Raw genomic sequence first — 121,896 nt, forward strand, 5'->3', positions numbered from 1 at the left:
AGTGATGGGAGTCACTCTGGAGGTCTGGAGAGTTGGGTTTGACCATCAAAGGAAAGTCAGAGTGCGCTGGTGGGAGGTGGATGAGGAACTCACTCAGGCGGCCTCTCACTTCCCATGTGCGAAGCAGACCCCTGATGTTCAAAGCTTAGCTGCTTTTGTTTTACCCTTGACTGTAGAGATAGGTAGTTTATAAGATGCATCAGAGGGAAGGAAGGTGAGGTTTCTGCACTGCCTGGAAATTGAAAGCCATCCTTTGTTTTTTGTGGGGTTTTTTTGGGGTTTTTTTTGGCGGTACGCGGACCTCTCACTGTTGCGGCCTCTCCCGTTGCGGAGCACAGGCTCTGGATGCGCAGGCTCAGCGGCCATGGCTCACGGGCCCAGCCGCTCCGCGGCATGTGGGATCTTCCCGGACCGGGGCACGAACCCGTGTCCCCTGCATCGGCAGGCGGACTCTCAACCACTGCGCCACCAGGGAAGCCCCATCCTTTGTTTGATGGTAGTGAGCAGAGGAGAGGGCACTAGAGGCCACAACCAACTCCTCTGTCAGCTGTGGAGAAACAGCGGCTGGCCGGCGAGTCAGCAGACACCCACTTCTCTTCCTCTTTCCTCCGAAAGCGGGATGTGGCACAGGCGGCAAGGGACGTTTCTCAGAGTCTTCCGCCTAACCTGGCACAGGGCCCCACAGCTGCTGGACAGATTTTCCACCTCTCACGTTACATCAGGATCCTGGTTAGAATTCTTTGGGGGTCCTCATCCACTGCAAGACAAGGTCCACACTGCTAAGCGGGCGTACGCTTAGCTTCCATCCCAGTGAGGCCCCACCTGCCTGTCTAGGTCCAAGCCACAGAAGGCTCTGGCCTCATGCCCTGTGCATGCTGTCCCTGGATTGCTTCTCTCAGTCTGCTTGGCTGGGGTCCATTCATCCTTTAAGACCCAACTCAGAGTGTGTTGCTGAGAGGCTTTCCCTGACTCTCCTGACCCTTTGCCCAGGGATACCGTTCTCCTTGGGGCTTCTCCTTGCTCATACACAGCCCTTTATTGTCTCATGCAGTACGTAACTGTCACTTGAATGTCCCCAACCCATTTCCACACTTCCCCAGCCTCACTAGGTTATGGGCACAGATGAGGTCACATTAATATTTAAAGTCAAAGCCCACTGGCTGCCCAGCCTCACCAGGATGGTGGCAGGACGTCAAGTCACCTTCCTGGGTCCCCTTCCACCCAGTCTCTTCAGTGGGTCTTCAGGTGAGGTGTCATGGGACCATCACCCTGGGTCACTGCCTATTCTGCAGTATCTCCTCCTGCAGTTCTGGGGAAGCCACAACTGCCCTGGCCCCAGGGGATGCTGGTGCTGGGTACCATGCTAGCCCACAGGGTGGCCTGTCCTTAGTACTACTTCGCTGAAAGCTCTGGGAGAATGGGAAGGAAAATAGACAGCCCTCCTCCTGGCTTCTAGACATGTTGGCTCTCAGAGCCCACAGGCCCAGATCTGTTCTCATGTTTCCTTATGGGGGCTTCCTTGTCAAATGGCAGAGAGATCTCCCAGCCTTCCCCTCGTGGACTCCCTGCTCAGAGCCAGCTTCCCTCACCACCACTGGCAAGACCAGCTCAGTGCACAACTCTAGCAGGCAGTGTTTTCATGAAACACAACACGAATGGCACCCACTGGAGCTGTTCAGTAGAGTAACTCTGACTGTACCTGTTTCCCAGACTCCTTGGGATACAGGCTCTAGAGAGTAAGCCCAGAAAGGCCAGGGAGTTCCTGCCTTTCCCTGTCCCAGGCCCTCCTTCCAAGCTCTCCTTGGATATGTTAGCTTCTGCCTCTTCCCAGCATGCTTGACAGTGGAGGGAGCCTGACCCTCACCCACAGATTGGGGTGCCTTTTGGGGCCTAGTAATTAACTAATACAAAGTCCATGACCAACTTCTGTTATACAAGTACATTTATGTGTCTGTCTCCCCTACTAGACTGTGTGCTCCCTCCAGGCAGGGACTGGATCTCATTCATCTTTATATCCCTGGAACCAACTACCATCAGTGTTGGTGAGTGAATGGGTGACTGAAAAGCATTAGGTTTAATAGGCATCAGTAGGTGATTTCTGAAAACTGGCCAAGCAAGGCTTAGCCCAGTTCTTCTCACCCTTGACTGCACATTAGATGTTAATTTTTTTTTTTTTTGGCCGCCCTGCACCCCTCGTGGGATATTAATTCCCCAGCCAGGGATGGAACCTTGGTCCTCGGTAGTGAAAGCTCGGAGTCCTAACCACTGACTGCACATTCGAATCATCTGGGGAGCTTGAAAAATATACTGATGCCCAGACCCCACTCCAGACCAGCTAAAGCCAGCTGGAATTGAGAACTGCCCCCTTAGGCCCCCAGAAAGCTTCTCATGGCATTCTCAGAGGAGGCAGTCTCTTCAAAATCATCAGCCGGTGTTCACTGCACTCAGCGTCCACAGTACACTTGGCGAGTCCAGAGGAAAGTAATAAAAAGTAGGAAGGGAACGCAAAGCATGTTTCTGTTCTGGATAAGAGCCACTGGGCACCTCTATCGGGACTGTCTACTGTGAGGTACGTCTGTACCTCTGCCCTGGGACTTTGGTCCTGCAATCCACCGTTGCCCAGCCTCCCGTGCACCTTTCGGTCACCGTGTGCCAGCCTGTGACCAGTTTCCTGAGGCCCTAACAGCCGCTGCACAGCAGAGTCTACTGTTCACTTACCACTCCTGGAAGCCAGGCTGGCTGCCGCCCTCAGCAGGCTCAGGCGACCTCTAGTTTAGTTGGCATTGGTGTCCTCGCAGGAGGTTGAGCTGAGGTTGCCGGCTGATTACCCAAGGCCTCGCGTCCACTTTGGGGGGAGCTGAGTAACTGCATAACCATTAGGGCGGCATGGCCATGGTCCAAGGTCAGGCCCACTGGCTCCTGAGCACGTGAAGCAACTTAATTTGGACTTCGGCTGCCACTGTGGCCGTGAGCCCCTGTAGCAGTTTCTTTTTGAAAATTTACTCATTAACCCTGTCATCATGGTTGTCTCTTGCTCAACCCCCTTCTGCCAGGGGCCCAAGGACTTAATTAAAAACCTTTAACCTTTTTGAAACTCACAGTCATTTTAATGGGAGCACTTGGATGGCGTTCTGTCCGGAGAAGCCAAGTCAAAAAACGGTTACCTGTTGTTTCTCAGAGGATCATAGGATGTCAGAGGTGGAATCTTAGATCTCACCTACTGTGGGGTTCTCAAGCGTGACAACACATTAGAACCCGCTGAGGAGTTTTAAAAAGCGCTGATGGCCGGACCTGACTAATTAAATAGAACCTCCCAAGGTGGGGCTCAGGCACCCGGTGTTTGTAAAGCCCCCTCGTGATGCTAATGTGTAGTCAGGCTTAGAACCATTTGGTGATTAAGATCCCTTTTCATATGAGAAAATTAGGACTGAGGTGTTTAAGGGCAATTCTGAGGCGTTAGCTCTGCTCCGATGTCCAGGGTGTCCGATGAGCCGGAGCGCTGAGCAGCCATCTGTGTGTTCTGCTCTTTTCTGCCAAGTAGATCCCTCTGGACCACGTGCCTGCTCTCTCACTTCTTTCCTAAGTCAGAAATCTCAGAGGCTTTAGCGTCTGTCTTCTTCCTCAGTCCCCAGTCTCCTAAATTACAGATTCCGTAGATGAGCTGCAGCAGAGGGTGCCTTGCCCAGGAACCCCCAGCTAGTAGCTGTGCGAGGGTTCCCTTTGCTGTTCCCACGGCAGCAATCTGCTTAATTTGACCTACTGAAGCCTGCGTGCCACAACTACGCCTAGAGCCTGTGCTCTGCAACAAGAGAAGCCACTGCAGTGAGAAGCCCGCGCACCGCAACGAAGAGTAGCCCCCGCTCACCGCAACTAGAGAAAGCCCACGCACAGAAACCAAGACCCAACACAGCCAAAATAAATAAATTAAATAAATTTAAAAAAAAAAAGAAAACCCAGATGCCTAGGGCACACTCTGGACCCGTAAAATCAGAATCTCCGAGGGTAGGACCCTAGCATTATTTGTTTTTCAAGCTCTCTAGGTGATTCTAACGTGCACCAAAACTGAGAATTAGTGAACTAGATGGTCTTCATAATCCTTTCCACTCTCGAGCTTTTGGGTAGTACAGAAACCATGTTTTTGGACTTTAGAATGCATTTCCATATCAAGCAATAATGAGTGTGTTTGGGAATTCAAAACACTCTGAAATGAAGTCTGGAAGTCTCACATCAAAGGGCTGATGTAGGAGGATTTGGGAAGTTGTTAAATTTCCTCATTCTGACTTCTTCCAACTCTGCTTTACTCTCTTCTTAGTGTGTAGAGCCAGCATGAGTTTTCAAGTGGAGAGAATCACCATGCTTCTGAACCAAATCTTTTCTGGATTAGGAGGGATAATTAAGTGGACTTGGGTAGGGCAGTAGAGAGAAAGGGAGAATTAGTGGGGTTAAGAAAGAACTTTTCCCAAAACAAATGGGACTATTTAGAAAAGTACGTGTACTACTTGTATATGGAAAGTACAGAAAAGTACAAAGAATAACACTTAAATCACTCACATTATCAATTTTAGAGATACAGACTACCAACATTTCGGTTTACTTAGTTCCCCTTTAAAAATTTACATAAAGGTGGAATGATGGTGAGTATAAAAGTTTCGTATCCTGCTTTGCCACTTACTATTAATGTTTTGCACTAGATGTTGAAATCCTGATTTGAGTGGCTACATAATATTTTATCATATGGTTCCATATTTTAGTTACCTGTTTTCTTACAAATATCATGAAATATTGTTCCTTTTTTATAAATTTCCTTTCTAAATGGATATTTTTGGGGCTTCCCTGGTGGCGCAGTGGTTAAGAATCCACCTGCCAATGCAGGGCACACGGGTTCAATCCCTGGTCTGGGAAGATCCCATATGCCACAGAGCAGCTAAGCCCGTTCCCCACAACTACTGAGCCTGCGCTCTAGAGCCCACATGCCACAACTACTGAGCCTGAGTGCCACAACTACTGAAGCCCACGTGCCTAGAGCCCGTTCTCTGCAACAAAAGAAGCCACTGCAATGAGAAGCCTGCGCACCGCAAAGAAGAGTAGCCCCCGCTCGCTGCAAGTAGAGAAAGCCCACGCACAGCAACAAAGACCCAACTCAGTCAAAAATAAATAACTATATTAAAAACTAATAAATAAATGGATATTTTTGTCCAAATGCCTTTAAAATTACCTTTCTCTGTTTTGTGTGTGTGTGTGTGTGTGTGTGTGTGTGGTTGAGCCTCCTTCAGTTAGCCGAGGGCTTGCTACCACACACAGCAAAGATCATGCATATTGTTTGGGAAAGTCTTGCTTGTCTCCTTAGAGAGGACCGGAGGCCCTAACAAATACCTACGGCTTCCTTCTATTCATTTCATACATTTTGGTACAAAGATTTCATAATTCCGTCCCCACCCTGGCTATTCCCTGGGGCTACGAGAGAAAAAGAAAAATATTTTTTTAAAGGTCAGGGATTGTAGTGTCTCCTTGGCATGTTCCCACACAAAGTACTGTGCACACTTAAGGCTCTGTCTAAATAAATAACACAAATATAGATCTTGTCGGGGAGGGCTGTTGTTTGCTCTTTCTCTTGGGGCCCAGTGTAACTGTTTTGTTCACATGTTTATGGATTGAGGCTGGTTTGTGATTTGAATGAGGACCAAGTAGAGATGTATTTACATATTTGAATTAGGACAAAGTAGACAAGTAGATACCGACTTTCACACGTAACTTGTTCTGGGAATTTGAGGAAGAAGATGATGAAAGGTGAAGGGGAGAAGAAGGAAAAGAAGGAGAATAAAGAAAAGGAGGAGATGAGGTTGCAAGGGCTCTAAAAAAACGAGGGCTCAATTTACTGTGCATCCAGTTCCCTAGGAATTCTATCAATATGCAGATTCTGATTCAGTAGGTCTGGGGTGGGACCCGAGAGTCTGCGTGTTCTAACACGCTCCGGGTGAGGCCAATGCTGCAGCCCCATGGACCTCCCTCGAGAAGCAAGGCTCTAGCTTGGGTTGTACCTTTTGGGAACTGGTGGAAAGGCGTGTTCTCTCACTGCTGCTATTCTTATGCTGCTTCTCTCACACCTGTTAATTACATCTTTCATCACTAATGATGCTTTTTTGTCTTCGTGTCAAAAATGAGGAAGCATTTACAAAGCTTCTCTCAACATTGCATGGGCGTCACCTTCACTCTCAAAGTCCCTCCAGTAGCTTCTCCCCCCCCCCCCCCCCCCCCCGCAGCCTGATTCTTATTTCTCGATCTCATTTCCAGTCCTTTCCTGGTTTGAGTCACTCGTACATCAAATCTTCTGTCCTCCTGCCACTACCACACCTGGTTTTATTTCTCTAGAGATTTTAACGCACAGCCCTTGCACCAAGAACAGGCTTCCACCTTTTCTTTCTGGTCCTGCCTCAGAGCAAAATTACAAATGGAATCTCCTAACAGTGGATGGATTTAGATGAGACTCAGTTTATGGCTTTGGTGAGACAACTTTTGTTCAGCTCGCACACCACATCTTCATGAAGTAATGGTCACCACAGTATATGGTTTCCAGAAAGTCTGGAGGAAGACAGATGTTTTCCCTAGAATGCAGTTTCTGTGTTACTGTGGTAAACAGGAATTTTCAGACTTGCTGGTGATGAAAGCCTTTAAAATTCTCTTTCGATGAGCCTAATCACCAAGGCTGCCTAACCTCCCTGTCACTGAGAATCTTACAAGGCTTGTTGCCCAAATGTTTGATTTTGCTGCCTGAAAACAATGATTTGCATGTGAATCACTGACCGTACAGTGTAATGCCTAATACCATCGCTTTAAACCCACTGGGGACTCATACACGGTGATTAAACTGACAGAGCCGGAATGAAGCTTTCCAGCCCTAAGTCTGCATTTAATTTGTGAAACCTTAACACTGTTTTGGTGATAAACTCATTAGATCTTTCCATGGTGTGTCAATTTGAAAACAACACAGTATTATTCAGAAGTTGGCTTACATACCATTCTATCAAATGGAGCTTTCTGTTAACTGGTATTTTCACAGATTTATGGTGTAATGGTAAAGAATGTTTGTAATGAGCATGAAGCACTTGCTGAAATACCTTCTGAATCATCAAAGAAAGGTGCAATTTTTGCTCAATATAATATCTTTGAGGCTCATTCTTGGGAAATTGGTCAATGTATGCCTAACAGTACCTTACACTGGCAGATCAATTTCTGGTTTATTTACTATTTTAAAGAACACTTTATCATTTACATTTAAAGCTGAAGGAATTGAGATGAAGTGACTTTCCTTAATTCCACAGGAGGCAGTCAGTGGAAAAGCCAGGACCCTGGACCCTGGTCTCCTGTTTCTTTTATGCTGGTTCCACCTCTGTCAGCTTAATCACCGTGTGCTCACATCAGAGAGGCTGCATGATTTTGAGTCCCAAATGATACTTACCTGCTTTATTTACCAGACTCGGCCCAAATAGTCAACCACATTACTTTACAGTCAAGATAAAAAAAAGTAGGGAATTCCCTGGCGGTCCAGTGGTTAGGACTTGGTTCAATCCCCGGTTGGGGAACTAAGATCCCACAAGTTGCGCAGTGCGGCAGCCCCCAAAAAGTAGAGACTTCCCATGAAAGAAAACAAAGTGTGAATCCGTGTTCCAGATGCTTAGATATTCTAAGTTTTGGGGTGTGCCCCTCCTTGGAGTTGCAAGATTGGTGAATTTCAGACATAAGTAGATTGAGTTACGATTCCAGGAGGAAGAGAAATGATCCAGACCCACTTGATGCCTAAATGGCTCCCTCCTTGGCCGTGTGTTGAGGCTACAACGGCTTTGTCGAAAGGTGCCCCAGCTCCTGTCCCAAGTAGACAATTTCCTGTCTCTGCACTTACCTCTGTCTTTCTAGTTTGCCTCCCAAGTGTCCAATCCAAGGTCCTGAAGCTACTTATCACCAGCTGCCACTTGGTTTCCAACCAGCCTGGCTTGGCATCGGTGGGGGACGTTAGGTCTCAGGATGAAGCCTCCAGGATCACTCTCCTCTGCTCCAGAAACAACACTTTGAGGGGCATTCCACCCCCTCGCTCAGCCACCCACAGTCCACTCCTGCCTGGCCCAGCAGAGAAACAGCCATCCCATGCCATATCTGCAAACTGTTAGGTGAATAACAAAAGCCATCTTTTGTTTGGCCTAATAGCCTGTTATCTTCTTTGTGCTTATTTGAGGATCACCCACCATCTCAACGGAGTTTATACAATATAAAATCATCAATGATATGCATAGTGCTTACAACGTGCAGTTATTTGACAGGCTTTCAGGGTTCTCCAAACTTTCTCATTTCAATAAGCTAAGTTGTTGAAGTAGAAAGCTTTTTTCTCCCCCTGTTCAGGGGCAACACACTAATTTATAATTTAAAGAATATGCAAATATAATTCTTATTTACCTATGCGCCCTTCACTAATATTTTAATTATCTTTGATTCTTCCTTTGAAGGATGAAAAATTTTAAAGTACATGCTTCATATTTCTTTTGAGCCTTTTATCTTGTGCCTTTCTTGTCTTTGCTGATAGTTTTAGAGAAAGGTATTAAAAACTGTCATTGTACATACTGTAGGCTCCCAAAGGGGAGGAGGGAAAGACTTACAACTGATGCTAAGTTGAGGGTGGAGGGGAACTAGCTGGGGGGTGGGGGGAGATGGCTGCAGACCTATCCCCACCAGGAGCAGAATCTACGGTCCAAGCCACTAAGCTTGGGGAGTGAGGCTGAGTCTGATCCAGGCTGGGCTGGTGGGTAGGGGATTCTATCTGGGTGGAGCAGGCAGAGCACAGGGTGGCATTTCTAAGGAGAGTTCGGGTGCCCTGTGTATATCCAGTGTGTTTATCCAAGGGTCCATTTATCCTGGGGAAGAGACTAGAATGAACAGGGCCACAGCCAGGGGAACCAAGGTTCAGGGATGGGCCCTGGACCCAGTAGGGAGCTGGAGAGGGAACTGGAGTCAGAAATTATGGCAGAGGAGAGTCAGACGCATGGGCCACATGTGGTTATAATGATGATTCTCCTCAGAGACTCTTTGCTCTTTGTGGGATGTGTAAGTAAATCTCCACGCCACACGTGGGAGTGCTAAAAGGTGATGATGAATTCCATTCAAGTCACAAACCAAGTCAGAGATGAGACAGAAACAGGCTGTAAATCTCTTTACTCCTAAACTCTGTCTCTCTCTAAAATGACAGACAACACTGGAGAGTCCGGATCCTTCTTCTATTCAGCTGGGATCAAAGAGCTAGTTATAAATCTCCTGCAGTAAAAAGTGTCAAGAAAATGATCAAGAGAGACACGATGCTACCAGTCATTCTTTTCTCATCTCTTGGTTTCTTTTCTAACATCCAAAGCAAATGTTTTAGAGAAGATTCTAAGGGTGATATGGTCACAGTGTAGGGTTTTACCAAGTACTCAGTGAAGTACTCAGTACTTCACTCTCCCACTGCCTAATTCCAAAGGTACATATGGCTCTTAATCTGTGGACTTTGCTCGGGGCCCAGGTTGGGCCTCATGCCAGGATGTTGGTCATGGGATCACATCTCTGCAGTCACCTGAGCATCAGCTGCAGTGGGTCTTGGAGGCTCATGGCTTTTTGACTGTGTTTGAAAGTGGACCAGACAGGTTTTGAGATAGGAAAGAAATGACACTTTTCTTATCACTCTGTGTCTTAGGTCAGGTACCCTGGAAGCCAAGCCCCAGGCAGGGGTTCAGGTGTGCATGTCTTGGTGGGGCAATGCTCTAGGAGAAAGGGTGTGAGAGAAGCTGAATGAGACAGAGGGAGAAGCTAAGCAAAGATATCTCAGCTGGAGTCAAGCTTCAGTCAAAGAAGCATAGATTTAAAAATTGTGAATCTCCGCCTGCCAATGCAGGAGACACGGGTTCGTGCCCCGGTCCGGGAAGATCCCACATGCCGCGGAGCGGCTGGGCCCGTGAGCCATGGCCGCTGAGCCTGCGCGTCCGGAGCCTGTGCTCCACAACGGGAGAGGCCACAACAGTGAGAGGCCCGCGTACTGCAAAAAACAAACAAACAAACAAACAAAAAAATTGTGAATCACTGTGTTCCATACCTGAAACTTATATGATATTGTACATCAACTACCTCAATTAAAAAAAAAAGAAAGAAAAGAAAAAGAAGAAGAAGAAGCATGGATTGCACCACAGAGCTGGTCCTACCCTGAGACAGGACTGCAGCCTTTTGTTACAGGGAGGGGGCCACTCTCCATCACTCAGACATTGGTTCGCTGCCCTGCTTGAGGGTGGTGGAACAGCCTCCAGGACGAGGGGCTCCTATGCAGTGGAGGGCAGTTCTCTAGAGAAGGGGAAGCTGTGAGCCTTTGCAGCCATCCAGCAGGGCACCAACAGCCCACTGACTACACAGGGATGAATGGTGATCAATAAGGGCCATTTGACAGAGCTGAAGTTGTAGAGATGCTTGTCATAGTCCTGCTTTCTGGTAATAGACTGAGCAGCTATTATTAGGAGACTGATCTAGGTTTTGTGGGTCCTGAAGCTTATTACAATTTGGGGATCCCTTTTAAAGAAAAAGGACACAGGACTTCCCTGGAGGCGCAGTGGTTAAGAATCCGCCTGCCAATGCAGGGGACATGGGTTTGAGCCCTGTTCTGGGAAGATCCCACATGCTGCGGAGCAACTAAGCCCGTGCGCCACAACTACTGAGCCTGTGCTCTAGAGCCCACGAGCCACAGCTACTGAGCCCACGTGCCACAACTACTGAAGCCCGCGCGCCTAGAGCCTGTGTTCCGCAACAAAGAGAAGCCACTGCAATGAGAAGACCACGCAACGCAAGGAAGAGTAACCCCCGCTCGCCGCAACTAGAGAAAAGCCCGCACACAGCAACAAAGACCCAACACAGCCAATAAATAAATAAATAAGTAAATTTATTTATGTATTTAAAAAAAGAAAAAGGACACAAAACTGAATTCAAAATTAGGTTCACAGCCTGTGCAAGTGGCATGTCCTAAATCTAAAGCTTCGTTGGCTTCATCTGTCTCTAGGTGTTTAAGCTCCTTTGTGCAGAAAGGAAAACTTAAAGTTTAGAGCTTAAGTGAAATTGTCTAAGTACATCAATCAAGGAAGCGGTTGGAGCCAGAGCCCGTCCTTCTGACTCATAGTCCAGAGCCTGCTGTGATAGCACCAGCCAGGCCCATTGCAGAGGACTACTCAGAGGGTGAAGAGATACCAAATGAGAACATGCTTCGTAAGCTCTCCCTGCAATGTCATGTGACTACAAGGCATTATGATTAAATGGGCAATTGATCTGTGAAATGAGATGATGCCAACTTGAATAATTTGGTAAAAGGGGATATATATATATATATATGTGTATATATATATATATATATATATATATATATATATATATATTTCTCTCCTGAGGTTTCCACACTGGCTAGCTAGGTTTGTATAATAGTAGAGCTCCCTAGTTTGATTCTAAGTTGTAAGCTTCAAAATTGGCATGAATAATAAATTGATAAATCTCCCAGGCTTGTGGCTACTTACCCAATTGGGGAAGCAGAAAACAGGCTTTATCACAGAAGACAAGAGGATTCCTCCTTATCACTCAACCAGAATGAATAGTTGATGAACACTCAGTGGTTCTTAAGAGGCAAGGCTGAGAAGATTAAGAGAAGTAAGGGGGGAGGGGCTCTTGAATTTTGGTTCAGAGCAATGATAGAGTAGGTTCCTAAAAACATCGTCTCTGTCCCAAAACTGTAGCCAATAGGCTCAGCTAACTCCACGTCCTGGATGCTACATTTTATGCCCAATGAGTTTTCCTTCATCCAGGATTTCATCAGCAGTGGGTCTGAGGGGACCACCAATCCCCTGAAAGTGTGAAAAAGCCCTTCTTTCAGAGAGCTTTTATTCACTCTGTTGGGGGTGAGGTCCAAGACTACAGGACTTGAGAATCTGAGCTGGTAGAGCTAACCTCCTACCCTGTGTGGGCATCCCTTGTGGAGTGTTTCTGTCAGGTGGTCATCCAGCCTCCAGTTGAGCCCTCCCAGTGACAGGGACTCACTTCTTCATGATGCTGCCTCATTGTTGGGAGCTCAGGACAGCTCTTCTTATTCTGCCCCGGAATCTGCCTCCCTTTCACTGCTACCCGCTGATATTTCTACCCATGAAGACTCATTCTGTCTTACTCAGGACTAAGACCCAGACTTCTTGTCATCTCCCTTTACTACCATGCAAATTGTTATACTTGCAATGATTTCTTTAAAATCTGTCTTCCTTGCTACACTGTGTAGGTATATTTGGCTTGTCTCTCACTGTTGCCCATCCCCTAGCTCAGTGCCTGGCATGTGATTGGTGTGTGAGAAATGTTTGTTGGATGAATAGATGACTAAATGAATGAATGAACAAAATTCAATTCTTTTTCTGCATGACAGCTTTTCAAATATTACAACACAGTTGTTAGACTTTCTCTCCTATTCCCCATCTTGCCTTTTTCTAACAGGCTGATTACCCTTCAATAGTCTCTTGCATTTTTCAGACCTGCCTAGACTTGTCAACTTCCCTCGCTGGTATCCCTATTAAATTGTGGCTCTTACAAGTGTTCACAACACCACAGATGAGGCCTCACTAGTGTGGAGTAGAGTAGGATCATCTTGTGGACACCATGAGCCTTTTTCAGAAGGAAGGCTCCACGAGTTCTTTTCAGTATTTACGTGGAGAAAGCGAGGTTGAAGGAATTTCCATGTCCTGGCTGTTCCTACTCAGGCGAAGCAGTATGTCCTATCACTGCATTTGGAATCAGACGTATCTGAGTTTGCATTTGGGTTCTACCACTTGCAACTGTGCTCTTGGATGTTACTTATACTTTCTGCCTTTTAGATTTGATATCTGTAAACTGGAGATAATACTACAAGTCTTCTGTGAAGATGAAATGAAATGATGTATGTAAAGTACCTGAAATATTTACTGACCTATACATAGTAGACACTCAATTCATGGGGGCTAGAATATTTTTCATGATCTTTGGTTAGGGTAATATCAAGGGAATCAGATTCAGGTCAGATTCACACTTAATTAGAATACATGATAGTTAAAGCATGCTAACAAATAGAGACTAACTTTCAGAGCTTTGGATGTGAAAAAAATATTCAATATACATTCTGCATTCAAAAAGCAATGTGTATAGCGATTATAAGATCACCTAGGTCAACGTGATAATACTCTTTGAGATTTCCCAGAAGTTTTTATAACATAATCTTTCTAGATGAAATAAGCCTGGGTACATCTACAAGGGCATATAGTCAGGACAATATACAAGGTGACGCACACTTGGGAGGTTTTGCAGCTCCTATGGGCTACAGATTAGGCCACAGAACTGTCTTGTATAATATCTAGTAGACCAGAAGTACAGGACACAGCACAACGCTCACACCAAACTCAGAGCCACCGGATGAGCAGAAATAGTGTAAAATTGGAGAACTTAGAGGCCTGTTTCCTGGGACTGGTTTTCTCCTTTCCTGTGCACTTGACAACTAGGCTCAGATCCCTGCTCGAGAGCTCTGACAAGTGCTTGCCAAGGGTATCTAGACCTGGCGCCCTGAATTTTGCCTTCCAGCACATTAACTGGAAGGAATTGCTCCAAGCTTCAGGCCCCAGTAAGACAGTGGATGTTTTGGGTTCCTTGCGTCCTCTGCTCTAAGGTACCCGGCCCAAATTCAGCCAGCTGAGAGGTCAGCACTTGGTTGGCCTGTTTGCTAACAGAGGACAGGCCATGATCAGCTCATAAGGTCTATGGAGAATAAAAGCATGAGGGCTTGAAACTTGTCCCTCTCCTATTTATGTCACTGGCCTACTCGTCTTACGTGAGTAGAAATTACTGGTGGCATGCTGTTTCTCCCTCATCTTCTAGCCTTTCTGGTTTGCATGCAGTAAGGCCGTTTCTTTTAAGTGTCCCTCAGCTCCTGGGGGGGTGGGGATAGGGGTGGGGCATGTGGATATTTTTTCTCACTCACCACTCTGTTTGCAGAGCTCCTCTCTGCTTGGCCTTGGAGAAGGTTCTTCAGGGCCACTAAGGTGTGGGAGGGATGGAGAAATGAGTGTGGGTGGGGGTTAGTGGGTATGATGAAGCACAGAAGTTGAGGAGACTGGGTTTTCAAGATCCTGGGATTTTAGTATCTTGTGGATTCAAAATGTGATTTTCCTTGCCCAGATTGTATATTGAAGATCAACCCCTTGAAATAGAAGTGGGCCATTCTGGGACTTTCCTGCTGGTCCAGTGGCTAAGACTTCACACTCCCAAGACAGGGGGCCCGGGTTCGATCCCTGGTTGGGGAACTAGATCCCGCATCCCGCATGCTGCGACTAAGAAGCCTGCATGCCACAGCGAAGATCCCAAGTGCCGCAACTAAGACCCGCTGCAGCCAAATAAATAAAAATAAATATTTAAAGAAGTGGGCTATTCACTGAGGCTGAGATGGGAGCCAGAGAGGGAACCATATCTTTTTGGAATCTTCCTAACTTTCCTTTTTGTGCGTCCCAGGGCTGCAACCAACAGTCCCTTAGATGTTACATTTAATGCGGCATTTTGACTAGGAACTTTATAGAAGTAATAACGAAAGCCAGTTGCAAAGAACTCCAAAATTAGAATGTGCACCGTTCAGACTTTTGTCCATGGCATGTGACACTGCTTGCTCCTGCCTAAAAAGTACAAAGGTAACGCAAATTGATTCTTTTCCTTCCTTTGAAAGAAATAACACACAAACAGGGGATGCAAGTTAGAAGGTCTGGACTTTCTGTCTGTGCTAAAATTCTCTAACATTGGCCAAGATCAGTAAGATGGAAACTGCTCTCATCAGTAAATGGAAATGGAAAGGACAATGGAAGTTACCTTCTTACCTCAAAAGAGGGATTGTGAAATAATTGAAGTGTGAGTGTACTGGAAATAATAGGGCTTTGGGTGACATCACAGGCGTGGTCCCTATAGAATGGCCATCTCACTCCTCCCCACCTTCCCATTTCTACCACTGGTAGGACTGAAATCGGCCATGTGGCCAAAATACCATGCAAAGGGCCCCTTTCCTCTCAGCACTGCTTGGAGAATATTGGAGGTGGGAGGAGCCAGGGTTTATGGAGCACATTCACGGGCTTTATCCATATGTGCTAAGAGCGTAATCAATATTATCTCACTTATTCCTCATGATAAGCCTTTGCGGCGTCATCATTTTTTAGATGCAGAAACTGAGACTCGGAAAGTTTAAGTCACTTGCTCGAGATCACACAGCAAATAGAAATATAATTCCTTCACTTCCTCTAAGTGTCTTTCTTATTCACTCTGGCTCAGATCAGCTTTCTGTTGTTGTTATTTTGCTCCTCTCGTCTTTTTCTGAGGTTTCCACCTTAGCTGCCTGTTAATTTCATCGGTGTATCTATAAATTCAAGTGGATCCAGCTGGATAAATCGACCAAATTGCAAACTCTATGAGAATAAGGAATTTTGCCTGTCATGTTCATGGCCATATCCTTTGACACATAGTAGGTGCTCTATAGATATTTGTCAAGTAACTATTTGTTATTTAATGAATGATATATCCACAAAAACTCAGATCCAGGGATATGTTTGGGCTAAGGTCAGGCTTCTTGAAGCCCTGGGTCTGGGTTGGCTGTCCATGGGAGGTGTCCCCTGCGATTTGAGAGTCTGGGCAGGCAGTTTCCCCCCAGAGCAGCCCTGATAAACCACAGATGCAGGATCCATGCAGGATATATACCTGAGTTCTGAAGACTGTTTGCAAGAAACCCCATAAGGTAGCGTTATGGTTCAAGAGATGTATGTCTATCCTCAGTATTAGGACCAGAATGAAATTTGTCCTGAGGATCCTCAAAAAGAGGGTCTTGCACGATGAATACACCGTGTCTTCCATGACATTCATGCAAGAGACACCATGGAGATATTCTGTGGCGCTTTCCTGTGGCTGCACTCAGTAGAGGTGGATGGCAGTTTTCAGAAGTTCCATCAGAAGCCATCAGGCGCCGCGCTCAGATGTTGCTGGAGAAGCAGCCCTCTCCCTGTTTTAACCATCCCTTCTTCCTGGCTGACTCACAGTATGGGTTTGCCCTCTGGGAACACTGGGCACCCTGGGAAGATTTCATCCTCTGATTGTTCTAAAAGCAGCACTAGAAATTTAAACACATGCTCTCTCTGACCCCATTACTTATTTCAAAATATGCTGGACCTAAAAGACCATTCCACTTGGAGAGAGCCAAAAGGAACGAGAAAGGTCTTAGTGCTTTCTAAATCAGATGATGGAAAAATGCAAAACAACCCAGCAACAGCCACCCAGTTTGAGGCTTGTATCCTTTGTTTTGATGCAAATCTAAGACGGCCACTGCTCAGTAAAGAGGAAAAGGGCAGCGCGGGACCTGGTCCCTCAGAAATGCAAGTTGTCATTCTCTCCGGTGCGCTTCGCTGGTGTGGCAGGATTTTGGAAAAGCCAGTTATTCAAAACTAACTCTTCTAAAATTCTGAAGCCTACGGGGAGTCTTACAATTTTCTCTGGAGTGGCAAAGTAAATTTCAGACCTATCATTTTGTCGTTTAAAGCCCCCAAATCTAGAGCCAGAATGATTAGGGATGCTGGCAGAGTTGCAGGGAAAAAGCTCTTTCCCAAGGCCTCATTCCATTCCAGGGAGCCTGCCAGTTCGGCCTGTCCATCCAGCAAGAGATTGTGTAATTCCCAGCACCCCTGGGAAACTACCAGTCCTGCCAGAGCCTGCCTCCTACTGTAACCTGGTCCGGCAGGTCCCTGAGACAAAGAAGCACTTCATTGTCCATAGAACCAGCTTGGACCATTCTGCTGGATTTAAAGCGCTAAGCCACCCACCTACTGGCACAGGTGGCTCAGAAGTAGCCCTTTTCTCTTTGTGTAAGTCAGAATTTCGGAGCTGACCAGTGTTGTATGTCCCCAAGGAGAATAACACCAGAAGACATGGCCTCGGATTACAGCATGGCAAATATAGCTTCCACTAAAGGAAGAGTCTGGCCAGGGCAGGTGATGGACCCCAGGATGGGATTACTGGTCTCTGAAGGAGGTGGTGCGGGCCATTGGGTAGCTCTGATTGCCCTTCGAGCAGCGGGAGGGAGACTGGACTGCCTCTAAGCTATCATCTAAGGGAGGTCAGGACAGCCCAGTCTCTGAGTATTTATCTGTTAAATGTGTCCACTGTCACGACTCTGTTTCTTGTTGAAAGCTGTTGGGTGTTAAAGAGCGCCCTATTGAAATGCAGTTATCTTGGGGAAGGTTCTGCCTTAAACCTGACTGGTTTTCTAGTACTGTACTGATAATTGAGGAGGTTGCGGGGGGGAAGGCCGGGGGGCAGAGGAAGGGCCACTAGGTGGGGCAAGGCTTGGACCGGAAGAGAGAGAGAAGAGTAGGCTGAAAGAGAAAGAAACATTTTGTTTCCGGACAACACTGCCTTCCAGCGCCACCAAGAAGAGAAAGCAGGGCTTCCCTGGTGGCGCAGTGGTTGAGAGTCCGCCTGCCGATGTAGGGGACACGGGTTCGTGCCCCGGTCCAGGAAGATCCCACATGCCACGGAGCGGCTGGGCCCGTGAGCCATGGCCGCTGAGCCTGCGCGTCTGGAGCCTGTGCTCTGCAACGGGAGAGGCCACAACAGTGAGAGGCCCGTGTACCGCAAAAAAAAAAGAAGAGAAAGCAATGGCTAAGGTGCCTCTGTGCCACCAGCGGGTTGAAGACATAGCCAGGGGAAGGGAAGGAGGAGAAAGAAGAGAGAAGGAGAAGAGAAAGGAAAGGGAGGAAGGAGAAGGCTTCAGGTGGGCAGGTTGGGGGCTAGTGTCGTTTGTTGGGGGCAGGGGGCACACCCAGTTGTCACCTCAGCCATCGATTGCCGACCGCGGGCCCATGGAGGTGTCAGAAGGTGCAGGTAGTGTGGTGGAGGGGAAGTGGCCACAGCCTGGACGTCAGCAGGTCCAGTCCTATAGTAACTGTGGAATGGTAAAGATTTTGAAACCCCATACTTATACCACCACGGGGGAACCATGAGTTGCCCAGAAGATGCCCTAATTAACCCCCGGGAATGGCTAGCTGTGTAGCCTCTGTCACCCCTAGTTCCCAGCGCTGAGCTTCATTGTTGGCAGAAAGTATATAGGAAAAGTGCTTGGAAGCTGCCCCTAGTCTTAATCCCTTTCTCTAACCTTGAGATAGGAACGCCTTTGTTCGAGTCTCAAGCAAGTCTCAAGTTATGTAACTCACTCTTATGAAAACTCTCCCTGACTGTTTTATATTCAGCCTTTTCGCTGCCCTGGTTTGCAGCTTTAATTGAATAGGTGGCCTTGTATTTGTGCTAAGTTTTTTTGTCTTTCTCTTTCAGATCTTGACAGGATAATCACATTGGTTTGTTTAGTAAACACTGAGGCCAGCTCGGCAATCCAGTGGCCTGACGAATGGCCAGTGACTGCTCTGGAAAAGAAAGCTTTGTTCCTTTTGCAGGACGTCAGGAAAAACTTCCAGGAGAACAAGCTCTCACCAAGCCAGACCCCCTTAGAGAAGCAGACAGTTTCCCCAAGGACAAGATTCATTTATCATTTACACCTCAAGAGAGGTCATCCCTTACGCCCTCTCCAAGCTAGCTCCCTTTCCCGATCTGTAGTCCTTTTAAAATGGTCTTCATTGCACTTACCACTGAGATGATCTTATTACTTATTTTTGTTTAGAATGATTGTCGTGCTCCACCTGGCACTGGAGTGTGGGCTCCTCCCAGGAGCAGGGGTGCTGAGTGCCCACAGCCTCGCCTGCGAGAGTAAGTGCACAACCAAGCGGTCCATAACCACTTATGGAGCACCTAGTATGTACTAGATATTGGGCTTGCTGGGATGCATGCGTCTATAAAAAAAATGAAATGAAATGAAATAAATGTGTTACATGCTTAGAGGTCTGTTGGCAAAACTAGAAGTTTCCTCAAACCCTCGTGTTCTCTCCTGCCAAGAATTTGGGAAGTTGCCATCCACTGATTCACCACTTGATGTTGTACCGGGTCCTGGGATGGGCAGGGGAAAGCGGGAGATGAACAGAATATGTTCTCAAGGAATCCACCCTTGCAGTGTAGGGTGGGCATCCGGGGGAGGACAGACGTGGAAATGAGAGCCCCACTATGTGAGATCTGTGCCTTCCTTCATCGAGTGATACACACGGTGTCCTGGGAGCAGCAGTCAGAGGAGGGGGACAAGACGTGACTGAACCCTCGTGCTTTACAGCTTTAAAGCTGAACCATGATGCTTTACAGAGCATGAGCATTCAGCAAGAGCGTGACAGGAGGAGAGAGGAAAGAGCCTTCAAGGCACGAGGAAGAGCACGTGCAAAGAGACGGAGCCAGGAGAGGACCCGCGTGAGACTGGAAGAGGGATAAGTTGGTAGAGCTTCGCACAGGCTCGGGGAAGGCTGTGGAGGTGGAGGAAGGAGGCGGCTGGGAGAAGCCACAGGGAACCGGGCTAGAAAGGCTAAGTGAGGCCAGACTCTGGAAAGGCTGGCTCCAGGGCCTCGTAACGAAAAGAGAGGCGAAATAGCATCTCAGACTTCCGGGACTGGACGGGGGACCCTGAGGCAATCAAGGGAGACAGAGTTCCAACCCTCAGGGTCCTGACTTGTTGCTGCAGCTCTGATTCTAGAAGTTTGCCATGGCATTTGGATGCATTCAGTGGTAGGGGAAGATTTGGGGAGATCTTTTAAAGAAAAAGAGTATAAAATTTGATGGCAAATACGCCAGGGTGCCTCCCAGGGCTTTGGAAGAGCCTGGTACAAGTGAGGCGCCCTGAAGCTTATACTCATCAGCTTCTTAGTGACGCCACCTCTGGAACCTGCGTGGTGTTTGTCCTAAATTGTGCAAGGCAGAAGGAAGGCCTGATTTTATGATTTCACAGCTATTTCCCTGGGAGGAAAGTCTTTTGCTGCCAGTTCTTCCTCTGCTATAAACAGCGCTTGGTCCTGTGCCCTCTTTTCTACCTACACCCTTTCCCTAGGGGACGCGCCCTCACCATGTCTTCTGTGGTGAAGCCCCTGCCCGCCCTCTGACCATCTCGAGCCTCTCTTCCAGCTCCAGCCACACTGGCTCTCACTCTGGTCCTCAGACTGTCAAGCTCCGTCCCATCTCAGCACCTTTGCATCTACTGTTCCCTCTGCCTGGAACACTCCCCAGAACTTCTTTGTCACATTCAGGACGCAGCTTAAATGCCACCATCTCAGAGAAGCCTTCCCTGATCAACAAATAAGAAACCTCCTAGTCACTCTCTATTACACGGCTTTGTTTTATTTTCTTCATAGCATTTTGTTTTTTTTTTTACTAATCAAAGTCATCTTATCTTTTTGTTTGCCGTTTTCCTGTCTGTCCTCTCCCCCCACATGAGCTGCTTGATAGCGGGGACCTTGTTTGTCTTGTTCACTGTGCTATATCCTGCAGTGGTTCACATAGACACTCATTTTAAAAAGAACCCAACAGAGTTTACTGCGAGCATTTTCCCATAATTATAATACTTTGTATAGCACTTTCTCGTTTCCAAAAAAATTTTAAATACGTGATCTCACTTCCACCTCAAAACAACCCAAGGAGGTAAGTAGGAGAGGGATTGATACGGCCCCAAATTAAAGAGGAGTAAATTGAAATTTAGAGAGGTGAGATGACTTGTCTAAAATTTTCTAGCTATTAAGTGATAGCACAAGGTCTCTTTCCATCAAAACCAACTCTTAGGCTTACATTCCTAAGACTTGTTACTTCTCCTGGCCCCTCAGAACCAAAGAATCTATCCATGTATGGAATGAGAGGACACCTCTCCCCACTCCTCTGAGAGGGAAGGAGCAAAGGATTTGGCTTCCACATAAAGGTTCATGGCAGACAGCCCAGTCTTCACCTGTGGGTTCAGCAGAGAATCAGCACAATTATTATGTAGTGATAATGATTAAGTTTGGACAATAACAATACATCCCTTAGATGCAGTAGAATTTTGTTACCTATCATGAAAATGATGAGGGACTTGAATTTTCATTTTGATTTATTGTCAAAAGTACTGACTGCTGGGCAATTTCACATATCTCACCCATAAAGGTAAATCTATTAGATGGTGAATGAAGAATGAAAGCCAACCTTGCTGTTTTTTAAAACAGAGGCATTGGAAGTAATGTTTTCCTAAAACTGTCTGGAGAATCAGTGACAGAACAGGGAGTTCAGAATCCTGAAATTCCTGGTCCTTGTCAGAGACTACTGAAAGTCAATTTCTACAACTCTTTTGGGCTTTACTTCTCCACTGATAGAAATCTTTAGGAAAATGTTGATGCATTTGTGATACTTGATGAGACCCTTGTATGGAGTTTTTAATTGACAAATTACATACAAAAATGTGCAAATCACATAGAGTGCAATGAATTTGTACAAAGTGAACACACTCATGTAATCAGCTCCCAGATCAAGATATAGATCATTACCAGTACCCCAGCATCCTCCTCCTGGCTTTCATCTCAATAACTACTCTCCCGGAATGGAATAAGGGTAACCACTGCCCTGAGTTCCACCACAATAGATTAGTTTTACTTGCTTTTGAACTTTAAACAAATGGAATCATATAGTATGTAGTCATCTTTTTCTGTCTGGCTTCTTTTGTTCCACATCATGTTGGTAAGGCTCATCCATATTATTGCATACGGCTGTAGTTTGTTTTTTCTCACTGCTCTATAATAGTTGCTTGCCTGACTGTGCTGCACATATATTCTACTACTGATGGTCATTTGAGTTGTTTCCAGTTTGGGGCTATTATAAACAGTGCTGCTGTGACCACCCTTATACATGTCTTTTGGTGAAAATATGTATGGATTTCACGTGCACATAAATCCAGAAGTAGAACTGCTGGATCATAAGATATATTCGTAGATATAGGCAAAGAGTTTTCCAAAGTGGTTTTACCAACTTATTCTCCCATCGTTGAAGCATGAGATGTCCAAATGATCCATGTTCTTCTTTTTTTAAAAAATATTTATTTATTTATTTGGTTGTGCCGGGTCTTAGTTGCTGCACGTGGGCTCCTTAATTGTGGCATGTGAACTGTTAGTTGCAGCATGCATATGGGATCTAGTTCCCTGGCCAGGGATCGAACCCGGGCCCCCGGTGTTGGGGGCACGGAGTCTTAGCCACTGCGCCACCAGGGAAGTCCCCATGTTCTTCTTAACAGTTGGCGTTATCTATCTTCTAATTTTAGCTCTGCTAGAATGTGACCTATGATGGATTTTAATATATTTAAATTATAATTAATTAAATTTGTTATAATTTTGTAAATACATTTGTGAAATGGTAGATAAGGAACCTGAGATTAGGTAGACATTGGATCAAAAAAAATTTTTTTAATTGGTGTATAGTTGATTTACTACTTTAGATCAATTTTAATGCTCAGTTATATTCTTGTGTTGTTTCCTAATTCCTATTCCTGTATAGGTTCAGCCCACCCAAAAGATGACAAGTTCTGGAGGTCAAGGGCTTTGTCACAGGCTCCTTTCATAGTTGTTATAGCCTTAGCACAGTGCTGGGTACAGAGTAGGCACCCAGTAAATTCTGATTGAATTGAGCTGAACTAAGTGATGGAGGCAGACCCACCAATGTCTCTCTGTTCATGGTTCCCTGCCTAGTCACTCCACTTTCCTAGGGTGATAAAAGGACCAAGAGAGAGGAATTCTAGAAAATGTCCAATTCCTTCATGTTCCTCTAGAGCCTGCATTCCAAGCGCTAAAACTTTTTAGGTAGAATGAGCCCCTCTATTTTCAACAGGATTTTCTGGAGGCATGTACCTAAGTCCACTAGAAAGCGGAACAGACAGAAGACTGTCTTACCCGGGGCTGTCAGGAGAGAGCATTGTTTGTGCCCTTCCATGCTTGAAGGGGTGCTTTGGACTCAAAATGTCTGATCTTATTACACTAACCTGATTTCCCTATGGCTGCATCCAGTTTGAAAGAAATTTCTCCAAAGGCCACAGTAATCTCTAGGATACTTAGTTCCTTTTTTTGCTGATTTAAAAAAAAATCTGTCCTAATTGTTAAGAACTGTTTCTGTCATCTCATCAGCTGAAGGATCCGTACTCGGTTTTCTGTTTCAACACGCAGCAGTGTGTCACATTACGCACATTTTTGTTCATACCGAATATTAGCTCTTTCTGACTGAGATCCTGAGATGTCACGTTAGTACATTTTAACTGTTCTGATTGAGTTTGGAATTAGGCACTTATTGAAAACAATTGGTGGAAATATCCACCCTCCACCCCCTTTCTTTCAGTTTTGGACTCTCTCATTGGGAAGATGGGTTTTAAAGGGCGTGGTCATGAAGGGGGGATGAAAGAAGGAAGAAAAGATGGATCTTGAGAAACATATATAGCGCGCTGATCAAACTAAGCCAGTTTTCCAGACTCCATCTGGGCCCCCTGCTGTCAGGCATATCAAGGTAGAGAGTGTGTGTGCTTGTGTCTGGGGGATGGTGGCAGAAATGAGAAATCCCTGAAAAGAATATTGTGGTAAGATCCCCAAAGCATATCAGATTGTAATTGTATACAGTCACTAATGGGAACAGGCTTGTTCTGCAATCTGCAATCATGATCAGCAGGTAATCAGATCTAGTGCTCTGGGGCCTCCCACGACACAGTGATTGTTGTAGACTAGACTCAAAAACAATGGGCTGTTTGACTCTCTCTTATCCGGGCTGGGCAGCTTCCCAAGATTTGTGGGGAGAGGGAGGGGGGCTATGAGTTTCAGAATGTTTTTCCTCTGGGGATGGGCCTCATGTCTCAAATCTCCTGATAGGAGATCACATGTCACATACATATATGTTTCTCCCTTCGTGTATGTATTTGCTTTTCAATCTCAGATTGAACTGGCTCTGACTCTTGGGTTTATTAAATTCAGGTCCATTAGGTTACTCCATGGGTATATTTGTTAGGTAGCCAGGTGCCATAAGTTCAAATGCTTGGGGTAGATCAAGCAGGCAGCATGAATATGAAGTGGGGTTTGTAGCGAGCTGGAGAATCTATTTCTCTTCCAAAGGGGGGATACACTAGTCAGCACCAGACAATGGTGACTATGTAGGTAGGCTGGCCCAGGGGGCCAGATCTTCTGATTTTTCAAGAAAAGCCTGAAATCCAGATTTTTTTAAAAAAGTGTGTAATTTGCTGATTTTTCCAATGTTTATAATTAATTCAAAATTTAAAAAAATCATTTTGCAGGCCAACTGTGTAACAAACAAAACAAATCTGCAGGTCTTATCCAGTTCCCAAGCCTCAGCCTCCAGGTTAAACTGATTTTCTGGTGGGAAAAACCCAACTTATTCAAGTCACTTCAAGTTGTAGAGGACTATACAGATGGTCCCTGACTTGTGATGTTTCGACTTAATGATTTTTCGACTTTATGATGGTGTGAAAGTGGTATGCATTCAGTAGAAACCGTACTTTGAATTTTGATCTTTTCCTGGGCTGGTGATGTGCAGTACCGTCCTCTCTCAGTGATGCTGGGTAGTGGCAGTGAGCTGCACCCCCCAAGACGCCACACCATCATGAGGGTAAACAACCGATACACTTACAACTGTTCTGTTCCCAGGCAACCATTCTATTTTTCACCTCCAGTATTTAATAAATTATATGAATATTCAGCACTTTCTTATAAAATAGGCTTTGCGTTAGATGATTCTGCCCGACTGTAGGCTGATATAAGGATTCTGAGCACGTTTAAGGGAGGCTAGGCTAAGCGATGATGTTCTGTAGGTTAGGTGTATTAAATGCCTTTACAATTTAATGATACTTTCAACTTAAGATAGGTTTATGGATTTATCATGGATTTGTTCCATCGTGAGTGGAAGAAGATCTGTATTATAAGGATACGTGTGACAATAAGATAAACAGGATTTTCAACCACACGGCAGGGTCTCGTAGAAAGCCAAGAACTCTATAAACATGCCAGGTCAAGGGCTGAATAGGAACAGCACATAACTGGTACTTACTGAGAATTGGAAGGTTCTTTGTCACCATCAGTGGTGTAACTTACGCTTCTCAATTGGTGGCACGTTTCAGTATAAGCTGCCTATGACTACATTAATTTCTCTGGTAATTGTAGACTTCTTGAGTGAGTCTCAGGGCTTCCAGGCTGCTCCTAGCTTCATTACTTCAGTTATGCCCAAATTTGGGGGGTGTGGGGCTAAGTTTATTTTCCTTGTGGCAAGTGGATTGTTGGAGCAGAGAAGGAGGAGGTGCTGGTCAGGGTGTATTTGGAAGTCATGCCCCATGTTCTGATCTATGACAGACAGAGCTGCTTCTCCATTGACCACGCCTCCTTTCATCCTTGCTAACAATATCCCAACTTTGTTCAGGTATCTGGCAATTTATGGGCTTCAGAGAAATCTGCTCCCAGCCCAAAGCAGGATGGATCTTAATTACATCAAACCAGTCATGGTAAATCCATTTTCCTTGTCAGAGATTAGTTTTAGAAATCAGCACGGGTAGCAATTCTGAGCATTGAAATTGAGAAGCCTAAGGGAAATTTTTGTCCTAGATTTAAATCCCCCTCACTCATTGAACTGCAAATGATCTAAAAATGATCAAAGGATCAATGAGCCTAGGAAGTTGCCTTTTGGCTGCGATCTCCATTTGCAAGCCACCCTGAGGCTGTCTCCCAGATCCTGGCTCACTGTAGATCCTGCACTCGTCTCTCCGTGTTTCCCCAGCAGCACCTCCCAAGTCTCTCTTATTAAGATATTTGCTGCCTGTTGTCCTTTATATTTCCTTCCCACCTTTGGGGTCTGCATCCTTCTCCTTTCCTCTGCCACCCAAGAGAGAATAGCTGCCCAGATTGCTTTGGTGGATGTTGGAGACTTTGGTGGATGTTGGAGAGGATAGACTAGAAACCAAGATCTTATTCTTCGTTTCCTTGCTTGTGGGGCTTGGGAACACCATCATTTAGTGAGCAGGTGCAGATCGACCAGACTCACATGGGACTCCAGTATATCCCACTTATACTCTCTCTTTTCTTTTCTGGTTCCTGAATTTTTGTTGCCTAATTTCTCCTTCTTCGCTCTTGACCCACAATGGGCTTTTTCTCACCTTTATAAGTCTAACTTCCTCTTAGCCTCACTTTCCCATTCTTGACTGCTTACAACTAGCTCTTTTATCCCCTAATATCCCTTTTCCTTTCTCTTCACCAGAGGCCCGTTATTTTCCTTCCACTCTCCCCAAAGCATCTGTGTGTGCGTGTGGAATTTCTCCTGACTTCATTTGGAAAATAGCCGTGTATTAGTCTTCTGCACATACCACTTAACCTCCCCCCAGAATGACTACCAGCTCCTCAGGCCTCAAGTAAGCATCATGAAAGATATTAAAACCACTCTGTAATCATTTTCCTTGTTAAAGTATTACACTGAGAGGCTTTGTGTTCTCTTCTACAACTACAAGTTTTATTGTGGGAAATAACCTGCTTATCTTGTAAAGAACAAGTACCCTACCTCCAGTCATGGTGAGCTTCCCATGGTTTTTTCCATTGACCTGAATTTGATAAATCCTATCAGTCATCATCAGTGAAGGATGAAATAAAAGAAAACATGAATGTATTCGAGGAGAGAGTCCCAGCATGGGATCCAGGGTGCTGTTGGTCATGACCTCCAGATTTAAATACGTCCATGATCTAAAATTTTTAAATGATGTTTCCCAGATGGACATACCCTTTTTTGGTTCTGTCTCAGTAAAACAAGAACAGGAGGAAAGTATCTAATCCACGCTGAAACTCCTAAGTATGTTTATTTTTAACATCTGTTACAGGACAATTTTGCCGTACAGAGCTGGGGCCAAAATACAGTTAGTGAGGACAGTATTTCTCCTTCAAATCCTTTTCAGCTTTGCACCCATTGTCATCACTAATGTGCATCGTTTTGTGCTGGGTTGGTCAAATATCCAGTGCCCTTGATGGGAGGACAGGTCGGATTAGTTGAGAGTAGGGCCTGAGAGGCAGGAGGTAGAGGAGAGGCACAGCATCTGCTCCCTGCCTGTCTTCTTGGAAGCTGCTGGAGACCTTGGTTAGAGGGGTGAGACCAGAAACTGAGGAAATGGCTTCATGGGACTTTGGGGCAGCAAGAGGTGGGAGGAGAAAACTGCAAAGTCTCCCTTCAGGAAAGACTTTGGGAATCTTTAGGCACACGCAGAACTGCTTAGAGCAAAGCATAGCAGGGCTGGTTGGAGGCTGACCTCGCTGTCTCTGTGTGGCATCTTTCAGCCATGGTACCCAGTAGACCAGAGGCTCTAGGAGCATCAGTAGTCTGCAGGCTTGGCACAGATCCTAGCTCTCTCTGCCAGCAAGGATATGGTTTTGTCCTCAAGAGCTCTGAAGAAAGCAGATGCTGATGAGTGTTGGAGGAGGTGGCAAGGCTGGGCAGAGAAGAACCCTGAACACGAATACTTGCTCAAGAAAAAACAAATCAACCAGCCTATAAATGATAGTAGTATGTTGCACCCCCTTCAGTTTGGTGGATATGAAAGTCCATAAAGGTTAAATATGTTTTCAAGGGTTCTTATCACGGAGTCAGAATTGCAATCTAGACCCCTTGCTGCTCCAGTTTCTGGGTTATCCTTAGCAAGTGTGGTTATTTTTAAGGATGAATTTCCATGGATTAAAACATGGTTGTGCTGGAAGTGAGCGTGTCTTTAAAAGGCACCATAGGCTTCTGGAATGGAAGGCGTGGTCAGCCACTGCCAGCATGCCCCAGTGTGGTATCCACAGGGTGGTGACAGCTGATGTGTAGTTCTTCTCCAGCAACAGGGGACCCTCCTCCAAAGCAGTCTGGGCTCTGGATTTGAGAAGCAGACTACCCCTGATACATTGGAGCAGCAATCTTATATTCTGAGCTCTGCCATTGATGTCACGTGGTGACATGTAGTGGGGGATAGTCAGGCCAACCCCAAGGAGCTGGTGGTATCATACACCTGGAATTCCTCAAGTTGCTACAGGAGAACAGAATTTAGTAGTTCCAAGTGTGAACTCCTGAGTTCTACCAGTGGGTTCAAAGCCTAGCTCCACTATTTTATAAGCTGGGTAACCTTGGGCAAATTATTTAATTTCTCTTGGCTTCAGGCTTCTTGGTATAAAATGGAAATAGTAATAGTACCTCTGCTTTGGAGTTATTGTGAAACTTAACTAAAAATAAAAAGTAATATAGTAGAAATATATTTATTATGGTAACATGAATTACCAGACACATACAAGTACCTGATAAATGTTACTTTTTTTTGTGCTGTGTACAAGAAATGCACTTTATTTTTTTTCTTCCAATTTTATTGAGGTATAATTGACATACATCACTGTATAAGTTTAAGATGTACAGCATAATGATTTGACTTACAGACATCATCAAATGATTGTCACAATAAGTTTAGTGAACATCTATCATCTCATACAGATACAAAATTAAAGAAATAGAAAAAAATTTTTTTCCTTGTGCTCTTATAAGTCTTAGGAGAGGATTCCAGGGATCTTCCCCTGTGACTTGAAAATCCAATTCTAGTATGTTAGGTTCCATTGTTTCTACTTGCTCCTAAAGCACTAGCTAAAGGAACACAGAGGGTTGCAGACAGAGTGGAGAGCTTATTCGGTTGACCACTTGGCAAGGGGAGCGTCCCAGATACACATCTGGATCCCAGTGGTCTTGTTTGGGGCCTTGCTGGACTCTGCTGTGAGGTAGCTTGGCTAGTCTGATCCCTAGGCACCTTGCACTCATCTGCGGAGCTGGAGCTGACCTGCCTGTGCTTTGTTCTTTGGTGTGTCCAGGACCCAGTGCTCTTTTTTGCTGGTTCAGGGCACCGTGGAGTGGCATACCTGTATGAATCTCGCCTACAACCTCCATCTGACTCCTGGCTTAGGGTGAACACTCTGTACTCACAACGATGACCTCTGGTTCCCAAATCAGCTACCTTCCTAGTCCTCCATGGTGTATGTGGTGGCCTCTAGGCCCCAGCCAAGGGGATCTCAGAAGGGATAAATAAGGCCTGTTTCCACTTAACCTCCGTGCACCATCGTTTTTAGTTTTTATTTTTTTGGCTGTACCACTCGGCCTGCAGGATCTTCTTCTCTGACCAGGGATCAAACCTGAGCCCCCTGCAATGGAAGCGTGGAGTCTTAACCACTGGACCCCCAGGGAAGTCCCGCACCATCGTTTTTAATCTGCTATGACCATTTCTTGAAGGAGCAAGGACACTTAGTGGAGCAGTTTGCTCCCTGAGTACTAAATGGAGGAGAGGGCACAAACTCTCTCTGCTTTCTGTTTAACATCGACTTCCTGATATAAGCCCTAGCGGGGCAGACCAGATCACATGTCCCCTTTGTCTCTCTTCCTGCTCTCAGACTCAGAGGAGATAGGAACATGTGCAAGGTCAGGAGTAAAAGTGTCGACAGTGTATATGTGGGGAGTGGAGGGGAAATAATGTTTGAAAAGTATGTAGCCAGAAACTAGCCTCTGGAAGATTCTTCCAACCACTAGATGGGTACAAATGTAAAAAGAGGATTTTGTACTCATCAGTGATGATGAAAAATGGAATTTCTCTCCTGTTAAGCCTCTACTGCAAAATGCAGCACATACAATTATAAACGCCCCATGCATTTTCAATTCAAAGAGTATGTGAGATTAGTCACTGAAAAGAAAACTTGATATGCCCTGAAATCTGAAGCTCCTACTTGAAAGAGACCTGATAGAGATTTTCCCAAATTTGACAATAATCCTAAAAATTTACATATCAATAATAAAATGTTATGAAGCTAAAAGAGACTTTTCTAAGCTATCAGTAAGTGAAAATTTTATTAACTATGTTGGAGGAAAAACTAAATTGTCTTTATTTTCTCTTCAGAAAATATCCCAATTCACATAATATGAAAAGGTAATCAATCAAAGACCATGCAGCCAAAAAAGTCAGAAAAAAAGTATGAGATGTATGCCATGAGCTTAATCAATAAAAATATAAATTTTCTGTACATTTGTGGAATGTTAACTTTATAAAATTTGTGATTTCTTTTCTTATTCTAAATATTTACTTTCAAATCTACTTTTGATTCATAATCTGTTTTCTTAAAGAAGTTCCCCAAATTTGTAGATGCTTTAGACCCCACAGATCCTGGATCTGCTCCTGTCGGGAGTTGCACAGCCAGTAGTCTAATTGACAGTGGCCAGCAGGGGATATTTGTGCATGCCTACGGGAACACGACCTGTAAATGAATGCCACTTGTTATCTGTATCACTGTCAAATAAAACAAAACAACAACAAATTAAGAACCACTGCTCTAACTTAAATGTCCATCGACGGATGAATGGATAAAGAAGGTGTGGCACATATATACAATGGAATATTACTCAGCCATAAAAAGAAATGAAATTGAGTTATTTGTAGTGAGGTGGATGGACTTAGAGTCTGTCATGCTGAGTGAAGTAAGTCAGAAAGAGAAAAACAAATACTGTATGCTAACACGTATATATGGAATCTAAAAAAAAAAAAACGGTACTGATGAACTTAGTGGCAGGACAGGAATAAAGACACAGACATAGAGAATGGACTTGAGGACACCGTGGAGGGGGAGGAAGCTGGGGCGAAGTGACAGTAGCATCGACATATATACACTACCTAATGTAAAACAGTTACCTAGTGGGAAGCAGCCGCATAGCACAGGGAGATCAGCTCAGTGCTTTGCTAAGACCTAGAGGGGTGGGATAGGGAGGGTGGGAGGGAGGCTCAAGAGGGAGGGGATATGGGGACATATGTATGCATATGGCTGATTCACTTTGTTGTACAACAGAAACTAACACAGTATTGTGAAGCAATTATACTCCAATAAAGATCTATTAAAAAAAACAAACCCACTGCTCTAGACAGCAAAAGCAAACAAGTAACTATACCAGAGTGATAACCACTGTCCTGAATTCAATGTTTATTATTGTTATGTATTATATTAGTTTATACTTTTCTATGTATATATGTTCATGTTCACACATCGGTAGTACACTCTGTGCATGTGGTCTGGTTATCTATTGCTTTATAACAAATTACCCCAAAACTTAACGTTAAAATAACAGTCATTTCATTATGGCTTATAATAGCTCACCTTCTTAGAGGGTGATCAGGACAAGCTTGAAAGATAAATATTCGCCAGTCAGATCAGGTGGCAGTGGTACCACCTGCAGATATATCAGCTTGAGCAAGGAACTGTCATGGGAAAAGAAAGAAGGAACTCACTTTCTGAGTGTTTATACCTGAAGACAGACCTCAAGAAGATTGGGGGTGTGGAGAAATGGCACTGGGCTGGGGGGAAGTGTTTGAGGTGAGGTGCAGCTTTAACAGTCAAAATATGATGATGAAACTACACTGGTGGCAGTGAACCCAAGGATTAAGTAGGTTACAACAGGGACAATTAATTCTAAGGGTATCGTCAAGGTGGAGTGTTTTGCCTGCCAACTAGCCAGCCAGTTTTGGGGAGTTTGGAATTAAGCTTGGGTGTGAGATGGAAAGAGATTTCGCTGCTCTCCAGTTACAAATACACTATGTTGATTTTAACAAGGCCAAAGTGGATATTATCTTAATCTTAAAAGAGGCTAAGATGTGTAGTTCCTTCTGTGAAACATGGTTTTCCCACTGACTTCAAAGGCATTCCTGAGGGCGGGAGTAATGCGGGGGGCTGTAATGCGGGGGGCTGTTAGGTGTGTCTGGATGGGCTGTCTGGGGTGGATATCATTCACTGCCCTGTTCTCAGAGGAGTTGAAAGCACATGGCAGTGTTTGCTTCAAGCTTCTAGCACATTTTCGGTATCCTAGTGGCTACATTCACTCCCTCATCGTTATCTTTGAAAAGGTGTTATTGAATATAGTATAGTTCCTAAAGAGTTCTCGCCAGTGTTCTTTGCAGTACGCAGGCCTCTCACTGATGTGGCCTCTCCCGTTGCAGAGCACAGGCTCCGGACGTGCAGGCTCAGCAGCCATGGTTCACGGCCCAGCCGCTCCGCGGCGTGTGGGATCTTCCCGGACCGGGGCACGAACCCGTGTCCCCTGCATTGGCAGGCGGACTCTCAACCACTGCGCCACCAGGGAAGCCCTCGCCAGTGTTCTTTTGTATGCTGATCTTAATTTAAAAACCAATCACTAACTACTTCTCAAAATGTTCTCAAGCAAGTTCAGTTCACGAATTGGGATTTTTGTTACTCCCACTACTAGACTAATTTAGTGACCACAAGACACCCTTGAATTCCATAGAAGTCGATCAGCAAGTAATGTTTCCATTGCATCAAGGAGAGTGCTTGTCATGGTGCTCATGGGTACACTTGTGCAGGACTTTTCTTAAAATAAATTTATTTATTTACGTATTTATGTATATTCTTGGCTGTGTTGGGTCTTCGTTGCTGCGTGTGGGCTTTCTCTAGTTGCGGTGAGTGGGGGCTACTCTTCGTTGTGGTGCACGGGCTTCTCATTGCAGTGGCTTCTCTTGTTGCGGAGCATGGGCTCTAGGCGTATGGACTTCCGTAGTTGTGGCTCATGGGCTCTAGAGCGCAGGCTCAGTAGTTGTGGTGCACGGGCTCAGTTGCTCCGTGGCATGTGGGATCTTCCCGGACCAGGGCTTGAACCCGTGTCCCCTGCATTGGCAGGCGGATTCTTAACCACTGCACCACCAGGGAAGTCTCTTGGGTTGGACTTTGAGTGATGTTTACCTCCACTCCAGCTACCTGAAACAGCTTCCTGGATATCCAGAAGCTGTTTCTAGCTACTTAGTGGTCAGCATAAATGGTTCTTATGATTATAACGTTTCCAGCATCTAGCCCCTAGACCATGTGTTATTCGGAGCTAGACAGTTAAGAAAATAGACTCTGCAGGCAGACAGAGCTGCATTTAGATCTCAACTCCTCAATTTACTAATCATGTGGGCTTGAACAAATTATGCCACCTTTTAAAGCCCCAGTTTCTTGTTCTGTAAAAGGCTGATGGTACCAATAATGCTTGCCTCATAGAGGTATTTTATAGATTAAATGCAATTATGAACAGGTATTATCATTTTTAATTATGCTCCCGTTCTTCAGTTTCTTCTTAGACTTGATTGGAGTAATAATCATGATGGTTATCATTTATTGCCATGTGCCAGCCACTGGGCTAAATACTTTATCTATATTATCTGTAATCGTCATGAAAAAATGCTAGGAAGAGACCTTTACAGCAGAGGAAACTGAGGATCGAAGAGGTTACTTAACTTTGTCAAGGTCATAAAACCAAGTGGCATAGCTGGGGTTTGAACTCCAGAGTTGGTGTTCTTTTCACTAAGTGACACTGATGCTCATGTACCCAGTTCAGATAAGTACATCTGAGGATGAATATAGATTGGAAGGGTCATTATTTCCCGCTCACATTCATGAGGGACAGCTGTCCCTTGCTTCAGAGAACAATGGACACCTAATATTAAGCAGCAAGCTGGATGAAAACCCATCTGGCCACAGTGTTCCATATGGAGCAAGTGCCTTTCAAGATGTCCACAATTCTCAACATGAGTTCAGCACGGCTGTGTCAGAGAGGCGGGCACCCACGTCCGGGGTGCTACTAGTATTAGCCTCAAGGAACCCTTGATGTTCATGATTTGATCTCCTTTATAAGATGTAATTCAATGACCCTGGCATATCAGCTTTGTATATAAGTAAAATTTCCCTGCCAATCAATAATTCAGAGTCCCTCTTCTTTTTTTTTTTTTTTTTTTTTTTTTGCGGTACGCGGGCCTCTCACCGTCATGGCCTCCCCCGTTGCGGAGCACAGGCTCCGGACGCGCAGGCTCAGCTGCCATGGCTCACGGGCCCAGGCGCTCCGCGGCATGCGGGATCTTCCCGGACCGGGGCACGAACCCGTGTCCCCTGCATCGGCAGGCGGACTCTCAACCACTGCGCCACCAGGGAAGCCCCAGAGTCCCTCTTCTTGTTCACAGCTACTCCAGCAAGAACCTTGATTTCCGTCCTTCCTTGCAAAAAAATTTCCTCTTTGGCCCCTCCCTCAAAATGGTAATCCCAAAGAAAGCCAAAGCCAATGTGGCAAATCGGTTTGTTAGCCACAGTCACTGTACAACTTCTGGGATCAATCAGTGACCACTGCCCCCGAGGTCAATGAGAGGAGCCTGCAAAGTCCACCAAGAGATGCCTATGATTGGATTAAGCTACTAGTGCTCCCAACGCTGCCAGGGAATTTCCCAGCTTTGTTCTTCTTTTTGTCTACTGGCCCCTGAAGCAGTCCTGCCTGTGCCCAGATCTGGTCTCAGATAGCCTCCTGGAAATGGCTCATTCATCTTCTGTCAACCATTCTTGGACAAAAAAGCACATCTCTTCACACAAAGGAGCAATGGTATGCAAACATGGTGGTTACCTTAAATTATACTTCCAGTAAACACATCACTGAAAGGATAAGGTCTACAAAGATGCAGTTTGCCCCTAACATAACCTTTTTCATCCTCAGAGAGCATTTTATCTTTTAGCCACAGCAATATTCAACGTCTTTTCTATGGTGGTCACTGTTTTATATTTGTTTACCTGTTCCCCTACTCTAACCCTGCCCTATCCATCTGATGCCCCTAAATCAAGGTAATGGTTTCCATTAATAGATACCCAAATCTCTAGCTCTTACAGGGGAGAAGATTCCTTCTATCTTACACCATTTCCATGAAGGTGGAAAAGATCCTAGGGTTTGTTCCAGTCACATCTCATATCCCCAGTACCCTGTGCTTTCCTTCCCTAGAAGACTCAGAAAGAAAGATAGGCTCCATCATATTTTGGACTACCTCCTTAATTTCTGCCACAAAGATGATGCTCACGGTTTGCCTTGTACCCACCCTACCCCAGCTCTGGAACTAGCCGTTTCTCCAATGACTCCACTTCTTTTTAGAAGGGAATAGTATTAGAGATCAAGAGTGGGCACTAGGTATGATCATTACTACCCGGGTGTCTTTGCTTAGGCCTTTTCTGTGGACAGAGCTAGGAAATATATGCATGTATACACACATCTGTACATATGCAACACATATACATGAATGTTTACACTTGCATACACACACATATTCATACATATTTTAGAAACCTTTGGTCAGTATCAATACCTCCAATTTAATCCATCCCATGTAGTTTATCTTACCTCCCCCTTTTGTTATTTGTATGTCCCTTCTTTCCCATCAAGAACGCTGGCTCTCAACAATAAAACACACTTACTCATTTGTTTACTTCTATAAAATGTTGAAAATAGGTTCAGAATTGCTTTGCCCATACATCTACAAAAACAAGCCTACTAAAAAGAGTTCAGGACTTGTTTGCTGTTCTCCCTCCACCCTGACCAGGACCAAGAAGTATTTGTAGTTCAATACTATGTTTGTAGGTTACTTGGATTAGTTGGCTTTCTTTTCTTCCCTCTTCAGTTTGGTTCTGTTATTCATTTAAATACTGTTAACATTTATTTGGTTTGCTTTCAGTTTTAGTACCCCCTTCCCTTTCTTGTTGATTTAATTTTATTTTTTTATCATGTAGAACATGTTTCCAAAAGTCAACACGAGATAAAAAGGTGTACTGTGTTCTGTGTTACTTCTGTCTTATTCCCCCCACTCCCAACTCCTTGGAGACCACTAACTTTATTATTTAACCTCGCCGAGTTTCTTTTTGGATAGGCAAGTAGATATTGTATGTTTTCTTATTCCTCTCACACAAAAGGTAGGCTCTACATAGGCTCTTTTGCAGTTTGGCTTTTTCACTTAAGAATGTCTCTTGGAAATCACTGTATATCAGTTCATAGAGATCTTCCTCTTCTTTCTTTACAGTTAAAAAGTGCTCATCATGAGTAATTATCATAGTTTACTTAACCAATCACCTACACTTGGATATTTAGATAGTTTCCAATATTTTGCAACTGCAAATAATGCTGCAGTGAATAACCTTCTGCAGAAAAAAATTTTTTTTGATTATTGGAGTTGTATCTTCAGGGTTAATGCCCAGAAGTGAGATTGGCATGTCGAAGTGTAAATGGGAATGAAATTTGTAGGATGTTGCCAAGTTCTTCTCCATAGGGGTTACACCATTTTGCATTCCCAGCGAGAATGCAATGTAGGAGAGTGCCTGCATTCCCCCATACCCTTGCCAACAGAGTGTAATCGTAAGCTTTTGAATTTTTGCCAACCTGACGGGTGAGAAATGGTGTCTCAGTGTTGTTTTAATTTGCATTTCTCTTATTATGAGTAAAACTGAACCTTTTTTCATATGTTTAAGGTCCACTTTGATAATTCTTTCTGGTGAATTGCCTGTGGATGTCTTTGCCCAATTATTAATAGGATTTAAAAAATTTTAAAGTTGTTTATTTGGTAGAAATAGCTTTTAATACAATTTACATTAACTGAAAGCAGAATCCCAAAGACCTGGCTGTGGATAAGCTATGGATTCTGCCCTCCAGGAATTCACAGTCTATAAGCTGGGCTTCTCTGGTGGGGCAGTGGTTGAGAGTCCGCCTGCCGATGCAGGCGACACGGGTTCGTGCCCCGGTCTGGGAAGATCCCACGTGCCGCGGAGCGGCTGGGCCCGTGAGCCATGGCCGCTGAGCCTGCGCGTCCGGAGCCTGTGCTCTGCAACGGGAGAGGCCACAACAGTGAGAGGCCCGCGTACCGAAAAAAATGAACAAAGACAAAAAGCCACAGTCTATAAGCTGAACACTGTTAGGGTGGATATGAGCATAATCTCTGGACCCAGATTGCCTGCCTTCAAATGCCAGTCCTGCCACTTAGGCAAGTTTTTCACCACTTGGTGCCTCAGTTTCTCTATCTGTAAGATGAGAATAGCATTAGCATTTACCGTTTAGGATTACTGTTAGGATTAAATGACTTACCATATGTAAAGTACTTTGAGCAGTAAACATTCCATAAATGTTGGCTATTTTAGAGCCAAGAAAATGCTCTCAATATGTTGATTTGATCCCATAAGAATCCTGTTATATAGTTATAAAAATGAGGACCTGGAAGTTTAGAAACATTAGGTGAATCAGTGGTAGAATCAGGTTGTAACCCATTCATTCATTCGTTTATTCATTCATTTATTCCACAACTATTTTTTGAGACCCTGTTATGTACTAGGCACTGGCTTAGGAGCTGGAGATATAGCCTGAACAAGACAGATATTTGAGCTCTTGGATGCTCACTTTTTTGTGCTGGGGCAGCCTGTGTGGGTGTGGAAAGAAACAAAAACCAAGGAAACCAATTTTGTCTGTCTTGTTTGTCCTTGTCTGTTCAGCACACACAACAGTGTCAAAATTCATTTGTTAAATGAAAGAATAAAGGAATAAATGACAGAGTAGTGAAAAACAAGGCTTGATGCATAGGTAGGGCCCAAATCATGAAAGGTCTTGTCAACTAGTTTGAAGAGCTTGGACTTTATCCTGAGCAGAGAAATCACATGAATAGATTTGCATCTAAGAAAACTCAAGCCAGTCTGTGTGGAGGACCCACAGGAGAAGGGGGAACAGCAGGGAGGTTGATGTAATAAGTCCAGTGGGAGATAATGGGGTCTGAATCAAGAGGGAAGCTGAGGGGATGGAGAGGAGATGAGCTGGAGGGAAATTTTGAAGTCAGAATTGACTTCACTGGGACTTGATGGGTGTAGAGGGAGGGAGTAGTCTGCAGTAACACTGAGGTTTCACTGTGATAAGAAATTGAAGAGGGATGGCTGACGGGGGAAAATGGAGGAAGGCCTTTTAAACATAGGGATTTGAGGTGACCATGGGACAACGCTCAATCTCTTGACTGTATTTGCGTTTGGCTTCTTTACACTCCTTGGAGTCAGGAGATTTGGACCTGTCAGGGCACTGTAGTAGCATATGGGATAAACTGTCTGATAGTGGAACGGACACTGGTTAGGAGGTCACTTGACTAGTAGTGCAGCCTTAACCCTCTGGGGGTCCCTAATGGGGTGTGCTCAGGGCTAAGTTAACTGCTAACTTGTAACTGGAAGTTTATTCTTTGATGGCAAAAATACTCATCTTTGCATCTTGTCTCACACCTTAGATGATACCCTGCATAAAGCAGACTGTGGCAATATTAAATAGATGCCTCATAGGGAGATTATGAAAGGAAATCCATCATCAAGCAGGGCTTATGGCTTGGGGCTTAGGTTGTCCCGGGGCATCAAACCAGGATGCAGGGACTTAGGAAGTCCGGGAGGAGTTCCAAATCCCTTTCCATTAATACAGAAAACAGATGAATAAACAGCCCCCAAAACCCCTCTAGAATGGCACCTTGCAAGCTTTGGTGACACACAGTGCTTTTCTAGAGGTCATGCTGGATGAAAGTCTGTGAGAAGACCTGCACAAGGCAGCGATTTGGACACCTGGACACATGCCTTTACCAGAGAGAAGGAACTTCTAGTGCAGCTGGTGATAATGGAAAAAATCCAAAAGAATAGGGGCCATGTTTCACAGAAGCTTCCACAGGCAGATAGTTATTTTTAAAAGTGACCTGAACTTTCTATAGGATGTCACTGGATCCCCACAAGAAGGTTCATCACAGTTAGGAAAGGACCAGCTACAATTCATTTTCTGATTAGAGTGCTTTCTGGTTTGAACCTGTAAGGGGCTAGGAGAAGCAGGGGAAGGGTATGCACAGTAAGAAGACAGGAGGAGGGCCTCATAAGTAGAAGGAAGCTATGCCAAACAAAGCATAGGATGGTCTCTAGATGGGAAACAATATTAGAGACCTGTGCAAAGAAAGATCAAAAGGAAAAGCAGGGCACCAGCAATAGCTTGGGAGCGCGGGGCGGGGGGGGGGGGTAGCGAAGGAGGGAGGGGGGAGAATAGCAGAGGAGGAGGTAAAAAGGAGAGAAGGAAAGGAGCATGAAAGCAACCTCACGTGCAGTGCACGAGTCAACGATTATGGAGAAGAGCTGCAAAGAGAATTGGGTTACTCGATTGGGAAGGAGGGACTTGGTTCTCTGGAGAGCCCTTCGGTTTTTACACAGACCCGCTCAGCGCTAAGGGGGTGTGGTCCTGGGCTTACGGCGGTAGGAGTGTGAGACGATTGCGGTGGGGGCGCCGCCCAATTTCTCCCCAAGGTGGAAGCCTGGGAAAACCAAGCGGCAGGCTGCAAGGCAAGCAGGGCGGAGGCGGAGCGAGGGCGCCGAGGGGCGGGACGAGGGAGGGCGTGGGGAGGAAAAGGAGGCCCTGGTGAGGGCGGCACTAGGACCCGCCGGCGCCCCGCCGGCTCCCGGGAGGTTGATAAAGCGGCGGCGGCGTTTGACGTCAGTGGGGAGTTAATTTTAAATCGGTACAAGATGGCGGAGGGGGACGAGGCAGCGCGGAGGCAGCAGTCGCACGAGGGGCTGCGGCGCCGGAGGCGAACCAGCGACCCAAACACCGGGGTTAACCACGTCTCGTCCACAACCCTCCTAGGTACGGGCCGGCGAGGTGTAGGCTGTAGGGCCCGGGTGGGGAGAGGGCGCGGGCCGCTCGGGCTCGCTGGCACCGGCCGCAGGCTGTAGGGTCGTCGTCCGCCGCTGGCTCGGCTCTCCTCCAGCCGCCGCGTCTGGCCGCCGCGCCTAGCCCCCGCCGCGCCCCCGCCGCGCCCCCGAGCTCTCGCGGCGCGCGGCCTGAAAGGGCGGTCCTCCGGCCGCGGCTCCCGCAGCTGTCGGGTGCACGGGCGGCGCGCGCGTCTGCGCCCGGCCCGGCCCCCTGCCTTCCCGCCCGCCGCGTGGCTGTAGCGGCGTCCTTCCCCCCAGAGGGGGCGGCCTGGAGCAGGGGTCGCAGACCCGGGGCGCGGGGAGGTTGGCGGTGGCGCGGGGAGGTCCTAGGGAGCTCCGGGCGACCTGTCACCCGGCCGGCACTCGCTGTTCTCTGTCCTTCGCGCGGAAAGGGAGGAAGGGTTAACCAGGTCGTGATGGGCCCAGCAGAGGAGGAGGACGCGCAGCTCGCGGGGGGAGGAGACACCTCGCTGCCAGGTTGGAAGGTTCTCCAGACACCCTTCCAGGAGGGAACCGCGGTCCGCAGGCCAGGGTTGTGTCTGGGGGCTCGGATTCCGGGGACCCTCGGTTGCCGAACCCATTCATGCGGATAGCGCGTGTTTAGGATGCAAGTTCAGATTTAATTGTCAAAACTGGGGTTATGAGCTGTTTACTAATATTGAGATCACAGTAAGGCCCGATCGGACTGAAAGTGTCGGTGGTGTGAAGTCACCTGATCCTTCGCTCCCCGGTTTTGCTGAATGTGAGCTCCTACTGTACGTGTACAAGGAGCGCCCCTGCCCCCTGGAAGACGCATTTGCCTTGGCGGCGGAGTGTTGTGTGTCCCTCTCACTCACAACGCCCTATTTTTAGGAGTTTAGCATTTGATCCTTCACTGTGGTGTGAATTGAACGCCTGAAATCCTGATTGAGAATTTTGATGTTACTTAAAGACATAAAGTTTTTCCAAGGCTTATAAATAGTAAAAGCCTACGGTTAGGTAAGTATGGCCATGGCATAGATAAGAGTTTATTAACTATACTAAGTATGAACTGTGTTTTTCAAATTTCTCTCCACAGTCTGATAAAGGTTTTGTGAGGTAAAATGTAAAACATTTTGATAAAAGACTCACTTTAAAAGAAAAGTTTATGTGAAATGTACTTCGTCATTCATGGTAGACCTTGGACGTGTGGAACGTATGTCAGAGGTGATGACAAACTGTAAGTTTTGCTAAGGGAAAAAGAACAGGAAATAAAGCTGATTTTATTATTGCTTGCCAACCAAAGCACTTGACAGAACTGTTTACACAGAAGAAAATGCTGCCAGAGGAGAGAGGTTTGCCTTAGACCTATTCTGGTTGGAATTCTCAAGTAATAAGTTGTTCTGGAATGCTGATGGATTGGTTAATTTAGCTCTTTTGGACCCTGGAGAGGGAGGGTTGTGCGTATTTATTTACTTATCTACTTATGCCGTTTTAGATGTAGTTTCAAAGCGTTTTACGTGTTTGCCTTATTAGGAAAAGCATTGCTTTATGACTCAGGGTTATGAACATCGTTTTTAGGCTGTGGCACAGTGAGAAGAGATGCTATTCTTTTTTTAATTAATTAATTTATTTATTTATTGGCCGAGTTGGGTCTTTGTTGCTGCGTGTGGGCTTTCTCTAGTTGCGGCGAGGGGGGCTACTCTTCATTGTGGTGGTGGGCTTCTCATTGCGGTGGCTTCTCTCGTTGTGGAGCACGGGCTCTAGAGCGCAGCCTCAGTAGTTGTGGCGCACAGGCTTAGTTGCTCTGCGGCATGTGGGATCGTCCCGGACCAGGACTCAAACCCATGTCCCCTGCATTGGCAAGCAGATTCTTAACTACTGCGCCACCGGGGAAGCCCCAAGATGCTATTCTTAAGATTTGATAAATAGGGGTCATCATTTATTAAATGCTCCGTCTGCTACTCACAGGTTTTTTCTTTGTGTGTGTGTGTGGAGTTAGTCCTTCACTTGATAGCCATTCCTATCAAACGACTGCCTAAAATAGTCCCTTTCCCTGCTCATTTGCTCTGAGTCACCCATTAATACATTAAAAACCAAGTGAACTTTTTGAGATTTGTGTTTAAAGTAAGAGCAAACAGGCTGTGAATGAGTAGGGACTCATCTGATTTTGGCTGTAGAAACTCTTTGTCTCCCTCTGCTTTCTGGATAAAGTCATAAGAGTTGAGTTGGGGTGAGTCAGGTGCCACTCTAGTAGTTTAGTCTTAGGAAGATGCTTTGTGTCTCTTAAAGAGAAGTGCTTATGCTTTCTAGGGTTATATTGTAAGACCTTTATAAAGCACTTATGAACTCTTCTATTCTAATGACTTTGTCGGATGCTAAGAATCTGTGGATGTGATTAAGTATTTAGTAAAGTGTTTTGAAATCCTTTGAAATTCTTTATTTGGGGAAGAAAGAGCTTCCTTACAGTAAAGAGGTACTTATTATAGGGCAAATAAACCATGAGTTAAAATGAGATTCTGGCCTTAAGTCCAAGGCACCTATTTTCGGATTCATTTTTAGTTTACCTCTGTGTTTTAACTTTAGGATAAAGTTTTTGAGTATTCACAAGTGAAAGAAACTTTCTTGAAATTGTTAGACTGTTTCCAAAATTGTGTCTTTTCCATTCATCTGCTATTAAGCAGCTGCTAAGAGTATACCTGGAGGACTGTCATGTAGTTTGATGCTGGAGTTCAAGACATATTTAAAATTGTGAGACCTAGTAGTAAGATACATTTTAAAAAGTTGTTTATGCTCAATTGGAAGAGCTTTTTGACACACAGGATTGTAAGCAAAACTGTTTGGCAGGCTGTCAAAGAGCCAGAAACGTAAGGGATGGGAATAGAAGTTAAACTTTTTTGTAATAGTGATTTATAGCTTTACAGAAGGAGTTTTTTCCAGAGTGGGTGCAGGGAAACAGTTTTTCTTTTTTTCTTTTTTTTTTTAAGTGTAAACATATTCTGATTGTCTGGCCATTTTAGGGTTGTATTGTTTACTCTCTTGGGTATTATTTAACTTAAGGAAGAGAGATGTGAATATAGAATAACTAAACTTGATCCCCCAATTAATTCATTACTCATGTAAGTTTCTTCCTATCCTTTACTCTTTTTCACCACCCATTATACAGAAGAACTATTGAGGGTTTTCTTCATAGCTTTAAAAGTGGATATCCAGAAAAAAAGACCAACCTGAAAATATGTCAGTAGGATAATAGTTGATACTTTATAAAGCACTTTAAACACCTTGCTTTGATTTTATTCTTAAAACCTTCCTGTGAGGGAATTAAGTTATTCCCATTGAAGGGAGTGATTGTGACTGGTCTACAGTCACAGAAACTACTCAGAGGTACTCTTACTGCTCCTCACCAGACTTGGAGGAGGGTAGGGCCTTTCTTCATTGCAAATTATTACATATCATTAGAGATGACTGGGTAAAACTTTGTTGAATGAAGTCTGAAATCATACTAATGAGAAGATGGGACAGTTAAAAAGTAAAGATAGGGCGGGTCACTAAGTGGAGTGGGAAATTTTAAAGTAGGAAGGCAAAAGACGGATACTGTAGAAGGAAGTAGAAGAATTAATAAAGTAGGCTTTGGGGTTAATCTGGGCAATACAAGTAGAATCTAGGGGATTCCCTTGCTAAGGTACCAGTTTAATAAAATTATTTGTATAACTTGTATTTCTGTGATTGGCATCAAAATAAGCAGTAACTAATAACTTGGGGAAATGTGTAAGTGACGTTATTTATCTAGGCTCTGTAGCACATTTTACCTGTTTATTGTGTAATACTCTGATTGTGGGGGTAGTGTTTCTTTAATCACAGGGAATCAAGATCGTGTAGTGGAAAAAGAATGAGGAATCAAAAGCTGAGTGACTTGGTTTAAACTCTGAGCTTGAAACCCCTCACATACAGTAGTGATGATAATCCCATAAGGGCTGTAGGGGGAACAAATGTGGTGATAGGGTACAAGTGTTTTTTAAATTGTAGAGCTGTGTGTAAGACACAGTAATATATATGTAAGATGTGCCAGTTTGACTGCTTGTTCTATTTTATATATATATATATATATATTTTTTTTTTTTTTTTTGCAATCAGAAAGTCTCTTCTAATTTTTTTTCCCTATAATATGGACAAAAGTTTAATGTGGGTGAGGATGGTGGGTAAATTTTTAACTTTATCTGTAAAATGCTGATAACGTGTTCATGATTAGAGTTATTGTATTAAATATGATTAAAATGCTTAACCCAATGGCAAACATTCTATTTCATGGTACTTACTACTATAATATGTGGTTATTTAAGAGATTTTGAACTAAACATTTAATTTTTAAAATAAGTGATTTAAAAGGTCTCTTCAGTTTTTTTTTTTTTTTTAAAGAAGATGTTGGGGGTAGGAGTTTATTAATTAATTAATTATTTTTTGCTGTGTTGGGTCTTAGTTTCTGTGCGAGGGCTTTCTCTAGTTGTGGCAAGTGGGGGCCACTCTTCATCGCGGTGCGGGGGTCTCTCACTATCGTGGCCTCTCTTGTTGCGGAGCACAGGCTCCAGACGTGCAGGCTCAGTAGTTGTGGCTCACAGGCCTAGCTGCTCTGCGGCATGTGGGATCCTCCCAGACCAGGGCTCGAACCCGTGTCCCTTGCATTAGCAGGCAGATTCTCAACTACTGTGCCACCAGGGAAGTCCGTTTTGTTCAGTTTTTATAAGATAAAAACAAGCATTCATGCTTCTCAGCTATCTTTATTTTAATAAACTTTCATTTTAGAGAATCATTTACTCATGTGGCAAAATAGTCTTTCAGTTACGGGATTCAATGTGAATTAATTTCTTAGTTAAGGTCATGGCAGTTTTCCAGTAGAGCACATTGGGTTTTCAAACAGTAAAGGTACAAAATCTAATTTAAGTCTCTTATGCACAAGAATGCCTAAAAAAGTGATTGACTTGAAACCACACTAATCGTGAATCCCATAAAAAGCTTTTTTTCCCCTTCATGTAATAGTCATTTATAGAAGAGTCATGGGTAGTGATAAGAACATACTTATTTTAACTAAAGACTTAATTTTGAGTACTGTAAACTTCCTATGGCCTTCAGAATGGAATAACATTTTTTCCTTCCTGATGGTTAATATCTACCCTAGCAAGCTTGTAGGTCTTTTTTTGGGTTATTAAATAGATAATAATCTATGAAGGCACTTTAGAAACTTTAAAGCCTTCTACAAAGAAACTCTGTAAAGGGGGTGAAATTGGCACATTCAGCGAGCTGCTCTTTTTGTATTTGAATGAATGGGTTTATGAGATATTAAAAGCTGGATTAAGTTCACTTTTATTGAAATGGTGGGGGGGAAGTTGAATTTTGAATGATAAGTTGGAGAGAAATTTTGACACGAAAATCACCCCTCTTCTTAGTTTTTTTGACAAAAACAGTTATTAATCATCAGAAAATGCTGTTTTATAGCCCTTTAATTTTAAGATAGATTTGACAATGTGAGCAGGCTATGTGGAATTTTTGTTTAGAGTCAAGAAGCTTTTTATTGCATACACTTGGATATTGTTTCTCAAAAAATTCTGAAGTAGGCTAAAAGTCCTTGTGAAGGTTGAGCAATGTACCAGATAACAAATGTCTTACAACTGGATATTAAGACAGAAATTTACTGCCTTTTAAGTTACAGCTAAACTTGTGATTTAACAGGACTTGTGATCACAGCTCTTAACCTAATTGAGTAATATGGTAATTTATGCTTTGTTATAAAAGTTTAAAATTTAATTCCAAAAGCAGTAAATCTTTGTAGACACTTTGGAAAATACAAGTAAAGGAAAAAAGAAGAGAGTAGAAATCATACCAACTAGTGGTAACCACTGCTAACATTTTAGTATACATCCTTTTTAAAATGCATAGTTTAATTTTTCCTAGATTAGGATCTTACTGTAATTTTGTAATTTACTTTTTCATTTCATATTGTATTTCTCTATATGATTAAATCTCTACAACATGATTTTTTAAATGGCATTATTCTACTACTTAACTAATCTTCCTTTTGGTTATGGAATTGTTTCTCGTGAATAATGCTAGCTAAGCATCTTTATAGATAAACCTTGACCTATAGGGTAAGGTCTTAAAAGTAGATTCCTGGGTCAGATGGCCTGTACATTTTCAAAATTGAAGACACGCATCAGCAAATCCATTCAAAAAGGTTGTATCCATTTATTCTGTCTCCATTAAGGTTAGATTTGTGCTTGTTCACAAGTGGGTGTTAATTAAAAATAAATGCCAACACATAGGAAAAATGGGGATCTCACTGTTTGTTTCATTTGCATTTCTTCAATTACAGTTGATGTTGAAATTTTAATATGGTAATTGAACGTGAATTCTTTTTTAAATTGCATTTTTGTATTCTTTGACCAGCTCTCAGTGTTTCTCTTATCTTTGTGAAAACTCTTTTGTATACAAGAAATTCTTTTTTACGTCTGTTTTTTAACAAACATATGAATAGTATGTTTTAAAAATGGTATATTTATTATTATATTTATTATTTTAAAAATAGTATACTAGTATATAAAAAATAGAATAGTTTGTTTTAAAAAATATTTAAAATGGTTCCATATGGGTGTTTTTCTTAAATAAATTGGCAACTCTCAACTTATTAACTTAGTGCTAGTCTCTTTTGAATATTTAGGTATGCTGTTGGGAGTTTCTTTTCTCTTTTTCTGTTTTTATTGTTTTAAATTCTTTGTGAGATGTTGAATATTTATTACTGTCTCTTTATAATGCCAGAGTATGGGCATCTGCTTCAGTGCCCAGTAGTGTGGTAGAAGTTTCCAAGCTGAGGAGCTGGGTTCAAATCACCACCACCACCAAGCTTTGGCTTCCTTAACAAAAAAATCTACTTTAGAAATTTAAGGTTAAAAGATAATGTCTTAAAACACCTGACGTGTATTGAGCGTACAAAGGAAGTTATTCCTTCTCAAGGGTAAAGGAGAACGTGAAGGGGCTGAGATTAGTTTTCTTTTGGGAGTAAAGAGATGGAGTAGGACAGGCAGATGGAGGACCATACTTGGACAAAGAACTACCTTTTTTGTCCCCTTGATGTTATGTTGCTGTATTGAGCACCTACCTTGTAAAAGGGCTTCTTCTCTGTTGCTTGTAATTAATACCTACGTAGAAAAGTGTAGAACAGATCCCTGTTTCTAAGCTTTTATGTAGATGGGAGATCAGATAGACCTTATGCATATTTGTGAGTAAAGTTTATCATTAAGTTTATAATTTCAGAAGTAGAAAGTAATGTGTGTGAATATTGTTGAGCAAGACTTCATGGGGGAGGTTGGGCTTATCAATCCTTGAAGAATGGGTGGGTCTTAGCAGAGTTTGTAGGATATACCACTTGTTTGAAGATAGAAAGATAGGCAGTATGTTGGGAAGCTTTAGTTAAAGCCCTTGTTCCTGCTTTCTAAGAATATTTCTAAAAGGGATGCTTAAAAAGTATTTGAAAGCAATTAGATGAAACAATTGAAAAATCAAATGTGTTAGAGCATGTTTACTAAAAAAAGGAATATGAGTTTTCCTGTAGCCAAGTAGAGCAAAGAATTGATTTAAATAACTGAATAATTCCTAGAAAAACTGAATAGTCCCCCAAATGTGACTAAAAACTGTAAAGATGTGTGTTCCCTGCCCCTATTTTTGAGCACAAGGAGTCCTGACACGTACTCTAAAATTGCCAAACTTAGGAAAGGACAAAAGCAGAGTATAGTGAGAACCTCTGACTCTCTTATCCCATTTGTTTTTTTCAAATTAGTCACATTTTATCTAGCTGGAAGGATGTTTATTTGTCTCTTTTTGGCACTATTTCTTTTTTACAACTGCTCTCTTAGTAGGAATTTTGCCTGTATTGAGCCAAGGTTGGGATTTGAGTATATGCTCTACTTTTCTTTCCTTCTTTTTTAAACTGCAGCTGTAACAAGTCATTTGAGGTTGAGAGCTGGAGCAAAGTGGAACTTAGTGTCTTATTTCCAGAGTCTTGGCAGATACCTATTTGAGATTTGTCATGAAAACGCTATTCTAAATTTAAACTTGTATGTATTTTTTAAAAAAATAACTCCTTTGTTAACTGGTTATCCCAAATTTCAATAGCTCTTCTATGAGTTTAATATCTTTTAACTTACTACAGAGTTAATTTGGGGGCCACAAAGAGAATGGTTAAACTATTTGCCTAAATCGAGGCAACGTATGTACTCTGGTTTTGTTGGATTCCCGATTGCTGTGTTACAAAACCTTGGAGTCAATACCAACAATACTTTTGGAAGTGGAAATTTAGTACATTGTCGCTTTATAAAGACCTATAGAAAATAGAATGTATACGGAATAATTTAGTGTTATCTGTTGCCTACTCCAAAGAAGGATGTTGAACTAGCTAGCTCTTGCATGCATCGCTTTCTATTTTTACTGTCACATCTTGACTTTGGGCTTTTCACCTTACATTCAGGCTCTTCCATTTGCCTTATATCTGATTTCCCTGTTTTTAGACTCTCACTATACTTCTTACTCACTCATCACTTTCAGTTTATCTCTGCAGCACAGCTTTGATCCTATCACTCTGCTTCAGAATTTTCCATGGCTCTCCTCAGGATAATGCCTAGCATTCTTAGCCTAAACTTTTAAGGTTAGCTTAATCTGAGTCTCATGGATACAGCCTTCTCCAGGGTGTCTTCACTGATAACCCTAGTTTAAATAATCCAATATAGCTCTTTTTCTTTGTACTGTCCTTTTATACTTGTTTGTGTCAGAACTTTGAGAGTAAGGACTATTAGTAGCAAATTGTACTACTTTAGTATCTAGCATAGTGCCTTGCTCTCTGATTACTAGTTTGAAGTAGGTACGGTGGGGAACCTTCCTCAATTCATGACACATTGTATAGGTGTACTGAGCCTTGTTGGAATCAGTGAATATGAAACGAGTTGCACATTTATTTACATATATATGCATATCTTACTAAATATGGGAAAGTATAATTTTATTGCATCTTATGTTTTAAAAGTCTGCAATTTTAAAACCTGCCCTTCTACATAGCTTATGAAGAAAAAATTGTTTCCCAAATGTTGGGGGACTGTATAAATGATTTGCTGACTATAAATCATTAAGTTTTGACAAGGAGATTTTTGGAAAAAATAAAGAGAAAAATAGCTGTTGCCAAGATTTGTTATAAAGATGTGAAATAAACTTCTCTGCTTTTAAACAAACTGTATTTTTGTTAACTTTTTTAAGCTCTCTAAAAATCTTGAGCACATAAGAATTCACTTCTGAGTTTAACGAACGTGCATAATTGGAAAATGATGGATCTGACAATTACAAAGACCTGGGTGTACGTCGTGATCCGATTACTTACAAAATGTTAAATTTTGTTTAAGCAAACTGCTTAATCTAAACCTCAGTGTCCTCCTTTATACAAATAAGGAAACTCTTAGCTAATCCCACAAAGTGATTTTGAGGATTATATAGTCATTAGTATAGAGTAAGCACTCTAAGTGTTTTTCTCTCTTCTATAGTAAAAGGAACAACACCTAAAATTATTTCATACAATAAATTATTTCAAGGAATGAGAAAGTTCCTAATAATGTTTTCACCTCTTCTCCCAGATAGCCACTTCTTTCAGTTCTCTGTTCAAATGTTTCCTTATTAGAGAAGGCTTGCCTGAATGTTCTTTTGTAAAATGGCAACCCCGACTTTCATTTCCCTTAACCTGTTTTATTTTTCTCTGTAGCACTTAACACCAGCTGATGTCATATATTTGTTTTCTATCTCCTCACCTTTTGGATGTAATAAATTCCTAAGGGAAGGATTTTCTTTGTTGTTTATTTTGTTTGATACCGAATCTGCAGTTCTTAGAACCATGTTATAGGTGTTCAGTGAATATTGAAGGAATAAAGGCTTATGCATCCCCACCTCTAGTCCTTTCACCCCTGCATCAGAATTGCCTTGGTGGTTGTTAGTGGGGTGCTTGTTACAGATGTAGATTCCTGGACCCCGTATCTGAGCTGAATCAACTTTGGAGATGAGAATCAAGTCTGTATTCCAAACAAGCCACCCAGGTGGTTCTTTTAAGCTTTAGTGCATGGGACTAACTGTTTTACGGTGTGGCTGGAGCTTATTAAATATTGACAGTATAACTTGGTTTCAGACCCATGTATAATTAAATTTCAGATGAATCAGCTATTCTGTAGCAAACATTTTTTTTTCCTGTTGCTATGTCAAGGAATAGTTATGTATTTTTGTAGTTTTGATTATTTTGGTTACTCTAGTTTTTGTCCAGAAATCCAGTTTAATCCAGACCTTAAAATCTCAAATACAGGATGCTTATCAGTCCACCTTTCCCAAACAAAACCAAACCCTTTAAACCCATACATAATCTGTACTTGTTATTTTTTACTCATAAGAATAGATGAGCTAATATCAGGGATTTACTTTAAGTGATAAGCATCATTTAAAAATATGGACTGATTTGTATCTTCTTTCTATGGCTATACCACTGGGGAACAAAGATTGATCTTTATAAGAATTATCCTGTAACGTTGAAAGGCAGTTTGGTATAGAGGAAACAGCATGGGCTTAATAAAAAGACTTAAATAGAAATCTTGATTCCTTTACTACTTTTTAGCTGTAGAATCTTGGAAGAATTTTTTTTTTTAAACTTCTTTGAATTTCTTCTCTGAAATGGGGATAATTGCTAAGTCACAGTGTTGTTGAGAGGATTCCTTTCACAGTGCCCAGCATAAAGTTATAGAGTCATTCAATAAATAGGTTCCTTTCCTATGGAAGTAAATTCTTAAGCAACTTAAAATACTTCATTAGAAACAATTGTAATGTATTTCAAACTTACAAAAATGACAGAGGAAAATATAATAGATGCCCAAGTGCCCATTGCATAGATCTAATACATAATATTTGCCATATTTGTTTTGAATCCTTTTTTTTAAAAGAAATAAAATGTTACTGTACAGTTAGTGTTCTCCTGACATCTTTCTTTTTTCCTCTTCCCTCCCTCCTTAGATATACACCTATCTTGAAGTTAGTATGTATGTTTCCTGATTTTTTAATAGTCCTATAATATATATATTTATCTTTTTCCATAAACAATATATGGTATAGTGCTATATTTAAAAATTTTTAGAAAGTGGCTCAAACTATGTATTTGTGGCTTGATTTGTTTTTTCATTCAACATTGGTTTTGAGTTTTATCTATGTGTACACATTTAATCGTATTCATTAATTTTAATTCTCTATTTCATGGTTTATTTATCTGTGGATATTTAGGTTCCAATTTTTTTTTTTTTTTGCAGTTACAAACAATACTTCAGTGAACAAGGAACCTTGTCTCTTCTGTGCATTTGTGTAGGAATTCCTCTAGCATATAAAAAACTTGTCTAAAAATTAAATTTAAAAAGTTTCAGTATTGTGTACTCTAATTCTTTAAAAATCTGGACGACAGAACAAGAGTGTGTCTCCCCACCCTTTGAAAAAAGGTACAAAAGATGTCGGACCCTTTGGGTGACTTGGGTGAGATTTTCTGCAAGACTTTCCTTTAGAAGAAAATAGAGAAGAACCTTACTGAGGACTCTAAGTTGCAGAACCTAAATATAATTTTTCTGAATTTCTGTCTTGTTGCTTAGAGTCTGCTGAGCCATTATTTATTCTATGGAGTATACTTACTTCTTATTTAAATGTATGCTTTAAGAGCTGGTTAATACTTGATGATAAACTTCGGGAAAAATATTTTGTAATCTATTTTACAATTTTCTTCATCTGTTTAGATAAATGCATAAAAGCATTTTTTTCTTCAGTATTTTTTAAATGGGAACAGCAAAGATTCTGTGACATCAGTGCTGGTTACTGTGGAAACAGTACATTTCAAGTGAAAAATGTTTGAATCTTATAGGAAAACAACTTTTTGTTTATCTCCTGATTTGATAGTAATGGAGGAAGGAAATATGAACTACATTATATGCTCTTTAAACGTATTTTTAAAGCTTGGTTATTCAGGATGGTCTTGTTGGTCAAGTGGGCAAAGCTGATGGGGGAAAGTATCTGATATCTGACATTATTAGTAGGTCTTCTGGAGTCTTTATAGTTTTTATTTTTGCAGTTTGCATCATAGTTCCAGTTTTATATGAGAGAAATTTAACTTTATAAGTTATTAATAACATTATTTTATAGGAGCAAATAGTTAAACCCTTTCTTGTAGTAGCTGCTTCTCTCCTTAAATTTTTTTGAAGTCCAAGTTTGTGTCTTTGTCAGTATTCTTATTCCAAGTGGCATCTTTTTGGGCAGGGAGAGGGAAGCCTGCTATTAAAAGCTCACCCAGGTGACCGATGATGACTCCAGAGCAAATTTGTACATTTATATTCTTAAAGTAGGGATGTCTATGTACACTGCCTCTTTTCACTTTATATAGAATCCACAGTACTTCGACTGGAGTGTTTAGTTTTGTGAGAGTATTAGCAGTCTCCTAGGAAAAATGGAGGATTATAGTTTAGCTTGAAAACTTTTTTTTCCTTCAGTGAAAACAGTAGCATCACTAGAAACTACATGAAGTAAAATAAACTGAACAATCTTTATGTACTAAATACCTGTAAAATATCATGATCCTTGGTACTCTGTTCAGAGGACAGAGGACATTGGCATCACCATGAAGTTATTTAGAAATGCAGTTTCAGGCTCCATCCCACATTTCCTGAATCAGAATATTCATTTTAACAAGATCCCCAGGTGATTCATATGCATTTTAAAAGTTTGAGAAGCACTAATGTAGAGGAAATAACATTAAATTAATAAGACCATGCCCAGTTCTCCCTCCAAACAGTGGTCTAGTCTTGTGTTTTCCTTATCTTTAAAAAGAGTGAATTTGGCTGCATAATCTCTGAAGCCCCTGTGAGTGATATATTAGATTTAATTTTAAGTATTGAGGCTAATTTTTTTTATAAACACTTTACTATGGAGAATTTCAAACACAGAAGTAGAGAGAATAGTGTAATGAACCCATTACCCACATTCAACAATTATGAACTTCAGCAATTATTAATTTATGGCCTATTGATTTTTTTTAAATTTATTTTTGGCTGTGTTGGGTCTTTGTTGCTGTGCGCAGGCATTCTCTAGTTGTGGTGAGCAGGGGCTACTCTTTGTTGTGGTGCACGGCTTCTCACTGCGGTGGCTTCTCTTGCGGAGCACGGGCTCTAGGCTCGCAGGCTTCAGTAGTTGTGGCATGTGTGCTCAGTAGTTGTGGCTCACAGGCTCTAGAGTGCAGACTCAATAGTTGTGGTGCACGGGCTTAGTTGCTCCATGGCATGTGGGAACTTCCCGGATCAGGGCTCGAACCCACGTCCCCGGCGTTGGCAGGCGGATTCTTAACCACTGCACCACCAGGGAAGCCCTTTAGAATTCACCTTTTATATTGTTTTGCCTCTTTTTGGTTGTTGTTTATTTTGGTCGCACCGTGTGGCATGTAGGATCTTAGTTCCCGATCAGGGATCAAACCTGCTCCCCGTGCAGTGCAAGTGTGGAGTCTTAACCACTGGACCACCAGGGAAGTCCCTATGGCCTATTGTGTTTCATGTTTCCTCCCTTTCTTCCCTGGCACTTCCTTCTTTCCCTTATTATTTTGAAGCAAATCCCACACATCATGTCTTCCTCCACAAAGAGTTCAGTATGTATCTCTAAAAAATAAGTATTGTAAAACTTCATACATTTAGAACTAACATACAGGTATGCACAACGATCAAAGATCATGTTTATTGGTTGAATTTTCTTTACTCAGTTCTTTTAAATTAAAAAATAAGAAGGTAGATCTTAGAGTCAGGACATAATGGAGTTGGAAAGCAATTTAGAGATATCATTGAAATGTCCTTAATTAGCCAGTGCAATGTCTTAAAGTCAAGGTGTTGAAGTGACTTCCTAAAGTTGACATGCTGGTTGGAGGTAAAGTCTAAATTAGTACCCAGGTTTATCTGGAATCAGTGAGCTTCAAAGAAATATACATTTATGACTGTATGGATTATAGGATTTTGTAACGTCTGCTACCTACTATGGTGACTTGGGGTTGTGTGAGATCAGCTGAGCCAGAAGCATGTTTCCTTGAATGATTTGAGTTGGAATTGGCTGAAAGAGAAAGGTATTCGAGATTTAGAAGGTGGAAAGGGAAGCAGCAGCCATGTTTACGCTGGGAAGACTGGCTGAGACTCAAGCACTATTGTGGCTCACAGCAGGCACATTGTCACAGATCTGCTGGGTCACCTTGGTGGTGTGGGGCAATATCCGGGCCTCAGTTCTTCCAGCTCTATTGAGGCTAATTTTCAAGCATCTGTACTAAAACTTGAATGTTCTAAAATTTCTTGACATTCTAAGGAGTGTATGCATAGTCTCTTGATGCTTAAAACTTAAAACTCTTGTAGGAGTTAAAAAATGTCCCCTTCTCCAATATACAGACATATGTGTTTGAGTTATTTGTTGTCATATGTGTTTGAGTTATTTGTTTGAGTTATTTGTTGTCATATTTGTTATTTGTTATTTGTTTGAGTTATTTGTACTCTTTTAAGTACCTAGGAGCGTGATTGCTGGTTGTATGGTATGTGTTTAACTTTATATAATGTATTGCCAGAAAGTTTTTTTCAACTGATTGTATCGTTTTATACTCTCACCAGAAATATATGTGAGTGCTAGTTGTTTCCCACCAATTCTATTTTTGTCAGTCTTGTAAATTTTAGCTATTTCAGTGAGTATGTAGTGGTATATCATTGTGGTATTAATTTGTATTTCCTTAGCATCTAATGGTGTGAGTATATTTTCGTGTGCTTATTGATCATTCACGTATCTTCTTTGAAGCATCTCTTGCCCATTTAAAAATTGTTCTTATTGAGTTGTAAGAGTTCTTTATGTATTCTGAATACTGGATTTTGATTAAGGGTTTTTATGTCTATTCATGAGGGATGTTGGTCGGTAGTTTTGTTTTCTTGTAATGTCTTTGTCTGGTTTTGATATTGGGATAATTATATTGGCTTCATAAAATGAGTTGGAAAATGTTCCTTTCCTTTTTTTTCTGTAAAAGTCTGTGTAGAATTTGTATAATTTCATTCTTAAATGGTTGGTAGTTCACCAAATTTCCAGTGAAGCCATCTGGGCCTAAAGTTTTCTTTTTAGGGGTTTAATGCATTTGATTTTAAACCTGATTCTTTTCAGTTCTCCTTTCTAAGGACTGAGTATATTCTTTTAGTTAGCCAGCTAGTAATACATTTCTTAGAATAGGGTTTTTTCTTCCAGCTTTTAGGAGGCAAGAATTGATATGTGTTTAGAACTGTATTTCTGGAGAAGTGGGGTGAGGGGAGTGATGGGGTGGGTTCAGAATTTTATAGTCACTTGACCTTGTATATTTTGAAAACATTTTGTTTTGCTCCTTCACAGCACCCTCCTGCCCCTCCCAATCACTAAAATGCTGTGGAAGCAGAAGGAAGATTGAGAAGCAGTGTTCTAGAATATTTGAGAGACTTTTTCTCGCTTCTAATAGCTGTAACCTGTATCTCTATCTTTCGAACTTAGATCTACATTTCCTAATAAAGCCTTTGTTAGCTTCACCACTTTAAAAAAAAAACACACACTTACTCTTATGGAATTTTCAAATATGTACAGAAGTAAAGAGAACAACATAAAGAACCTGTGTATATACAACTCCCAAATTAAACAATTATCAATATAATGGCCACTTTGTTTTATCTATTTTCCATAGCCAGCCTCCCTACCAGACTATTTTGAAGCAAACAACAGATTGTATGAATGTTTTGTGTCTTTAAAAGATTAAAGATTTTTTAAAAACATAGCCGTGGTACTATTATCATGCTAGAAAAATAATTCCTTAATACCAAATATCCAGACTTCATATTTCCCTGATTGTTTCAAATTTGTTAATAGTTGATTTTCTTGAACAAGGCCCACACACTGCATTTGGTTGATACGGCTCTTGAGTCTCTTTCTCCCCTTTTTTACCTGCTTTCCCCCCTTTGCTCTTGCAATTTATTTGTCCAGGTTTGTTTGTCCAGTGGAATTTCCTATGTTCTAGAGTTTTCTGACTCCATCTCTGTGGTGGTGGTGGTGGTGGTGAACGTGTCTCTTATCTTTCCTTTCCCATAGTTAGATCTAGAGGCTTGATCAGTTTCATGTTTTGAAAAATTTTTCCTCAGACATACATCTTTGATGGTGTCTTGTGCTTCCTGATGCATCACATCAGGAGCCACAAAACTTTTGGTTGTCTCTTTGTAATGTTAAGACTGATTGAGGAGGTTAGGCGTTAATCTAGCCATTATAATCTATCCCATCAGCTTTTCGCTCAGTAGTCTTCGTAGCCATTGTGCATTGCTGCCTTTTTGAAGTCCCCATTTCTAGGGAGTGAAGACCACCTGGATTCTCTTTATGCATGACCTTAGACCTTACTACTTAATTGGTTCCTGGGTAAACAGTGTTAAGTCAGATCATTAGTTCCTGTAAGTTTGCATTGTTTCTAATTGAGTTTTGTTTTAGGGGATCTATTTCATTCTATATCATGCTTGATCTTGAAAATAAATGAAGACAAAATTGGACAAGATAATTTCAGGCATTTATTGAGCATAAATTAGATATCTAGCATAAATATAAATATATTATTACTTAGTAATGATTATATACTTAATACTAACACAACCTTTTAAGAACTTTTTTTTTTCTTGAACTAGATTGGCTGAATTAATTGATTGACTTTTTCTTTTCTTTTTTTTTTTTTTTTGGGCCATGCCACAGGGCTTGTGGGATCTTGGTTCCCTGACCAGGTTGAACCTGTGCCCCCTGCAGTGGAAGCTCGGAGTCCTAACCACTGAACCACCAGGGAATTCCCTAGAGCCTCTTCTTAAGAGCAAGATAAAAATGCAAGTCAGGAGACCCTCTTTCCCTGGTAGAATTTGCTTTAGCAAGTTTAAGAGGTCTACAATATTCCAAAGACCTTATATCCAAAGTTATTATCATCTGGTTCATATTTTGCTTGGTGATACTTTAAAACTTTGAATAGCAAATGCTGTCTTCAGTGATTCCTTGCTTTTTCCACTTTGAAAGTGCCTTGTTGCTGAACTATTTTGAGTGAGGTTCTAACAATTAGGTCAAGTTTGCCTTGAAACTATGCATTGCTGTCTCTTGGCTTTACTTATATATTCACTTCCTGAAAAACTTTGTTTTGTTGATAGTGATTTCAAATAGTGAATTCCTTCTTAACTTCCAGGTAACATTACTGGAAAATTTTGCAGTCCATCTGTAATGGCATTTAACAGTTCCCACTGAATTTTCAGTGCTGATCAATTTTCTTTCTAAACCTCTCAAATCATCTTTGAAGCTAAAAACCTATTCCTTTGATAGCTAACTTACCCAGTTTTTAAGCATTTTGAAGACTGTACATAGTGCCTTTAAGAAAATGTTCTCTTTGGTTCAGAGTTTTATGGATTTGCTGATACATACATTCTATCAGAGTTTTCCCACATTGTTAATCAATCTGTCCCTTTTAACAAAAATGACTGATAATTGTATTGACCTAGAGATCTGTGCTTCTTTCAGTTATATTTTCTTGTCTTCACAACTGTACTTCGTTGAACATGATAGATTCAACCTGGAATATAACCCGTACTCTTTTATTCCTCACTTCTCTAGATTTAAAATGCCATGCTTTATTTCTAGAGTGATAATTTTTTTACTTAAATTTTTTTTTGACTTTTGATGATATACTTTTTTTTTGAGATCATAGTTAAAGGAAAATTCCAAAATTTGAAGAAAATATAAAAAAGGTAGAGAGAATACATTTTTTTGTGCTAAGCACTGACTCCAGATTTTTTTGCTCGATTATTAATGTCAGCTCATTAGCCAATGATCCTTAATTTCGAGTTGGTCATAGTGTTTATAGTTATAAATTTGAATTTTGACCTTTATTGTGGGAATCTTAATTGTAATAAAGGTCATGAAAGCAGGGTAGGGTTATTGAAAGTAAAGCCATTTCAATTTGAGGCTTTGCCTGTTTGTGCTTATAAGAGAGGCAGCAATGGGGCTTTAACCAGTTTTGCTATCTGTTGTGTGTTTATAGGCAGTTCCAGCTTTTTTACCCCCATTCGGTTGAGAGAACCATGTTATTCCTATAGGAAAAACACAATTTGCTTTATAATGTTAAACTTAAACAAAACGTTCCTGACTGAGCATTCTCTAAGAAGTATATCATAGGTATATTATGTAAGCAAATATATAGGAACTATAAACCTTTTTGATTAGTTTCCAGCATTAAATTATGTATTGTATACAAGGTACCCCACTGTACTCTAAAATATGCAAGCAGCACATCATTTTTTTTTGAAAACTATCTGCAAAATTCACTGTTTAAGCATTTAATAATTTGCTACTATAGAATTAAAGGGACTTCTGGGACTAAAGGGACTACACTCTTTGTTTTCTTAAAGCTGCCTAGATTATGAATAGACAGTTCATACAAGAGGAAACAAACATTATACATGGAAAAATGGTCAGCCTCGGTCAATTATATGCATGTTAAAGCAAAATGGGGCCTTCCCTGGTGGCGCAGTGGTTGAGAATCCATCTACCAATGCAGGGGACACAGGTTCGATCCCTGGTCCAGGAAGATCCCACATGCCGCGGAGCAGCTAAGCCCATGTGCCACAACTACTGAAGTCGGCGTGCCTAGAGCCTGCGCTCCGCAGCAAGAGAAGCCACCGCAATGAGAAGCCCACGCACCGCAATGAAGAGTAGCCCCCGCTCGCCACAACAAGCCCGTGCGCAGCAACAAAGACCCGATGCAGCCAAAAATAAATTAATTAAATGAATTTTAAATTTATTTTTAGTTTATATTTAAAAAACAGAAGTAATTTTGTCAGTATGGATGCACATATCAATGGAAAATGATTTTTAGGTGTTTGATTCAATTATTGGAAAACTTAAGTATGTTTGGAACAACTTGTGTATGTGAATCTACCTCTTCAGTTGTAAATTTTATGAAATCTAAGTGATCATGTGTTTTTGATAAGCATTTAGTGTCTGAATTGAAAGGTGCTGTAAGTGTAAATACACAGTAGATTTCAAAGACAGTATGAAAGAAGAATGTAAATATCTTAATTTTAAAATATTGATTTTGAGTCCAAATGAGAGTATGTTGGATATATTGGGTTAATAAATAAACTAATATTAAAATTGTTTTCTTCTTTTTACTTTTTAGTGACTAAGGAAAACTAAGTTACATGTGGCTCATCTATCATGTGGACAGGGCTATCTGTTCTATAGTCTTAGTGGTAATTTTTTGTCTCCTTATAGCAGTTACTGAGAGAGGGTTGTTAATATCTCCAAGTATGATTATGCATTTGTCTATTTTTCTCTTTAATTGTCTAAATTTTTGCTTCATGTATTTTAAATCTCTTATTTAGGGTTATTATGTTTTTCTGATGTTGACCCATTTTATATCTAGAAGTACTTTTACTCTTGAAGTCTACTTTGACATTCATATAGCAGCACCATTTTTCCTATGGTTATTTGCATATGTATCTTTTTTCCTACCTTTTACTTTCAACCTATCTCTGTCTTTATATTAAAAGTGCCCCTGTTCAGACTTCCCTGGTGGTGCAGTGGTTGAGAGTCCGCCTGCCGATGCTGGGGACGCGGGTTCGTGCCCCGGTCCGGGAGGATCCCACATGCCGCGGAGTGGCTGGGCCTGTGAGCCGTGGCCGCTGAGCCTGCGCGTCCGGAGCCTGTGCTCCACAACGGGAGAGGCCACAACGGTGCGAGGCCCACGTACCGCAAAAAAAAAAAAAAAAAAAAAAAAGTGCCCCTACTATACACAGTATGTAGGGTTATTTTGTTTTTGTTGTTTTTTTTTTTTGGCGGTATGCGGGCCTCTCACCGCTGTGGCCTCTCCCGCAGCGAAGCGCAGGCCCAGCAGCTACGGCTCACGGGCCCAGCCACTCCGCGGCATGTGGGATCCTCCCGAACCGGGGCACGAACCCGTGTCCCCTGCATCGGCAGGTGGACTCTCAACCAGTGCGCCACCAGGGAAGCCCCAATATATAGTTTTGCTTCTGTTATCCAGTCTGACAATCTCTGTCTTTTTTGAATGTTTAGTGTATTTACATTTAATGTAATCATTGATTTAGTTGGGTTTAAATTTGCCATCTTCCTATTTTTTTTCCATTTGTTCCTTTTGTCTTGTTTTTTCTTTGGGTTAATTGGATATTTTTTAATATTTCATTTTGGTTCCTCATTGGCTTATTTAGCTATACCTCTTTATTTTTTTAGTTATTGCTCTAGAGCTAACAGTATGTATCTTTAATGTATCAAAGTCCATTTAGAATCAGTGTTTTTACCACTTTCCACTTCAAAATCATAATAACCTTAGAATGAATTTAATTACAAAAAAAAAAAGAATGAATTTAATTACTTGTCCCACAACATTTGTCTTAATTTTTAAAAACCCCACCTTACAATCTATTATTTTTCTTCTAAATGATCAGTTATCTTTTAAGGAAATTACTTGGGGGAAACAACCAGTCTTTTATTTTTGTACCCATTTATTTACTACTTTGCATACTATAGGAGGGAATGAAGAGGCTTTCCATTTGGTATCATTTCTTTTCAGCCTGAAGAATGAAGAACATCATTTAGCATCTCATGTAGTACACATCTGCTGGTGACAAATTTGCTTAGCTCTTTTGCTCATTGTCTTTATTTTGCTTTCATTTTTCAGTAATACTTTCACTGAATATACAAGTCTGAGTTGACATTCTTTTTTTTCTTTAAGCACTCTAAGGATATCATTTTATTGTCTTCTGGCTTCCATTGCTTCTGATGAGAAGCAGTCATTTGAATTATTCCCTCCACCACACCACTTTTTAAAAAAAATATAAATTTATTTATTTATTTTTGGCTGCATTGGGTCTTCGTTGCTGTGCCTGAGCTTTCTCTAGTTGCAGCGAGTGGGGGCTACTCTTTGCTGTGGTGCACGGGCTTCTCATTGCGGTGGCTTCTCTTGTTGCGGAGCATGGGCTCTAGGTGCGCGGGCTTCAGTAGTTGCAGCGCGCGGGCTTCAGTAGTTGCAGCATGCGGGCTCAGTAGTTGTGGCTCGCAGGCTCTAGAGCGCAGCCTCAGTAGTTGTGGTGCATGGACTTAGTTGCTTCGCGGCATGTGGGATCTTCCCAGACCAGGGCTCGAACCCATGTCTCCTGCATTGGCAGGTGGATTCTTAACCACTGCGCCACCAGGGAAGTCCCCACCACACCACTTCTTTAAAAATTTTTCCTTTACCTTTGGTTTTTAGCAGTCTGACTGATGTGGTTTTCTTTGTGTTTACCCTACTTGAGGTTTGCTGAGCTTCTTGGATCTGTAAGTCTCTGTCATCAAATTTAGTAACATTTTGACTATTATATCTTCAAATATTTTTTCAGTATTTTTTCTCTTTGTTCTCCTTCTGGGACTCTAACTGCATATTGGATGTAGCTCTATAGGTCCCTGAGACTCTGTTAGTTTTTCTTCATTCTTTTTTCTTTTTCTTCTTTGAATTAGAGAACTTTGGTCTGATTTCAAGTTCACTGACCCTTTGTTCTGCTGTTTACAATCTGCTGTTAAGTCTATCCAGTGAATATTTCATTTTAATTATTGTACTTTTCAGTTCTAGAATATTCATTTGTTTTTTAGTAGTCCGTTTATTGGCTGAGGCTTCCTAAGTATTCACTTATTAAGAACTTATTTTCCTTTAAATCCTTGAACATATTTATAATGTCTTCTTAAAAGCTTTTATCTGCTAAGTTGAACATCTGGGCCATTGCAGGATTGCATTTATTTATCTATCTATCTATCTATATATTTATTTATGGCTGTGTGTGTATTCGTTGCTATGCGCAGGCTTTCTGCAGTTGTGGTGAGTGGGGGCAACTCTTTGGTGCGCGAGCTTCTCATTGCAGTGGCTTCTCTTGTTGTGGAACACAAGCTCTAGGCACGCGGGCTTCAGTAGTTGTGGCACGCAGGCTCAGTAGTTGTGGCTTGCGGGCTCTAGAGCTCAGGCTCAGTAGTTGTGGTGCATGGGCTTAGTTGCTCCGCAGAATGTGGGATCTTCCCAGATCAGGGATTGAACCCTTGTACCCTGTGTTGGCAGGCGGATTCTTAACGACGCACCACCAGGGAAGTCCCAGGATTGCTTTCTGTCAACTGCTTTTTTTTTTTTTTTGAGGTATGTGGGCCTCTCACTGTTGTGGCCTCTCCCGTTGCAGAGCACAGGCTCCAGATGCGCAGGCTCAGCAGCCATGGCTCACGGGCCCAGCTGCTCTGCGGCATGTGGGATCTTCCCAGACCTGGGCATGAACCCGTGTCCCCTGCATCGGCAGGCGGACTCTCAACCACTGTGCCACCAGGGAAGCCCTATCAACTGCTTTTTTTTCTTTACTGTGGGCCACATTTTCTTCTTTCTTTGCATTTCTAATAATTTCTGTTCATACACTTTATGTTACACAGTGTGGAGATTCTGGATTCTGTTATCTAGCTAGTTTTTGTTGTTACTTGCAGTTCAGTTACTAATTGCTCTTGAGCTTTTGGAGGCTTGGCTTTATACTTTTTAGTGTGGATCTGTGGGAAGCTTAGAGGCAATCCTCCTAACTTGGGGGGGGGACTAAATCTCCAAACTGTCTCCCCTCTTTTCAAGTCTTAGTATTAGGCTTTGTTTGGGTGGATCTTCAGTAGGCCTTACTCTAGAACATCGTCTTTGATTTGTAGATGTGGCCTTTCTGGTGTTTCAGCTTGATGCCTGAAGTGTTCATCTATTCATCATGGCTGGGCCAAAATGCCACAGTGTCCCAGTACTGTTTGACTTCTGGTATCTCTGTTCCTCTTACAACCCTGTAGTTGCTGCTTTTTGGTAAGCCTTGCATAGTGTGTTCCTCTGCACCTGTGAAGCTTATCGCCCTTGGCCAAGGACTTCTGGGCTCTACCTCTGCATAGTTCCTTTTTCTCTGTCCTGCTGCACAGCTTCCAACTGCTTTTAGTAGTCCTGAACTCAGATCTTTGCTTGTGCTTTGGTTCCCCACGCTGTTTAGGAAATTGTTCTTAGCAGAGTGTGGCAGTGGTTGGGAGGCGTGTGTGTGTGTGACCTTTTCTCAAGGATTACTCTCTTCTGCCTGTTGTCCAGTGCTCGAAAAAAGGTGCCTCGTATATTTTGTTTAGATTTATAGTTTGTGGCAGAGGACCAGTCTGGTAGCAGTTACTCTAATGACTGGAAGAACAAGCCTCAAATGTTGTTTCTCTCTCCCCCCCCAACTCCCAAGTGTACCTGTGCTTTTAAAAACAAGGCAAAACAGAATTGGGGAAGATTTGTACCACTTTGTGATTTGCCTTTTCCCCACTTATTTTATACTGAGTTGAAGACTATCTTTGATTTTTAAAATGTGTGTATGTGGTTTAAAGCTGCATAATATGTCAACATGTAGTTAAGATATTAGGCCGGGACTTCCCTGGTGGTGCAGTGGTTAAGAATCCGCCTGCCAATGCAGGGGACATGGGTTTGAGCCGTGCTCCGGCAAGATCCCTCATGCCGCGGAGCAACTAAGCCCGTGCGCCACAACTACTGAGCCTGCTCTCTAGAGCCCGTGGGCCACAACTACTGAGCCCGTGGGCCACAGCTACTGAATCCCGCACACCTAGAGCCCATGCTCTGCAACAAGAGAAGCTAACGCAATGAGAAGCCCACACACCGCAATGAAGAGTAGCCCCTGCTCACTGCAACTAGAGAAAGCCCGCGCTCATCAGTGAAGACCCAATGCAGCCAAAAATAAATAAATTTATTTTAAAAAAATATATTAGGCCAATTTCCAGTTTTAAGAAGTTTAACATTAGGGACTTCCCTGGTGGTCCAGTGGTTAAGACTCCGCACTCCCAATGCAGGGGCCCTGGGTTCTATCCCTGGCCAGGGAACTAGATCCCACATGATACAACTAAAAAAAAAAAAAAAAAGAAAAAAAAGATCCCGTATGCTGCAGTAAAGATCCCACATGCCACAACTGAGACCCGGCACAGCCAAATAAATAAATATTAAAAAAGACATTTAACATTAATTTTCACTACCATAAATAACACTGATAAACCAACTTATATATCTGTGTTAGCATCTTTGTTTCTTATAATAAATATCTACAAATAGGTTTACCATGGTATAACCTTTTTAAGGCTTTTTAAAATATGTGCTGGATTAAACTTTTGAATACTTAGATACTATTTTCATTTTGTTACGGAGTATAAATGTTGAGGTCCAAGTACCAGACATCAAAATATCACTTTGCTTTTGTTGAACAGCTAATTTTTTTTTTTTTTTTGCGGTACGCAGGCCTCTCACTGCCATGGCCTCTCCCATTGCAGAGCACAGGCTCCGGACGCGCAGGCTCAGCGGCCACGGCCCATGGGCCCAGCCGCTCCGCGGCATGTGGAATCTTCCCGGACCGGGGCACGAACCCGTGTCCCCTGCATCAGCAGGCGGACTCTCAACCACTGTGCCACCAGGGAAGCACTGAATAGCTAATTTTTATAGATAGACTGAGTGCACTGAGTCCAGGCTACTATCCATAAAAATTTGTTACAAGTTTTTATTTGGAATGTGAATAATAAAAGTGAAATACTTTTGTTTCTCTTTCTACAAGTTTAGTTTTGGGTTGATGTAATCTAATGTTAGTAACATTGTAATGCAGATTTATAGCAGCTTTTTATTGTCATAGTTTATGATTAAGATTGAAGTTTGCAAATATACCTAGGTTGGTCCTGAAGTGTAAATTTTCCTGTTGGAATGTGTGCTGAATGTATGAATTAAGATAAAGTATGATTAAATAGCAATAAAAAAAGACAGGTGTCTTTTTCTTTTTTTTTAATAGACTTATTTTTGGGGGCCGTTCTAAGTTCACAGCAAAATTGAGCACAAAGTAGAGTCTGGCCGCACGCATGCACACCCCCCAACCCTGCCCCCCCACCCCCGGTCCTCACACACCTGCAGCCTCTCACCCTGTCAGCATCCCACACCAGAGTGGTACACTTGTCACAATCAGTGAACTTTCATTGACACCTGATTATCACCCAAAGTCTGTAGTTTACATTAGGGTTCACTTTGGGGGTTGTATATTCTATGGGTCTTGACAAATGTATGATGATACAGCTCTACCATTAGCATCATAGAGAATAGTTTCATGGCCCTAAAAATCCTCTTGTGTTCCACCTAGTCATCTCTCTTTCCCCACTTTACCAAGACGGTGTCTTTTTGTAGGCCTTGTGGTAAATAGGTTAAGTATACTTAGTGTTAAGGTATGGAGAAATATTTGAGTTGATTGTCTGTATGTGCCTTTCAGCTTTGACCCTGAAAGATCCACGTCGGGGAGAACTGACTTGGAACAGTGAATTAGGAAAATCTATTGGGAGGGCTGAAATCTCTTTTTCCAGCAATCTCTTGGCATTAAAGAGTGGAAATAAAATCACTATTCTCTACATAGAATTTAACTTCAGTTTAAGATCTTAATGCTAAATTTAAAAAGACTTCCAATTGTAGGTGATCACAGAGTATTAATATTTATAGGTATTCTAAAGAAATTTGCATATAATTCTCTTTTATATGGTGGCCTATATCAGTGTTTGATGAATGAAGTACTTTATCTGTAGTTCGTCCAAATTTAGTAGGGAAATTATGATGGGGGAGTAAATTTAGCTGAATCATGTCATTGTACTCCATGATACCTGTGAAACATATTCGCTACACTTCCCTTTAGAGGTCTGTTGACTAGAAATAGTGACAAATATGCTGCCTGTATATCTGCAGTATCTATCTTTATTCATGCTAATAAAAGAAAACTGGCCACTGTAGTCAGTTAATTTAGGTGAAATTTTAAGGTAGCAAAGATTTCCTGCCAAATGGTTTATTTTTATTTTTAAGAAACCAACTAATGCTTTCTTTACATTAAGAATAAGACTACTTGTTGGTTTTAACAAAATCAGCAATCTCCAAATTTGGTCATTATGATACTTTAGCACTTATTAATTTTGAGTTCTTTTTAATTAAAATGTGTTACTTGGTAGAACTTCATACTTTTAATTGTAATTTTGTGATAAATATACTACTCTTGAGTTGCTAGAAGTATTTCCCCAAACTAATTATGTGAATGTCAAATTTGCTTATAAAACAGGTAGGGACATGTGTAAAACTCCTGAGTAAAATATGTAAATTTCATTCATTCAAGAAATATTTATTAAGCACCTGCTAGGTGCCAAGCGTGTTCTAAGTACTAAGAGAGTGGTCAGTAGGGTGACTGGGATCCTTATTTTTGTGGCACATATTTTCTGTGGAGGGGGAGATATAAGGCACACATGTAAACAAATGAAAAAAGTTATTTTAAATACTGGAAAGGGCTGTGGGAAAAAACCCTGTTTTGTTAAAGTGATGGAGAGGGGTCTGTAATTTAGACTGAGTGGTTGAGGAAAGCCACATGGAGGAGATTAACATTCGCACTGAGACCTAGATGATGGAGAAGCAAGCCACGTAAATTTCTAGGGACAGAGCGTTCCAGACAGGGGAGAACACAGGACAAAGATTCTGGGGTGGGAAACAGGTTTGGCCTGTTCAAGGAACAGCAAGAAGGGCAGATTGCAGGGGCCAGATCACACAGAACTGGGGAGACTATGGTAAGGGATGTAGAAGATTTTTTTTTTTTCCCTCTATTTTCTGGTTATGGTGGGGAACTAATTGAGGGTTTTAAGCAGAGGATTGGCAGTCTAGGAGGGGAGACATGTAATAAATAAGTACTTACATAAATATTCAAATGATGGGTGGATTAAAATTGGGGGAGTGTAGGAGGACTGAATTTGGTTAGGAACCTTGGGGGAAGATATTCCTGAGAACATGACGTTTAAACTGAGATTTAAGGAATTAATTAGGGGAACAACATGGGAAAGAGTATTCCAGGCAGAGAAATATCATGGGTGAAATAAGGGTCTAGAAAGAGCTTAATAGCATAAGGATCTGAAAAAAAGGTTAGCTTGTCTATTGGTAGTTTACACAGGGGAAAATAGCACCAAATGGGGCAGGAGAGATTTGGCAGTGAGTACAGGATTTTATGAGGCACATGTAGGATTTTAGTTGTTAATGCTCTGTAGCAGTGATTTTTAAGGAGAGTAACTTAATCACATTTACATTTAACCGTATTATTCAGTTTCTACTCTGTGAGGATTGGTTTGGAGGAGGGGGCAAGAAGGGAGACCAGTTCGATACCACCTTAAGTGAGATAAGATGGTGGTGATGATGAGAATAGGGATGGTATCAGAAGATTTTGAATGAAGACAAATTTAAGACCTTCGTTATTGGTTAGATTTAGGGGTAAGGAAAAGGAGGGATGTATCATGGACAGCCCTCAGGTTTGTGCCTGCAAATGGGTAGATGGTGATGTTGTTACACAGCTACACAGGTCAATTGAAGGTCACTGTAGAGTTTTAGCATTTTAAGGTGTAAATAAAAGCTTTTCTGTAGGATTGATTATTTTAGAATTACTGTCACCTTAATGACAAGCACCTGTAATGCTTACGATGTATCAAGCATATTTCAAATCATTTAATCCTGATGACAACTTAATGTGGTAGGTGCTATTATTATCCCCATGTTACAGATGAGGAAGCAGGCATAGAGAAGTTAAATGACACGCATCTAGGCCGTTTTGCTTCTTGGTTCATTCTTTTTTTAAAAAATTTATTTATTTTATTATTTTATTTATTTATTGCTTCTGGCAGCATTGGGTCTTCATTGCTACATGCGGGCTTTTCTCTGGTTGCGGCGAGCGAGGGCTACTCTTCGTTGCAGCGCGCGGGCTTCTCATTGCGGTGGCTTCTCTTGTTGCGGAGCACGGGCTCTAGGCCCGCGGGCTTCAGTAGTTGTGGCACGTGGGCTCAGTAGTTGTGGCTTGTGGGCTCTAGAGCACAGGCTTAGTAGTTGTGGCACACAGGCTTAGCTGCTCTGCGGCATGCGGGATCTTCCCGGACTGGGAATCGAACCCATGTCCCCTGCACTGGCAGGCGGATTCTCAACCACTGCACCACCAGGGAAGCCCCTCCTGGTTCATTCTTAACCACTAATAGGTTTGGAAGGTTTTAATCACACAATTTGCATACTGTTTGGTAATATATTAAATTGGAATTTAACTATGTTGTACTTTTCCTGGAAGGTTTACTTTTTGTGCATTCAAATAGCATACCTGGCTATATCTGTATAGCATTGAAACAAGCAGTGATAATATCCTTTTTAATTAAATACTGTTTGCTTTTACTTTAAAAAATTCTCCTTTGAAACTGACTGCTCTTTATATTACATTATATTGTTACTGTTTGCAACAGCTTTTGAAATAGTGTTGATTTTGCTTTGTACAGTTAAATGTGCCTTGTGATGTGAAGGTAAAGACTCTAATAGTCTTTGCAAATCAAATAAGCTAGATGTTTCTTTCTGTAAAGAAATTAAAAATTCATTAATGTAAGTATATAATCTTCGTGCTGAGAATAGTGTTTGTGTGGATAAGGTATTGGTGCACTAATAATGTGCCACTCCTCAGTGGACTGGCTGTCTCCTCGGTGAGGAGGGGCTGTCATTGCATTGAACACGGTAGATACCGTATGTCTCCTTAGATTGGAAACTGGCACTTAGTAGACAATCTCAAGGGGAGAGTCTTAAAAATGTTGATGTGGGAGAGGATAAGATCCCCAGGAGTGTTGCTAGTGGGATCAAGCAATTGATAGGGAAGAAAGGCAGACAAGGTACATAGTCTCTGAAACTAGCTATTAAGTGGGTTTAAAAACAAACAAACAGGGCTTCCCTGGTGGCGCAGTGGTTGAGAGTCCGCCTGCCGATGCAGGGGACACGGGTTCGTGCCCCGGTCCGGGAGGATCCCACATGCCGCGGAGTGGCTGGCCCCGTGAGCCATGGCCGCTGAGCCTGCGCGTCCGGAGCCTGTGCTCCGCAACAGGAGAGGCCACAACAGTGAGAGGCCCGTGTACCACAAACAAGCAAACAAAAACCAGAAAACAAAACACAAACCTAAACTTTAAAAAACTCTCTCACCTGTTACATATTCTATAGTTATTTCTTCATCACTATTCAGTAAAGTTCTTCTGCAAAGGTTAACTTCTTTTGGTGTGCTGGGTGAACAAACGAGTTTATATAGCTGTTTTTTAGGAGCTATATAATTTTGAAGGGGTGTCTGTGGTGTTTGGTGAAAAAGGGCCCTAGAGACAGATGAATCTCTGCACCTCGTTGACTGTTCTTCTTATGTCTTCCACTAAAACATTAATCCTGTGCTTTGTTTTAATAAGGAATGCTATCCTTTTAGGTAACTCTTATTAAATTAGGGAACCATTAGCTTTATCATGTGTCATTTTTGGAAATTTCTTAGGACCTTAACCCTTGAAGTTTCAGAGTGAAAAATAATGTTTACAATTTATATGTATATTTTAATCTTTGTAACTTGGAGTAATTTCCAGGTGATGCCTATAGGGAAATTGGAATCTGAATTATTAGGTGAAATTGATTTTCCACTCACTACATCTGGTTTGCATGTGCATACAGTAGCAAAAGTTGTTTATAGAATCACAGTGTTCAGAACAGCTGTTGCGCACGTGTAGCTGTTAAGACCTGATTGAGATAGAGGCCTTACTTAGTATTCCTGCTTATCTCTCTATATAGTAAGAAACTGACTGGTATTCTTGGTCCTATTATAGAGGGAGTGAGAAATCCAGTGTGTGTTTGAGCATCACTTTTTGTAACTATTTCCAAATGACCTATAATGGAGGAGAAGTTATTTGAAATTTTGCTTTCATTGTGATCCTTTAGGAAAAGTTTAGAATGCAGGAATTAAGGTAACCTGTTTCTCTCTTTTTTAACTCTAGGTGAGAATTATGAAGATGATGACCTAGTAAACTCTGATGAGGTTATGAAGAAACCATGTCCAGTACAGATTGTTCTTGCACATGAAGATGACCATAACTTTGAGCTTGATGAAGAAGCTTTGGAGCAGATATTGCTACAGGAGCACATACGAGATCTTAACATAGTAGTGGTATCCGTGGCAGGAGCTTTTCGTAAAGGGAAATCATTTCTACTGGACTTCATGCTTAGATATATGTATAACAAGGTGAATAGTGTCTTTTAAATTGAACTGAGTTAAAAACAAAAATTACCAACCAATATTGTTTAAAAATAGTAGACAAAAAACAGTAAGAGCTGTATCTTTAATTTTACGAAAATACAGTTCTTGATAAGACTTCTCAGTTAAGACAGTAATGTAAGTTTGTTTGAGCTCTTGATTCTTCTTCATCTCCATAATTCCTTTTTGCATGTGGTACATATTGAGGCATATGATTGAGCACCTGTGTTCCAAGCATTGTAGCTCTAACCTAAGATGTCTGAGTATACGCTAAAGTCTCTGAAGCACCGTTCAGTCTCTCGCTTTTTGTTATTTCCTTCCCCTTCTCAGTCGCCTTTACAACAGTGGGTGAAGTAGGCTGATAGAGACTTCTGTAAAGGTATACTTATGCTCCTCAAATAAGTCTCCTTCAGAGACTTACTTTTTGAGATAAGGTTCAGTTCCTTAAAGTGACTTCCATGGTCTTCCATGATCTCTGAGCCTCATCCCTTGTCTCTGTATGTCAGGTATACTATAGTTTTTGCAGTTCCTCGAGTATGTCGTGTTATCTCTCAAATGTTGCTGTACTGTTGGCTAATCTTTTTTCATAGGAAGCCTTCCTTGGTTTCTAAGGCTGTGTTATGACCATATGGCACAGGTCCTATGTTTCATTGATACTACTTTAGTTACTTATTTTTCCTGGCTAGTTTACTGTCAGGGGTGGGCTTTATCTTGGTTACCATATCTCCCATGCCTGGCACGATAATTGGCCCATAGTAAGAACTTATTTTCTATTTTGACTGATGAATCACCCTTTCTCTACACATTTTCACTTTTTGATGGTACCAGACAATTATTTCCCTCCCCTCCCTGACTTTGACTTTCTCCCCTGAACAAAAGCAAGAAAAAAAATTTTTTTTTCCCGCTTGAGTCAGAGTAGTTTTCTAACAGTTGAAAGTTGGGCTGAGGGAATGAGAGTTTGATAGGAACCAAGAAGGAGGAATTGGAAATTTGTAGTGGAGCACTTAAGGGGAAGGGCTTTATAGGAGTAGGCTTTAGACATTCAGAAGGCCACATGAAGGTGCTAGAAATAACACTTTGACAGAATTATGTAATTGTCTAAACATCTGTCAGGGTGTTCACCTTTACGTGTTCTGTGTAAATCTGTAACTGGATATGCATCCTACTTGAGATAAGTAATAAGGCAAACATTCCTAGTTGATTTTCAGGAAGCTTTTCAATATTCTTTCCATAGGGATCTCTTCAGGCATGTTCAAGCATGCCTGAGTATCAAGAATGTAGTTCATGATAAAGAACACTATTTGACACAAGTTGGAAATTGAGAAAGATATAGTATTTTAAGGTTTTTCCACTTAGACTTGATTATTTTCCAGCAATCTACATCTGAAATAGAGAAATGTATAAATAGTGACTTATTCTTTTTTTTTGTGACTTATTCTTTAAAAAAGAAAGTCTGTACATTTAAAGATGATAAAGAATTTCTGTATTTTGAGGCTCTGACTCCTTAAGTTAGCTTGTGTATATTGTTTCTATCTGTGTCTGAGCTGTTCACTGCAAATGTATTTGATTCCAAGTAGGTCACAGACAGAATGTTAGAAGGGGAAGGAAGCTTAGATCACTTGTCTAGCAAGTTTCACCTTAGGTGCCATTTCTTATTTGATCTCTTATCAATTAGTAGTGGCTGTTCAGAGGGCGAGTAGCAGCCCACATGTGTTGTATATTTGTAATCTCTGAACTAATAGAATTTCCTCCTTTGTGGGTAAGATACTGAAGCCACAGAATGGTAAGGAGGACCTCAGGCTACACACCTAGTTAGTGGTTTCTAATCTAAATGTCTTTATTAATTTTCATTCATAAAGTTTCCATATAGGATTCCTGATGTAAATAATCTTATTCTGTCAATTGAAAATCACATTAAACAGTGTTTGATTTGGAGGAATAACAGGCTTCTACTTATACTGACTTAGTGGTGGGTCATGCTTTTCCTAGGAGATGAAAGTAAAGGAGAAAAAACAGTGGGATAGTTTTGGAATATTTCATTAACCTATATGCCTGCAAAGATGGGATGGTAGTTGAAGAAGGTGGGAGATAACAGTGGCTTTATACAGTCGTCCCTAGGTATCCCAGAGTGGGGGCGGGATTGGGGGGGCTATTGATTCCAAGACCTCCAATGGATGCCAAAATCCCTGGATGTCCAGGTTCCTTATATAAAATGGCGTAGTACAGTCAGCCCACTGTATCTGTGGGTTTCACATCGGGAGGACCTACTGTACTGATTTCGTATGTCTCCGGTATTGACTTGAGTCAATTTATGTAAAGCAGTTCACTAAAGGAGCCAAATGTAAATATTTTACTTCATGATTTAGAAATAGATATGTGTTTTAATTTTGATTAGTTAGTAAAGGAATCATAACAAAGCTGAATGTGAGCTCTTTTCTGTTGGATAAAAACAAAAACTTCAGTAGCTAAGTTCTTAAAACCAAGAATATTCTGAGATTGTTACCAAACATTTCCAAATTACAGGGGAAATTCTGATTTTTAGGTCTCATTTTCTTGCAAAGTAAATAGCTTCCTACACAGGTTTTTTTTTTCCTTAAGCTGCTACTTGTATTATGAAAATAGGTTGGTTTTGCTTGAAATATAGAAGGAAAGAAATCAGTCTTTTGTAAACTTGAGAAGTGAATTAAAAGTTTTTCTAGAATAAAATTCCTTCATGTCATGTTCGAATTAATCGGTTATTTATTTTTAAGATAAATTTATTTATTTATTTTTGGCAGCGTTGGCTCTTCATTGCTGTGTGTGGGCTTTCTCTAGTTGTGGCGAGTGGGGACTACTCTTTGTTGTGGTGCGTGGGCTTCTCATTGCAGTGGTTCCTCTTGTTGTGGAGCAGGGGCTCTAGGCGTGTGGGCTTCAGTAGTTGTGGCACATGGGCTCAGTAGTTGTGGTGCACGGGCTTAGTTGCTCTGGCATGTGGGATCTTCCCGGACCAGGGCTCGAACCCGTGTCCCCTGCATTGGCAGACGGATTCTTAACCACTGTGCCACCAGGAAGCCCAAGACTGAATAATATTCTATTGTATACATATATCACATTTTATTTATCCCCTCATCGTTAGTGGGCATTTGGGTTCTTTCCACCTTTTGGCTTATGAATAATGCTATAATTCTATGAATATGTTAATATAACATATATTCACTAATTATATATAATACATTAATATATAATAATGAATGATAATGGTATGAGGTAAGGGTTCAGCTTCATTTTTTTTGTATATGCCTATCCAGTTGTCCCAGCACCGTTTGTTAGAAAGGCTATTCTTTCCCCATTGAATGATCTTGGCACCCTTGTTGACAGCTAGTTGGCCATAGACATGTGGCTTTATTTCTGAACCCTCAGTTCTGTTGCATTGGTCTGTATGTCTGTTCTCATGCCAGTACTAGACTGTCTTGATTACCTTTGCTTTGTAGTAAGTTTTCAAAACAGGAAGTGAGTTCTCTTATTTTGTTCTTTTTTCAAGATTGTCTGTTCTAGGTCTCTTGCAATTCCGTATGATATTTGGACTTAGCCTATCAGTTTCTATGGGAGGTTAGCTGGGATTCTGTTGGTGATTGGATTGAATCTAAAAGGTCAGTTTGGGTAGTGTTGCCATCTTAATATTAAGCATTTCAATCTTTGAACATGGGATGTTTTTCCATTTATGTGGATCTTCTTTAATTTCTTCCAAAAATGTTTTGTAGTTTGCAGAGTATGTTTTACACTTCTTTTGTTAAATTTATTCATTTTTTGTTGATGTTATAAACAGAATTGTTTTCTTTCTTTTTTTTTTTTTTTTTTTTTGCGATACGCGGGCCTCTCACTGTTTTGGCCTCTCCCATTGCGGAGCACAGGCTCCGGACGCGCAGGCTCAGCGGCCATGGCTCACGGACCCAGCCACTCCGCGGCATGTGGGATCCTCCCGGATCGGGGCACGAACCCGTGTCCCCTGCATTGTCAGGCGGACTCTCAACCACTGTGCCACCAGGGAAGCCCCAGAATTGTTTTCTTTTTTTTTTTTTATTTTCCTTTTTTATTTTTGCGGTACGTGGGCCTCTCACTGTTGTGGCCTCTCCCGTTGCGGAGCACAGGCTCCGGACACGCAGGCCCAGAGGCCATCGCTCACGGGCCCAGCCGCTCCGCAGCATGTGGGATCTTCCTGGACCGGGGCACGAACCTGCGTCCCCTGCATCGGCAGGCGGACTCTCAACCACTGTGCCACCAGGGAAGCCCCCCAGAATTGTTTTCTTAATTTCATTTGCAGATTGTTTGTTGCAAGTTTACAGAAAGACAATTGTTTTATATTGGTCTTGTATCCTGCAACCTTGTTCAACCCATTTATTCATTCCAATAGTTTTTTTTTTAATCATTTTAAGTGAACAATTTTTATTTATTTATTTATTTAAATTTATTTATTTTTGGCTGCGTTTTGTCTTCGTTGCTGTGTACGGGCTTTCTCTAGTTGCCTCGAGCAGGGGCTACTCTTTGTTGCGGTGCGCAGGTTTCTCATTGCGGTGGCTTCTCTTGTTGCGGAGCACGGGCTCTAGGCGTGCGGGCTTAGTTGCTCCGCAGCATGTGGGGTCGTCCTCGACCAGGGCTCAAACCTGTGTCCCTGCATTGGCAGGTGGATTCTTAACCACTGCACCCCAAGGAAGTCCCCGTTCCAATAGTTTTTTAGTGGACTTTTTAATGTTTTCTATATATAAGATCATGTCACCTGTAAATACAGTTTTCCTTTTTCCTTTCCAATCTGAGTACCTCTTATCTCTCTCTTTCTTAGCTAATTTTCCTGGCTAGAGTCTGCAGTACAGTGTTGAGTACAAAGTGATAAGAGCAAATATCCTTATCTCTTTCCTAATCTTTAGGGAGAAGCATCTAGGTTTTCACACTATGTATGTTGTTAGCTGTAGAATAGTTCTGTATATGTTTTTCAATCAAGTTCAAGAAGTTCTGTTTCTAGCATGCTGAGAGGGTTTTTGTTTTCTTAATCATGAGTGGATGTTGGATTTTTTCAGATGCTTTTTCTGCATCTGTTGATGTGATCATATGATTTTTCTTTAGCCTGTTGATGTGATGGATCACATTATTAATTTTTTGAATGTTGAGTTAGCCTTGTGTCCCTGGAATAGTTAGTTGTGGTGTATAATTCTTTTTATACAATGTTGGATTTAATTTGCTAATATTTTGTTGAGTGTTTTTATATCTATGTTCATGAGATATATTGATCTTTAGTTTTCCTTTCTTGTTATGTCTCTATTTGGTTTTGGTATTAAGATAACACTGGCCTCATAGAATGAGTTAGGAAGTGTTCCCTCTGCTTCTATTTCCTGGAAGAGCTTAGAGAGAACTGGCATCATTTCTTTCTTAAATGTTTGGTAGAACTTACCAGTGAAACTGTCTGAATTTGGTTCATTCTCTTTTGAAGGTTATTAATTATTGATTAAATTTCTTTAGTAGATACAGGTCTATTCAGATGATCCATTTTTTTCTCGTGTGGGTTTGGTAGGTGTGTCTTTCAAATAATTGGTCCGTTTCAACTAAGTTATCAAAATTGTGGGCATAGAATTGTTCTTAATATTCTTTTACTATCTTTCTAATGTCCATGAAATTAGTAGTTTTGACTCCTCTTTGATTTCTGATATTATTATTTGTCTTTTCTCTGTCAAATCAATTTTATTGATCTTTTCAAAGGACCAGCTTTGGTTCCATTAATTTTTTTTCCCTGTTGTGTTGTTATCCTGTTTTCTTGTGTTCAGCTTTATTGGTGTCTGCTGTATTTTTATTCTGCTTCTTTAGGTTATATCTAGTTTCCTAAGGTAGAAGTTTAGATGATTGATTTTAGATCTTTTTTCCTAATATATGCACCCAGTGCTATAAATTCTCCTTGTAACTGTTGCTTTCACTGCATTTTACATATTTTCATGGGTTGTATTTTCATTTTCATTTAGTTCAAAATAGTTTAAAATTTCTGTTGAGACTTTTTTGACCCGTGTGTTATTTAGAAGTGTGTTGTGTAAACTCCAAGTATTATGGGGTTTTCCAGCTATGTTTCTATTACTGGTTTCTAGTTTAATTCAGTTGTGGTCTGAGAGCATACTTTGTGTGATCTGTTCTTTAAAATTTATTTTAAGGTGTGTTTTAAGGCCCAGTATATGTCCTATTTTGGGGAATGTTCTGTATGAGTTTGAGAGGGAATGTGTATTCTGTTGTTGTTGGATGAAGGATTCTATTGGGTTGGCCAAAAAGTCCCTTCGGTTTTTAAGTAAAAATAAAAGACACATTTTTCATTTTCACCAGGAACTTTATTGAACAGCGTATTCCCCGTTTTGTTCCACTACCTTCTGCCATTTTTCAGGCAACTTCATAATTCCATCCACCCAAAACGTTTTATCTTTTTGAGCAAAGAAGAACTGTTCCAGGTGCCTTTTACAGTCTTCCAGGGAATTGAAATTTTTTCCATTAAGAGAATTTTGTAAAGACCGAAATAAATGGAAATTCGAAGGTGCAATGTCTGGTGAATATGGCGGATGAATCAGAACCTCCCAGCCAAGCTGTAACAGTTTTTCCCTGGTCGTCAAAGAAACACGCGGTCTTGGTTATCCTGATGGAAAAGTATGCATTTTCTGTTGACTAATTCCGGATGCTTTTTGTCGAGTGCTGCTTTCATTTGGTCTAATTGGGAGCAGTACTTTTTGGAATTTTCGTTTGGTTTTCCGGAAGGAGCTCATAATAGAGGACTCTCTTCCAATCCCACCATATACACAACATCACCTTCTTTGGATGAAGAATGGTGTTTGGTGTGGTTGTTGGTGGTTCATTTCGCTTGCCCCACAATGTCTTCTGTTCCACATTATTGTACAGTATCCACTTTTCATCACCTGTCACAATTTGTTTTATAAATGGAACATTTTCCTTATGTTTAAGTAGAGAATCACGTCAGAAATATGGTCAAGAAGGTTTTTTTTGCTTCTTATGTGGAACGTAAACATCAAAGAGATGAACATTACTAGGGTGGTGCCAATGATTTTCATTGCTTGATTTGGATATTTTGAGTATGTCGGCTATCTCCCGCGTGGTATAACGTTGATGGTTCTCAATTAATGTCTCAATTCGACCACTATCAACTTCAACTGGTCTACCCGAACGTGGAGCATCCAGAGAGAAATCTCCAGCATGAAACTTCGCAAACCACTTTTGACACGTCGGATCAGTCACAGCACCTTCTCCATACACTGCACAAATCTTTTTTTGCGTTTCGGTTGCATTCTTAACGTTTCTTGAAGTAATAAAGCATAACATGCCAAAAATGTGGCTTTTTTTCTTCCATCTTCCGTATTAAAATGGCTACACAAAAATTCACCAACTTTGATAAATTTTTTTTTAAAGGCATGCTGGTATGACAGCTGTCACAATACAATCTAACAAAATTGTTTCGAATGAAGTTAAAGACAACTAAGCACTACTAGAGCCATCTTATGGAAAAAACCAAATGAACCTTTTGGCCAACCCAATATAATGTCAATTAGATCCACCTGATTGTTGGTGCTGTTCAGTTCAGCTATATCCTTACTGATATTCTGTCTTCTGGGCCTGTCAATTACTGATGGAGGGGTGTTGAAGTCTCCAAGTGTAATAGTGGACTTGTCTTGTTTCTTCTTGCAGTTCAGTTCTTGCCTCACGTATTTTGATGCTTTGTTGTTAAGTGCATACACATTAAAGATAACTGTTAAGTTTTTCTGGAGAATTGACCCCTTTATTATTATGTAATACCACTCTTTATCCTGATAATTTCCTTGTCCTTAAGTCAGCTTGGTCGGAAATTAGTATAGCTACTCTAGCTTTTGTTTGATTAGTGTCAGTATGGTATATCTTCCTCCATTCCTTTTCTTTATGTTTAAACTGGGTTTTTTGTGGACAACAAATATTTGGGTCTTTTTTTTTAATCCACAGTGACAGTTTCTGTCATTTAATTGGTTTATTTCAATCATGCACATCTAAAGTGATTTTTGATAGGATTGGATTGTTATTTCTTATGTTTGTAATTTTCTATTTGTTGTACTTGTTTGTTTTTTATTTTTTTCTGCCTTCTCTAGCTTTAATTGACTATTTTATGTGATTCTACATTCTGTTCTTCCTTAGTATATCTATTATACTTCTCTAAACATTAAAAAAAAAAACTGGTTGCCTGGAGTTTGCAATATACATTTACAACTAGTCTAAGTCTGCTTTAGAATATTACTATACTGCTTCATGGGTAGAGCAGGTACATTATGACAGAGTATTCCCAATTCCTCCCTCCTGTGCCTTATGATGTTGTTAATTTCCTCTGTGTTATGTACCATAATCACTCAATACATTGTTGCTATTAGCACTTCATACACATAGTTGTCTATTAGATGAATTAAGAGAAAGAAGAATAAAAGATTTACTTTCTTGTCTTTCTTTGACATTCTTTTATATATATGTCTGAGTTTCTGACCTATGTTATTTTCTTCCCCTTGGAAGAACTTTGAACACTTCTTTCAAGGCAGGTGTACTGGTGACAATCTCCCTCAGTTTTTGTCTAAGGAAGACTATTTCTCCTTCACTTTTGTAGGATAACTTTGCTGGATACAGAATTCTAGGTTGGTGGCTTTTTTCTTTCAGCACTTGAAATATTTCACTCTATTCTCTTCCTGTTTGTGTGTGAGAAGTCCAAAGTGATTCTTATCCTTCCTTGTTCTTCTACAGGTAAAGTGTTTTTTGTCTCTGTTTTCTTTCAGGATTTCCTTTTTGTCTTTGTTATTTTGCAGTTAGACTGTGATATGCCTGGTATAGATCTTTTGGTATTTATCCTATTTGGTGTTCTCTGACTTTATTGGATCTGTTTTTTAGTATCTGTCATTAATTTTAGAAAATTCTCAGCCATTATTACTTATGATGTTTCTTTTATGCTTTTCTCCCTTCTCCTTCTGGTATTTCCATTACACCTATATTACACCTTTTGCAGTTGTCCCACAGTCCTTGAGTGGTCTGTTCTGTTATTCTTATCCTTTTTTGTCTATGCATTTCAATTTGGGAAGTTTCTATTGATATATATTCATGTTCACTGATTCTTTCCTTGGCTGTGTCCAGTCTGTGGATAAGTATATTAAAGGCATTCTTTACTTCTACTACAGTGTTTTTTATATGTACCATTTTCTTTTAATTCTTTGAGTTTCCATCTCTCTGCTTACATTACTTGTTTTTGCACATTTTCTACTTTTCTCATTAGAGCCCATAAGATATTAATCCTAGTTATTTTAAATTTACTACCTCATATTTCAAAATCTGCATCATATCTGAGTTTGGTTCTGATGGTTGCTTTGTCTCGTCAGTCTGTTTTTCCTTACCTTTTGGCATGGCTTGTAATTTTTTTGTTGAAAGTTAGGCATGAAATATCAGAAAATAGGAACTGACAGTTAAGTTTTTAGTGTGAGGTGTTATGTTAATCTAACTTTAGCTCAGAGATGTGTTTAATGTTTTCTGCTGCTTTAGGTCCCAGAGACTTCAGTTTTCTCCCCCTCTCCCATTATCCTTGGGTTTCTCTAAGAACTCCTTAAATAGAATGTGTCTTGCAGCTCTCTCATTTGTAATCCACTGTCATCGTAGTGGAGCCTGGTTGATGTGGTGGTAAGGTGTGGGAGAGGAAAGCTATATCATTTTATGATTAAATCTCAGTTTTGTAAGTGGGCCTGAGTCCCTGGGCTGTGACCTTCAGAAGTGTTTCTTAGCCTTAACAATTTTTTTTCTCCCCTTACTTGAGACAGGAAGGATAGAGGGGGCTGGAGTTGATGAATTGCCCTTTCCAGGCTTAGATAAAGCTCTGATAAGGTAGTTTGTCTTGGAGGGCAGGCCTTTGTTAATGAGGACTGCTATCAGTGCTTACTTTCCTGAGTGTATTTGAAAATGGTTGCAGGGAATTCCCTGGCAGTCCAGTGGTTAGGACTCAGTGCTATCACTGCTGTGGCCCAAGTTCAGTCCCTGCTCAGGGAACTAAGATCCTGCAAGCTGTGTGCCATGGCCAAAAAAAAAAAGAAAACCTCAGGGAGCTCCTTGAGGTAAAACCCAAGAAAGTGGGGGCCTATGAAGCCTGAACCTCCATGAGAGGTCTTAGGTCTCAAGCTAGTCTACTCGTAGCTTCCAGCAGTTTGTCCAAATTACCATTTAAGTGTTTCTTCCAGTTGCTCCAGCAGCTTCTGCTCCTTGGTAACTGACCTCAGCTTGTGGTTCTTTGTATTTGCCTGTCTCTCAGATTTTGGTGTGCAATTTGCCCTGTGACCTCAATTCTCTGATCTAAGAAAGAAAGTTTGTTGATTTTCGTATTGAACTTTTTTCTTGTTGTGAGGCCACTGTGCTTTTTACATTAGCTTTATATGTGGGAGCACTGAGGCTGGAAGTCCAGTGGAAGACTGTGAAGTCAAATCTCCATGCCAAACCTTAATTTAGTAACTAGAGGTGTTTCGCCTTTCTGTTCTAGTAGCACTCAAGTACCCTTAAAAAAAACTGTGGTTAAAAAATGCATAACAAAGTTTACCATTTTAATCATTTTTAAGTGTACAGTTTAGTGGCATTAAGTATATTCATATTATTGTACAATCATCATCACCAGTGCATCTCCAGAACTTTTTCCTTCCCAAACTGAAACTCTGTACACATTAAACTCCTCATTCCTCCCCTTCCTCCAGCCCCTGATAACCACTTTTCTACTTTCTGTATGAGTTTGACTACTGTAGGTACCTCATATAAGTAGAATCATACAATTTTGTTATTTTATATCTGGCTTATTTTACTTAGCATAATGTCTTCCAGGTCAAGGTCACCTTTTAGCCAGAGCCTTAAAAAAAAGGTTATTTACACTTCTTTGGTGTGTACCTAAGTTGATATAGTTGTCCTTGTTTGAGCTAGTGCCTTGGGTCAGTCATAATGTTATCAGTTTGTCCAGCCCCAGAAGGGAGGAGTTGGACATGGGGGTGGTTAAGATGTTAGACAGTTTTAAAACTGTTTTAAGAGTCTAATGTTGCTTAATTTGTTCCAGGACCTGTAGAGTATTCTTACATATTCAAATGAAAACTGTAAATTATGTTTGGTGGTCAGAATGTTTATATTAACTCATTCTGTCCACTGATTTGTGTGTTTAATGTTAATAACCTATCTCCAGAATTAGGTACTAGTTTTATACAGATTAAGATTTTCATCTGTTATTTTATTTTATTTTATTTTTTTGCGATACGCGGGCCTCTCACTGTTGTGGCCTCTCCCGTTGCGGAGCACAGGCTCCGGACACGCAGGCCCAGCGGCCATGGCTCACGGGTCCAGCCGCTCCGCGGCATGTGGGATCCTCCCGGACCGGGGCATGAACCCATGTCCCCTGCATCGGCAGGCGGACTCTCAACCACTGCGCCACCAGGGAAGCCCTGTTATGTTTTTTTAATTTATTTTATTTTTGGCTGTGTTGGGTCTTTGTTGCTGCGTGCAGGCTTTCTCTAGTTGCGTTGAGTGGGGGCTACTCTTCGTTGCGGTGCGCGGACTTCTCATTGCGGTGGCTTCCCTTGTTGCGGAGCACGGGCTCTAGGCACACAGCCTTCCATAGTTGTGGCTCATGGGCTCTAGAGCGCAGGCTCAGTAGTTGTGACACACGGACTTAGTTGCTCCGCGGCATGTGGGATCTTCCCAGACCAGGACTCGAACCTGTGTCCCCTGCGTTGGCAGGCGGATTCTTAACCATTGCACCACCAGGGAAGTCCCATCTGTTATGTTTTTATGGGGAATGTTTCATAACTAGGAAGGATCTGCTCTTTCATTGTACAGTTACTTGGGTCTTTAATTTCATCCTTTTTGTCCCTTTTCCTCCTCGCTGTGATGAGTTACTATGGCTTTTGAATGGGGCTTTATTCTTCTGGCCTGCCCATTGTTGGAGTCAGTAAGACTGGGAACAGGGTGTATGGTCTGATACATGTAGACCTGGTTGGACCACCAAGTCTGTGTTTCAAGTTTACCAGCTGTTGTTTCACTTTGTTGCTAGAGAATGTTATCTTTCCTATGGTGAAATAAGAATTTGTTTCTTATTATTTAGAGTAGGTAGGGGTTCTTTATTGTTTTTTTTTAATTTTTTTAAAATTTGTTTATTTTATTTTTGGCTGTGTTGGGTCTTCGTTGTCTTCGTTGATGCACGTGGGCTTTCTCTAGTTGCAGCGAGGGGGACTACTCTTCGTTGCAGTGTGCAGGCTTCTCATTGCGGTGGCTTCCCTTGTTGCAGAGCACGGGCTCTAGGTGTGCAGGCTTCAGTAGTTGCAGCATGCGGGCTCAGTAGTTGTGGCTCACGGGCTTAGTTGCTCTGCGGCATGTGGGATCTTCCTGGACCAGGGCTCGAACCTGTGTCCCCTGCATTGGCAGGTGGTTTCTTAACCACTGTGCTACCAGGGAAGCCCGGGTTCCTTATTGTTGACAATTATATTACACTGGTAAGTCTTCTTGGCAAGAGTTTATGTTTATTCACTATAATATTTGACTACATTTAAAGTTCAGGTGTTTTCATATTGCCTTTTGCAACTGAGATTTATTCAATAAGATTTTTTTATTTTACTGGAGGATTAAAATCATTTTAGAAATTTCGAGTTTTAAGGCCTGTTTTGTCCCTACAGTAGTAAATGGTATCAGATTACTGTTTTTCAAGTTCTTAAGTTTGCTTTTACTAACTTATGACAGCAAATAGTATCTGTTATCAGCAAGGCTGCTTCTAGAATTCATTTGAATGCTCCTTGAGGGCAGGAATGTTTGTTCTTTTTCACTGCTGTATCCCTAGAACCTAAAACAGTGGCTGGCACATGGTAGGGGTTCAATAAATATTTGTTGAATGAGTATATATGAATATATTAAATTTATCGGTATTCAATATGTTAGAGAAATAGTAAGACTTCTTAATTTCATGTTTTGAAATATCAAAACTTAGTGATTTTAATTAGCTAGGTTCTCTGACTTACTTTTTCTTTCGTCCTTTTATTGACTAATCAGTTTAGTAAACATTTCCATTACAGGGTAAACTAAGAAGAGATGATATATAGTCAATAGATTTTTTAAATGAGACACCAGTTCTTTTTAAAGTTTCTTTGGAGAGGGTAAGGTTAACAAACATCTTAGCCTATGATATCAGTCATCTATACTTTTTAAAATTTATTTTTACTCTCTTGTTCATGTAATTGTTTCTAGGAATAATTAAAAGGATCATATTTTTTTTTTTTTTAGTAAACGTATTTATGTATGTATGTATGGCTGCATTGGGTCTTTGTTGCTGCACACGGGCTAGTTGTGGTGCACGGGCTTAGTTGCTCTGAGGCATATGGGGTCTTCCCAGACCAGGGCTTGAACCTGTGTCCCCTGCATTGGCAGGCAGACTCCCAACCACTGCACCACCAGGGAAGTCCCTAAAAGGATCATATTTCTTAGGTATCTCTTACACATGCTCAAAAGGGAACACACTGAAGCTTAATAATTAAAATTTTTAATGTATTTATTTATTGAGCAAATATTTTGAGTGCCTACTGCAAGCCAGGCACCATTCTCTCTTCTGGGAGTACTATTCTATGTTTTGAGAGAAAAAAAAGACAAAACTTTCTTTCTTCATGGAACTTACATTCTCATAGGAGAGATAGGGAAACAAGATGTAGAATAAAAACAGATTTCTCTAATAGGGTAGATTCTCTTAAGTTACTTTTGTAGGTTGGACCTTTTAAAAATAATCAGTTCATTAAATACCACTTTGACATTGTTGGGGAATGAGATGCCACATGTGAGAGCCTAGAATAGGGCAAGGCACTTCGGTAGGAACAGTTTTGTAAACAAAAATGGAGTTTACAGCCCGTGCTCTCAGTATTCACACAAGAACTGCAGTGCAAAGCTATTTAAAGATAACCACCTGCAGTGTCGGTAATATGCTTTCAGAGTCCACAAAAGTCGGAGTTTCCTGACAGCTGGCTCAGTCTAGGCAGACAGTGGGTGGAACAAAAGTATAGAGATGCTAAACAACATACGTATTTCGGAATAGTGACCTTTTTGGAGTGGTAGAAACTGGAAGAGGGGGTGTGTGTGTGTGTGTGTGTGTGTGTGTGTGTGTGTGTGTGTGTGTGTGTGTGTGTGTTGGGGGAACTTATGAGTAGTATCAGGAGCAGAGATAGAAAAAGTAAATTAAAGGTGGATTGTATGCAGCAGGTCTCTAGATGGTCCTGTAAATAATGGGGAGCCGCAGATGACTTTTTAGTAGGACAGTGGCAAGATTACATTTCTTGTTGAGAAAATTAAGTGACTATGGGAAGGATGGGTTGAGAGTACGACAGGGAGGTTCCAGGCTACTTGGGGCATCTAAAGTATAGCCCAGGGGCAAGACCATAATCCCTGTAAGGGTGCCTCCTGAAGCACAAGTCCATAGTATATAATGTGAATAGAATTGTGCCATGTGGCAGGCAGCCTTGTGACCAACAGAGGGATGAGGGTCAAAAGCTGAAGATACTGAAAGTGAAGAAGAGAATCCAAGAGAATTTTGTGGTTAATAGGATTGGTAACCTACTGGGGATGGGAGTTTTGTGGGATAATAATAATTATAGATGTTTGAAGTTTAAGACGGATCTTCACATTAGGTAGTGATCGTCTGGACAACACTTTTTTCCCCCCACCTTGTATCTCGTTTTCATAAATTGCTTCATCCCTCATTGAGCCTACCATACCCATCTTTTTTCCACCCCTAATTTGAGCTTTGATATCTGTTTTGGACTATATAGTAAAGCTTATTAGAAATATTTCTGAAACAAAGGAATTTTTCCTGTGGGGGGAGGTACTTTGAGAAAAGGGTATGTGGGCTTTAAGTATACTTAAAGTATAGGGCTCTTTTAAAAAAAATTATTTATTTTATTTATTTATTTTTGGCTGTGTTGGGTCTTGGTTGCTGCACGCGGGCTTTCTCTAGTTTTGGCGAGCTGGGGCTACTCTTCGTTGTGGTGCACGGGCTTCTCGTTGCGGTGGCTTCTCTTGTGGAGCACGGGCTCTAGGCATGCAGCCTTCAGAAGTTGCGGCTCGCTGGTCTAGAGCACAGGCTCAGTAGTTGTGGCGCATGGGCTTAGTTGCTCTGCACCTTAACCACTGTGCCACCAGGGAAGTCCCTAGGGCTCTTAATATATGTCAAAGTTAACTCATTTATTATATTCCAGATTTAATTTTCTAGATAAATTACTTTATGGTATAGTAACTTTAATATAATTTTATGATATTTAATTATAACAGTCTAGCCCTGTGAGGTACGTTAAAACATTTGATTATGGAAAAATTTAAATATATCCCAAAATACTAGAGTATAATGAACCCCAGTATACCTATCAACATTTTGCTGGTCTTGTTTCATCTGTTTTTCTCTCTGCCCTTTTACTCTTTTTTTTTTTTCTGAAATATTTTAAAGCAAATGCTAAGCATATTCTTTCACCATAAATACTCGAATATTTAACAGTTAAGGACTTTATTATTATTATTAATACAACCACAAAACCATTATCACACCAAGCAATCATCTTTACCCCAACTTAACACCATCTAATATAATACCCAGTCTGGATTCAGATTTCCCTTTTGGTTTCGAAAAAGAGTTATGTAGCTGGATTGTTTGAATCAGGTTTCAAACAAGTCTTGTGGTTATTTTTAAAGTTGATATTTTTTAAAGAGAAAATTAAGGCAGTGTGAAAACATTTTAGTATAAGCTATTCTAAGAGAGCAATGCTGTTTTGACAGCCATTCTGTCTGGAACTTAGTTTTGTACAAGGAGGTATCGAAATAGCTAGTATCTATTTTTTATGATTTTTAAACATAGGAAATCTTTCCAAAATGGGGAAGTGGGTGTGACCCCACTTATCTAGAAGCCTAGAGTATGAAAATGTGAGCTATTCAAGAAGGTTCAGGTTTGGGGGAAGACCACATCTCTCTTAGTCAAAACACCCTAGATGGGATTTGGGACTGTTTTTGTAACTACTTGTGTAATGTTACAGTATATTTTATCTCCCTGGATGTACCTTCCTCATCTATAAAATGAGTGGCTGATTTTTTTTTTAATTTTTATTGAAGTGTAGTTGATTTACAGTGTTGTGAAGAGTGGGTGATTTCTTATATTCCTTTTGAGTTCTTATTTTTGTGTGTTTTATTTTCTATTTATTCTTAACTTTAACAGGATTCTCAAAGTTGGATTGGTGGAAGCAATGAACCATTGACTGGCTTTACATGGAGAGGTGGTTGCGAAAGAGAAACTACAGGCATACAAGTCTGGAATGAAGTGTTTGTGATCGACAGACCTAATGGAACAAAAGTGAGATTCTCTTTATAGTTTTTTACTATATATAGTAAAAAAAAATATATATATATATATATATATATAGATCAAAACAATATAGAACTTGATCAAAACAACACAGAACTATTAATATCTGATAACTTTAACATATGTGGATTATTATGTCAAAATGTGTGAGATACTTAAGTTAGAGGACTTTTCTTGACTTAATTACTGATTTTGATATTAACCATTTTATATTTGACTTTTATAGTCACTATTGGTAAATTTTTTACTTAGTATTTTAAACTTTTAAATTCCTAGGTGGCTGTGCTGCTAATGGATACCCAGGGTGCCTTTGATAGCCAGTCAACTATCAAAGATTGTGCAACAGTGTTTGCTCTGAGCACTATGACTAGCTCTGTCCAGGTGAGATACAGAGATGACGCGGTATGATCAGGTCAGACAATCCTAATACCTTTGCTCTTCCTCAAAATGCCTTTTGATTGAAGGGAAAAAAAGGATTAAAATCAGAGAAACTATTTACATTTAGTATTGGTCACTTACATTTCTACGCTTGCTGTTCTGGCTTACAATGTGAAATTTCATACTTTTAGTGCTTACCAGGGAAACAGTGAACCAATAGCCAATCCCTTTGGTATTTCATCATAGCATCTATGCTTTTTTCTTTTTAAAGGAATATATATTATTGCATGATATCCTTAATTGAATTCAAGGATATTCAGTTGATATTGAATTCAATTGAATTCAGTCATATACAGTAAAGTATAGGGTGTTTCTTTATTTTTTGGCTGAACCAACCAAACAAACAACAAAACCAAGTAATTAAATTTAGTTTTCTACTCAATATGTATGACAACTAGTACATGATTATTTGAACTAATGGAGGTAGAGGCATAATAATTCTTATTTAGGAAACCTTAATGATGTTTATATAATAAACTAAGGACTTAAAGCATCTGTTTCATTTAGAAAGGGGTGAAATCCTTTCTGTTTTTTCACTTATGCTGTACCCTAGAGTTATGTTTGGTGTTCTATCAAGTTCTAGTCTCTTCAAGCTAGGCCATCTCTTTTCTGTATAATTTAGACTAATTGCACTGAATTAAACCACCACAGGTCATTTTTTATTTCTTTACTTTCTGTTTCCTGAGCTCATCTGTGGTTGATACTTCTCTGGCTGAAAAATGAATTATTGAAGTATGGTGGTTAGATCCAGCTGGTGATGTATCAAGATGTGTATTTGCAAATATTTTAAAAAGTATGTGCTTCTCCTGAGATAAATATTTCTTATGGATGGTAGATTATAGGTGATACCGTCACAGTGTCTTGGAATTTTTGTGCTTTCCATTAATATCTGGAATGTGTGACCAGTTTCTATTAAAGTTCCCATTTCCTTTCTTCCTCAATTTGAAGTATCTAGCTGTCAGAGTGGAAACAAGTTTTGGAATTATTATGAGATAAAAGAGAAGTGGCTTCTTTTTATTATAGGGATGGGAATATCTGTCACTACAAACTAAGTGATGTTACTGGGGACTCTCAGAGTCTCTTTTTCTCAGTTTGTCCCACCTCTTTTTCTCTGATCTTGCAGGGCAGCACAACTGCCATTTTCTTGAGGCGAGCAGAAGCCACATCTTTGTATTTATATTATCGCATTATAGCCCTTCAGATTAGCTGGCTCTGTGGCTTGCATTAAATTATAAGTTCTCTGTCCTAAAACTTATACCGTGGTGTTCTCTTGTTTATTCAACTTTATGATAGCAAGAGAACTGGTTTTGGACAACCACGTAAAGCCATTCAGCCACTTTCTTATCGTAAAACAAAGATTTTGCCCATCTTGCCTATCTCACATGTGGTTTTGTGTGCAGTCAGAAATGAGATACAAATGAGATAATGCATAAGAAAGCGGTTTGTAAACTAAATAATCAAGATTAATTTTTTTTTTCTTTTTTAAGGCCGAACCGTGCGGCATATGGGATCTTAGTTTCCCAACCAGGGATTGAACCCATGCCTGCATGCATTGGAAGTGTGGAGTCTTTTTTAAAATTTATTTATTTATGGCTGTGTTGCTGTGCGTGGGCTTTTCTCTAGTTGCAGCGAGTGGGGGCTATTCTTCGTTGTGGTGCGCGGGCTTCTCTTTCTCTGGCTTCTCGTTGCAGAGCACGGGCTCTAGAGCGCAGGCTCAGTAGTTGTGGCACACGGGCTTAGTTGCTCCGTGGCATGTGGGATCTTCCCGGACCAGGGCTCAAACCTGTGTCTCCTGCGTTGGCAGGCGGATTCTTAACAACTGCGCCACCAGGGAAGTCCCAGGAATGCAGAGTCTTAACCACAGGGACCACCAGGGAAGTCCCTAAAATTAGTTTTTATTATTGCTTCTTTCCTGATTCTTGAGGCTAGATTTCTCTCCTTCCTTACATAAGTTATCTGGCTGATGGATCAATAACAAATTGATCCCTTTGTCATTTATTCTTTCAAAAAATAATTACTGAGCATCTATTAAGTACAACACAATATGCTAAGTACTAATGATCTACAATAAACAAATCTTTTCTGTTTGCTATTTACAACCTGGCCCTGACAATGTAGGGATCTGGTCCTATTTTCTAAAAGCTAAGGCCCATATGAGTGAGAATAGGTTGGTTATTCTTTCAGTTTTTAAGTTTAAATCTAGAGTTTAATCACCTCATCATTAATTACTTTTTAAGAACCTGTTTGGAATTAGTCAACTGAGAATATCATTTTAGGTTTGCCAGGCTATATTGGCTGTTTATATTCTTGACCTCCAAGTGATTAAGTTAGATTATCACTTATTTGCTGTTAGAACAAATTGTTCTATATTTGGAGTAACCCTATTTTCTTAGATATAAGTTATTTCCTAGCAGAGGTGACAACTATGGACATCCACTTTTGTCCTTTGGTGGTCCAGGTCATCTTTTAAAGACCTGACTCAGAAGGATTGGACCTAGCGAATCTTTTCTCCAATTACTGTTTCTTGAGAGTAGTGAAGTTTGCGTTACCAGCTCTGGTCTGTGGGCCTTGGAAAGTGGAAGAGTGTTACCTACTGTGTGTGTGTGTGGGGGGGGGTAAAATGTTCATGTTAAGTTATTTAGACTGACTTTGCTTAAGTAAAACGATAACCATAATATTACAGTCAAGTTAGTTGAGGCACCCACTGAATAAACCATAAACTATATACTATGAATGCTCCAGGGAGGAATTTATCTTTGTATTGGATTGGCCAAAAAGTTCGTTTGGGTTTTCTGTAACATCTTACAGAGAAAAACCCGAACGAACTTTTTGGCCAAACCAATAGAACTATGCCCTTCACGTTCATTGACTTAGAAAAACAGTTGGGTAGTTGGGGGAACTCTTCACTTAAAAAAAAAATCATGTCATAACATTAAAGAAACTTACTATGTAATATACTTTTTTTTTTTTTTTAAATGTCTGCTGCCTTCTTGGCCCCATATGTGTATATTCATGATTTTTACACAGTTTACCACCGCTGCTTCCCCCTTAATGTTTTATCCTAACTGTTAGGAAAAAAGAAATTTCTTTTCATGGACCACTGGTTAAGATAGTGACTGAGTCATTCATTTGTGCTCAGGTGTAAAATAGCCTTCGTTTCCACAAGTAAAGTTATACACAGCTGGGTATTCAAAGTAAAACACTAATAAAAACAAAAATTTGTTTTAACAGGTGTATAATTTGTCTCAAAATATTCAAGAAGATGATCTTCAACACTTGCAAGTATGTATGTCTCAAAGAATGTATGCCAAAGTGTTGAAAGTTTAATTCCCACTTTGTTGTGACTTTACACCAAGAACCTGTAATATTGTAAGAAGATTGACTATTATATGGTTTTACACAGATGTACGACTTCTTAACTAGAAGAAATTTTAAAGTATATGCAGTCTTAAAAATTAAATGCTTGGCTTTCAAATGATTTTAAAGGCTCTGACATCTAGTCGTCTGATATAGAATAGCTTTACAGAGGTCTTCTTTCAACCTTTTCGGGGGCATTATTTTAAATAATTTGATTTAATAGTTATTTACAGAATACGGCAGACTTGCAATGGAAGAAATCTACCAGAAGCCATTTCAGGTAAATAAATATTTTATCATTAAAAAAATTTTTATCTATGAAAAGCTATCATCTTGTATCTCTGGAGATATGAGGACATTATGCGAAACTCATTTTTAGCAACAGATCTAGTGGAATTGAAACTAATTTATGGTAATGTCATCACCATCTTATCAGTAGCAGCTTACAGGATAGGAAATAGAACAAATGAATATAGACTGGTTCTTAATACTTTTACTTAAAAGGTTAATAACATTTCTTTTAACTGGATATTACTTCCAAAACTTGAGATAGTCATGTAAATTTCTTTTATATGTGATAAACTACTAGAAAATGTTATTGGTTGTACATGTGTGTGTGTGTGTGTGTGTGTGGTATATTACAAGTTGAGGTTAGACCTATTATTCTTTATTTTTGTTTCAAATAGAAGAGTTTCAGAATTTATTATATCTCTCCCCCATGTGTTTTTTCATTACTTTTAAATGCTAGGTACAGAATATTAAGTCAGAAATTAACCTTGATTTGAGAAGCATATGCTCTGCTTGCTTCTGTGGAGTCTTATCATTAGAGATTTTTTAAAAAGCAGAGCTAATTTCAGATAGATTCTTTTTTGAAACAAGTGTAATTTGTAAGTGGACATTGTACTATTTGGTTAGTTGTGTTATAGTAGGTGAGAATGACTCCACCCTGTTTGCTCATCAGTGTGTGAAGTCCTTCCTGTGTGATAGCATCACTGGTGATTCTGTTAGTGGGTTACATTGATTCTGCCTCAGTCTTGTCTGGCTCAGGTGATCACTTTTATGAAATATTTGGGCAGGTTATGGTGTTATTTTGTGTATGTGATGAAATATACTCTATTTGGCCTCTATCAGTTTTTCTGAACTGGGGTAATTTTGCCACCCAGAGGGCATTTACCAGTGTCTGGAGACATTTTCGGTTGTCACAGTTTTGGGGAGGAAGTTCATGCCATTGGCATCTAGTTTATAGAGGCCAGACATGCTGTTCAACATCCTACAAAATATAGGACAGCCATGCACAGCTAAGAATTATCTGACCCGAAGTGTCAGTAGTGCTGAGTTGAGGAACTTAAGCATATAGGAATTAAAAATTCTATGAAAAGAACTAATTGGTCTAGAATTAGGTTCGCTGGTCTTCTAGTTACACAATCTTGACTTAAAATTATGATCTGTATACCCTGATATGTCTTTTGTTTCTTTTTAAAATATCCTGTATTATTGCTTGTGGTGACTCTTATACACAGTGAGGTTCTCAGATGGAGGTAGTTTCTTGGTATAGGAGCTGGGAGTATTGTTGGCTTATGTAGGCTCTTGTTATAACTATGAGTAGTATTAAGCCATTTGGTTACTATAACTTTTGATAAGGATTGTTTTTGGGGAGTAAGGGGTGCTTCAGTTATTAAAGTAGTAATTTTTGGTAAAGTTTTATAAGAAATGATTTCAATTTTTTCCCCTTCTTTCTGTAGACACTAATGTTTTTGATTCGAGACTGGAGTTATCCTTATGAACATTCATATGGTTTGGAAGGTGGAAAACAATTCCTTGAAAAGAGATTGCAGGTAAGCCCCCATTTCTTAGAGAAGAGAGCATAAGCACCAAGCCCCAGGTGAAGGTGTGGACTGTCTGGACTGCTGCTTAGACTACCAACCTCTGAGTGTCATTGGAACAAATTGAGTATCCCAAGTTAACCCAGATAACTGCATACATAATTGATGAGAAGTAAATTGGTAGCACTCCTGTGAAAGAGGACAATAGAAATGCCCTCAAGTAGAAGTTAAGGAATGGATATTTCTCTCCAGAGCCAACTGCCCCTTCAGTAAATCAATATTCAAAGGATAAAAGTTTGAAGTAGACTAACTTTTTGATCTGCTCAGGTTGCATGCATTTCTCTTTCTGGCCCAGCTGAGCTTCTGAGCATTTGGGACAGGCTGGATAATCTAGTGTGGATGCATTGAACACAGATGATGTGAGACTCTCTTTCCAAGGATACTATCTCGTAGAGTGGCAGCATATAGAGAAAAAAGGGATCTTAAACATTATCTAGTATAGCCTTTACACACACACACACACACACACACACACACACACACACACACACACACACACACACACACACACACACACACACACACACACACACACAAAACTGGGACCCAGAAAAGTGACTTGCCTTTGGTCACTTAACTAATTATTGATAACTGGGAGTAGGACCCAAAAGTCCAAGCTCCTGGCCTGGCCTGTGCAAATGCCACACCAAGTCATTCCTGGAAATAACATGGAAGTACTTTGGGAAACCCTCAGGTCAGATACTACCTACCTACTGACGTCCACAAAAGATACATAAAAGTACCTTTATTCATAAGTAGGAGGTTTAGCTCTTTGGGGTAATAAAATTTTGTTTGTTTCCTATGAAAAAATGCATTTAATTTCGCAGCCACATTCAAAGACTTAGGGTATAGTGTAATTTTTCTTAATCCTAAAATAAGATCAAAACCAACTCCTCATTTCTTGGATTATTTGAAAGGCATTTCTAGACTTGTCAGAGATAATTTCATTCATCAGCGTTTTCTCTGGTTTGTTCAGAAGAAATTAACCCACAGCACATCAGGCATATTAACTAAATTCAGAATTATGTACTTCAAAGATAAGGAGGTTTTTAAATATATTATTGAAGCCATACAGAAAAGTACTCAGATCGTAAGTGTGCAGCTTGAGGAGTTTGTACAAATTGAACATAGCCATGTAACCACCCAGAAGCAACTGCCTGTATCCACTAACTCCCACCCCCACCCCCCCTACCCCCCCCTGCCAAACCCTTCATTACTCTTTTGACCTCCAACAGGCTTGGTTTTTGGACTTTTTATGAAAGGAATCATATACAGTATGTATTCTTTTGTGTCCAGCTTCTTTTGCCCAGTATTACATTTCTGAGATTAATCCACATTGTTGCATGTAGTTTAGTTCACTTATTCTCATTGCTATGCAGTCTTCCATTGTATGAACAGGCAACAGGTTTTCCATTCTACTTTTGATGGAGATTTAGGTAGTTTCCAGATTTTGTTGATTACGAATGGTGCATGTTTTTTAGAATGGTTTTTGAGACGAGTTTGGGAGAATATGTGAGTTATATTGGGATAAGTAGTTATTAAAAATCTAACATTAGGATTTCCTTCCAGAAAATACATAGCAGTCTCTCTTCTGCAAAACACTGGTAAACTAGCATAAATCATAAATAATCATTTGGAGTAAGTGCCAAAATCCTAATAAATTTTTAAGGCTCTTTGGACTGCATTGGAGCTTTTCGCCTTATCTGTTGTTTTGCTCAGGGGCTGATCTTTTTATTCGTAGGCAAATTAGTACTTTGTTTTTCTCTTTGCCATTATAAGTACTTTAAAGGCAAATTCTTAATTTATTTACTGGTTTATAAATCACAACCACATCTGTTGTTCTGGTGTTAGATATTATGATTAATTATTATTTGTATTTATTCATATCCTTGGCAGCTGACATGGGGAAAAAAAAGTCTTTTTTGGTTTAAGACAGAGTGGGGTCTTATCAAATGGTTAGAAATGGCTCTTTAGTAAAATTTTATTGTCAAGAAACACACACCTAGACTAGCATCTGAGTTAATGTGCGTGCATGTGAGTACGTATGTGTGTTTTCTTAAAAAAATGTGTTTTTCTCTTGTTTGCACCTTCACCTTGTCTCCTTCTGTCCCCAGGTAAAACAAAATCAACATGAAGAGCTACAGAATGTAAGGAAGCACATTCACAATTGTTTCTCAAATCTTGGTTGCTTCCTTTTGCCACATCCTGGTCTTAAAGTTGCAACTAATCCTAGTTTTGATGGGAGATTGAAAGGTGGGAATTCCCATTCTTGCTAAAATCAGAACTTAAGTTTTAGAGGCTGAAAGTTAAAAAAAATACATGGTTCCTTAAATTTTTTCTTTTATACTGGAGGACGTTTTAATGCATTATTAATGGTGTGATTGTAATGTATTGGTTTCTTGCAAACACCTGGCATATTGATTAACATTTTATAAGGTGGTCTGTTGCTCAACACTGATGTCCTAAAAATACTGAAGGCTAAGAACATTTCAGTATTTCATCTGATTGCACTCTGCTAAAAAGCATCACCAATATATTATATTGATGTAATTAGATTTAAGTCTGTTCGGGGGTGATGGTGTAATTTTTTGTGTATGTTTTAGGATTATTTTGAGCATGATGGCAAAAGGCTTGAGGATTGACAAAACTTTTAACAGTATGCCTGGAGAAACAAAATTTAGTATTAAAATTTAATACAATTTCATGAATTGCTTGCCATTTGGAAAGGATAGTTTAGTTAAAATACTTGATGTGGAATTTGTTCTGGTAGGCCACAGTTTTATTTGTTATTTGGGCTGAAAGAATTATTGGGAGATGACGGAAGTGGGGTAGTAGAGTGGAGGGGTGGTTATATTTTTTCCTAGGAGATGTGACAGTGTGATGTGTTTGGATGAGTTTTTTGAAATGAATCTACACTTACGTAGCATATTTTTAATTTATGAAATAGAATTTTATTAACTCTTACCAATGGGGACTTTACTTTTTTTTTTTTTTTACTAACATATTGACTAATTTCATGTCCACTAGATATTGATGAAGAGTTTAAACGAGAGCTTCGAAATCTGGTTCCATTGCTGCTTGCCCCAGAAAATTTGGTAGAAAAAGAGATAAGTGGATCTAAAGTCACTTGTAGAGATCTTGTAGAATACTTTAAGGTAGGAAAATTCTTACATTAAATGGCTTTGTCTAAGTTAGAAATATAGCTGACTTAAAACTCATTTGTATGTACAAGAAATTTCTTACCTTTATTTTAAAGCAAAAAAGTAAAATTTATATTTTTTTGCCTTGAATTGGATGTATCAGTATTTAAGAATATTTAAGATTGTAGCAGACAACATGTATCTTCTAGACAGTGATTTTATTCTTTGTAGAATTATCCTACTTTTTCTCCAGCTCTGATATGGAAAGAAGAACCATTCACCATAATATTACAATACCACTCTATCATTTGAGAATGATAATAGGTATTGGGAGCATAATTCTGTATCCTGAGTTCTCGCAAAAGCCTTCTCTCAGAGTCTGGGCCTTGATAAGAGCAGCTGAAAGTATCCAGACTGGGTTTGAGCTCAAGTAAATTATGCATAGATTTTTTTTCCCCCTCTGCTGTTCTCTAGTCTTTTTTTTTTTTTTTTTTTTTTTTTTTGCGGTACGCGGGCCTCTCACCGTTGTGGCCTCTCCCGCTGCGGGGCACAGTCTCTGGATGCGCAGGCTCAGTGGCTGTGGCTCACGGGCCCAGCTGCTCCGTGGCATGTGGGATCTTCCCGGACTGGGGCACAAACCCGTGTCCCCTGCATCGGCAGGCGGACTCTCAACCACTGCGCCACCAGGGAAGCCCTGTTCTCTAGTCTTTATAGCTTGCTTGCCAGAGCAAGACTATTGTAGAGGTTTGTATTTATTCATTGTAGTTGTAAATAGACAGAAGGGAAATACAGTTAACTAAGAGTGTATTTTTGTATTATTTAATGGACACTTGATAACTTTCATACTATCTTTGTTCAGTTATGAATTAATTTAGAGTCAGTAGAAAGTTGAGGTGAAAGATTCCTATATAGAACTTACTTAAAAACGTTCATCTTTCTTTCTTACTCTTAAACCACAAATTCAGTAATTTTTTTTCCCTTGAACTGAAGTATATTTTAAGCTGGTCAAAGTAAAATACTGAGTTAAAATATTTTCTTACATATTTATTTGAAATGTTGGCATTAGGGGAGAATTATGGATTTCTTTTCATAAAGTAGATGGCATTTTATATATAACTTTTAAATATGAGACATAATTTTTATGCCAAGTTGGAGTTATATTTAGAGACATTTCTCTAGGATATTATTTAGCAACATACACACTTAATAATGTTGAGAATAGGGTTAACTCTGTTGGAATGAGAGTATATGATTTTTAAAGCCTAGACTTTTCTTATAATAGTGTGAATCATTTTTCTATTTAATGATTTTTCTTTCTTTGGGGATGTGGAGCCAACTTGCATAACGTATGAATATAATGAGTCTTCTGTATTTTTAGGCTTACATTAAAATTTATCAAGGAGAGGAACTTCCACATCCAAAGTCCATGCTTCAGGTAGTGTGTGTGTTGTACATACATTTATTTACGAAGGAGAAAAAAAAATCTTTGCTTTAGAGATAAATGCTGGAAATGGGGTAGTGTTTCTTTCCATGCGCATACATTTTAGATACTTAAGGCATGGGTCCTGAAGTTTTAATGGGTTTTTGTAACTACAGGTTGCACACCTTGCACACCAGAAGTGAGGGTCCTCGGTGCCTTCTCTTCAGTTGCTCAAAAAGTGTAGGAGAATTTCTGCTTCAGAAGATAGCTTCATATGGGCCTTGCCAAACCAAGAGCCTTGCTTCTGCTTTCTGAGTCTTCGACAATGAATGTTGTTTGAAATAAGGCTTATTTTCTCTTGATGTTAATGATTCACGTCTGGTTCTAGTGAATATAGATTTTGTTTTTATTTTTTTAAAAAAGGTGTTCTTTAGGGACAATGTTATTTTAACCTAATTCATTTTTTTTTAATTAATTAATTTATTTATTTATTTTTGGCTGTGTTGGGTCTTCGTTTCTGTGCGAGGGCTTTCTCTAGTTGTGGCAAGCGAAGGCCACTCTTCATCGCGGTGCACGGGCCTCTCACTATCGTGGCCTCTCTTGTTGTGGAGCACAGGCTCCAGACGCGCAGGCTAAGTAGTTGTGGCTCACGGGCCTAGTTGGTCCGTGGCATGTGGGATCTTCCCAGACCAAGGCTCGAACCCGTGTCCCCTGCATTGGCAGGCGGACTCTCAACCACTGCGCCACCAGGGAAGCCCAACCTAATTCATTTTTTAAAAAATTTGCTACTTTGGGCAGTTTCTCAGTTTTATAGTGGATTAAACTGTTTTTTCATAAAACCCATCCAATAAGCAGTTTTGTGGATTTAAAAATGTATCTTGTGTGTAATACTGATTATGAGAGAGAGGACCATATGAGTAATTCTTGATTCTTTGCACCTGGGGACTTGACACATTTTAGGGTTGTATATGTTTAATTTTCTATAATTTCCTGGGCATATGTGGTATATTCTACAAACCCACTTTAACAAACCTAAGCAAAACAAGATTAAGCAGGTAGTCCTATTAGAAGCAATTATTATGTCCTTTATACTGGTGTTTCCTTCAATTAGAAAGGGAAACTGGAAGTTGATAATATTTTCTCTGATTCATTTTCAGACTTGGTCATTGTACATAATTTATTGTCTTAATCAGAATTTATAGTTATCAGGTATTTCACATAAAATTGGCACATTTTATTTTATTTCTTAGGCAACAGCTGAAGCTAATAATCTTGCTGCAGTAGCAGGAGCAAGAGAGATCTATTGCAAAAGTATGGAGCAGGTTTGTAACTAAAATCTAAATTTGACACTAGAGTAAGATAGAAGATTTTTATATTTAAAATAATTGAACCAATTTGTGCTCCTTTTACATTGTCATGTTACATCATTCCCAAATTTCCCTTTATCATCTCTGCTGGAAATAAACTAAGAATATAATTCCCATGGTTAGAGTGCAGGATATGGGTAGTAAGTTATTACATAGACCACACTGAAATATTTTCTGACACATGATTCAGAGTGCTGTTATTAGTAGCTTCTGACGCAAGCAACATCAGCTTAAGGGCAATAGCAGCTTCTTTGCTAAGCTTGCTAACTCAAACATTAAAGTACCTTTTTTATGTTATCTTTTACCCACTTTCTTGCCAGCAGTCTTTTGTACTCTTTTGGTGTATTGCTGGGTCAGGTGAAGTCAGGTACAGATTGCAGTGTAATTCTTTTTGTCTTTATTGGTATATAATTAATACCAATATAATTAATTTTGGAAAGTTTATTTTGCTTGAGTCAGTTAAACATATAAGAAATAAGTAGGGTATGATAATGTGTGAAGTATTATGAACAGATGTAAAACTAAACCATGTAGGTGGTTTGACTTTTTGAGATTAAAAATTATGATCAGGGAATTTCTTTCAAGTGTGAATTATTTCCAGCATGTAATCTGTCCTAATGTAACCCTGCCTTTACAGGTATGTGGTGGGGACAAGCCTTACATTGCACCTTCAGATCTGGAGCGAAGACACCTGAATCTCAAGGACGTGGCGATTAAACAGTTCTGTTCAGTAAAAAAAATGGGTGGAGATGAATTCTGCCGTCGTTATCAGGACCAGCTTGAGGCTGAAATAGAAGAAACCTATGCAAATTTTATAAAGCACAATGATGGCAAAAATATCTTCTATGCTGCTCGTACCCCTGCCACACTATTTGCAGTCATGTTTGCTATGTATATAATCTCAGGACTGACTGGCTTCGTTGGCCTAAACTCTATAGCCGTCTTGTGTAACCTTGTCATGGGGTTAGCACTGACGTCTCTTTGTACTTGGGCATATGTTAAATACTCTGGGGAGTTCAGAGAAATTGGAACAATGATTGATCAGATTGCTGAAACACTATGGGAACAGGTTGGTATCTGTCTTTTGGTTTTTCAGTGACTAATCTTATCCCTGTGACTCCCCACCCCTCCTTCCAGTCCCCCATTCCCCACCCCCAGTATTTGCACACCTACTTTTCCTTTATCTGGAGAATGGTAAAAGGATAGTTTCCTTTTTGTTTAGATGCATAATTTGAATATAAAGTATGAACTGGTTTTTTTTCCCCTTTAAAGTTGTAATTATAGTGTGCTTTGGTTGGCTTACATCTGTAATATCCTTTGGATAGATTCTTAGTCATAGGCCTGATTATACTAGACAAGTGGGCAGGGCCAGAGTCTTTAAGGATTTTTTTTTTAAGAAAAGAAAATATAATTAGTGCAAGAGTTATGAAGGTAAGGAAAGAAGTTTGGAAGTGTAATTCTTTTGCTTTAGGAAAGCAAAAGAAGTTTCTTACTAATATTGGCAAGAACCAAGGCATGCTTATATTCCAGGAAAAATATTGTGTCTTCATTGCCTTCCATGAAGTTAGTAGTGATTTACTGATGTACTACAAGGAACAATCTTATAGGGAATTCTTTACATCAAAGAAACTTTGTTTGACCTCTATACTGTGGAAATACTAATGAACAAAGCAAAGCACCACAAACAGAGAACCAGCTTTTCTTAATCATAATCCGTTATCTCAACCAGAATTCAAATCATGATTTTTTACCTCAAACCAGAATTCAAAGTTGGGCCTGACAAGTATCTACTAAGGAAAGCCTTGTTGTATATCAGCCAACTGTTGTCTGGAATTGCCTGTGTTCAAAAAATTTCATTTAAGGATGTTGTCATTAAAATGATCATCGTGAAATACTTGAGCATCATGTCAAGGACCAGAATGAAAACTACAGTTATTACCGATGGACAGTTATAAAAGGTGTTTTCAGATACCATTTCTGGGCTGATGAAGTATTGGGCTTATTTGAAGATCTAAGATATGCAGGTCCATGTTGGTTTGGCTTTAAATTCAAAGACTGAAGTTGATTGGATGTTGACTTTTCTATTAATAATGTCATTATTATTTTATACAGTGACCCACTATATTAATTTGGATTTTATATTTCTTCTTTATAGAAATGCTCTATTTATTCAGATCTGATTTGGAAGCTTGTATCTGGATATTTGTAAAATTTAAATTTTTATATCAAAAATAATCTCATTCTTTATATTCCTTTGATATCTTCTGACCGAAGATGGATTAAAAGCTATCACAACCTCAAAAAAAAAAAAGCTATCACAATGTCACTTAAAATATTACCTACTTTAAAAATGTTGGACCATTACTAATTTTGTGCAACATGAATTTCGATAGTTGTACATTGTCTTCTTTTGAAAACCACTCATCTCCCATGCAGCATTGATTCTAGGAGTTTAGAAGTGCCATTATTACAAAACAAGTGAATGGAAGAATCTAAAGTGTGTAAAATTATTTTCAGTATAGTTGAGGTAAGATGATCACTAGTCAGAAGATCTGTGCTGTGTCAACACTTGTCTAAATTTTTTTGCATTTCTCTTTTCTTTTGCTTCAGAGGAGTCCCAGGAAGGTGAGAAACCTACAAAGTCTCAAATTCTTGTAGTCTTAAGTTCTTTAACTTCAAGGCACTCTGAGTCATTCTCCTAACGAATCACTCCATGTTTTAGGTGTTTTCCAAACTGTTTGAAGTTACTAGACGTCGAATGGTTCATCGTGCTCTTTCATCAGCACAGCGACAGAGACTGTCATCCAACAATAACAAGAAGAAAAATTAGACAGTATTTTTAACTTTTTTCTCTATCCGAAGTGTTCACACTTACACATGTAGGACAATAAGCAGGACCGTCTGGGCCGGTCTGCATAAATGCTGTATACATACCAGATTTGATGCTGCATATAGGGTATGGAATTGCACATCCATCTCATAGGAATTGTAAATGGTTTGAATAGGAGGAAAGTAATTTTTGTTGCATTATAAAATGTCTAACTGCATTATTTGTAGCATCATAACTTTTTTTGGGAGAAGCACCTTTTTATTTCCCACATTCCTGGTTATTTTCTTCATTGCTTTGAATTGAATTTTTATATATTTTTATATGTAACTCTTTTTTTACCTCATGTTTTTATTTGTTTTGCACATTTCTCATACCACAGGTATTGAAGCCCCTGGGTGATAATTTGATGGAGGAAAACATAAGGCAGTCTGTAACAAACTCTATCAAAGCAGGCCTGACTGACCAGGTGTCTCATCATGCCAGATTAAAGACAGACTGACAGTTCATCTCCTCATGGACTCCACTCTTTCTTTTTTTCATGCTTGCTGTACAATGAGAACTCAAATAAAAATAAACCAAAGTTTACAATCAACTGTAGAAGTAGTTTAGATAACTGGCTTCACAGATGGCTGCCACAGAGTGTGAAATTGTTTGTTGGTTTTAAGCATTCTGTTCATGGCTCCTAAGGCATGAAGACTGGCTGAGGAGCATTAGTTTTCATGCACACTTGTACCATGTTTAATTCTTTTTTTCCCCTTTTTACTTAATCTAATGTTAGTGAAATTTGTCTTATGTAAAGGATATTTCAGGGAAATATTTTAAGAAATCTATTTAGAGTCTCTTTAACACAGTGTCCCATTGAAATTTTAATTTTTAGAGAAGTTATGAATCACTGTATCAAGAATCAGATTGGAATGACAATGAAGCCTTTATTGAGCCACGACATTAAAAGTATATATTGCTTTACTGCCTTCAATACCAGTATTACATAAATGCATGTATCAGAAACTTCACAGAAATTACATGACAACTCTTGTAGCTAAGAAAGTGATTCTGAGGTGTACATTTGTCTTGCCTTTTTAAATTTATAAACCTGCCCTAAAAGGAGATGCATATCTGGGAAACTGAACTGTCTTTATGCAGTTTAGCCTTCATGTACATAAAATATGCCGTTAATTTATTGGGGGAGAAATTCCATCCAAAAATGTTGCCTACAGCTATGAGTTAAGAGTGTCTATACAGTGTGTAGCTTTTATTTTCTAAAATCACAGGTAGGGCATGTATATGAATTATAAATATATAAATACGATTTTGTATTAAAAGTTTTGTAGTTTATGACAAAATCTGGTTCTGTGGTAGGCTAATGAGTACAGTCCCTGTGAAGGAATGTTTGTGGCTCATGTCAGTGTGTGAATGCATAGACAATTTGAAGTTTTTGATATATTTGTGATATTTATCTTCTTGAGCACTGCAGTCTCACCACCCTCCCCCCACCCCCTCCCCCCAGGGGAATTCAATGGGAATGTTTATCGTGACTTTGTCCTCTGTTGCATTTTAAAGTTCCTTCCTGTAATTTATTTTCAGTACATAATTAAAAATTTGTATATATAAAATGGAACTTGTGATTTTTTTTTTTAAGGAATTCTTCAAATATGTATTCCATTACATAAACCTATTTGTTTATACTGAAAAGAGCATGAGTGGGAAACACCCAAGTGAGAGCTGTAAGGTATCGTACCTCATACCTCGAATCTAAGCTTGTAAAAAGTTATTTTTCTGTGTCTGTCTCTGTTAGGGAAAACTTGTTGTGATTAGCCTAGGGGATTTATTAATTTTGTTTCTCTCTTTTTTGTGGTGTACGTAAGGCTAACATTCTGTAATACTTTTGTAGCCTTCTCTATGAACACCTATTAAAGCGTCTAGTTTGGTTATTAAGTGAAGAGAACTCAGGTGTTGAGTTGCATGGCCGAAAGCTCTAACTTTACTTTGGTTGATATATCCGCCTCCTGCTTCAGATCCTGTTTTTATATGGATTGTATTTGTTTCCATCTGTATTAAACTGCTACCAACTCATCTGTTCTTAAACAGAATCCACCTGAAATGTGTCTCTTTTTATTTCTTTTACCACCCTGTTTTATGAATGCCGTAGACTGTTTTTATGAATGGAAAAAATAAAAAGTTTGTTGTATAATAGCAATTCTTCTGAAATTAAAGACAGGTTGGTTATTTATTTATTTTTAAGCAAAAGTGCTGTGAAATCTAAACCATTGGATTTCTTAGTATTTCTTGTTGGAAAGAGTGTTTTCCCCAAAGATACAATTCTATAAAGGATTCTAAGAAAGTACTTTGGTTTCAGCTGGAAGACTCTGAATATTGCTACACAGGAAGCAATAAAAGGGAATAAAGACAAACTCAAAACTGTTTGCTGAAATAAGTTTTGTGTTAGTATATTTTCTGTGGTATAATTTTTTAGTAATTTATATTATAAGGTAGGTTTTTAAAAAAGAAACCCAATAACAAACAGTCTATCTTCCTAATTAAGACATAAATAATTTACTTTTGTGGAAGGGACAGTCATTTGTGACCCTACTATTGAGTATGCCTTGTATGTCTCTCATGAAGATAGCTAGTCATCCTTGCTTCACTGAACGTATTCTACTTGTGAAGCTGAAGAGCAGTATTTAATTTTTGAGGGTTATATTTTCGATGAACTTTGAGCAGGGCTTCCTTTAGTTATTTTACTCCCACAATTGGGCTAGCTACTAGGGACTTGACCTTGCTGTAGGCGTGAGTGCTGCTGGTGTTAGTTACATTGTTTCATTATTGTGGGATTAAAAAAATTGTTTTTTGGTCTTAACTTGGTTAAGAGCCTATTAAAATATACCATGAAATTTCAGAAAACACTGACGTTGCTGTTAGTGGTCCACTGAGGTCAAACGGCCTTACGGAAAGCTTTCTGATGAGCTGCTTCTCTGCTAGTGCGGGTTGCTTGGGTCTGTTGCACACACTTTTAGGTTTCAGCAGCTTCATTCCTGGCTTGAATTTTCCCGTACTTTGACCATAATTGATCTGTGCGCCTAAATGTTTTTCCATTTGTGTCCTGGTTGTGGGGTGATGGTGAGAACCAGCTTGGAGAGCTGGCAGCTGTTCCAGGCAGCCATCTTACTTGGCCAGAGTTTACTAATCAAATGACTGTCTTACTTGGATTCAGTCTGGAGCCTCTGTCAGAGAGAATCCTTCCACTTGGCTTTTGGGCAAACAAAGCTACATTAGAGCTTTCCCAAGCAGGACAGAGAAATGCCACCTTCTCTACCTAAGTCTTCTATCAGATCCTAGGAATTTTTCTCTCCAGATTTGCAGTTTGCTGGAATTTAGGCTGAAGAATTGATCTACCCTTGACATACTTGAGTGCGATACAGCTCCTATCATGTTCTCTTTAGGTTTGTGACGTTTTCGATTCTTCAGTGCCAAAGCTAGCAGCTGACCAGGTCAAAAGTGCCTAAAGATTGTAAAAAAGCTTAGGAGAAGAGGGGATCGTAGCCTTTGCATAGCTCAGTCAAGCACTTAAATATACATTAGCACTTTTTGTACAACAGTCGTGTGGTAGGAAACCACTTTATCAAAAAAGGTGTCTCAGGTATCTCAGGCTTGCAAACCAGCATTCTGCAACTCCACACCTCCAAGGGTTTGGGTCAGTGGAAGGTTTCAGACACAGATGAGTAACATTCCTAACTCAAAGCTCTGTCTTAGCTGCATTCTGAAAAGTACTAAATGTGGAGAAAAAAGATTCTGTTAATACTGAAACAAGGTGAAAATTACCCATAATACTACATTAAAAACACAAGTCACATGAGGCAAGAAGTGAAAATCTTCCAGTCCTTTTGATACACCCCAGAGGTAACCGTATATTTGGTGTGTGTGTTGTGGAAATCTTTCCCTGTGCTTATTGACACGTCACTATACTGCATAAAACATACTCAATTTTTATTTTACACAAAAATAGAATTACCCTGTACGTGATATATTTTTTTCATATAACTGACATTCTAGGCCATTAAGTAATTCTTTAATGCTCACATGGTTGCTTTGACCCTTCTGAGGATAAGAGGGGTTTTGAGGAGAGAGCACTAGACCTTGGATCTCTGCTAACAGTTTCCTTACTTTTTATGACAATTCCTGCCCTCTCACAGGATTGGTGAGAGAATCAAATATGAAAAGAAGCAAGTAGCATAGAAAATTTGTACTCAGTTTTGCTTGTCTTAAGTCTCCATCTGCTGGCTCTATTTGGCCAATAGTCTGTCTGATAACTACTTCCTGAAGCTTGACCGTAACGATTTTTTTTTTTTTTTTTTTTTGGTGGGGCATGGGAGTAATTTGGGCTGTTATTTAAATAACAGTTATTTTTAAGCTTTCTGACAAATACGTTTATATGGCAAACAACGCGGTCATTGTGGAGGAAAATGGGTCTATAGCTACTGACAGAGCAAGCAAGAAAGGTCATCTAAAATGGCATAGTTTAGATTTCCCAAACACAAAACGTGAAGACTCCGTAAACACTTATGTAACCTAGAACTGGAAGAATACTTGAATTTCAACTCCAGGAAAAGGAGATGGACCTTGGAGTTAAAACGGAACTTTGTTCCCAGCACCACCACTTCCAAGCTTTGTGAACTTGGGCAAACGCTTAGGTAACAGCTGAGCCTCACCTTCTTCATCTATAAAATGGAGATAATACCTACCTCTCAGGGTTGTGAGGAGGATGAGATGAAAACACATATCAACATCCTGGTAGACATTCTTCTGAATCCCTTTTATGGGGATGATACTTGTGAAACGTGCATCTATCCTTCCAAACCATACGTACTTAATTTTACACCCTTTGCTTCCTGAAGAGAAAAAACATGATGAACCTTGGAGGGTGGTGGTCATTGTTATTTTGTCTATGGAGAAAAGCAGTATCAGTAAGTTCTTTTTTCCTCAACTGGATTAAGCTCCTTGGAAAGAAGAAACCATACTTCATGCATCTTTTAATCTTTCATATTATCTAGTATTTTTGTATATGGTAAATGCTCAGTATTTTTTTTTTTTTAATGAAAGCCTCTTTCTTTCTTTATGGCTGTGTTGGGTCTTAGTTTCTGTGCGAGGGCTTTCTCTAGTTGTGGTGAGCGGGGGCCACTCTTCATCGCGGTGCATGGGCCTCTCACTGTCACGGCCTCTCCCTTTGTGGAACACAAGCTCCAAATGCGCAGGCTCAGTAGTTGTGGCTCACGGGCCCAGTTGCTCCATGGCACGTGGGATCTTCCCAGACCAGGGCTCGAACCCGTGACCCCTGCGTTGGCAGGCAGATTCCCAACCACTGCACCACAAGGGAAGCCCTCAGAGTATTTTAACATGGGCTGGACTGTTCAACTTCATCCCCTTCACCCACCTTCTGTCCGCTATACATGAGCGAGGTGGTTACGTGGCAGCTATGGGCCCGAAAGTATCAATGTTTTGCATTATTTCCCCTTGGCCTCAAGATGCGAAGGAACATGATCATTAAGTAAAAAGTATCTGCTATAATAACTTTGGGGTAGAGTGAGGTTAGGTTACCCTTAAGGATTTGGATTATCTTTAGAACTTTAGTATTTGATCTAATGCAGCTTAAGTATCTGCTCTTAAGTCCTTAACAGAATTGGGTTTATAGACCTGTGCAGTAAGGAGATAAGGGTTTTTATATACATCGAGTATCTCTAGAAATGCTAGCACTGCTTAGAACAGAGGAGAGAGCAGTTCTTCCAGGGAGGATTGAAGGTTTTACAGGAGGCAAAACCCCCAAACTAAGACATTTAGCATCTAAACGAAATACCGCCAATGCTGGTGTAATAATAACCTTGGGGTGGGTATTTTAATGTCCGTTTTGATAGAGGAGTCATCTGAGGCTCACAGAGGTTAGCCACTTTATTTTTTTTGGTGAGAAGATAAAGGGTCTTTGTTTTTATTTCCACTGCCTCCGAGCAGGCTTATTCCATTTAGAGCATTACTTCTCTCCCCTTCTAGGGCACTGCATCAGAGCATGAGGGACAGAACAAAGAACCAGCCAAGAAGAAAAGGAAAAAGAAGTGAAATGCCTGAGTTAATGTGAACTTTGGGGCTTCTGCTTGCTTTTTACCCAACAAGCAACAATGCCCCCTTGTCCTACAGCCTGCACCAACGTTGGCATCTTGGTTCTGAACTCAATTGCACCGTCAATTAGAGGCAATCATTCTTGGCAAGTCCTGCTACTGAAAAATGGCTGGCCTTAGGCAAGCCCTTTTGTAAAAAGCACGGCTGAAAGCCTGAGTTTAGGAGCCTGCACCGCCCCGATGAAACTCCACGGGAGCAAATACAGAGCCTCCAGGCAGAGCTACCATCCAGGCTGGCTTCATTTTTCCAGGGAGCCTTTGGTGAGTTCAATTATCTGGTAAATACCCAGTGCTTCCCCCTCGGGAATCCCGTATCTGCTTTCCATCCCAGTTGGGTTGGAAGGGGTTTTACAATCCATGGTCACTTCCTTCCTGAGGCACCGGTCAATATCGGCTGTACTGAAGAAGGCGACTGACTGGGGGCAAGTCATTCAGACCCAGCTTGTAGGCAAACATGCACCTGGTCAAGAGGCTGGCGATCTGCAGGGCGAGGGCAGCACAGTAGCAGTCCTCCTCCCGCACCAGGTAGCGAACCTCATCATGGGTGCTGATGCAGAAGCACCCATCGATGGCGAACACCTCAAACAGCCACTTCATGGCCACAAGCATGAGGTGTAAGTAGTCCGCGGCGGAGCTTTGCACCGCTCGATTCACACAGCTGGTCATAAACGCCCCCCTGGACAGCAGAGGGCTCCAGGGCTCGGCTGCTGCAGCAGCCCAGCACCGGGGTACTGGTGTGTCAGACATCGCAATGCTCTCCAGCTTATTGAACGTTTCTGACTCTGTGTCCCCCATCCAGGCTTATTCAGCAACCTCCTCCCACTTCTTCCATTGTGATTTCCTAGAAGCTTCTCTGGATCTTGCATAGATCCAGCAGGGAAACCAAGCCGTCCTCCATCCTGTCCACAGGGAGGTCCAACTCCCTCACCAGCCACTCGCCCTCATCTAACAGCCGATAGCTGCAGTGGCCCTTGGTGACTGCATACATCTGTCGGGCCTTCTCAGCTACCTCCTGCCGCGTGAGCCAGTGGTTGAACTGCATTAGGAGGCGCTCAGCGAAGGGCTGCCCCCCCCATAGATGCAGCCATAGTTGAAGACCTTGGTGTGCTCATGGGTGATGCCCACTGTGGCAGCTCTCTTGCTGTGTAGATTGGTGCCCCTGCTCTTCCTGCCCTGCAGTGTCATCCACCCAAAGGCCGTGCAGCCATGCACGCCAGCAAAGTGGGCGTCTCCAAGCACAGCTGCAATCCACAGCGCCTGTGAGCCCACGTCAGCACCCACGAGGGCGTAGCTGGGTGGGACCTGCACCATGGCCTTCAACTCACTGCCTACTCGGTCAGGTCGGGCGTTGCTGGCAATGAGCCAGGTGGGCTCTACAGCCCACGTGATGGGCTGTAGTTGGTGATGGTGCCAGCGGTCACCCCCTGGGGCAGGATGGCCCCATAGCGGCCTTCCTCATCATAGTTTGGGTGCCTGGTCACAGCACGGGGCAGAGCTGACCTGGGCAGCCACACCACCATCTGGGACCTGATACATTTATGGGCATTCCTACAAAAAGAAATCATTTTGTTGATTTCCAAGGCACGGGGCCCACTGGCAACTCCTGGGCCAGCCTGCAGGGTGCCGTCCGCCATCTTGGGCAGGAAGTCTTTGGCGAAGGGGCTGCCAGCATTGCAGCTGTTACCATCCTTGTGAGGCAGCTTGAAGAACCAGCAGCCGGGGATATCCACATCATTGTAGGGTCCGTTGCCATGGTGATAAGCTGGCTGGCTGGCTTTTGGGCCACCAGCAGCAGTCAGAGCTAGGAACTGACCTGGAACTGCCACTCGCAAGTTCTCCATCCTGGCCTCGGCCTCCACTTCTAAGCGGCCCATTTCTCCCACCGTCTGCCACATGGCGCTGCAGTCAGTGAGCAGGAACTCCTCAGCCAGGTCTGCCTCCTGCGGCTCCAGCTGCTGCTTCCCCTGTTCAAGACAGTGCTTCCTGTACAGGGACTCGATGGCTATGTAGGGGCAGGCGCCCCCAGGGTCGGCCACTTTTACCAAAGGGTTCTGGGATTGGAAGCCAGGTCTACTGGCTTTAGAGTCCAAATAGCCAGGAACTGTCCACGCTATTGCACTGCTGTGAAAAATAAACAGTCCTGCACAGGCAGGGGAAGGGAGAGGGAAAGAGGTCAACAGCAAGGAGGACTGCAGCAGTGGGCCAGTTGGGCTCCAGGATGGGAGGGGGTTGTAGGGCAGAGATGGATGGAGTGGTGGGAGAGGAAGTTGTGAGACACCAGTCTGATTGTGAAGTGCCTTACGGACCCTGTAGACAGACTTGGCATGCAGATGTTAAGCATACACGGTGATTCTTAGAAAAATGGAAGTTCAGCAGGTTTTAATTGTCTAGATAATTTCTCAAAGTGTGGTTTTATGTATTTTTAAATCAATCACCCGGAGTGCTTGTTTTAAATGCACAGTATTGCCCCGCCCCACACTGTACGATGAACTCAAATCTGTGTGTCTAATAGGCCTCTCAGATCATTCTGATGCACCCTGGAGCTGAAGGATTTGAGAAGTGTTTCCTAATGGGTAGTAGGGTGATCAATTTCTGCTGATTTTATACTGACTAGGAAAGTTCTGCAGACAGCTGAAATTATGTTCTTATGTTGTTTACCTAAGAGGGAGGTGGAGCCTGTGTTGGAAAGGACAGCTATTAACAGTAGATTAAAAGTATATTCTTCTAGGGCTTCCCTGGTGGCGCAGTGGTTAAGAATCTGCCTGCCAATGCAGAGGACACGGGTTCGAGCCCTGGTCCGGGAGGATCCCACATGCTGCGGAGCAACTAAGCCCATGCGCCACAACTATGGAGCCTGCGCTCTAGAGCCCACAAGCCACAACTACTGAAGCCCGCGCACCAAGAGCCTGTGCTCCACAACAAGAGAAGCCACCGCAATGAGAAGTCCATGCACCGCAATGAAGAGTAGCCCCCGCTCACCACAACTAGAGAAAGCCCACACGCAGCAACAAAGACCCAACACAGCCAAAAATAAAATAAATTTTTTAAAAAGTATATTCTTCCATATTAAAGTGAATATTGTCTCTCCCAAATTACAGACCCATTTTTAACCTTAGACATTCTTTTAAAACTGCCGCTCTGGACTTCCCTGGTGGCGCAGTGGTTGAGAATCTGCCTGCCAATGCAGGGGACACAGGTTCGAGCCCTGGTCTGGGAGGATCCCACATGCCGCGGAGCAACTGGGCCCGTGAGCCACAATTACTGAGCCTGCGCGTCTGGAGCCCGTGCTCTGCAACAAGAGAGGCCGCGACAGTGAGAGGCCCGCGCACCGCGATGAAGAGTGGCCCCAACTTGCCGCAACTAGAGAAAGCCCTCGCACAGAGACGAAGACCCAACACAGCCATAAATAAATAAAATTAAAAACAAAAAAAAAAAACCCCCTGCCGCTCTGCTTCCCAAGCTTTGGACTGGTTCTCTCTTAAACACTTTCCTCGAGGAACAAAGTAGTTTTAGGCACAGCTGATCATCACAGTTGTCTTATTTCATTTCATTAGGGAAATGTTTAAGAGTAAGATTTTCATAGTGTTCCTTGCTTCATCCACCTTTGAATGCAAAGAAAAGAACTCCAGGGCTAAATCGTAAATGTCTTTATGAATCAGCAGAGATTACACCTCCTATCGAAGTATAATCTTCAAAAGATCAAACTTGACTGTTATACACATATAATGAGTATTAGTCAAATTTATTCACCTCTTTAATGAGGAAACGGATAAGATGGCAAAGCTGGTTTGAAGCAGAATCGGAGGAACAGGAATTATGCGGTCTACCAGGAAGGGTGTTTTGAAATGAGTGTGCTGAGTGATCTGAGCCCTCCAAAATGAATAGCAAAGTCAGGCATGTAGCTCAGCAAGTCTCAAAGTTTTGTTCTCAGTATCCCTTAATACTCTTAAAAACTGAGGATCCCAATGATCTATCAATATTAACCTTATTAGAAACTAAAACACAAATGTTTAAGTATTCGTTATCGTGGACCCTTGAACAAGGTGAGGGTTAGGGTTACCCACCCTTCCCACAGTCAAAAATCCAGGAATAGCTTTACCGTCCGCCCTTTGTCTTGGGTTCTACATCTCTGGGTCCAACCAACCATGGATCATGTAGCACAGCAGTTGGTATCTAAGGGAAAATATCCGTTTATAAGTTGACCTGCGCAGTTCAAACCCGTGTGTTCAAGGGTCAACTGTATTTTAAAAATAAAAATAACAAGCCCATTATATGTTAACATTTTTTAATGAAAAATAACTTCAGATATATTTTGAGAAAAGAGGCATTGTTTTACACTTTTGCAAATAGAACACTTAATTGGCTTATCAGAAGACAGCTGAATCCTTATATCAATTTCTGCGTTCATATGTTGCAATATATTGTTTTTGGTTGAAGTATATGAGGAAAATTTGGCCTCACAGAGTTATGTAGTTGGAAAGGGAGGACCTTACAAAATCCCTAAAGTGTCTTGGGAACCCTCAGCGGTCCTTAGATTACACTTTGAGAACCACTGCCCTAGATTAAGAAATACCCTGGCAGGCATGTTAAACAAAGCACCAGTATGACCTTGAAAGGACATGCTGTAACTGTCTTTGGTTATTTCCAAGTTTTGGATGATTTTTCTTAATACTTCAAGGCCTATGTCATGCTCCTGTCACCAGAAACAGACTGGGTCAGACAGACCAAATTCCACTTGTGAACAGTGGGAATTGGGACTATATTGTAAACTCATTTCTTTAAACAATCCCCCTAAATAAAAACATCTTTTTTTCCTTTCATTATAAAATGCAAGAAATTTAGAAGATATAAAAACCAATTATCTTGAATACTTTGAACTTCTTGGAGATAAACACTGATACCTTCTTCCTTTTTTTGTTTTAACTTTTTATTTTATATTGGAGTATCGCCAATTAACAACGTTGTGATAGTTTCAGGCGCACAGCAAAGGGACTCAGCCATACATACACATGTGTATCATGTGGATACACATGAATGGGGGTATCCATTCACCCCCAAACTCCCCTCCCATCCAGGCTGCCACATAACATTGAGAAGAGTTCCCTGTGCTATACAGTAGGTCCTTGTTGGTTATTCATTTTCTTTTTTTTGTTGTTGTTTGTTTGTTTTTGTACGCAGGCCTCTCACTGTTGTGGCCTCTCCCGTTGCAGAGCACAGGCTCCGGACGCGCAGGCCCAGCGGCCATGGCTCACGGGCCCAGCCGCTCCGCGGCATGTGGGATCTTCCAGGACCGGGGCACGAACCCATGTCCCCTGCATCGGCAGGCGGACTCTCAATCACTGCGCCACCAGGGAAGCCCGGTTATTCATTTTCTAAAAGTTCCCCAGGTGATTCTATTGTGCACTTAGGACTGAGAACCGCTACCTAGTCTAACCCCATTTTCTTTTTCTCTTTTTTTAACATCTTTATTGGAGTATAATTGCTTTACAATGTTGTGTTAGTTTCTGCTGTATAACACAGTGAGTCAGCTATACGTATACATATATCCCCATATCCCCTCCCTCTTGCCTCTCCCTCCCACCCTCCGTATCCCACCCCTCTAGGTGGTCACAAAGCACCAAGTTTATCTCCCTGTGCTATGCAGCTGCTACTCTCTCACTTCATCCCAGCTTACTCTTCCCCCTCCCCGTGTCCTCAAGTTCATTCTCTACGTCTGCGTCTTTATTCCTGTCCTGCCCCTACGTTCTTCAGAACTTTTTTTTTTTTTTAGATTCCATATATATGTGTTAGCATACGGTATTCGTTTTTCTCTTTCTGACTTACTTCACTCTGTGTGACAGACTCTAGGTCCATCCACCTCACTACAAATAACTCCATTTCTTTTTATGGCTGAGTAATATTCCATTGTATATATGTGCCACATCTTCTTTATCCATTCCTCTGTTCATGGGCATTTAGGTTGCTTCCATGTCCTGGCTATTGTAAATACTGCTGCAATGAACTTTGGAGTGCATGTGTCTTTTTGAATTAAGCACGGGAGTGGGATTGCTGGGTCACATGGTAGTTCTAATTTTAGTTTTTTAAGGAACCTCCATACTGTTCTCCATAGAGTTTTTTTACATGTAAGACATTTTGTATTATTTCTGGTCTTTACAACAGTGCTTGAAAGTTTTCAAGGATGACAAAGCTGAGGCTGAGAGAGGCAAAGCAAACTGCCTTGGGCACATAGCTACTAGCTTTTTCTATTCTAATCAGACGTTTTAGTTCTAAGGTAGAATCCTCTCTAGCTAGTCTACATGGGAAGGGATTCACAAAGGCTATTAGAAATTTGTGGAATTTCTGGAGAAGCTAGGTTGAGCTTCTCGGAACAACTCTCAGAACCACACCTCAGATTTGACCATGTAACGGAGCCCAGCCAAAACACATGGACTCTGCTGTGGACGCTGGAGACAGTCCCGTCACCACTTGACTTCAGAACTGGCTGCCTTTGCTGGCCTGGACCTTCTCTGTTTTCTCAGAAAATTCACTTTCAAAACAAAGTCTTACACATGTATATCTGATTGGTAGACTCTAACACACCTGTTGTGTTAATTTCAAAATTTCAATGTATTTTTAAAAAGTTATTCCAGATGAGGGAGGTAGGATTTATACTTGGAGAATTATCCAAGTGAGAAGAAGCTGTTTGAAAGATTTGGTGTAGGGACAGATGTCCACCGCAGTCACCCTCTGGAGGCCCAACATCAATGTACACCCTCCCTCCATCCTTAAGTCTCTAGCCTGCAGAACACAATGCAACAACCCCTTATACAAAATATGCTACTCTGTCCTCAAAACGGGAAGCCCCAAATTTCAGTTGATTGCATTCAGCTCCATATTCAGAATTTTGATGTTCATTCTTCTAATTTAAACACACTCTTTTCTTAATGCCCTGCTAGCCATGGATAAATTGTAAAATAAATCCACAGAGGCTATATACACTATATATCTGGGGAAGGGAGAGGGGAAAAATTTAACATATATTCTTATATAACGTAACTCACCTGCAGGGGAAATATAAGGCTATAGTTGATATTTACCCACTCCATGTTCCCTTTGCCCTCAGCCACAACTTGGTCTGCCTTTACCTGGTGGAGTGACCCTAACCTTCACTCCTGAGCATCTGAGTTCTTGGTGGCCCTCTACTTCTCTAAGGTTGCTCTAGTCCTGCTAACTTGCAGCATTCCATGGGGAGGTACAAGGAGGACCCCTCAGTTTGTGAACATTGCTTCGGCCTGTCTAAGGAAGCACTCCTATTTTCCCTAACACCCAAGATCAACGGCCTCAGCTGAAACGGTCGGCACTCCCCACTGCACCCCATCTTATTTGCTGGTTTAGTGGCGTGGTGCAAGGAACCTGAAATGGCCAAGTGCCAGTCTCAACTGGTAGAAAGATTCCCCTGGTGGAAACATTTCTCTTTCGACATTTTCTATATCACATCCATTGGCACTTAATTATCTTCCCTTTAGAACTGTTCTGCATACCCTGATTTTTTGAGTCATCGGAGAAGCTTAACCTTCAGGGTAGGTATGGAGGTATATCAAATGTCTAAATCTTAGCCCTAACGTGACTTCTTTCGTATTCAATAAATCCACCCCCAACTAAGGAAGATGCCTATTATTTTTGTCCTTGCCTTCCCTAGTGTTTGAGAGATATACGGATAATGACTAGAGGGCTGGTAGCAGCAGGTGTCTCTGGAGAAAGGGATGAAAGAGATAACACAGCGACTTTTATGATATCTCAACCAGTCCTCCATCTTGGAAATAATCATATGGTCTTTTAACCTTGTGGCTTTTAGATCCTAAGCTCTCAAAGATTTATTTCTTGGCAGTAAGCAACATTTAGAAAATCTATCTTTATTGTTAAGTCTGAATATTCCAATTTATTATTTTGTTTAGCCCAGTGGAATTATTAGAGGACGTCAGTCATGCCCAATTGCCACCAGTTTATTTCAAACACTTATGAACAGAGAATTGCAAAATATCTTTTTTTCCCCTTGGGCCTATACGCGCTTGGTATTATGCTTATGCAAACAGTATGTAAGCACAACTTCCTTTCCTGTATGTGCAGGCATTCGGCACATATTAGTGTCATGCCTGCTGCATTCCAGCTACACTCCATTCTGGAGACACAGTGGTGAAGCCCAGGCACGGACTTTTTGCCATAGCCTTTCTATTCTAGTAAGAGGTGCTGGTACATACCACGTCTGGCTCTGTCTCCTGCTGCTAAATTAGGATGGCCTGTCATTTACCCAGAATACAGCAGGGGGCAGATAAAGCCCATCTTTCAAAATCATTTGCGGCAGCCCAGCATTTTAGATGGCAGCAGATTAGAATTGTCACTTCAGTTTTTGAAGGAAACTAGAATCTGGTTTTGCATTTTGCTCATTGCTTATCCGACTTCCGGTATCTCTGGTATCAAATCTGGGAAAAAGCCAAACTGCAGGTACATTTTCTCTTTCAGAGTAAATATATTTGGGAAATAGCTGTGAGGGACGCTTGCTAAGTAAAGGAATTCTACTCTGAATGCTTTCAAAAATAAAGACTATTCAATGGATTTAACATTAATTCAATTTAATATTTTCTATAAATTTGAATTTTCATTTAAGTATTTGCTTAAGTTGAACTGTACCTGTGTTTTGATTTTTGCTGAGAGGATGGGTAAAAAGACCATCCTCATTAGCTAATCTTATTCCTATTTCAGAAATAGTAGCCACTCCTACATCCTTTTGGAGTGAATTAAGAGGAAATGTTAGAAATGTAGAGAAAGCAAATGCATGCGCGCGCGCGCGCGTGCGTGCGTGCGTGTGTGTGTGTGTGTGTGTTTGACATACTGTTATGGCCACAAGAATGGCATCAGAGGGGCAGAAGAAAGGAAAGGACCAAGGATGTGGGGTGTTGCATTTTGGGCAAAGGCGTCGAGAGAATATCCTAATTTTGGACTTTTTAATGGTATGTTAGGTTTGCTGGGTCCTTTAAAGCAATAAGTATTCAGCTGAGCTGTGAAGCTAGACATTGGAATTTCCTATGAAAAGGAAAATCTGAGCTAAAGAGAGGAGAGTTACCTGAGCAGATACCTTTTATCAACCAGCACCTTACTGGATCTTTTATTAATCTATGGTTTCCCTGGGCCTCCTGTTCTATTACTCTCTACGGGACAAACACAGGAAAACTACACCAACTCCCTCTGGCAAAGGCTCCTTAGAGAGCCAGTGGGTGAGTAGAGGTGGGAGGGGAGAGGGCTAAATCAATTTCTAGTGAATCTGAGAGCCAATCAAATCTTATTATTCTGTTGAATTATTTCTCTTCTCCTGTACATAGTAAGTTCTGTGGGACAGGGTCATGTTTATCTTGTTCACCACTGACTTTCCTGTGACCATGACATTTTTCATACACCAGTGCTTTAGAAGCAAAAATAACAGCCCTCCCACTGACCTCATTAAGAAAAGACTAAAGAGATTAAGAAACGTGGGTAATCCCAGCCATGAGTTATTTGGAAATTGTGTGCGTGTATGTGTGTGTGAGAGATTTCCAATCATCTGTCCCTGTTCACCTATGAATATGACGAAATGCAGAGGTACTGAGTAAGAATAGCTAAGGAGTTCTGAAATGCCTTCGAAGTTGACCTAATATTGTAGATTCCTTCAATTAGAAGGGCCTTACCCTGCCCCACCCATCCAGTTCAGGAATTCTGCAACGTCCCTAAAGGGAAGTCACCTTATTCTGCTGGAACACTCACCAAATCTTGAAGTAGTGATTCCATTACGAGAAAGCTCTTCTTCCTTTTTCTTTCTTTTTCTTTCTTTCTTTCTTTCCTTGTTTTTTTTTTTTTTTTGGCAAGGGGTGTTTAAAAAATGTAGAAAAGAATGTAATGACTTTCACATGCCCACTGTCTAAGAATAAACAAGTACTAATGTTTTGTCCTTTTGGTCTCAGCTGTCCACTGTTGGGAAATAGTTCTCCATGGGTCTCTCACCTTTTTGTGCATTTGCGAGTGAACTACTGGGCCATCTTTTCCAGGGTGTTTGGATGGTGAACGACTGTGGAAGGTAGAGATGGTGGTTCCCTTCAGAATAAAGGGCAGGTTACTTATGACCTTGGAAGACAGAGTGTGTCTCGCAATGGAGCAAATGGCAGGTATGCTTAGTGCCCATTGTGAAATTATCAGGTTCCTTAAACCCAGGGTTCTTCTCTCCTGTAGTCCAACCACTGCATGTGCAGGTGTCATCTGGTCCTCTTCACATTGCCCTTAGGAAATTGGCACCAAAACGCTGATCTGTCTCTGCTGCTATTGCTGTGAGTAACAAGCTGCCTTTTGTCTCTGATCCAGGAGTTTCGTGCCAGCATCCATGAAACTGCTGTAGGTTACTATTTAAACCATCATAGGCCAGAGAAACAGGTGGAAATAGCTCCCAAGTAATATCAATATTAAAACTTGATGAGGATAGAAAAAGAAAACTAGAAAATTTCACTTATGAATGTAGAAGCTAAGATACTAAACAAAAATTAGTAAGCACAATCCAGTGAAAGTTACAAAAAGAAAGAAAGGAAATTAAGCCCATGTTTATTTCAGGTTTATAAAGATAGTTTGAAATTTGGAAATTCATCAAAAAAATTTACTGTGTTAGATTGAAAGAGAAAAAGCCTGTATTATTATAGCAGTAGAAACTAAAAGCATTTGATAAAATCTAGCAACAATTACTGATAAAAATTCCATGTAAGTTAGGGATAGAATAAAACTTTAAACATGCTGATGACTGTATCAAACTATGGAATAGAGAAACCATTTTAAAACCTGGAACAAATAGCATTGACCACTTGTATCATTATTTAGTGTTGTTTTGGAAGTTTCAAATAATGCAATAGGACAATAAAATATGTAAAATGTTGGAGAAAAACCAGTCACAAAGAGGCGGTATGAGCCAAGGAAAGATTAGGAACTTGAGACGCACAGACGTGGATCAGAATCTCACTTTGGCTCCATTTTATCTGTGGAACTTTGGGCAAGCTATTTAATTTTTTACAATTCAATTTTCTCTTGAGTGAAATAGGCATAATAATAATTTTTGGAGATCCTGCACGGATTAAATTCCCTGCTGTCTTGCTTTTTTTTTAATATTTATTTACTGGGACTTCCCTGGTGGTCCAGTGGGTAAGAATCTGCACTCCCAATGCAGGGGACCTGGGTTCGATCCCTGTTTGGGGAACTAGATCCCACATGCATGCTGCAACTAAGAGTCCGCATGCCGCAACTAAACATGTTGCAGCGAAGATCCCGAGTGCCTAAATATTTATTTATTTAGGCTGCGCCAGTCTTAGTTGCGGCACTCAGGATCTAGGCCCCTGACCAGGGATCGAACCCAGGCCCCCTGCATTGGGAGTGCGGATTCTTACCCACTGGACCACCAGGGAAGTCCTCCTGTGGTCTTGTTAAAGGGCCCAGCTCAGTGCCTGACACATGTTCAGTGTTCCACAAATGTTAATTCCTTCTGACACTTTCAACCTCTGAGAATTTGAAAAAGAATAAGGATTTGGATGTCTGCGAAGCCTGTCACAATAGCAACCTCTGTGATTAAGAATAAAACCAGTATAGAGATGCCTAATTCTTTTTGTTCAAGCTTCTTCCAGATACCTGAGAACTTTCAACAGTGGCAACCCAAATTGATGATTCTGCCTCTTACAGAAGAAAATCGATAAACATTAGCTCCTCTGAAGCAGGCAAATTACAGGAACAACAAGTTCCACAGTGTTTCATAATCTTATGACAAACACCATCCGAGTTCCTGGACGAGGAATCTTTTCTTACCAGGATCCCACTGGCCAGTCCCACAGTGGGCTTTGTCTCCCTCTCTTGGTTTTGTCACTTTGCTCATATGATTTGTTTGCCCTTTTGCCTATTGTGAGCTTGCCTTCTCCTGGTTTGGTAAGTTCCCAGCACTTCAGAGGCAGCCCATGTCCACGGAGAGTCCTGGGAGGCCTCCTGATCTGGCCACAGCGATAACAATGAAGGTTTATTTCTCTGGAATATTTTTAAAGCCTATGGCTCAGTCTTCTCTGTTCATCTGAGAGAAGGATCTTTGAGTCAGCTTAGGGAGACACCACTCCCACTGTCAACTCTGGGATTTAGGGTCTGTCCTGGGCCACAAAAGAGCCTTCAGACCTACCCCTGCCTCAGGCAAGTCCTCATGTATGAGCTGGGCCCCATGCTCCAATCTGAATATGTTGTCCTCAGGCAGTTCTATTAGGAGTAGGGGTGCAGGGAATGTGAGGTTGGGGCACTGGTGGAGAAAGTTGGGCTGCTCTGGACATGTAGAGAAAGGTATAACTTGGGCTTGAGAGCAAAGGAAACAAGTCATGAAACTGACTCTGTGGCTCGATCATCTTTATTTATTTGTTTGTTTGTTTGTTTATTTATGTATTTGGCTGCGCTGGGTCTTAGTTGCAGCATGCGGGATCTTTAGTTGCAGCATGCAAGATCTTTTTTAGTTGTGGCATGTGGAATCTTTAGCTGTGGCATGAGGGCTCTTAGTTGTGGCATGCAGGATCTAGTTCCCTGGCCAGGGATTGAACCCGGGCCCCCTGCATTGGGAGCACAGAGTCTTAACCACTGGACTACCAGGGAAGTCCCTGGATCATATTTATACATCACAGAAACGTCACTGGACTTGATAGCTGAGACAGCTCAGGCTCAGAGGGGTTAGGTGATTTGCCCAACACTGCACAGCACTGGAATCAAGACTGGATCCAGATCCTCTGACTCCTGGTCCAGTGCTCACTCCTTTCACTCAAGGTCCTGCTCCCCCCAGGTTTGCTTTGATGATGCAGCAGGTAGGACTCAGCACATTAGTGGAGCGCTTGGAGACTTGGTTTGGTCACCACCTCAACACCTGGTGTGGTCACACTCTTCAGATCCTAAAGCCTTCAAGGCTGGGGTGACGGGGTGGGACAGGAAAGGGGAGGAGGAGAAGCAGGAGGGATTGGGGGACCTGTCAGGGGTCAGGGAAGGCTGGGGCTCAGAACTCTAGGTGATGTGCCAGAGGATGTCTGACTCACAGACAGCAGGGTGGAGTGTAGAGGATAAGCAGACAGACCCTCACTGTGCCTCCAGCAGGCCCATAGTTTAGGGAGGGCACAAAAGATGTGGAAGATCCTCTCTCTGCTAGCAGGACCTCTTCTGAGGTGGAATTGGCAGTGCTGGAAATTCCTGCCCAGGGTAGGCCCAGCTGCGTAGACCCTACTGCATGGCCGTGTCCAGTAGGTTAACAGGGCCATCCCTGGGCAGTGACATGAATTTGACCTTGGGGAAGGGAACCCAGGGCAGCATCCTTTCCCTTCATATATCTACTTGCCTTTTGACTGGCTTCCCTCTTTTTTTTTTTTTTTGGTACGCGGGCCTCTCACTGTTGTGACCTCTCCCGTTGCGGAGCACAGGCTCCGGATGCGCAGGCTCAGCGGCCATGGCTCACGGGCCCAGCCGCTCCGTGGCATGTGGGATCCTCCCGGACCGGGGCACGAACCCGTGTCCCCTGCATCGGCAGGCGGACTCTCAACCACTGCGCCACCAGGGAAGCCCTGGCTTCCCTCTTGACCTACACCCCTGCTTTTTGCTGCCGAATGAGTGGTGAGGGCTGTGACGATAGTCACAGAGGATCACAGGCAGTTTTCAGGGTGTGCATTCACACCCTTTCCTGTCATTAGGAAACATGCAGTTTCTTTGAGATTCGACTCACCACGTTTCTTGCTCTTGCCTTCTTTCTCTTGAAGCATGGGGCCATCTGGGTTCATTTCTGCTGTAGTAGAAACATAGATGCCACCTCTTTACCGTAAGAAAATCAACACCGTGGACATGATGACCAATGGCAGCTGATGCTGAGGCTCAGAGCTGGGGAGGCCACAGGACTGATGGCGCCTGAAGAGGACGCATCCCACGGCGGGCCGTAGCTTCCTGGCACCCACCTCTAACCGTCATGGAAGCCTGCAGTCACCAGCTCTTTCTATTTTTTTAAGAGAAGTTGAAAATCTAAATTGAAAAACTTCGGCACAAAATTGGCACAAAATTTCTCAAAGATACAGACAGAACGAGCAAAACATGATTTGATTTGAAGGCGGGTTCGTTTGTAACTTCTGAGCTACCTGTTCTTTAAAAAAATTCCTCCCAGGTATTTCACCTCTGGGTCTCTTCCTCAAAACCCATAATTTTAGTCTATTCTGAGACAATATCAGACAACCTGAATCGAGGGACAGTGTATGACATACCTGACCAGTAATTTTCACAATGGTCAAGGTCATGATAAACAAGGAAACACAGAAAAACGGTCACAGATTGGAAGAGACGAAGGAGACATGATGACTGCCTGCCATGTGGGATTCTGGAACGTTAATGGAGAAATGGGTGAAATCTGACTAATGTCTGGAGTGTAGCTGATGTCAGGGTACCAATGTTAATTTCTTAACTTGGACAAATGCAGCGCGGTCAGGAGAGATGTTATCATTAGTGGACACTGGGCTTAGGGTATATGGGAAATGTTGGCACTACATTTGCAACTTTTCTGTAAATCTAAATTTATTCCAAAATCAAAAGCTTATTAAAAAGAAAAAGTCCCTTCCAGGCCTGAGATAACCTCTGGTTGTTATGGTTCAGAAAATGAAGCCAGGTTTCTAATGTCAAAACAAATGCTGTCCCACTGGTGTTCTCCCTCCCGCCCTGTGAAGTGTACTTAGTACAGTGTCAAGTTCTACTATCATTTTCTTTCAGATCAAATGGGACCAAGGACTCCTCAAATGGGCCTGCGGCTTAGCCCAGAAGCATGCAGGTGTCAGGCAACTTTACAAAATGGTGTCTCTCTTTCTACTAGAAAGAGAAACTGTTTAATGGCCACACACACTGCTGTGCTCCCACTCTACCTGCCCTACAGTGACTGGAGTTTGAAATTCAGAGGCAGAGTTCTAGGTGCACTCCCAGGACTGACATTTGCCTGAGGATACGGTGGTTGGACCTGCCAGCCAGGCTGTGCCGCTGCATCACTTTCTAAATGGCTTCTGGCATTGTGTAGTAGGATCCAAGAAGAGCCCCCTCCTTTCTAAG

At 41.1% G+C, this 121,896-nt stretch overlaps 1 protein-coding gene and 1 pseudogene across 4 annotated transcripts; one reads left to right on the forward strand and one right to left on the reverse strand.

Moving 5' to 3' along the window:
• Window positions 1-39,352: 39,352 nt before the first annotated feature.
• ATL2 (atlastin GTPase 2) lies at window positions 39,353-106,304 on the forward strand. 3 transcript variants are annotated; one of them, XM_079940393.1, is made up of 14 exons: window positions 39,353-39,480; window positions 69,516-69,760; window positions 86,031-86,165; window positions 86,454-86,558; window positions 89,847-89,897; window positions 90,196-90,252; window positions 91,715-91,807; window positions 93,970-94,108; window positions 94,883-95,010; window positions 96,374-96,430; window positions 97,666-97,737; window positions 98,420-98,851; window positions 100,393-100,407; window positions 100,505-106,304. In XM_079940393.1, the coding sequence occupies exons 1-14, from the start codon at window positions 39,363-39,365 to the stop codon at window positions 100,610-100,612; spliced, it is 1,755 nt and encodes a 584-aa protein (XP_079796519.1). In that variant the 5' UTR covers window positions 39,353-39,362; the 3' UTR covers window positions 100,613-106,304. The 3 variants fall into 3 exon arrangements, with proteins under 3 accessions (XP_079796519.1, XP_079796517.1, XP_079796518.1); XM_079940391.1 differs by lacking the exon at window positions 100,393-100,407 and having other exon boundaries at window positions 100,992-106,304; XM_079940392.1 differs by lacking the exons at window positions 39,353-39,480; window positions 100,393-100,407 and adding an exon at window positions 40,151-40,526 and having other exon boundaries at window positions 100,992-106,304.
• A 436-nt stretch (window positions 106,305-106,740) lies between these two features.
• Window positions 106,741-113,861, reverse strand: LOC307196043 (DNA polymerase subunit gamma-1-like; annotated as a pseudogene). Its single transcript has 2 exons — window positions 113,817-113,861; window positions 106,741-108,965 (listed from the first exon to the last, which is right to left on the reverse strand). The product of its transcript is annotated as a DNA polymerase subunit gamma-1-like (transcript).
• Between the last annotated feature and the right edge of the window lie 8,035 nt (window positions 113,862-121,896).

Source organism: Stenella coeruleoalba (assembly GCF_951394435.1).
Source record: "Stenella coeruleoalba genome assembly, chromosome: 13".
In the NCBI taxonomy this organism is placed as follows: domain Eukaryota; kingdom Metazoa; phylum Chordata; class Mammalia; order Artiodactyla; family Delphinidae; genus Stenella; species Stenella coeruleoalba.

Bases quoted from the DNA above. Each gene is read 5' to 3' on its own strand.
- ATL2 (XM_079940393.1), top strand. From the start codon at position 39,363: ATGGCGGAGGGGGACGAGGCAGCGCGGAGGCAGCAGTCGCACGAGGGG. The intron at 86,559-89,846 runs GTGAGATACAGA...TTGTTTTAACAG, and splicing joins CTATGACTAGCTCTGTCCAG to GTGTATAATTTGTCTCAAAA. The intron at 97,738-98,419 runs GTTTGTAACTAA...CTGCCTTTACAG, and splicing joins ATTGCAAAAGTATGGAGCAG to GTATGTGGTGGGGACAAGCC.